This window comes from Heloderma suspectum, chromosome 3, assembly GCF_057233095.1.
Source record: "Heloderma suspectum isolate Gila_16-S chromosome 3, 16-S_ref, whole genome shotgun sequence".
NCBI lineage: Eukaryota > Metazoa > Chordata > Lepidosauria > Squamata > Helodermatidae > Heloderma > Heloderma suspectum.
Window position 1 is genome coordinate 129528153 of NC_139460.1, and position 115703 is coordinate 129643855.

Below are 115703 nucleotides of genomic sequence, written 5' to 3' on the forward strand. Positions count from 1 at the left end.
CTATATTCCCCTCATTCCCCCAGCATGCCCACAACAAGGGAAGGAAGTTCACCAGCCCTTATTTTCATTCCCCAGCCACACACACACACCCCTTCCTCTCTAGACCACACAACCCCAGCAGAGCTTTGGAAGTGGCAGTTTCTCCATTTTGGATTCTCCCCCCTCCCATTGTATTTCCTTTAAAACTTACATAGGGCTAGATCTGAGATTTAGAGACAGTTGAAAACAGACCATGCTCATAGTGTTGATCTTGTCTAATTTGAGGAACTAGTAACTTCTACATTTTCTTTTCCAGAATATTACTTGTATTTCTAATTAATCAAATTACAATTTCATGATAAAATTCTGAAATCCCAGTGAGACACTCCCTGGTTTTCTTGGTAGCTTAACTAGAGGGGTTGCAGATTACAAAGGGGAGCAGCCGTGAGTTCTGGCTATTTTTACAAAGCCCAACTACTTGATACATTCCTGTCTATACTCTTACTAGGGTACAGTAATTTCAGGTAGACTGAGTAGTGCTGCTTTCCTCCCCTTTCCAGTTCTATGCATCTGTCGCTCAAGTATTTGAAGAGAGTCCCTTATATTGACTTTTCTACATTCCCTTTCTACTGATTAAAAAATACGTAGTAAAGGGGAGCCAAAACATTTGCCCAAAGGCAAGATAACGCCAGGTTAAGTATGGTTGCAGGCATTTTGAGCCAGGAGTCAAGCCAGGAATGTAGTCTGTTGATGCTTCCATTAATTTGGCTGCTTGCAATGTGGGTGAGCATATGCACTCCTGTTCCACCTCCTGCTACAAACAAGAAACTATTCTATTGCTCAAGCATTTTTTTAAAAGCCAGCATATAAAAGAAAATACAATTGTCACATGCTAAATTAAGGAGTCTCTCATCTAAGCAGATCTCTTACAAATTCTGGGTTCTTCCATAGTTTTATCTGAATATTTGCCTCTTTAACAAAAGAAACTTCAATACATCCTGATTCCCCGCAAAGGAGATATTGACTGGCTTTGCATGACATAACCCATCATGGTTGACAAGCCGTGATGAATTGTGTTGTGCAAGCCCACACCAATTCCCGTAGGATGGCTTGTTTGCAGGCAACAAACCACCCTAATAACCCATGGCTTGTTGAACCCAAGATGGGTTGGCGTGTCATCCGAACCCAGCACTGCCAACCCATCATTGGTTGTGGGCATCGGCGAGCAAGCCACTTGGCAAGAGCGGCAAAAAACCTTGCTGCTCTTGTGAAGTGATCTTGCCCGTGAGCAAGTGACAGCACCTCCAACAATGCCCAAGCAGCACTTTGGAGGGTCTGTCACTAGTTGACTAACCCCTTAAAAAAAATCCCTACATGTGCACAAATTGGGGCCTATTTTTCTTTTGTTCTATCCCAGTAATGTGCACAAATGTCCCCATATTTTTATTTATTTTTGTTGGATTTTCAGAGTTGCGCAAGTGCACAACTCTGACTGTCCAAAATAGATAGGCTCACCTTGTCTGGTGCCTTGTGTGTTTCAGCTGTCAAACATACAAGGTAACTGACAAGAGGAGACTGTATTTAGGTTGATTTTACTACCCTTGACAGTTGACAGGTGGGGAAAAGTGGTGCAGATCACCCCCTTAGCAGGGTGATCCCCTGGGTTTTAAGTATTGGCCTGACCTTTGGGGATGTCCTACTTCAAATCCCCATATGCCTGAGCCCCCAGCATGTTATTTTCATAGAGATCTATGAGCCACTCCCTTTTTTTTGCTCCCTTTAGTGCTGACTGTGGTTACTTTTGACCGCTGTCAAAGGAGCTGTCAGAGGTTCCCATGGGTAGTGTGAAGGGGACCGATAAGGGGATTGCATGTAGCTCTCTGTGAAAAAGAGGTGGGTTCTGCTGCCAAGTCCCCTGGAATACCTGCTGGGGCCAGCAGGAGGACCAAGTGGGAAGGATGGGGAGAACAACCCATGGTCAGCCTATCGCCTGTCAGGTTTACCATGGGTTGTTCCGATGACAACCCACGCTGTGTGGCTTATTTCGCAGGGTGGGTTGTCATGTTGGGTGAACTCAGCCAATGTTTCAGCCGATGGAAGGGTGAATGAAATGCTCTATCGCCAACTTGTCCTAGGTGATTGTGACATGGCAAAGTTGTCAATGTGATGCAGCTATTTTTTTTTTTAAGCAATTCTTGAGTGTATTTGGTGAGTCATAGTAAAGTATTATAATAACCTGCACAAGGCACTGGTGAAGCTTCACTTGGAGTATTATGTCCAATTTTAAAGCACCCATGACAAATTCAGACTAGAACGGGTGCAAAGAATATCAAGCAGAATGACGGTTTGAACAGATAACTCATTAAATGTGGAGAGGCTGAAGAGGATTAGCTTTGCAAATAGGAGGTTGAGAGGGAAAGTAATTGCATTCTACAGTTAAATCAGAGGGTATCAGCCAGTAAAAGGACAAGACCTGTTTAACATGGATGACAAGAACTAAGTAGTAGATTCAAGGCACAGGTGGATTTATGAAGCTTATTTTGGTATCTTCTGCTCTGGTGAGCTCAGTTGTGAGCCATTGTAGCTGGCTTTTTTTCTTGGATTCCCACCAAAAACACAGGAAAATCAGAAGCTGCCATAATTGCATAACTGCACAGCATCGATTTTTGTCTCTTATACAAGTTTTCTGCCTTGAGTAAATATTCCTAAAGCTAAAGTAATATATTGGCACAACAAGGTTTTTGAATGCAAGAAAGTTGCTGTGCACTATAAATATGAGCACATGATCAGTCAACAATACAGAAGATTTAGTTTTTGTTGTTTGAGAGACGCTAACCTCATATTTAAAACAATTTGTTGTGTAATGCAAGCACAGATGAGAAAGAACACAGAAGAATATTTAATCACCGGAGTACTCTTGAAGATTCTGTTTTCTGGGTAAATGCTAGATAGTTTAAATGCATAGATCTCAAAGGTTGGCATGGTAAATGGCATCTCTTGTGGCTATTTGTTCCCAGACCAACTGGCTGTAATCAAATACATAAGGCAGGTCTCTAATAAGGATCAGACAGAACCTTGGCAATGAAGCAAAAAGGAAGTCAAGCCGATCACAAAGATAATTCTGTCAATATACTAAATGTAATCTTGCTGTATTTTTGTACAGCACAGCATAATAAATCATTCTACCATGCATAGCTTTTATGAAAGCTATTTTAGGGAGCTCACTGATTAATCTGCCTGAAGAAATTAGTTGCTACAAATACAATACGAAACATCTGTACTAAGTATGGATCATGGAATGTCAAAATGTATGGCTAATTCTCTGAAGGCCTAAGTATAGACTCCTAGTTGGATATTGTTTTATTGCTTTAAGGTTGTGCCGAAACCAGAAAAAATGCCAGATACACTGGAAGATTCTCCACGTGATCAAGAACAATTAAAATCAAGGAGTATATTGCTCCTTGTATGAGTGGCGGGGCTCATGCGGGTTGCGTGGCAGTCTTCACTGTGGCAGCGTTTTCTCCAAATGAGTTTTGGGAGCTGGCAGCAGAAAACCTACCATGTTTTGTTTTGCTCCAGGGTGGGTTGTAATCCAAGCTGACAAAGAACTGAGGGGCTCCAATACTTGCCTGTTTGAGGGTGTTATGACTAAAACAAGAGGACAGCTCCATAACAGATATAGTTCCCAATGCACTTTAAGGAGACTCTTTCTCTGGGGAAATGCATAATGCTGCTTGATGTAAAAACTTCCTGGGCCAATTTAGAAAAGTTGTCCCAAGCATTTCTCACAGGAAGCACTTCTGTTCTTGGATTTTGCTTTATTTGTAATTGATCCTCTCTACTTGGAGATGTCATGGCCCACTGAAGTTCATATCTGGGCCTGAACTCAGCAAGTTTCACCAACATCTATATTCAGTAGTATATGTTAAAATCTACCTCCAATAGTCTGTCAGGAGCACAGTCTTGAACCTTGAACATGTAAACAGTACAGCACTAAAGCTTTTTTATTTTGTCAATACAAAAATAGTTGATGAAAATGTTCTGCACATTTTATTTTAGGGCAGCCTTCCCCAACCCCTGTTCCTCCAGACATTTTGGACTACAACTCCCATGAGCTTCAGCCAGCATGGTTGGGGATGTTAGAAATTGTATTCCAAAGCACCTGGAGGAACCCAGGCTGGGAAAGGCTGCTTTAGGACCTCTGACTAAAAATGTTTCTTTCCTCAGACAAAATAGCATCACTCGGCAGAAAGGAGCAGAAAGAAGAAATTATATGACCATGTACCACCAACTTTGTGCCAGTCACAGCCTGTAAGGGAAAGGAGCATTCTGTGTTGGCAGGGTGGGCATGTCTGAGGGCTGTGAACATACCAGACTCCATTCCAGAAAGCTGGTCCATACCAAGTAGCAGCCACCCTGGATCCAGCAAATAGTGTGCATTTGTAGGACATTACACTGCCATGCTACCTGATGAGTGCAAAGCTTTATCATCAAACCTACCCCTTGCCCAACCATATGTGATTCACTCCCTAAACAGTGCCTTGGCTTTAACTGAATCTTGCATGCACTCTGAGCATGCATAAGCCGAGTGCTCAAGCCTGGCCTGCACACGCACTACTAAAAGGCACAGAGGACTCCCACCGCCATACCCATTGTGCAGACATGCAATTGGCATGGCTGTGTCTGTGGTGTGATGGGGAAACTCTTTGTGTTTGCATCTCCCAGAGACTAGATCCAGGTGCTAATTGCAAACAGCCTTTGTCAACTTGTTTTTGTGAACATAAGCATGCAGGACTGAAGGCAGTCTCACACCCATTGACAGGGAAATGTTTTAACATCCTACATCAGCCTTCCCCCAAGCTGGTGCCCTCCAGATGTTGTGGACTACAACTCCCATAATTGCAGGGGAAGACTGCCCTAAATTATATATCGGAACAGTTTGTTTCCTGCAAAGATAAAATACTTTCAAAATAACACACTGAGGAAAGCAACTACTCTACTGGCAAACTAGCAAAACCCAGGAGAGATCCACATTTTTAAAAACCTGCCATCAAATCTCTTGCAGGAGAATGGGCCCCTGGGTTCTTCACAGCGCTGGGAATAGGAGTGGAACAAACTAAAGGAGATGGCTCTAATTGAAACCTATTTTATGTAGTTCTTTCAGCGTTCTTTCTGTGATTTTGCTTTTAAAAATTAATGTTTGGGTTTTGTTCTCCTTCAGCGGTGTCTGGTGATGTCTACAGTTCCATCACAGGATAAACTGGAGTGCAGAAGTATTTGACACATGAAGTCAACGGCTGAATGGAACTGGTTGCAGAGTTAGTTAGGGGCATAATCCCATACTGAAGATATACCAGCTGAAGGGCTACATAGGAACATGGTGGAAGGCCCACTACCCCAGCAGATATGCCACTGCCATGAAAGATGTGCTGCTGGACCGCTCCACTGGCACATCAGCTGCACTGGCAGAAATGCCAAAACTGGGTGTGTGTGAGGGGATGCCAGGATGATGTTGCAGGGGCCTGCTGGGATGCTCCCTGTCAGGTCTGGCCTATCAGGCAAAAGGGTCAGAGATAGTCATATGGGTTACCAGTACGAGTGGGTGGGCCAAAAGGACTACTTATCCCATGCAAGGACCAGGCTACTGGTTCATGCAGCGCCGCAGCTCAGCTGTGCCCCCATGTGGAAACCCCTCCCTGCGTTCGGAAAAGTGGGGTTATGTGTTGGATTCAAACCTGGAACCTCCTGCGTGGGAGACTTGAGCTGTTCCACTCAGCTTGGGTTCCTCCAGCAGCTAGTGTGCTTCTGGTGTATATGAGCTGGTCTTGAGGCTCGGGAAAGACAAATGCCCCACGATGCCTCTCTTTGCTGTCTGCTGCTGTGGCTGAAGGAGTAGGGGATGGCTCTACCGTGCTTGCAGTGTGGGCTGGAGTCCCGGGTGGTCCCTCTTTTGCCTCTTACCTGACTTTCAGGGAAGGTGACAGACGTGCAAAAGGGGGCTGGGGCCATTTTCCTTCTTTCTGTTTAACAGGACTTGAACTCACATCTGCTTTCCAACCGCATGCTCACTGAAGGACTTCCTCCTCCCATACAGACCTGACAGCTCCCTTAAATATCTTCTTAGAAGAGGGAATGAGCTGTAGCTCAGTGGCAGAGCACCCGCCTGGTATGCAGAAGGTCTCAAGTTCAATCTCCAGCATCTCCGGGTAGGGCAAGGAAATAAGTTCGCCTGAAACCCTGGAGAGCCGCTGCCAGTCAGTGCTGACAATACTGGGCTAGATGGACCCAGGGTCTGACTCAGTATAAGGCAGCTTCCTATGTTCTTTCTGGCGAAATCCTTCTCTGGAAACCCCTGCCTACTCAGATCTGTCGAGTGGGGGCTGGAAAATGGGCCTTTTCTGCTGTGGCACTCGGGATGTGGAATGTCCTCTCCGCCTCTGTACACCTTGTACGTAGTCTTTCAAACACCAGTACAGACATTTCTGTTCACCCTGGCTTTTAACTCAGTATCTCAGGTGTTTTAATGTGAGTGGTTTTTAAATCTGGATTCCTGCTGTTGGACTGTTCTTGTTATGATGTGACTTATTTTATTATGGATTTTATGCTTTTATCATAGAATAGTAGGGTTGGAAGGGGCCTACAAGGCCATCGAGTCCAACCCCCTGCTCAATGCAGGAATCCAAGTCAGAGCATCAAGTCAGAATTATATTTCTGTACCCCACATCTGACAGCTTCATGCATTAAATATGGGACATTGTGTGTACCTCTTGGATATTCATACACAAAACAAAGGGAGCTGTGTTGGCCATAAGAAAAGTTCCAAAATCCATATAGTGTTAGTTATACCTTTGAGCTGGTCTAATAAAGGTATCACACCATATGGCTATTGGATTGTCTGTGATAAATATGATGAGTGGCTGAACTTCCTGTCCATCTCCCTTTGCCTGCACACTTTTGTGAACTTGAATGTTGTGCAAAGCTGGTGTTGGAGTGATCACCCAAGCCCTTCTTTAAAATCAGAAGTAGAAGCAATATGCAACCTGCCCTTTCATGAATCCTTCATTTTTCTTAAATTTGTTGTACCCAGGGGTCTGCAGGTTTCACCTATGCTGTGCTTCAGAACACACTATTCACCCACATAGCATCTATTTTCTCCCTGTGCTGTCGTCCTCTGTTAGATGGGTGTGGAATATTGTTCTATTGGCCTCAACCGAAAGGCAGTTCAGACACATTTTGGTTCTCTGGAAGGCCCCTAATGCTATTCTGCCAAAAGAATGCACGAACAAGAAAGACAGAAGCATTACACAGGGCTGTCTGCCCTACTCAAGCAGGTAAATCCCAGCTGGCATTAGTAGCTACATTATCAACACTATTTTGCTATTTGTTATCCATTATCTTAGACAAAATATCTCGCAGTATTATTTTTAATGGCTTGGCTAAAGCACAATGTGAGCATTTGGGCCCCATTGATATATACAAATGTATGTTGTACTGGTATGTTACTGCTTTTACCTGTGCAGCAGAGCTGGTTTCATTTTGCGGTTGGGGAGCAATCTTTAAGCAATGTGATTACCATCTCTTAATACTTTGTAAATGACCATGGAAACGTATTTCTGTGTACCTTGCTATGATTTCCAGGGAAAGGCAACACAAGGAAAAATCTCATTGGTATTACCCACTAAAAACAGCCCTCTCAGATGTGACATAATTTCTTCATGGAAAGCACTTCTGTGTACAAAATAGAATATAATCTCAGAGTAGATCATCAGAAGCAAGTATTTTGCTGCAGCTACCTTTGCTGGAATCTGTACATGCCCAGCTAGGGGAATGCTGGGAATTGTAGGATTTTTTTTTCTGTCTAAACATGCATAGGAATGTGATGGAACACTGCTTTCTCCTCTTTAAGGGAGACCAGCAGCCCTTGCTCCAATCCCCACCCTCATCTCAAACCTATTTGCATCCCTAACAATCAACATGCCTCACTCTAAGGCAGGGATGGGAACATGTGATGTTGGTCCTGCCAGCACAGCCAATAGTGCAGGCTGATGGGAACTGCAGTCCAACAACATCTGGAGGCCCACAGGTTCCCCATCCCTGCACTAAGGAAAGGGTCTTGCTGGAGAGGTTCAGAATCAGAGTCAGGAATGAATGTGTGGCTATCCAGGGACGCAACTACTAGAACAATGGCTGTTTAACACAACCCAGAGGAAGCCCAGGCTCTGGGAAATAAAGGGCCACATTCTCCAAGGAGAATCCATGACCACAAACATAATATACTCAAGAACAGGCCTGAACAGGGAAAATCAGTGAGCTGTATCCATTGTCAGTCCTACTTAGGGTAGAGGCACTAAAATGAATGGGAGTTAGACTAAACTAGACAAAATGAATGCGAGTTAGGCTTAGTAAGACTAAGATTGGATACAACCCAGTTGAGAAAGGGGTGCTCATGAAGCGAGGGGCCCGAGACACTGCCGAGGGGGCACAGAAAAGCGGGACAGCAGCAGGCAAAGGCAGTTGGAGGGGGAAACTGAGCAGCGCCCCCAATTCAGCGCCAGCCCATCTTGGGGGGGGGGGCGGATTGCCATCAGTCCGTGGCCCTCTTTTCATGAGTTATTAATCACCGTGGCTTCGGACAGGCCAGCAGTTCCCCATCCTGTGGGATGCGCACGCCACTAGGAAGGAAGGAAGGAAGGGAGAGCGAGAGAGAGAGAGAACAGAGAAAATCTTTAGAAGAGAAACGTGGCTTTGCGAAGGGAGAGACCTTGAGAGCCTGCGAGCGAGACACCCTGGCGAACACCTCGTCGCCTCCCTTTCCTTGCCCGCGGGAGGAGACGGCGGAGGGGGCCGGAGCAAGGCTGGTTTGGGCGCTGACGCGCCATTGCCGCCGCCGCGCTCCCTCCCTCTCTCCCCGCCGCCGTTGCCTTCCTGCGTTGCCTGGCGGGGGCGGCCCCGCCTGCAGCTGCTGCGCCGACCTTGCCTGGAGAAGGCAGCCCGCGAGGGCGCGCGCGAGCAGGGAAGTTGCGCGCTTCGCCGAGGCTGCTCCTGGCGGGAGGCGCGGCGACCTCCCTGCCGCGTTGCCTTCGCGATGTTGGGGATCGCGGCCGCCGGCATGGCTAGCAGGTAAGCCGCCCCCGGGGCAGCTGGCAGCGCCTCGAGGCTGCCATTCGCCGCAGGGACTCGGCGGATGTGCGCCCCCGCTCCTTCCCGGGCTCATCCCGGTCTGGGTCCGCCCCATGTGCTCCGGCGGCCGGGGCGGGACGGCCCATCTTCGCGAGCCGCCCCGGGTTCCCCGGGCGATCGCCCAAAGAAACTTCCCCGCGAGCCGCGCGGCCCCCTGCTCTCCTCCCCCCCCCCAGCGGAAGGAGGAAGAGGGGGGCGAGCCCACCGCACCCTCCTGCAGCAGCGAGCGCAAGAGCGGGCGGAGTGAGGTTGCTCCAGAGGGCGCGCCGAGGGGGCTGCGGCGGCCGGCTGGCTGGCTGGGCTGATTTAAAAATGGGGACGGGGGGGGGGAGAATGGGGCTGCCTGGGAAAGAAGCTGCCCTGGAGCTGGGGCATCTGGAGAGGGGGGAGGTGCTTGCGCGCGCAAGGAATCTCGGAGCGGGATGTTGCCAGCTCGGGCAGGCAAAACTTCTTGGCCAGACTTTCCAGCGGGGCAGCCGTGTTAGTCGGTGGCTGCCAAGACGACCAAAGGTGCCCCCAGACATCAAAGGTACCTCCAGGCCCTCTGTTGTGTCTGGCATTAGTGCAGCTGCAGACAGGCCGAGGAAGTGGTGGTGATGGTAACTCTTGCATTCATAGCCGGAGCCTCATCTCGGCCACATGGGGAAGACGCTGAAGGGGAAGAGCAGTGAGCAGGGAGTTCCCCAACCTGGTCCCTCCAGATGTGTTGGACTACCACTCCCATAATCTCCCAGCCACTGTAGGCTGCAATAAGGAGTTTCTCATTGTGAAAAGAAAGCAAGGCCAGGCAATTTTGTTTTTTTCTCCTCTGAGTTCTCTGAATGGTCACAGATTGCAAACGTGTGTGTGTGTGTGTGTGTGTGTGAGAGAGAGAGAGAGAGAGAGGTGGTTCCCCAAGTGATTAGAGCAACGATGCCATCTGACACAGGGCCATTCCACACTTTACAGTGTTGTGTAAACCAGGGTTTGTGAACAAGTGTGCACCTGACAGGGAGCTCTAGTAGTCGTGGCTCTCTTGACAAGTCCACCTCTATGGTGCACATTTTTCCAAATACATGTTTGTCTCTCTCACGCGCGCACACAACCCTTAGGTATACACCTAAACATAGATCATGTGAAGCAGCCTGGAGGACTGCTTCAAACAGGATGCATTTCCTACATGGATATTATATTTCTGCATGGGAGAAAGCATGCAAGGCCATCTGGGAAAACTGTGTGCCTGTGTTTCATTGCACATGGGTACATAATGTGCAGTGAAACACATCACTGCACATTTGCAAATATGTCACGGAATAGCAGCCTTACAAATAACTCCGTAAACATTACTAGTCCACAAAACCTCTGATCTGACCCAACGTACCTATGATATACTGCTGCAGCCTACAAGAAAACAAAGAACCAACTTTTGTTGAAACGTTCTCCAGCTGGAGGCAGTTCTTATTGACGCGAGCAGCTATTTACAAGCCTGCTGCGTAGCCGCGCCTCTTCTTGGTCAGAGTTTTCTGAGTGGCGTTGTGAATAAGATTTAACATTTCACAAAGGGCTTTCATGTAAAACTGTGGTCTCTGCTCTGGGGAATGTTCTGAAGCAAGTGGGATCTCTTGGAGCTTGTGGGTGCTCTCTCTCTCTCAAAGTAAGGCTATCCTCTTGTCTCCCCCCACCCCAACCTGGGACTTTGGGCAATTGATACCCATGCAGTTGTCTTATGCAGAAATCCTGTTTGCTGTGGGCACATTGTCAGTGGCACCGGTGGTTCCTTGCAGCAACCATGTGAAGTGGTAATGGCAATTACATGTCATCAGGGAGCATGGCCAATCAGGGCTCTCAGGCACTTGTACAAAGGGATTTCAAGGGCATGCGACTGCCAGTCAAGCTTCATATTTGTTGCAGGAAACACCTCTGGGCCATGGCAAATACAATGAACAATGTAGTGACATTTACTGAACAGGATAATTTGACCTGGTTGTCCTAATTTCCTAAATAGTTTTCTATAACTGGCTATGGCAAACCTCCTTTGCACACTTTAGGAAGAAGCTGGGGTGGTGGTGGTGTATACATTGTGCATCTTTTCTGGGTTCCAGTATTCCCAGGACCCTAAGCAGCATGTCATCTTTTGCAGATGCTGTGTGGTCAGGATACTTTCCCATGACATCTGTTCTTGCAAAGAATAAGCACAGCTGCTCTAAGCTTGTGGTTAGAGCAAGGAAATTCTAGATGCATGGATGGGATCTGAAATACCAGCTATGCTGGCTAAACTTTCAATTCCCACTTTTGCCATTGCCACGTACACCTGCTCCTGGATTAGCACGTTGTAAATTGGTTGGGTGGTGATGCAGATGATTATTATTATTTCTTCAAAGTGTAGAGTACATTCTTCCTTGATTATGGCCTCCTGGACACAACCTAAGGTTCCAGTTCTGACCTACCAAACCATAGACAACTTGGGTCTCCTCCCTGCGGACCTTCATAATCTGTAGTATCAGCCAGGAGGGGCTTCTTGATCAAGGTGTGGTCAAGGATACAAAGTTGTGTTCTTAGTGGCTACTTCCCAGCCCAGGAACACCTTTCCTCTTTCTGTTAGATGAAGTACAACTCTACTTTGATCAGACATTCAGATCGCAAATCAAACATAAGTGCACTTAAAGTCATCACATTGCATTAAGAGTGAAATGCATGTCTGCTTGGAAATAAGTCCCATTGAGTTCAGTGGAACTTTGTCCCAGGTAAGTATGGATAGATTGCAGCCTAACTCTGTGTTGAATCGTGGCCACAAGACTGTGATCCCCAGAGATGATTAACTTTCATCAGGTTTTAGAACAGGGGTGGGCTACCTGCAGCCCTCAGCCTAAGTTCAAATGTCCTCTGCATGCAATCAGTTCAGATCTCTGGGAAGAGCAGTCTATCTTTCCCTGGCAGTCGACTAGGTGAAAAAAAAGAGGGGGAGAGAGAAAAGGGGGTAGCAGAAAGAGAGAAGGGGATGACCGGCTCTCTTTCAGCTCTGGCTCTGCCCACTGCTGGCTTCAGACCCTCCCACCACCAACATGCAGCCCCCTGCAACAGATTACCCACAGAAGAATGGAGACCCTCAATAGAAAAACAAAGGTTCCCCTGTTTTAGAACAAGTTCCAAGATTAGATCTCACAATTATTAAAATATATATTTAATAGGAGTAAATCATTGGTAAGTCAGTTTGATGCTGTTGATCAGTTGGTTTGTAATATAGTTATAAGTTCTTATTCCAATTACTTATTCGTTTTGGAAATATAAACCTATTGTGTATGCATTATCTAATATTGATGTGTAATGTACTCCCCATATATATATAATCCTAGTTAAATTGGCTAGTGCAGCCTTCCCCAACCTGGTGCCCTCTAGATGTTTGGACTATAGTTCCCAGAATCCCCAAGCCAGCTATGGTGCTATGCTGGCTGGGGATTCTGGGAGCTGTAGTCCAATGTATCTGGAGGGCACCAGGTTGGGGAAGTGTGTCTCTGTTTCACCTTTTCACATATGGACTTGTCTCATCACCGGACTCATCTCTGGCTAATGCTGTTCTGCTGTGCTCCAGTGCACCTGCTCCCTGCTTTGAGCCACGTTGTGTTCTAGACTGCATTGGTTGATCTGTTGGTAAGCGGATGTCTCTACAGCCCAGGCTGAAGTGGGTTGGCTAAATTGCCTTTTGGTCCTTTAAAACTCTGTGGTTCTGGGAAGCAGTTAAATCCCTTCATGCACTGGTGCTATCTGAAAATCCAGCTGTGCCGCTGATATAAGAACACTCCATCCTGATTAATTATAACAGTAAAGAGGCTGTTTTGAGATCTGGAAACAAGATCCTCTTCTGGGCCACATCTCGCCAAGAGGTGGTTTTAGTTAGGACTCGGTGACATTTCTGGTCATTTTGTTGTTGTTGTTCTTGAAGAAGACCATCAAAGCTCAGCCTTGCTGAGGTTCTTCAAAGAACAAATTTGTTTGGCGATGGGGAAGTAAGGTTGTCTGATACTAACCCTATACGGGACAGCCATAGCCATGTTGATTCTGTTCACATATAGGGGAGGGGGTGAGCTCTAATTCTGTCTTCAAAAGGGGCCAGAGTGGGGAGCTAAACCCTCACTCTTTTCTATGTTTGGTCACCCCACTCAGTTTCCTCCCAGCCCAGATCACTTCTGCTACTTGTGATGGGCTGGTATAAAAGGGAGCTAAAAAAAAACCCAAACTCCTGAGGAAAGATAAGGCAAAGGATGGGATGAAGATTCAGGATACCCTTTTGCTGTTAAAATTAGACCCCTGCTCTTCGCTGTATATATGAATGAGGCAAACAAGTGAACAACAAATGTGCTACCACCATCACACCAGGTTTTGTTGTTGTTCAGTCGTTAAGTCATGTCTGACTCTTCGTGATCCCAGGGCCATAGCACGCCAGGCCTTCCTGTCCTGCGCTCTCTCCCGGAGCGTGCTCAAGTTCATATTCATTGCATTGGTGATGCTATCTAGCCATCTCATTCTCTTCCGTCCCCTTCTCCTTTTGCCTTCAGTCTTTCCCAGCATCAGGGTCCTTTCCAGGGAGTTTTCTCTTCGCATTAGGTGGCCAAAATATTTGAGCTTCAGCTTCAGTATCTGTCCGTCCAATGAGCAGTCAGGGTTGATTTCCTTTAGGATGGACTGATTTGACCTCCTTGCAGTCCAGGGGACTGGTAAGAGTCTTCTCCAGGACCACAGTTCGAAAGCATCAATTCTTTGGCGCTCAGCCTTCCTTATAGTCCAGCTCTCACAGCCATACGTTACTACTGGGAAAACCACAGCTTTGATTAGACGGACCTTTGTCGGCAAGGTGATGTCTCTGCTTCTTACTATGCTGTAATATGGTTTGCCATAGCTTTCCTCCCAAGGAGCAAGCGTCTTTTAATTTCATGGCTGCAGTCACCGTCTGCGGTGATCTTGGAGCCCAAGAAAATAAAATCTGTCACTGCTTCCATTTCTTCCCCTTCCATATGCCAGGAAGTGATGGGGCCAGATCAAAATCTTCGTTTTTTTAATGTTGAGTTTCAAACCAGCTTTTTCACTCTCCTCTTTCACCCTCAACAAGAGGCTCTTTAGATCCTCTTCGCTTTCTGCCATTAGGGTGGTATCATCTCTGTATCTGAGGTTGTTGATAATTCTCCCAACAATCTTAATTCTGACCTGTGATTCATCCAACCTGGTGTTTCTCATGATGTACTCTGCATATAAGTTAAATAAGCAGGGCGACAATATGCAGCCTTGTCGTACTCCTTTCCCAATTTTGAACCAATCAGGTGTTCCATGTCTGGTTCTTACTGTTGCTTCTTGACCCTCGTACAGGTTTCTCAGGAGACAGGTAAGGTGGTCTGGTACTCCCATCTCTTTAAGAATTTGCCACAGTTTGTTGTGATCCACACAATCAAAGGCTTTAGCGCAGCCAATGAAACAGAAATAGACGTTTTCCTGGAACTCTCTTGCTTTCTCCATGATCCAGCGAATGTTGGCGATTTGATCTCTAGTTCTTCTGCCTCTTCGAAACCCAGCTTGTACTTCCAGTAGTTCTCGGTTCACATGCTGCTGAAGCGTAGCTTGTAGGATTTTGAGCATAACCTTGCTGGCATGTGAAATGAGCACAGTTGTGAGGTATTTTGAACACTCTTTGGTGTTGCCCTTCTTTGGAATTAGAATGTAAACTGACCTTTTCCAGTCTTGTGGCCACTGTTGAGTGTTCCAAATTTGTTGGCATATTGAGTGCAGCACTTTAACATCATCTTTTAGGATTTTAAATAGCTCAGCTGGAATACTGTCATATCCACTAACTTTGTTGTTAGTAATGCTTCCTAAGGCCCACTTGACTTCGCTCTCTAGGATGTCCAACTCGAGTTCAGTGACTGCACTCTCATGGCTATCAGGGACATTCAGATCTTTCCTGTATAGTTCTTCTGTGTATTCTTTCCACCTCTTCTTAATCTCATCTGTTTCTGTTAGATCCCTGCCTTTTTCGTCCTTTATCATGCCCGTCTTTGCAGAAAACGTTCCCTTGAGATCTACAATTTTCTTGAAGAGATCTCTAGTCTTTCCCATTCTGTTGTTTTCCTCAATTTCTTTGCATTGTTCATTTAAGAAGGCCTTCTTGTCTCTCCTTGCTATTCTCTGGAACTCTGCATTCAGTTGGGTTTATCTTCCCCTTTCTCCCTTGCTTTTTGCTTCCCTTCTTTCCTCAGCTACTTGTAAAGCCTCATCAGACAGCCACTTGGCTTTCTTGCATTTCTTTTTCTTTGGGATGGATTGAGTTGCTGCCTCCTGAACAGTGTTATGGACTTCCGTCCATAGTTCCTCAGGCACTCTGTCTATCAGGTCTAATCCCTGAAATCTATTCCTCACCTCCACTGTATATTCATCAGGGATATGATTTAGGTCATACCTGAATGGTTTAGTGGTTTTCCCTATGTTCTTCAATTTAAGCCGAAATTTTGCAATAAGAAGCTCATGATCTGAGCCACAGTCAGCTCCAGGTCTTGTTTTTACTGACTGTATAGAGCTTCTCCATCTTTGGCTGCAAAGGACATAATCAATCTGATTTCGATATTGACCATCTGGTGATGTCCATGTGTAGAGTCACCTCTTGTGCTGTTGGAAAAGCGTGTTTGCTATGATCAGCGTGTTCTCTTGGCAAAACTCTATTAGCCTTTGTCCTGCTTCATTTTGTACACCAAGGCCATGCTAGCCTGTTATCCCGGTGATTTCTTGACTTCCTACTTTAGCATTCCAATCCCCTATGATGAAGAGGACATCTTTTTCTGGTGTTAGTTCTAGAAGGTATTGTAGGTCTTCATAGAACCGATCAACCTCAGCTTCTTCGGCCTCAGTGGTTGGGGCACAGACTTGAATTACGGTGATGTTGAATGGTTTGCCTTGGATTTGTACTGAGATCATTCTATCGTTTTTGAGATTGTACCCCAGTACTGCTTTTCCCACCCTTTTGTTGACTATGAGTGCTACTCCATTTCTTCTAAGGGATTCTTGCCCACAGTAGTAGATACAATGCTCACCTGAATTAAATTAACCCATGCCTGTCCATTTTAGTTCGCTGATTCCCAAGATGTCGATGTTCAGTCTTGCCATCTCATGTTTGACCACCTCCAGCTTACCTTGATTCATTGATCTTACACTCCAGGTTCCTAAACAATATTGTTCTTTACAGCATCGGACTTCCTTTTCACCACCAGACACATCCACAGCTGAGTGTCCTTTCAGCTTTGGCCCAGCCGCTTCACTCTTTCTGGCGCTACTTGGAAATTCCCTCTGTTCTTCCCCAGTAGTATATTGGACACCTTCCGACCTGAGGGGTTCATCTTCTGGCATCATCTCTTTTAGCCTTGTGATATGTTCCATGGGGTTTTCTTGGCAAGAATACTGGATTGGGTTGCCATTTCCTTCCCCAGTGGACCACATTTTGTCAGAACTCTCTGCCATGACCTGTCTGTCTTGAGTGGCCCTGCACGGCATAGCTTATGGCTTCACTGAGTTACGCAAGCCCCTTCACCACAACAAGGCAGTGTTCCCTGAAGGGGCACATCAGGTTTAGCCCTTTGTTTAATGTCAATTATGGCGTTATTAGTAATCTGTTTTTATAATTGTTGATCTTTTCACTGCTTTGAGCTTGCAAAGAACAGTAATATCCCTCCCCTCCAACTGCCCCAGTAAACAGATAATAAATCTGTTTATTAGTTCTAATATTACTTCACAACAGATTCATACAAAATCCTTAACAATTTGCTACACCACTGAAAATGGAGTCTCGCTCATCTCCTTCTGCTACAGTTCCAGCACAGTTGTGCATTATGACAGGAAAACTGCCGCCTTGAGTTCCTTGGAGGAAAAAAGGCAAGATATAAATGTAATAGATAGATAGATAGATAGATAGATAGATAGATAGATAGATCAAACAGCCACTGTAAAGTAATGCCTTTTGGGCAATAAAAAGCTCATTTTCTGGAATTTGCAGAAAGGAAATTTGCTAAAAGTGGTGCAAGAAACCCCTAAAAAGAAGGCCGTATTAAATAAAGTCTGGTGGGATGAAGCTTCTACAGGGTGAATACAGTGGCGTTGCAGTGGTGGTGTACAATTGAAACACTCTTAAAAAACAATGATTCAGTGCGCAGCTTGAGCCAGCATTCTGAAATGCCTACTTCACTACTTCAGCTTCAGGCTCTGTATTGCCTGTTTTCTTGTGCAGAGTAAATCTGGCATACAGTCACCACTGGCATGTTTTGACTGCAAATTAGAAATTTAGAAATGGCTGTCATCTGCACTGTCCAGAGTGTCTCTACGCAAGGCATTTATCATGCGCTCATGATTGTTCACTCATGGAAGTTTGCAGGTCCTTTTCACAACTCCGTCAACCTCCAATTCCTCTCCTGCTGTTTTCAAGCAGGTATCTGCCATTTTATAAAACCCTGAAAATGCTGTAATAACTTGAAATCGCTCAATAAAACAGCGCCATCTGCTGGCAGTATAAATGAAACATATGGGAAGGAAACCGGCAAAAAAGGCCGGAAGGATGATGTGTATTGTGCCAATTGTTAAACCTGGGAAGAGTCCAGAAGACAAAGGCCCAGTAATGCTGCGGGATTTTTGCTAAATGTGGAGAAACCCACAGTCTTGCTCTGTTTCCCTCCTTTTAAAGATGATTAGGGGTGGACATCCTCTGGCTTTCAGACTAATTCCATGCATCACTTGATGTAATTTCAGGTGCCCTCTGCAGGTGATCAGTGCAGGCCTCTAGAAAGAGTGATCTGTTCCCTTTCCAACAGCCCATTGGGGGGAGAGGGAGAAGAATGTGTCTGAATTAGAGAGAAAGAGAGAGAAGGGGTGATGGAGGGAGAGAGAGAGAGAGAATGGCTCCACCCATCTTTGGCTTTGGCCCTGCCCACTGCTTGTTTCAGTCCTGCCCACTGCCACCATGCAGCCCTTGAAGGGATGTGGCCCTCTGCACAAAAAAAGGTTCCCCAACCATGGAGTAATCCATATGAAAGAAGGAGATTGTACATAGGCCTACAGAAGTTGTGACCCACCAAATGAAAGGCAGCCCACTAGCCATGTATGGTGGCCCAGGAAGAACTTGATGAACCTCCCTTTCTTGCTGGTTGCTTGGAATTGCAATAATTATGGGGGCATGGGAAGACCTGCCTATGCTGGCTAGGGATTATGGGAGCTGTAGTCCTAACATATCTGGAGGGCTCCCAGCTTGGGGAAGACTGCTGTAGCAAGGAGAGTCATGGTACTGAAACATCCTGTCATGGAGATATGGCAGTCCTGCACAAATTGCCAAACCCACCAAGCTAAATACAGTGCTCCACCCAGGTTGTTGTTGTTGTTCAGTCGTTCAGTCGTGTCCGACTCTTCGTGACCCCATGGACCATAGCACGCCAGGCCTTCCTGTCCTGCGCTCTCTCCCGGAGCGTGCTCAAGTTCATATTCATTGCATCCGTGATGCTATCTAGCCATCTCATCCTCTGCCGTCCCCTTCTCCTTTTGCCTTCAGTCTTTCCCAGCATCAGGGTCTTTTCCAGGGAGTTTTCTCTTCGCATTAGGTGGCCAAAATATTGGAGCTTCAGCTTCATTATCTGTCCTTCCAATGAGCACTCAGGGTTGATTTCCTTTAGGATGGACTGATTTGACCTCCTTGCAGTCCAGGGCACTCGTAAGAGTCTTCTCCAGCACCACAGTTCGAAAGCATCAATTCTTCGGCGCTCAGCCTTCCTTATAGTCCAGCTCTCACAGCCATACATTACTACTGGGAAAACCATAGCTTTGATTAGACGGACCTTTGTCGGCAAGGTGATGTCTCTGCTTCTTCCTATGCTGTCTAGGTTGGCCATAGCTTTCCTCCCAAGGAGCAAGCGTCTTTTAATTTCATGGCTACAGTCACCGTCTGCGGTGATCTTGGAGCCCAAGAAAGTAAAATCTGTCACTGCTTCCATTTCTTCCCCTTCTATATGCCAGGAAGTGATGGGGCCAGATGCCATGATCTTCGTTTTTTTAATGTTGAGTTTCAAACCAGCTTTTGCACTCTCCTCTTTCACCCTCAACAAGAGGCTCTTTAGATCCTCTTCGCTTTCTGCCATTAGGGTGGTATCGTCTGCATATCGGAGGTTGTTGATAATTCTCCCAGCAATCTTAATTCCAACCTCTGATTCGACCTGCTTAATTAATCTTTTGATCTGTTATTGTTGGTGTATTTCTATATGAACAGCTGTTTTCTCGTGATTTGTAATTCTCAAAGTGTTACCTCTTTGGGTAACTTTACCCCCATCTCTTTGGGGTGGAGGAGATGCCATGTAATATTCTTTGAACGTCTTTGTTGGCCATATTGTCACTTGAAATTGATTCAGATGTTGAGCAATGCAAAGTAAGAGTCTCATGGTAGTGAGCCAACTCAGATAGTCATATATGGAGATTGCATGTTTGAATGCATTCCCCCACCCCCTGACAAAAGTTTCCTGAATGTACAAAGTTAGCACATCAAGGAGAAGGCTAGGCTAAATACCGTCTACCTGATAAACTGGCTTTGTGTACACAAGGAGATTTTAATGTGGAATGCATTCAAATATGCAGCCTATACATGCATGTCCGGGATGGTACAGTCCCATCAGGACTCTATAGTGTTCATCAGTCACTATCTGAATTGGCTCTTGTTTAAACTCTTTTTGGTTGCACTTTTCATAAAACACAATACTGCAGCACTGAAGATTGCTTGCCTAATTGGAAGGATGAAAAAATGGAGTCTTGATCAAAACCTCTGGCTCTGAAATGTCCCATAATCAAAATCTCTAGAACTGGAAGTCAAATACGAAAGGCTGGCTCATCCTTGTTGAGTTGTGGTATGCAGCACTGGAGAATAGGTAAATGATGGACTTGCGGGAGACGTAGCCAAAAGGAAGCCAGTAATAAAACAATCTAATTGGTAACACATGGCACCTGCATATTTAAGAGACAGTTTTCCAGTCATAATGCACAACTGTGCTGGAACTGTAGCAGAAGGAGATGAGTGAGACTCTATCTTCAGTGGTGTAGCAAATTGTTAAGGATTTTGTATGAATCTGTTGTGAAGTAATATTAGAACTGCTGTCTCAGCCAATATAGTCATTATGCTGGAAAGCCACTATGGCGAGGGCAACAGCCAGAGTACTTGTGAAGGGTGTTCTTGCACAGTAGAAATGCAAAGTACACTGTGAAAACCAAGCTTTCAGCTGCTGTTGTTGTAACTGCTGGAACAAAGTTCTGAATATTTTCATTTTAAGCAGCAGTTTGTTTACTTGGGCTTGAAAAAAGCCTGCCCTTAGTAGTGAGGCATTAGTTCAGATGGGATATCTGCATCCAGGCGTTTGCAGAGGAATGCATTTTAAAACAGCACTTCCATTCTTTATGTGCATGTGCTTGATTTCTTGATTACCTCATGCTTGTCTGGGTGTCTGGTTTGTACCATGTATGGTGATCATTGGAGAGCAGTTAGTGGCATCCCACAGAGTCGCAAGACTTTTCCTGCAACCTAGTGATGAGAGGGGAACTGAGTTTTTGGCACCCAGCTGACTGTGGAGATTGTATGGTAAGAGCTGTGGCACTGTTAGCACTGTGCTATGTGCTTGGTGGTAACTGATGTATTTCCAGAGCATCTGGATACAGCGGAGTGTGAATGGACTTGCATTTGTCCCTTGTTATCCTTGCATCTCTTCCCCTTGTGTCTCCCTCTGATGCCCTTTACAGTGTAAGCTCATGAGACCGGGACCTACCTTCCATTGCTGTTGTTGCTTGTGTTGCCCTGTAAAGCTCGGGTGCAGAACCTCAGGCCCAGGGGCCAAATCTGGCCTGCCAGGTTCCCTAGAAGGCCCCTCCCCCTGGCCCCACCCCTTTCCTGCAAACACTGATTGGTGGGTTCCCAGTGCTTGTGCAGTTTTTTCCCCACTCCCAAAGGCTGGAATGCCTTCTCTAAGGCTTAGTTCCTGACAGTAAGAGCTTTAAGCTAAAATATGCTGGAGGTCATAAAATCATAGAACAGTAGGGTTGGAAGGGGCCTATAAGACCATCAGGTCCAACCCCCTGCTCAATGCAGGAATCCAAGTCAGAGCATCCCCAACAGGTGGCTGTCCAGCCTCGTCTTGAATGCCTCCAGTGTGGGAGAGCCCACCACCTCCCTAGGGAATTGGTTCCATTGTCGTATTGCTCTAACGGTCAGGAAGTGTTTCCTGATGTTCAGTTTTTGTTTTTCTTTTGCCCCATCCTTTGCTTTTGTTTGCCTTTGCCACACCCCTTTTGCCTTCAGCCCTGCCCAGCCACTGGAATGTGGGCCCAGAGAGCTTCTCCGAAATGGAATTTGGCCCTCAGGCTGCAAGAGGTTCTCCACCCCTGCTGTAACATGTCATATAGGTTGATGCTATATAAATCGCAGTAATACCGTACTATTCAGCCAAAACAATGGGCTGATATTATGCTGTATTCCCAGCTTGAGGCAAGCTCGTTTGGGGTGAGGGAAGAGAAGCAGATCCAGACTTTAAGAGTGTGAGACCTGGCCTAGAATGTCCTGCTACTCGCCTTCTGAGCAAAAGTGTTGACCCCTCTGTTCAGCCATCCAGAGGAATACAGGTTTACCTCCATTTTAATTTAATTGTATTCCAACAAGAGTGTTGAGGAGATCAATATTGTTGTTACCACTCAGAAGATGGATAAGCAGTGTAGCTAAGAGCTTCCCCTTCATGGTTTGTGGTGCTCTTGGGAACACTTTTGTAGCGTGCAGGTACATTACCATACACTTAAAACTGAGCTGAGATCCAGGAAGCGCAACACCCTGTTTAAGGCTCAAGCTGCACGGTGACATTTTCTAAAATGCCTTATATTTTATTTCTGCCAGGTTTTTCCCATGAGTTGTTAGTCTGTAGGAAATATTGAACAATATATTGTTCAATACATCCTACAATATATTGAATGCTATGGTGAGAAGGTGATTTTTCAGCTACAGACAAAGGTCTTTGCTTTATTCTTCTTTTACGTTTATGGTTTTAGCATGTTGAAATACGTTTTTACTGGCTGCATTTTTTGCACATGATGCCTTCTTTTACCCTGATCTGTACCTGCAAAGGATATTGCAGAGTGTTGTGTCCCAATTAGAGTGAGTGTTGCTAGCTTCTCTAAGTACTGGACCACCAATGAGCAGACAGCGATTCTACGCTAAATGTTTGTCAAAATCCCTACGCCTGTAGATTTGAACTATTTAAGTCAGTCCATTTCAGCACGTTTGCTTACTTCAGGCCTCATGAGCTTGCACTGAATTCAAGATTTAATTGTATACTCAAATGCACTTATCTGAGCTCTGGACCAAACATGATTTTCTTTTAGGGCCAGTGCAGTCAAAATGGGGCCGGTCTCTTTAACTGCGGTAAAATGACTAGGAGCAGACTGCAGGCGCCTTTTCCAAACTGGACTCAGTTCCCCTCTCCTTTGTTATCTGTGGGATGTATCCATTCTGACATTCACCATGGTTAAGACTAACCAGGTTCCCCAGTGAACCAGGATTCTTAAGTATTATCAGCTAATAGTTGAATGGAGAACCTGGTTAACTTCAAGCACAAGTAATGTCAGAACTGATGTGTTCCTTACCTGCAGTTATGGCAGGAAGGAAGGGTGAATTCACTCCAGGGAGGGGAGAGACAGTGTGGAGGAACCGCATAATCCTGTGGCTCACTCCTGGTCTCTTATTCAGAGTTAAGGAATCAGCCACTCTGCATGTATACTGGCCCTTAGACTAGTGGATCAAAGGTTTGTACTTCATTGTAGCGTTGCCTATCCAAATAGTTCTTAAAAATTGTTGTTGTTCAGTCGTTCAGTCGTGTCCGACTCTTCGTGACCCCATGGACCATAGCACGCCAGGCCTTCCTGTCCTGCGCTCTCTCCCAGAGCGTGCTCAAGTTCATATTCATTGCATCGGTGATGCTATCTAGCCATCTCATCCTCTGCCGTCCCCTTCTCCTTTTGCCTTCAGTCTTTCCCAGCATCAGGGTCTTTTCCAGGGAGTAGGGAAACATCCTATAACCCACTTTCAAAAATATAACTTGCTGTTCATGAGTTGCAGTGGAAGTTGGCATCCCAGTCAGTTCTGTTGCCCAAACATGCAGCCACAACCCAGGAAATTCTTAGCTGCAGGCCTGGCTCAAGTTCAGCTCCAAACCACATGCAAATAGTTGATGTGGCAGCATCTTGACATGGTGTGGCTTGTGACAAATGGGGTGAGGCAACTGTAAACCTCTCACAGAATTCTTTGGGATACTATTTGGGTTGTTGTTGCATGTTGTTAGAGGTGGGCAGAGTTGCAGTACTTAATTTCTTAACATGAGAAATGATGGCACCTGCTGAAAAGAGTGAGTACAAGGCAGAGGTGGGGTCTGAGCTCCAACACACTAAACAACTCTGTGAACCCACAATTTTCAACACCAACAGAAACATATTTCACAGCAATCCCAATTGGCAGTAAGAAAATAGGTGGGTTTTTTTTGTAAAAGTAGAAAGGATTGCACCTTGGTGGGTGCCAAGAAAGGTGTCCTGGGTGCATGGGCACCCCATTGCCCAGCCCTGCACTGCAGAGTTTGCAGCTAAGGAACTCAGCCTATTCGATCTCCTGCTGAACAAGTGGCTTTTTCCCCTTGGGAGGCTGCTTAACCCAAATTTTGGTAGATGGATTTTTCTGGCCTAAAAAAAAGAAGAAGCAAGAAACTACCCCTCTCTGTCTTCTGACCCTCAGGGGAAAAAAGTATGTCATATTCAAATAAACAAATTGTAGGAACATGTTTTCTTTCTCCACCCTCTTCATTCAAGAATTCCTTCCATAGCTACTGTCCAGGGGCTGCTGCCAATATCTAACATTAGTAAGAAGGGAGTGGAAAAGAGCCGTTCCTTCCCTTCTCCACTGGTTGTTCTTAATTATTCCTCAGGGGATTCTGGAGAGGGTGTTCTCTTCAGGAACGGGCATTTTCTCCCAATGCTGTTAACTGCCATTGTTTCTCATAATCCAATATCAAGAACTGTTGAGACTGTGTCCTGAAACAGATCATGATAAGGCTGGAACTAGTAAACTGATATATTCCTGCCTGGCTTTGCTTTTTAAATTCCAAGCTAGGTGATAACGATAGACACAGATTTTGTTTGCTATCATTACCTGATGTCAGGTTTGGGCCAAGGCCGTTCCTTTGAAAACAGACAAATAATATAACCAGCTGGCATTTCAGTTTTTGCACAAGGCTGTCCAGATCTACCCCACTTGCCTGAAAAAGAGACTGATTTGGTTGCCTTGCTGGATGATCTGTGCTGGGAACTGGACAGGGGGAGTATGCCCCTCTTGGTTCTGCTGCAGCTCTCAGCAACTTTCAGTATCATCGACCATGGTATCCTTCTGAGTAAACTGAGTGAGATGGGACTCAGAGGCACTGTTATATGAAGGCTCCAGTCCTTATTGGAGAGGCAATTTCAGAAAGTGCTGCTGGGGCACTCTTGTTTGATGCCATGGCTTTTGACCTGTAGTGTCTTCAGGGTTCCATCTTGTTCCTCATGCTGTTTAACATATACATGAAACTACTGGGAGAGGTCTGGAGTTTGGGGAGTTCTGTGCCACCAGTATGCTAATGACACCCAACTCTCTCTCCTTTCCATCGAGACCCAAGGAAGCTGCTCTAGTTCTAAATTAGTGTCTGATGTTGGCAATGGACTGGATGAGGGTGAACAAATTGAAATTTAAAATCCAAACAAGAGGCGTTCCTGGTTAGTCAAAAGGCAGATCAGGGAACAGGGATTCAACCTTGCTGGATGGAGTTATTTCTTTCATTGTCTAGTTTTTCAAATTGTGTTTTTAATCTATTGGCTTTTATTATTGCCTTAATTAAGTTTATTTTAATCTTGCTTTTATTACTGTTAGCTGCTTTGAGCACCATTTCTTTTTTGGTAGAAAGGCAGTGGGAAATCCTAATTCCGCACTCTTTGTGACAGCATTGTTTCCATGGTGCTGTGAAAACGGGACCTCTCAATGGCTTTTGGGATGACGCACACTCTGCTCATCCTGATGCCCCATACTCCTTGTGTGATGCTACAGCACTGGCGTGCTATGGTCCATGAGGTCACGAAGTCGGACACAACTTAATGACTGAACAACAACAACAACAACAGCACTGGCAAAGTAACATTAGTAGCTGCTTCTCTCACCCACCCTACTGCTACCGACATACACATACTTCCAGCACTAAGGCAAGCAGGCAAGATCTGCCCTGGCACAAGTGCATAGACCCTAATAGTGTGCTCACCCTCCACTGTAGCAGAACATGGGTTTGCTCTGCTGAAGGAATGCAAGTCATCATTTCCATTTATGTCAGGCCTGCACAATGCATATGCCTCCTGTTTGTGCCATCTGCAAAAAGCACCTTGTAGACCATAATACCAAGGTGGTGGTTTGCATTTGGTTTGACAGGTTGCCAGTTCTGCAGGCTTTATCTACATGCAGCTCGTCTTGTGGAATAACCTTTTTGAACATAACATTTCATGTTCTTTGTGCAGTTTTTCCAAATGCCCCCTCAGTGCAACCAGGTCACTGTGAAAACAAGCCAACCCTGGACTTTGCTAAAGAACACTAGTTTGTGGTGATGTTGGAAAAGGTGATTTTGGTTTTCCCTCTATTACATATTCCTCCACTGTCCCTCTGGTGTGTGTGTTTTTAATGGGTAGAATCCATGTGATGTCAGTGAGCTCCTCCTCTGGGAAAATTGCCTCAGCGACTGTCGAGCACCAATTCTGCTCTGAGGTGCATGTTCACTGTTAGTTGAATAGAATTTGACAGAAATCCAAACAACTAAATTGCTGTTTGGGCTAGTGCCATGTTTTTAATCTCTACCTGCATTTCTTGGAAGTACAAAGATGCACTGATTGCAAAAAAAAGAAAGAAAAAAAAGTGGCATCTACTTAGGGAGCAATCCTATCTGGGTCGATGGTCGCCTCCGAGCCCGAGGGCGACCACCTATCCAGTGAGGGGCGGAAGGAATAGTGAGGAGTGGATCTCCTCCTCGCTTCCTCCACCCGGCTTTCATGGCTAGACAGCCAATTTTGGCTGTCTAGCCATGGGACCTCGGAGAGCGGGAAGTGGCAGCCGGACGACACATAGGATGTGTCGTACCGGCATTTCCGACTTCCCCATCCCAGCACGCCCCTAGGAATGCCCCGTTTTTGCCTCTCCGTGCTCCTCTTCTGAGAGTGGAGCGCAGGGCTGTTCCGCTCTGCCTATGAGGCAGTGCGGGAGGGGGTGGAGGTCTGTTCTCAGGGAACCGAACTCGGAGCACAGGCTCCGAGGTCAGTTCCTGGAAACCAACCTATCCTATGGCCGCCTAGCCACTGACTAGTGGCCATAGGATTGCTCCCTAAGGAGCTGAACTGTGGTAACTTTTTCTTGCATTTTTGTAGCAGCTGTTGAAGAGATCACTTGCATCTATGCCCATTTTGGATCTCTCTGTGTTAATCCCCTTCTTTTTCAAGCTTGTTCCTGCCCCCTATCTTCTGATCTGTTTGTTTTGTACATATTTCTGCTACTTGGTGGTAGTACAGCCCCTAGTTCTGGAAAAGCTTTCATGAGTGCTCCTGCTGTAGCTCACTACGTCAGAGTTCAGAGGAGAGTAATCTCTGGATTATTGATACTGTCAGCTGAGCATTATACAGCAGGGGTGTGCAGATTTCAGGCTTGTTGAATCTACTTTGTTTTTTACTAGAACCGCAGGACCCACCAAGCTGAGCCAAGTGCAAAAGACATGTGCTTGGAATTAAAGAACAGGGTGCCTCTGAGCACATTCTGAGCCCAGGTATTTGTTTTCAGCACCCGAACTGAACTGGGGGCCAAAAATGACATTATTTTAAATCTGTGTCTAGCAGGTTCGCCTTTTGCTCATTTTTACTCTAGAGTAGGTGCTCCGATCCAGATCTTAAAAGCCCACCGTACTCCTCATTCATTCATTACATTGCTATCCCACCTTTTTCCTCCTTAAGGAACCCAAGGCTGCATACATAATCCTCCTCCTCTCCATTTTATCCTCACAACAACAACCCTGTGAGGTAGGCTGGGCTGAGAGTCTGTGACTGGCCCAAAGTCACCCAGTGAGTTTCCATGGCCCAGTGGGGACTAGAACCCGGATCTCCTGACTCTCAGTCCAACTCTCTAGCCACTACACCACAGTGGCTCTCGTGCTGGAGTCCCCAATCCAAACTGGGGGCCCTGTGCCTACCCTAAAGTCAAAATGAACAAAAGACATCGCTGCTAGACACAGATTTAAAATAATTTCTGTTTTGGCCCTGAGCTCATCCAAGCCCACCCCTGGTGACCCCCAGCTTCCTTAAGGTCAGCAGGTTCATTTAGGTGACAAAAGTCATTTTGCTGTTGCTACTGTTAAACATTTAGTGATCAGAAACCCTTGCTGATCTACTGCAAACACTCATAGACCCACCAGTAGAGTCCAATCTACTTCTGCTCACTCCTATTAGAGAGCATATTATTTCTAAAACCATGTTTTAATGAAGATGCAACTGGTAAAACTACTGATTGTAGGGTTTTTTCACCCCTGCTGATTGAGGTTGTAGAAAGATCTAGTGGATGCCTGAAGACTAGCATGAGAGAGCCTGCCCTCTGTGCTTAGTGGTCCTGTGTATCAAACCTTTTGCTAAACAAGTAGGGACCTAGGGGGGAAAGTACAGGTATGGGGCGGGAGGAGGAAGCGGCATAGGACAGCTTTTCCCAACCTGATGTCCTCCAGATGAGTTGGACTGCAGTTCCCGTTATTCACAGCCAGAATTCCCAGTGGCCATGCTGGCTGGGAATTATGGGAGTTGCAGTCCAACACACGTGGGGGGCACCAGGTTGAGGAGGGCTGGCATAGGAGGTAGTCCACTCTCCAAGGCTAGTTCCCTGCCCTCCTTTAAGCTGTGCATGATCAGTGGGTGGGTGGGGGATTGGGCTCAGGTTATGTGCGTGAAGGTTGCTTCTCTTTAGCCTGATTTCCATCCATGGTAGAGGCTCACTCACATTCTCCTCCCCCCCTTTCACATTTGACTCCAGAGTGTCTGCACATGGCACTTTATCCATAGACAGGGTGATTACTACCAGATACCATTGCTGGTAATAGAATTACAGTAGGGCTTCTTTTTAAGAATTACTTGGTTGTGTCTGTGTTTTCACAGGAGCGATGCTATTTCTTTACCACTGAAGCTCTAACGCTCTCCCATGCACCACACTAGTTACAACTAATGTAGAGCTTGGTTGTGAATCAGTATTTCACACTGGGTGCCTCCAGACAGAGGGCTGCTACCACTACCATTCAGTAGGTGTTGTGCAGCTATTCTGTCTTTTCCTCATTCAGGGTGCAATCTTACTATGCATGCTTAGACAGAATGGCTGGGGAATGCTGGGAGTTGTAGGACTTTTGTCTGTCTGAACATGCATAGGGTTGCGCCCTAATGGATTTTTTTTTTTTCTGATGGGAAAACATGGGAGGGTTACAAATGGAAGATGACATCATCTCAACCCCCTGTAAAATCCCATGGTTGAGGCAAGGCAATTAGAGGACACAAGCTTCATCTGGAAGCAACCGGTGTGTCTGAAACTCTGATGACATGCTGACAACATCACTTCCTATGCATCATCCCACATGACATAGGGAAGAGTCATAATTTTCACCTTAATCTTAAGAGTCTCCTTATCTTTCTCAGTTAGACCCTCATGTGGCCGTAGTTTAGCCTTCCACAACCTGGTGCCCTTCAGATGTGATGGACCATAACATCCTTCATCTGCAGCCAGCATGGCCATTGTAACTACTAGATAAAGCTACCCAATTTGGCTTCAGTTGACTCTTTTTTCTTCCTTCCTTCCTTCCTTCCTTCCTTTCTTCTTCTTTTTTTTTTTTTTTACCAAATACAGCATCTATATTTATCTCCAGCTTTGTTAATATAAAGACTGCCTAGTTTCTCTTTGTAGTCCACCGATAAAAGGAGCCTGTGTGCTTTGTCCAGGATGGAAACAGATCTAAGTAACAGCTGGTTTTTATATTTTCAAAAATGGGGGCTCTAACATTTCTTCCTCTCTTGCTCCCAGCAATCCTAGAGGCAGCTCCTGCTCCAAACTGTAATCATCACATGACCTGCTAGAGCCTAATTTGAATGCCTGCAGACCCCTCCCTCCATTTCATTTGACTTCCCCCTTTGTCTTCACCATCAGGTCAGATTCCGCCCCTACAACCCGCTTTTTGCAACATTTTGCCAAATTAAGAGATCTGGAGACCTTGAAAGCTTGCCCATTTTTTGTGTTTCTTTGGTTGCCCCAATAAAATTTTTACAGTAATATGGATTTTGGAATTTTTCTTACAGCTAACGCAGCTACCTTTGCTTTTATATACACACACACACACACACACACACACACACATATCTGTTGTAAACTGCTTTGGGTTTTTTTTAAATGGGAAGTGGTATATAAATATTTTAAATAAACTGTTGTTGTTGTTGTTCAGTCGTTCAGTCGTGTCCGACTCTTCGTGACCCCATGGACCATAGCACGCCAGGCCTTCCTGTCCTGCGCTCTCTCCCGGAGCGTGCTCAAGTTCATATTCATTGCATCCGTGATGCTATCTAGCCATCTCATCCTCTGCCGTCCCCTTCTCCTTTTGCCTTCAGTCTTTCCCAGCATCAGGGTCTTTTCCAGGGAGTTTTCTCTTCGCATTAGGTGGCCAAAATATTGGAGCTTCAGCTTCATTATCTGTCCTTCCAATGAGCACTCAGGGTTGATTTCCTTTAGGATGGACTGATTTGACCTCCTTGCAGTCCAGGGCACTCGTAAGAATCTTCTCAAGCACCACAGTTCGAAAGCATCAATTCTTCGGCGCTCAGCCTTCCTTATAGTCCAGCTCTCACAGCCATACATTACTACTGGGAAAACCATAGCTTTGATTAGACGGACCTTTGTCGGCAAGGTGATGTCTCTGCTTCTTCCTATGCTGTCTAGGTTGGCCATAGCTTTCCTCCCAAGGAGCAAGCGTCTTTTAATTTCATGGCTACAGTCACCGTCTGCGGTGATCTTGGAGCCCAAGAAAGTAAAATCTGTCACTGCTTCCATTTCTTCCCCTTCTATATGCCAGGAAGTGATAGGGCCAGATGCCATGATCTTAGTTTTTTTAATGTTGAGTTTCAAACCAGCTTTTTCACTCTCCTCTTTCACCCTCAACAAGAGGCTCTTTAGATCCTCTTCGCTTTCTGCCATTAGGGTGGTATCGTCTGCATATCGGAGGTTATTGATAATTCTCCCAGCAATCTTAATTCCGACCTCTGATTCATCCAACCCGGCATTTCTCATGATGTACTCTGCATATAAGTTAAATAAGCAGGGTGACAGTATGCAGCCTTGTCGTACTCCTTTCCCAATTTTGAACCAATCGGTTGTTCCATGTCTGGTTCTTACTGTTGCTTCTTGACCCTCGTACAGGTTTCTCAGGAGACAGGTAAGGTGGTCTGGTACTCCCATCACTTTAAGAATTTGCCACAGTTTGTTGTGATCCACACAATCAAAGGCTTTAGCGAAGTCAATGAAGCAGAAATAGACGTTTTTCTGGAATTCTCTTGCTTTCTCCATGATGCAGCGAATGTTGGCGATTTGATCTCTAGTTCCTCTGCCTCTTCTAAACCCAGCTTGTACTTCCGGTAGTTCTCGGTTCGCATACTGCTGAAGCCTAGCTTGTAGGATTTTGAGCATCACCTTGCTGGCATGTGAAATGAGCGCAATTGTGCGGTAGTTTGAACACTCTTTGGCGTTGCCCTTCTTTGGAATTGGAATGTAAACTGACCTTTTCCAGTCTTGCGGCCACTGTTGAGTGTTCCAGATTTGTTGGCATATTGAATGCAGCATTTTAACAGCATCATCTTTTAGGATTTTAAATAGCTCGGCTGGAATACTGTCATCTCCGCTAGCTTTGTTGTTACTAATGCTTCCTAAGGCCCACTTGACTTCACTCTCGAGGATGTCCGGCTCAAGTTCAGTGACCGCACTATCATGGCTATCAGGGACATTCAGATCTTTCCTGTATAGTTCTTCTGTGTATTCTTTCCACCTCTTCTTAATCTCATCTGCTTCTGTTAGGTCCCTGCCTTCTTTGTCCTTTATCATGCCCGTCTTTGCACAAAACGTTCCCTTGAGATCTCCAATTTTCTTGAAGAGATCTCTAGTCTTTCCCATTCTGTTGTTTTCCTCGATTTCTTTGCATTGTTCATTTAAGAAGGCCTTCTTGTCTCTCCTTGCTATTCTCTGGAACGCTGCATTCAGTTGGGTATATCTTCCCCTTTCTCCCTTGCTTTTCGCTTCCCTTCTTTCGTGAGCTACTTGTAAAGCCTCATCAGACAGCCACTTTGCTTTCTTGCATTTCTTTTTCTTTGGGATGGATTTCGTTGCTGCCTCCTGAACAATGTTACGGACCTCCGTCCATAGTTTCTCAGGCACTCTGTCTATCAGGTCTAATTCCTGAAATCTATTCCTCACCTCCACTGTATATTCATCAGGGATATGATTTAGGTCATACCTGAACGGTTTAGTGGTTTTCCTGATGTTCTTCAATTTAAGCCGAAATTTTGCAAGAAGCAGCTCATGATCTGAGCCACAGTCAGCTCCAGGTCTTGTTTTGACTGACTGTATGGAGCTTCTCCATCTTTGGCTGCAAAGGACATAATCAATCTGATTTCGATATTGACCATCTGGTGACGTCCATGTGTAGAGTCGCCTCTTGTGCTGTTGGAAAAGAGTGTTTGCTATGATCAGCATGTTCTCTTGGCAAAACTCTATTAGCTTTTGTCCTGCTTCATTTTGTACACCAAGGCCATGCCTGCCTGTTATCCCGGTGATTTCTTGACTTCCTACTTTAGCATTCCAATCCCCTATGATGAAGAGGACATCTTTTTCTGGTGTTAGTTCTAGAAGGTGTTGTAGGTCTTCATAGAACCGATCAACCTCAGCTTCTTCGGCCTCAGTGGTTGGGGCGTAGACTTGAATTACTGTGCTGTTGAATGGTTTGCCTTGGATTCGTACTGAGATCATTCTGTCATTTTTGAGATTGTACCCCAGTACTGCTTTTCCCACCCTTTTGTTGACTATGAGTGCTACTCCATTTCTTCTAAGGGATTCTTGCCCACAATAGTAGATATGATGGTCACCTGAATTAAATTCGCCCATGCCTGTCCATTTTAGTTCGCTGATTCCCAAGATGTCGATGTTCAATCTTGCCATCTCATGTTTGACCACCTCCAGCTTACCTTGATTCATTGATCTGACATTCCAGGTTCCTAAACAATATTGTTCTTTACAGCATCGGATTTTCTTTTCACCACCAGACACATCCACAGCTGAGTGTCCTTTCGGGTTTGGCCCAGCCGCTTCACTCTTTCTGGCGCTACTTGGAAATACCCTCTGCTCTTCCCCAGTAGCATATTGGACACCTTCCGACCTGAGGGGCTCATCTTCCGGCGTCATCTCTTTTAGCCTTGTGATACGTTCCATGGGGTTTTCTTGGCAAGAATACTGGAGTGGGTTGCCATTTCCTTCTCCAGTGGACCACATTTTGTCAGAACTCTCTGCCATGACCTGTCCGTCTTGGGTGGCCCTGCACGGCATAGCTTATGTCTTCATTGAGTTACGCAAGCCCCTTCGCCACAACAAGGCAGTGATCCATAAACTGTACAGGTAGCTAACTCTTCCAGAGTTTCATCCCACCCCTTTGTGGGGGGGTGGGGGTCAGCCAACTGCTGTCCTAACTGATGATTAATTTTGCTATGTTGCTGTTATAATACCATACCACTGCTTACGTGGGGCCGTCAGTAAAAGCATGCCATTGCCTTTTTAACTGTCAATAGTCCCGAAAACATTCTTCTGTGTTTTATGGCTAGGAGTAAGCGTGATGATAATTTCTGCTTGGATTTATAATTGCAGACAAAGTCTGAAGTTTGCTAATAAAGCTTTTTCTCCCATGCTCTTTCTTCATAGTATCTATAGTTAAATGAGTTCAGAGAGAGAGAGAGAAATGCTTTGTGCATTGTCTTTTCCCGCTTGTAAATAACTGAAATACAAGTACACTTCTTTTTTTCTTTTTTGTTACTTGTGGAATTGCTGTTTAGTATAAAGGAAACAGCTTTCCATAAAGGGATAAGAAAACCTGATGCTGAAATGCATTTGTTATGAACATTAGAATGAATGGGTGTGCTTAAGGATGAAATATGTTATAGCCCAAAGGAATGGTATGACTAAGAGAACATTTACTCATATTAAGGAGCTAAATCTATTTTGTTTTGACATTGTAAAGTGAGAGAGGTTTGCCTAGGAGTGGTATAATAGATGCAAGTTTTCCAGAATAATTGAGTCATACTGTGAAGTTACAGTTGCACAATCCAAATTATATGCTGTTTGTGGGCAGATGGCTTTGAATTTACCCATCTCCTAGGGTGCTTCTAGACAGAGGGCTCCTAGCGGTAGCAATTGGAAGGCATAGTGCAGCTGATCCACCTTTTTCTCCTTAACAGATTTTCTGCATTAAGGGAAAAGATGGAAGACGCTGTAAGAAAATACAGGAGTGTCACAAGTAGATGATAATGGGCTTCTTCACACCAAGCTGCTACTAAGATTGCTCACTTACAGACGTTTGTGGGCCCTTTAGATGACGTTGTGAACCTCCAGGGCGTCTCCTGCACTAAATGACCTTTTTATGACCATTTTTGAGATTGTACCCCAGTACTGCTTTTCCCACACTTTTGTTGACTATGAGTTCTACTCCATTTCTTCTAAGGGATTCTTGCCCACAGTAGTAGATATAATGGTCACCTGAATTAAATTCGCCCATGCCTGTCCATTTTAGTTCGCTGATTCCCAAGATGTCGATGTTCAGTCTTGCCATCTCATGTTTGACCACCTCCAGCTTACCTTGATTCATTGATCTTACACTCCAGGTTCCTAAACAATATTGTTCTTTACAGCATCAGACTTTCTTTTCACCACCAGACACATCCACAGCCGAGTGTCCTTTCGGCTTTGGCCCAGCCGCTTCACTCTTTCTGGTGCTACTTGGAAATACCCTCTGCTCTTCCGCAGTAGTATATTGGACACCTTCCGACCTGAGGGGCTCATCTTCCGGCGTCATCTCTTTTAGCCTTGTGATACGTTCCACGGGGTTTTCTTGGCAAGAATACTGGAGTGGGTTGCCATTTCCTTCTCCAGTGGACCACATTTTGTCAGAACTCTCCGCCATGACCTGTCCGTCTTGGGTGGCCCTGCACGACATAGCTTATGGCTTCACTGAGTTACGCAAGCCCCTTTGCCACAACAAGGCAGTGATCCATAAAGGGGAAATGACCTGTACTCCATTTTTAAATAGATCAGAATAAATGAGCTATCAAATTACCCCACTTGTGTTCCACTTGAGTTCCCCCTGTGAAAAAGGAAAAACCACAAGAAGAGGAGCTAGATTAATAAAACATATGGAAGACTCAGAGAAGGGGGAGAAGCAGGGGGAAAGGAGAGGGGGGAAAGGAAGCACGTGTAAAGGGAGTCCGTGGAAAACCTGCATTTAAAATAGAAGCAGAAAGTCCCACTTTTAATTGCGGGATTTTAGGCTGGTGTAGAGATGCTCAACATCTTGACTCTCTGTGCAGTTCCAGGAATGAGGCAGAAGGGTGATGGCTCCATAAAAACCTTGTCTGGAAGAACCCTTACTCTCTTTTCAGTCAAAAATAATCCTCTACCAGCACTCTAGTTTGTTTGTTTGTTTGTTTGTTTGTTTGTTTTAAAAACAAGGTTAATAAGGCTGATAGTCAGTTAAAGAATTCTGGATTGATTGTATAAGTTTTAATCAATTAGTTGATTAAATCTGCATAAATGTGTCTGAAAAATAGCTCTATGTAAATGGGTGTCAGAGGGGTTCCAGCTTCGTAGAGGCACAAGGCCAGGGTGTTCCTTGTCTCCTTTACTATTTGTGCTTTGTACTGAGCCATCTGCCCTGTTCTAGGTACATAACAGGAATGGAGGTTGACTGATCTTTGCAAAGTATGTAAACAGGATGACATCACAGTGACTTTGTCAGAACCAGGGATAGAACACGTGCCATCTGGTGGGCCCCCTCCTACACTGGTGAGTCCCTCCCTGGGCCATGTGCTTGCCTGGGGGCAGTGGTGGACAGCTGGGAAGCTGCCATTTTAAATTTCCAACCATGCCCAGAGTGCCAACATAGTATTGCTCCAGAGCATTCTGGGAATTTAAAATAGGGACCCAGGGCAGGTGTTACTGGCTACATAATATGGAAGATGCCAAACCACCCAAGGGTGCCAGGTTCAGACTGTTTCACCTCCAGCATGGAATATGGGACAATCTTGACCTATAGCGTTGAGAAAGGGGAGTATTCGGCACTATAACTCACTTTGCTTCCCAAGGGAGAGCTGCTGCAGTGAGAGGCTTTAATTACCTGAAGGACTGTTGAGGAAGCACTCAAATATTATCTGTGGGGTTTCCTGTTTGTGCTGGTCACCAGCCATGTACCTTTTCACCAACTGCAGAATACGAAAGATGGCAATCCACACCTCTCCAGGTGGCATCTCACCTTCCTCCTTTCAGTTGACTCATAAGACAAGAAAACAACATACTCACGTAGATTTTTCCTGATGGCTTTGGGGGACAGATTCCCACTTGTGACAAAGGCTATACCATGGGTGCAAAACTTCAGGCCTGGGGGCCAAATCTGGCCCTCCAGGATTCCCCAGAAGGACACACCCCCTTTCCCTTAACCACTGATACTTCGGTGGTTTCTCAGCTTTTGTGCCATTTTCCCATCCTAAAAGGTTGAATTGCCTCTCCTAAAGCTTTAAGATAAAATATGCTTGTTTTTTTTGGCCCCACCCATTTTGACTTTGGCCCCGCCCATCACTGGAATGCAGCCCCCGCAAGTGTCTTCAAAATGGCATTTGTGCCTTGGGCTGAAAGAGGTTCTGCACCCCAGGGCTATACCTGCCCTTACCCAGCCTGGCCTGTTTCCTGCTGCAGGGTCTCCCCAGCTTCTTCCCAGCATGGCTCTTCCAGGATAAAGGATAATCAGGGAAATGCAAGGAAAAGTGGGCATGTGAAACAGTACAGGTGACGGCCGTGCCACTGCTCCAGTGAATGGGGCTTTAAATGGAACTCGGGGGAAGCTGTGAGGAGGGAAAGAAGTGGGGAAAGACAGAAGAGCAGGTTGCCAACTGACAGTGAGAGGCCTGGACTAAGGGGCCTCAGCTCTGGGAACTGGGAGCCAAGCCACAGGCTGGGAAGCCAGCCAGGAAAGCCTCTGTTGAGCCAACTACTCTGCTCTCAGCTGGGAAATAGGGCAGAGGTGCAAAGAGGATCCCTGGCTCCAGTAAGGTCAGACTTGAACGGGGAAGAAAGCCCACCAGAAGGGAGGGAGCACAAAGCTGACATGACAAACCTACCTAGGAAAAGAAGTACTCCAGTCAAATCTCTGTTCACTGGGCCATCCTAGACCTACCAGTTTAATGAAAGCTTATGGGACGGGGCCATCTTGTTCCTGCTATGTTAACCTGGTGCCTTACAGAGGTTTTGGATTCCAACTCCCGCATCATTCCTGACCGCTGGCTATACTAGCTGGGTCTGACGGCACTTGTAGTCCCAAACATCTGGAGGCTCCTGGTTGGGAAAGGCTAAAGGGAGAAGGCAGGCAGGAAAAGCAAGCGTGGAACATGCAGGGCTCATCTCTCCCGCAGGAGCTGCGAGCCAAATGAGATGTGACACCAAAAACGTCGCTGGCTGCTGTGTCTTTAAAAAATGCACATGATGTAGCACCAATTGTGCTTATTGCCATGTCTAGTTTGGCCCTTAGCACACAGCAGAGCTTTGACTCTTAACACTGGGTACAATAAATACAGGAGACCAAAAGGAAATGTGCTAAAATTGGCAGTAGAGTAGGGGAGGAAGTGTGTCCTGTGCTGCAGCCTTGGGCCACCCTAGTTTCTGCCTCTGTATTTCAGGTTCTAGGCTGCCCCCCCCTATTTTCTTTCCCATTCCTCCCCCCCCCCCCGCCGCCTCATCAGGATGCTATTTGCATTGCCATGTGCTAGGATGTCATGGCCCATAATCTTCTGTTCAGCACTGCACAATTCTGTGTATGTGTACTCAGAAGTAAGGGCTCAGGAGACAGGGCTGTGCAGCAGAAGCAACGAGGGCCAAAACAGACATTAATTTAAATCCACATCTAGCTGCTACATCTGTTTTTGTTGTTTTACTGTAGATCAATGGGCCCTATAATCCAGACCCTAAAATCCCCCTTACCCCCTGTGCTAGTGTCTTGATCCAAATTGGGGCCCTTGTGCCTACTCTGGAGTAAAAATGGGTGAAAATTTAGCTGGTAGATATAGATGTAAAGTAATGTCTGTTTTGGCCCTCATTCTCACTGCTGCAGGGCCATGTCTCCTGAGCCCCGGGGCGTCCTGGCTTTCTCCCAGCTTCTACAAACTTGCTGTCTTACATGTGTTCTTTCCTCTTTAACAGCATAAATAAGCTTCCTCATTGCTGTCACACACTGCACTAGGAAAAGAAAGGACACAACAAAAGGTTGTTTTGGTGGGAGGCTCCCTTTTTAGAAAAGTGAAATAGCACAAAATCGAGAGAGAGGAGCAGATCCCTTGTTGCATAGGCTTGGTTCTTGATCCCAGAACACCACCATTCCAGAAAACAGAAAGGAAGCCCCTGGTCTTCATTCCACAAAGGAGGCTGCAGTCCTAAACTTTCCTGGAAGTAAGCCTGATTGAACACAATGGGACTTTCTTCTGAGTAAACTCAGTGCTGCAAATGTTCCCTACTGTGAAATCTTGAAGTGGCAAGTGGGTTTGAGAGAGAATAGGAGTGGAGTTTAACAGGCCTCCCACTTCTTTAGTTTAAAACAACAGTGAATTTACGAGCCTTCCCCACCAGGAAGATGTTGGATTACAACTCCCATCATCCCTAGCCAGCATCTGGCAAGCACAAGGCTGGGAAAGGCCGACTTGGTAGAAAATAAAATTCAAGGCAGTTTTCCTTGCTCAGCCCTTGAATTCTGAAAAGATACTATCTTTATTCCAAGATATGCTAACCCTAGATTAGTATCACATGTTGCATTTTCCCCATAATTCTGTTATGCTTTTTTTTTTTTTTTTTTAGTTTTCTGGAAGGACAACAGTGGCTTAGTTTTATTTTGTGTGGGTGTCTAGACTGCCAATTGAGTGTATGTCTGTTGAGAAAATGTGTTTAACCCTTAAGGTATGCACGTGCTACATTTATTACATGTACCCTTTAAATATGTGTTTTAAAACTGAGGTACAAGGTGAAAATGAAGGAAAGACCTGGGATGAACAAATTAGAGACTATCAGTTTGTGATTTCAGGCATGATCCTAAAATATGTTTACACAGAAATAAGCCCCATTAATTCCTAGAATCATAGAATAGTAGGGTTGGAAGGGTCCTACAAGGTCATCAAGTCCAACCCCCTGCTCAATGCAGGAATCCAAGTCAGCGCATCCCTGACAGATGGCTGTCCAGCCTCATCTTGAACGCCTCCAGTGTGGGAGAGCCCACCACCTCCCCAGGTAATTGGTTCCATTGTCGTATTGCTCTGACAGTCAGGAAGTTTCTCCTGAAGTTCAGCCGGAATCTGGCTTCCTGTCACTTGAGCCCATTATTCCGTGTCCTGCACTCTGGGATGATCAAGAAGAGATCCTGGCCTTCTTCTCTGTGACAACCTTTCAAGTACTTGAAGAGTGCTATCATATCTCCCCTCAGTCTTCTCTTCTCAAGGCTAAACATGCCCAGTTCTTTCAGTCTCTCTTCATAGGGCTTTGTTTCCAGTTCCCTGGTCATCTTTGTTGCTCTCCTCTGAACCCTCTCCAGTTTGTCTGCATCCTTCTTCAAGTGCGGTGCCCAGAACTGGACACAGTACTCCAGATGAGGCCTAACCAGTGCTGAGTAGAGGGGAACTAGTACTTCTCGGGATTTGGAAGCTATGCTTCTATGAATGCAGCCCAAAAGAGCATTTGCCTTTTTTGCAGCCACATCACATTGTTGGCTCATCTTCAGCTTGTCATCAACAACAATTCCAAGATCTTTCTCACTTGTAGTGTTGTTGAGCCACGTATCCCCCATCTTGTAACTGTGCATTTGGTTTCTTTTTCCTAGGTGCAGAACTTGGCATTTATCCCTATTAAATGTCATTCTGTTGTTTTCTGCCCAGCGCTCCAGTCTATCCAGATCACTTTGAATTTTGTTTCTGTCTTCCAAACTATTAGCTATCCCGCCCAATTTTGTGTCATCTGCAAATTTGATCAGCATTCCCTGCACCTCCTCCTCCAAGTCATTAATAACAATGTTGAAGAGCACTGGGCCCAGGACTGAGCCCTGCGGTACCCCACTCGTTACCTCTCCCCAGTTTGAGAAGGCCCCATTGATAAGCACTCTTTGTGTCCGATTCTGTAGCCAACTGTGGATCCACCGGATCGTTGTTTCATCTAGCCCACTTTGACCTAATTTGCTCATCAGGAGATCATGGGGTACTTTGTCGAAAGCTTTGCTGAAGTTGAGGTATATGATGTCTACAGCATTCCCACGGTCTACAAGGGAGGTTACTTGATCAAAAAATGAGATCAGATTTGTCTGGCAGGACTTGTTTTTGACAAATCCATGTTGACTTCGAATAATCACGGCATTGTTTTCAAGGTGCTTCCAGATGGATTGCTTTATCATCTGCTCCAGAATTCTCCCAGGGATCGATGTCAGACTGACTGGTCTGTAGTTCCCAGGCTCCTCCTTTTTGCCCTTTTTGAAGATAGGGACATTAGCCCTCCTCCAGTCATCTGGCACTTCCCCCATCCTCCATGATTTCTCAAAGAGAATAGACAGCGGTTCTGAGAGTTCTTCTGCCAGTTCCTTTATGACTCTAGGATGCAGTTCATCTGGCCCTGGAGATTTGAACTCATTCAAAGTAATTAGGTGTTCCTTGACCATATGCCTATCGATCTCAAGCTGCAATCCTGCCCCTTCAGCCTGCACTTTGCCTTTGCCAGGGGGATCATAGACCCTCTTTTGGGAGAAGACTGAGCCAAAGTAGGAATTGAGCACCTCTGCCTTTTCTTTGTCATCTGTTATCGTTTTGCCATCCTTATTTAATAGCTGAACAACCATTTCTTTCCTCTGCCTTTTACTATGCACGTAGCTGAAGAAAGCCTTTTTGTTGTTTTTAGCATCCCTCGCTAACCTCAGCTTGTTCTCGGCTTTAGCCTTCCTGACACCATCCCTGCAATTCTGTGCTACCTGCCTGTACTCTTCCTTTGTTACTTGGCCTTCTTTCCACTTCCTATATGTGTCCTTTTTTGTTTTCAGGTCATCCCTAAGCTTTTTGTGAAGCCGCATTGGCTTCTTCTGTTGTCTTCCACCTTTTCTTCTTGTTGGAATTGTTTGTGATTGTGCCTTGAGAATTTCCTTTTTTAAAAGCTCCCTAGTATGTGCGCAGCCTTAATTTCTCTTGTGAGCTTATAATAGTGATAACATGGTATAAAGGCAACAAAACATGACAGAACTCTGGTTCCATCTGCTGGGGGGAAAACTGCTAGCAACAAGTATAGATTGTTGCTAGATAGCTATAAAGATGTCTTATCCTGTTTGGCCTGAAGAGAAATATTTGCTACTTCACACATAGCAATTTCCTACACAGATATCACTCCCATGTAAGCCATGTATAACTCTTATCATGCACACTCACCCGTGTACACATGTCTATTTCACTGTGTGTGTTGCTTTGATTATCCTCAAGTGTATACTCTGAATGTACATGCAGCAAAATAGACACATATGCTCTCTTTGCATTTGATGGTCTACACCAGGGGTGGGCAACTTTTGGCCCTCCAAATGTTTTGGCTTACAACCCCCATCAGCCCCAGCCACCATAGCCAATGGTTAGGGGTTGTAGGCCAAAACCACAAATTACCAGTCCTTGGTCTACACATAGTGATCTGGTTCGCATGTAACAACAACGCATGGGTTGTTGGGGCTGCATGGGAGTTGCTTCCCACCTGTTTGCCACTTCCGTTTTCTGTCTGGCTTACAAAACAACCCAGGAATGGCCAACCAGGTCACTCTATGGATGGTTTTCCTTCACTGAAGCGATACTCAGGTAGTTCTTTGGAATCATCACATGTGAACTGGCTTTGAAAAATGTAAACTGGGTGAAATTTATCAGAAGATTCTGAGAACATTTCTTGAGATTTTTCTTGTTCTCACCCTTGTCCTCTAGAAAACAGACATTTTGCAGAAGCTTCTTTGAATAATCTTCACTGTTTTGTTTTTGTGGCCACCACCATGCCCACCTCCCCACCCCACAATGCCTTGGAATGAGGCTAAGTTGGGGCATTATGAAGAATGCAAAATGGCAGCCAAGCTGCCAACACAGTTGCTGCTGGCACCATTTGCACTGGTAACAAAACCAAGTCAGACATTGTGCTATTGTCCTTGCTAATGGTGAGCCCCAGTCCTGAGAAACTGTTGGAAAATATGTCCTCCACTTGGAGAAATTTGATAAAATGGTCCCCACTCCCACAGTTTCTTTGCCCACAAATCAGATAGGTAATTTCAAGAGTGTTTTCTCACAGCTCTAGCCCAGGGCAAAACTAGGCATGTTTCTATCCTTCAGGTGCCTTGCATGTGAAAATAACAAAATAATATAAAAAATAACAAAAAATGAAGTTAGTGAAATGAAGGTCCTCCACCCAATGTTTCTAGGCATCTGTGGATGCCTAAGGCTGCAATCCCACTTACCTGGGAGTAAGCTTCATCGAACACAGGGGGCTTAATTCCAAGTAAACACACTTCACATAGGACTATAAATTTCTTCATATAACAAAAACATGTCAGTCAATAACATTAGCACAGCCAATTAGTTGGGGATATCATACTTTATACACATTATAAAGTCACCAAACACATTCAAGTCACAAAACAGTCACGACACATGCAGTCCTATAATACACCATTAAAATATCAAGAAAACCTTCTGGGTGGGAGCTGAATGCTGCTCTCCCTCCCTCCCCTCCCCCGGCAGAGTGGATGACAACAGGTCACACCTCTGATATCATCCAGTCTCAGCAGAAGGGCTGTCTGGTGCCCTAGCTACCACCTCAGCCAGGGCCACCTTACCCACACTGTGTCCTCCCCAAGGGGGGAAGGCAAAGATGGGTGAAGACACCCCAGCTGAGGCCAATGCTGGGATGTTCCAGCTGCCATCTTCGTTGGGGTCACTTCACCCATGCTGCGTCCGCCTCCATGGGGAAATACACAGCAAGGGCATAGCTGCCTTGGCCAGGACCCGGCTTTGGTGCTCGTGGGTTTTTCTTGGCTGGGGAAAACTCATGCACACCGAAGCTGCCCCAACCGAGGCACAGGGTAGAGGCGTGATCCTCCGCTTATTTATTTATTTATTTATTTATTTATTATATTTCAGTGCTGCCCAATAGCTGGGGCATCCCTTTGCCTGTCCCGCACCGGCCCCCATTGGGAAGGATGCATGGTGGGTGAAGCACTTAGCACTTTGCTCGACCTCCCAATTGGCACATTAAGTAAGGGAACCCTCCTGTTATATCTGATCAATGACTGGAGATAACAGAGGCAGTCCCCTTCCCAAGCCCCCAGCAGCCTCCAGGAGCTGAGGCCCAAGCCATTGCAGGCCAGATGGGGAGACTCCATGGGCAAGGGATTCTCTGTCCCTGGATTACTGTCTGATAAATTTGAGAAAGATTGTGTGTGTGTGTGTGTGTGTGTCCAAAATCAGTTTCTCATAAGAAGTTGTTTGATGTATTCCTGTCTCATGATTTCCTAGCCAAGTCCTTTAAAAAAAATCTCTTACTTTAAATATTCCATTAATAGGAGTTTACTATGGTCCATGGGGTCACGAAGAGTCAGACACGACTGAACAACAACTTTTTCCTGCAGTTCTGTAAATGTTTTGACCTGATCTCCAGTAATCCAATGTTTTTGCCATTCAGCAAGTTGGCCCACTAAATGTAATTGTAGATGAAATAATACTGAGGCTAAAGGTGATTTGAAGGGACATCATCAAATTTTACATTAATCCAAAACTTCCTACAAAACCACGACAGTACAGCTACTGTTTTCTGGTAACTCCATCTTTGTGTTTCACGCACAACAAGGCAATGGTAGTTCTGTAACTTTGGGTTCTAAATGAACTGAAATACCTTTTGATCAAAATAACATTCTGTCAGTGACATCAAGCAGTTAACTTGCTAGTAGCTACATAAACCTGGTAATGAGGCCCTTCCTTTCTTCTTACTTCTCCATAAGTTATCTGAAGTCAAATACTCTTTATTGCTGGTAACTTCCCTGAAAAAAATAACTTTAAATTTGTGAGTTTCTCCAATCCTTTTTGTATTTTGTTTTCTATTGACATCATAATTCACTATGTGCAGATCTTTGAACTCATTAGAAAAGACTGTCACTAAATCTCTGACTGGAATATCTGCTCCACGTATGATGCACACTTCAGACTGCACTTTGAGTGTTGCTGCCTCAGCAGCCACCTGATGTTAAAGGGAAATCCATCTCCTGCCGCTGTCCGTCTTCTGCCCTCCCAGCTCCAGTGAGTAAGGGCACCACAGGGTGGAATTCTGCCATGGGCAGGCAACTGGCAGAGGGATACCTCCCGCTGTGGTACCACAAAGTCCATTTTCCAAGCTGGGTTCTGAGGCCTATGAGGGAAGCATTCCCCATGAGGCCTGGGCACATCTTAAATCAGAAAGAACAAAGAAATGAAAACATGGAAGTTCACCCAGCACAGCCAATGCCAACTAAACGTGGGGTTGGCAAATCTGATTTATCCAAGGAAGTGGAATCCTGCCCTATAATAGGGGAAACTCTTCCGCATTGGGTATAAGATGTCCACCCAAATACTCTGAGGATGTGAACCAGTGACTAGTGGGCAAGAGGCAACATTTATGTAAAGACCATCATGGCTGGATAAAGTATGGGTAATATCTTGCTGAGCAAAAGAGCTCTGCTTTATATCAGTAGGTAGACTTTTTAGCATTTACATGGCGAAACAGTAGTCCAAGAAGGCACCCAATGAATGTGTTCCCTGTGGGGAACAAACAGGATTCAACAAAGGAATGGGAGCATACTTGCACACAAACTGGTTGGAAGTAGCCTCTTGCTGGGGCAGATGCTTCCGAAAAGGGGATTGGGGCCTTATAAAGTGCCTGGCAGAGCCACATTGCTGGCCAAACATAAGCAATTAGGTCAATATGGGGTGTGTCCTTGACACTGGGTAAGGTGGTGTGTTTCTTCTGGCCAGCAACCATTGGTGACAAGACTTGGCAGATGTTTGAATCTTCAGGCAGAGCAGGTAGATACTTGCAAATATTGCTAATCATTTTAGAACAGGGGTGGGCAGATCTAGGCTCCACCCCCTTTTTGCTGCTCCCATGTTACTGCAAATGGGAGCTGTGGAAAGGAGGTGGACCTTAGATCTGTGTTAAAAAGCACTTGCGAGTGACTTGGGCAAGGGTGCGATGGAAGCAGGGCACCCCCAGGGGTCAGCTCCAACACTTCAAACCCTGAGGATCAGGTTGCTAAGGGGGTGGTCTGCTCCCCTTTTCCTGAGCTGTCAGTGGGTAATTTGCGCACACTGGACAATGGCAGCTGTCGAATCATTTCCGGAGTGAAGCGGGGGCGGGAAAGATGGACACATTGTTGGACAAGTATGGAATATGGCTCTGCTGAGCTGAAGGAAGTAATGTGGAGAGGATGAAACTGTCAAGGATATTGACAAGAGGGGAACATGCCTGTGGGGCTACACAGAGGACGCAAGCAGACTTGTGACACTGTGCAGTTGTCCAAGAGCGGCAACAATGTAAAAAATTCAACAATATTTGCACACATTTCAAGACTCATCCCCCGCAATTGCAGTTTGCACAAATGGCAGAACCTGGGGGTGGGAGCACAAAAATTTCCAGGAGTCCGAAAACAAAAAACCCAATTTGGTTTGTCCCTGCTTACCGGATCGGACACGCGGCAGAAATCTGCAAGGCTTGAATGGAATGGATTTCCCAGTGATAGACATCCCTTGTCAGGAATGCTGGGAGTTGAAGTCCAAAAGTCTGAAGATCTACTTGCTCCCCACCCCGTTTAGAATATATAAACTAGTAACACACATGCGCTCGCACACACGCACATACATTTAGCATTTCAACACATGTATTACACTAACTGACACGTGCAAGCTAGTATGGCAGATCACTGTTCATTGTGTTTTCTTTGTATTTATCAAGATGCTTATCTTAAAATTCCCAGGATAGGTAGCTAATTCTGAGCCACACACAGAGCCTGGCTACCCAACAAATGCAAATACTTGCAATCAATTCAGTTAGCATCTTAATCAGTTAACATAAAATATACTAAGCAGTTTGCATTCATAAAAAAAACAGGATGCTGTATAGACCATTAAGGACTTGGGAAGCCAAGATCATGATTTATTTCATTGTTTTTTATTTTTGACAAGGTTAGTAGATTTAGAGAGCAAGACATTGTCTAGGGGGGCATAGGATGGTTTGGTTTCCTGGCTTTGACACAGGAGCCAGGAAAAAGCACTCACCACCCCGTCCCCCTCCCCCTTGTAGCCGGCGCTGGCTACCTCTCCGCACTTGGAAAATGGAGCATGGAGATGGGGAAAAGGGGTGTTCCCTGGAATGGAGAGGGAAGGAAACCGGGGCGGCTGTGTTATGCATTTCCTATGGCCACCCCAGCCTCCTTCCCTCCTCCTCCTCCGAGGCCCCACTTTCCCATCTGGCCTAAATGCAGGGTGGCTGGAGCACAGAGCCGCCACTCTTCTCCCGCCCTGCATTGGATACTCGACAGCCTCCCAGGTTCGGAGGCTGCCGACTATCTGGGTAGGGTTGCACCCTTAATTTCTAGTTGCATTTTTTGAAGGTGTTACAGTATTTTCCTTCTGGACTAGAATGAAAGGTTATAGAAATAGGGTTACTAGTTTATGCAAGAGTTCAATGAGGGGTTTTTTTGTTTTGTTTTATCCTCTACATTTGCAAAAAGAAAAAAAAGAAAAATGTTATCAGAACCTTTGTGCCTCATAGTACAATTTCAGAGGGATTTTACACAAACACACACACGAAATAGATAATACCTCTAAGTTCCAGTAGACTTTAGCTGGGTTTCTGAATATAACTTCCTCATTATGACATACTGAGGCTTCATTCTCCCTCAAAGAGCTGCTGTTGGCATATGAGGAACCAGCCTTCTCCAACCCAGTGCCCTCCAGATGCTTTGGACTTCAGTGTCCGTCAGCCCCAGTGATATGGCCAATGGCCAGGAATGCTGGGAGTTGTGGTCCAAAACATCTGGAGGGCACCACGTTGGGGATGCCAGTGATGAACAGATAGCTTTTCACGTGGCCTGGAGTTAACTAGAGCATGGTCTAGAACAGGGATGGAGAAACATGGCCTGTGGGCCTAAATTGGCCTGTGGAGGTTTCCCATCTGGTCCACAGAACCTTTGGCTCCTTCTGTGGGCCCTCCTCTCCTCAACCCTCAGCCCCTGGAGGCTTGGGGAGGGGACAGGGAACAGAATCCCCCTATTATCTCTAACTATTGACCTATTGTTGCTTTAATGTAGGGGTGAACAAGTTGTGGCCCTCCAGATGTTTTGGCCTACAACTCCCATGATCCTTCAGCATTGGCTATGCTGACTAGGACTGCTGGGAATTGTAGGTCAAAACATCTGGAGGGCTACAAATTGCCTATCTCTGCTTTAAAGGATCATGATTTGGCATTATAAATTGCAGGTGCAGGGAGTGTGATCTGCATCTGGATTGCAGTGGCGGGGGGGAAGGGTTAAAGCCCCCTGTCCCCCACATTAGCGTCCCAATCCAGATCAGTACCCCTGCAATTACTCAACAGTAAAAAAAAAAAAAATGTGGGGAGAAGACTTAGCTGCTAGCTCTGTTGCTAAAATAACATGTGCTTTCACTCTTAATTCACAAGAAAGAGCTGGTTGTATAGTAGGGCAATCTTTACATTCCACATACCCAAGGCTCTTCAGCAAATGTGCAGAAGGTGCCAAGACTAACACAGGCTGGTATGTCCACACAATCCAAAGTATGCTGTTGATGTGGGGCACCTCATTCTACAGCATGCCTGGAACTGGAGGTGGTGAAGCTTTCCCAGGATTACACACACACACACACACACACACTCATTATGACACCCAAATGAGACAGATGACATGACTTATAGTTTACATGCCTAAAAGTCCTCCACCACCGCATTTCTTTACATTCCAAAGGCACATCTTACAGATGCCACCGTGGAAGGCTTCCAAGAGCTTTGGCAACACTCTGAAACAGTATTAGAGAAAACAAATAACTCTTATTCAAGTGACAGCTGACTGTGCCACACCTCCCTCTTGAAGATAAGAGCAGGAGTTCACAAGGTGAAGGAGCTTGTGCTGGGTCACTTTAATAAGAGGTCAATGCAATATAAAGACAAGCTGTCTGTCAGTGCAGCTAAGCAGATTAGTTGCAAACAGAGGGTGTTGCAAACGTAGTTCATTCCAGACTGGATGACAGGGGTGTTTTTGAGCGCAGGGAGTGGGATAGCAATTCAGATTCTGAAGGAGAACCATCAGACATGGGGCAGTTGTTTTCCCAGGCTAGTCCGGATATGAGTAGGCCTCAGGTTACAAACGTCCAGATGGCTGAGCTTGAGGGTCCCTCCTCACTCCCCCCACCCCGTGAGAGGCAGCGAACAGGAGGTTGACCAAATAGATGCCAGGTGCAGGCACAGAGCAAAGAGAGAGAAGGCAGGGGCAGAACTTAGACAGTCTACCCGATTGGCCTTGCATGAGAAGCTGCACTTAGAGACCTTATGAGAAGAGAGGGGCCTCCCCCCCCTTAAGTTAGGCTAGCCAGACCACCTCCCACTTCAAACGGCAGGCAACTCTTGTAAATTCCATTTGGATCCCCTGAAGGCACTCCTTTCTTTGTAGACGGAGAGTTTCTCTGAGAATTTGCATCTGTGTGACCCTGTGAAGTAATGGATTAAAAGCTGTAGACTGAAGCCTCTCTGTGTATATTTGGGCATTGAAGTGAAGTGGGGGCTAAGGGAATCGTGACACCGGTCTGTCGAAACAAGTGAAGACTGATATCTGTGATCCAGAGAAGGTATATGTACAAGAGCGTGTGCGTGCTGATTTTGCTCCAGAAGGTCCTACTACAGAAGACACAAGCTGCTTTTTGAACTGAACACCGGCTTGAGTCTTTGTACATGAGGCTTTTATTTTGCGCTCATGACTGCTCACTTATGGTAGTTTGTGGGTCCTTTATACATCATCGTCATCCTCCAGGGCCTCTCCCGGTCTTTGCAACCATTATTGTGTGGTTTTTTCCTAATGAGCAAAGTTTGCTGTTATTTAGAAAACGCATTACAAAGCCCCATGTAAAATTGCACAATTCCACTATACCACAGTGCCATCTAGTGGTTTTTTAATGAAACATATAAAAAAGCAGAGAAAGAAACCGCCCAGAAACAAGGAATTGATCTTAATCCCACAAAGTATCCGGAAGCAGAAGCGGGATAAATGCCGCCTGTAGAAATGCCCTTCAGCATTAGGAAACTCTGGTGGTGAAAACAGAATGCAGCTTGACTACAGTGAGTATGCAGGTAAACACATGCAGATGTACTCAAATGCGGGCGCACCCTTCCATTCTCCCTATAACTATTTAGTAGTAAATGTTGCTGAATTAATTTCAATTGCAACTATTCTTTATTACTCATCTTTATAGCTAGATCTCCATGCTCCTTTTCCCTGTCTAGGGTTCCAGTTTGCCTTTGTGTAAAACCTTACTGGTGGAAAAGCAGCATAAGAGTGGTTTTGGAATAGAGATGGGCAGATCTGTCCAGTTCAATTATGCAGATTTCTTTTTTTTCCCCACCTCCAACTCATAGAATCATAGAATTGTAGGGTTGGAAGGGGCCTACAAGACCATCAAGTCCAACCCCCTGCTCAGTGCAGGAATCCAAGTCAGAGCATCCTCAACATGGCTGTCTAGCCTCGTCTTGAATGCCTCCAGTGTGGGAGAGCCCACTACATTCCCAGGTAATTGGTTCCATTGTTGTATTGCTCTAACAGTCAGGAAGTTTTTCCTGATGTTCAGCCGGAATCTGGCTTCCTGTCACTTGAGTCCATTATTCCGAAGTCCATTCCATGCCAGTTCTGTGCAGATGTGTGTTTTTATATTTAAAAAATCGCTCTGGTTTTTGTTTATTTTTGAAGATATACACATTTTTCTGATAGTATGCATTTTGTTTTTACACATCCCCCTATTGAGTAAAGCATGTTTGTATGCATTTTCTAAATGTATGCATTTTTGCTGATGCCCTTTTGAAATGTGCACAGTAGTCACATTAGAAGTTCTGAAATGTATGTATTTCAGGATGCAATATGTGTCTGGCTGTACATCCATTTCCAGGTGGTCTGGATCAGAGAAACACAGCACGCACACGCACACACACAAGTTTTGATTGAGCGGATTCCTTGTACATCACTATTTTGGACTGTAGAAGCTTTCAGTGAGAAAGGGTTACATGTCTTCTCCCACTGTTGCTTCTTTTCTCTGAATTTTTCTTCTTCCAGGAGCTGCTTTTCTTAAAATATATTTTTAAGCATCTGGTCTGTAATATGCACATTTGTGCAACATGTATAGTTAGGCCCCTTTAGCACAAGGTCGGTGGCTGAAAAAGAACCAGTAATGTGTTCTATGTGGGGCATGCAGAATGCAGCCACACAAGTATTTGTGAGGGTTAAGCGGCCCATTCATGTGACACCTTCATTATGCCAGGTGCATTGGTTGCTGGTGTGTTTCTGAGCCTAGTTTAGCACACTGGTTTTAATATGTAGCACCCTAAGTGGTTTGAAGCTGAGTTACTTAATGGACTGCTTCCACCCATACCAGCCTTCCTGCACTTTTTGATTGGCAACAGAGGCCCTTCTCACTTGCCCACCTCTGAGAACAGTCAGGTTGGTGGGTACAAGGGAGAGGGCCTTTTCTGCAGCGGCCCCACATCTCTGGAATGCATTACCAACTGAAGGCTGTCAAGTTCTATCGCTATAGCACTCAAGGTTCATTTATTTTCCATGGCCTTCTCTTATGTTATTTTTTTATGGGACTGCTAATGGTTTTGAGAACTGCAATGGTTTTTTGGTCTCAGTATTTTGGGGAGTGAGATCTCAGTTTTATTATTATCACTTGCTTTTATGAATTCTGATGTTTATTGTTCTATTGATTTTATCTTGTGAGCCACCATGAGAGGGTTTTGTACCCTAAAAGGTGGCCTAGAAATATTGTAAACATATTACAATAAAATTACCTACTTCATCTCTTAAACCAGAACAGCAATTCCAATATGCCCTTTCTCAAGATTTTTTTGTTCATTGATTTTTGGCAGAGGGCCATGAGGCAGGGTTGAGGCAGCTGGACTTTGCACTCCATAGCAGGCAAAATGTTTGCCTTTTTCTGGCTCGTTTTCTATCTTGGGAAACTTGAATTTGTTGTTCCATATAATCAGCACTGTAATCCTTCAACTTCTTACAAATAGTTCCACTGACTTCAGAAAGGATGAATCTGAAACAAATGGTTTGAAGACTGCAGTCTATGCCGCCCTGTGAAAGTTGCTTCAGATAGGGTGGGTAAAACTAGTGACACCAGTTCCATAGTTGTTTCACAGTGTAAATTTATCTTCATTTTCCTTGAAGCCACAGAAAATTTTAATGTCATCATGAATCAACATCTCGTCTTTCCTGCCTGCTTCTGTGGAAGTAATTAGTACAGGGCGGTCTAATGAAGTTCAGGCACAATGAATGTAATGCAATATGCTTCTTTTAATCTATAGCATGTTTATAGAAATGGCACCTTAAGAATTATTGGCAGAAAGCAACTGAAGTTAAGCCCTTTTAAGTTCCACTGATTTCAGTGAGATTTAAACATATACTTAACTCTCCCATTAATTGTGTGGTTTTTAGCTGGATTGTGCTCGGATATTTTAAGGAATTTGAGTGTTTTCACAGTACCTTTCAAGACCCCCACCCCTATCCTCAAACAAAACAAAACCCCAAACCCCAAATATCAAAGATATATGCTGGATTGGGTTCTGAGAGTTGATTTAACTTCATTGTTTAATTTATATTCAATTAACGTTGTCAAAGACAAGTTTTATTAAGTTCAGATGGGAACTGTAATATAGGATCCAGGCTTAAAAAAAAAAAATTGATTCCTTCTCTCCCTCTCCCTCTCCAGCCCCCAACCCCAATTCCCAACTAACCTTTAAAGCATCACATTATAAGCATCTGAGAGGATCTCAAGTTGCAACAGGAGTTGAAATGAGTGAGGAAGATGCTATACCTATTTGATTCAGGATAGAATTTATTTATTTGCTTACGTTTGTGTGTGTGTGTGTGTGTGTGTGTGTATATATACACGCACACCCCTATCTTTCTTGTTTACAACATGATTTTTGGAATCTACTCATAATGAAAAACTGGGTATAGCTTTGTGGATGTTCCCCCCCACCCCAGCCCCACTCCTCACTTGGCAAATCTAAAGAATTAGCCTTTCCGGGATGGGAGTGCCAACATGCAGCGCTGAGCTAATCCAGAATATTTTGCTAGTCCAGAATATTTTGCCACCTCAAGCAGCTGCACTGTACAATCAGAGCGGTGTGCTCGTACATTGCAGAGAATGTATGGGTGCAACTCTTGCGATATGAGCCAGCGTGGTGTAGTGGTGAGAGTGTTGGACTAGGAGCCAGGAGATCCGGGTTCTAGTCCCCACTCGGCCATGCAAGCTCACTGGGTGACTTTGGGCCAGTCAGACTCTCAGCCCAACCCACTTCACAGGGTTGTTGTTGTGAGGATAAAATGGAGAGAAGGAGGAGAATGTAAGCCACCTTGGGTTCCTTGCAAGAGGAAAAAAGGCAGGATATAAATACAATCAATCAATCAGAGAACATCCTCTGAGAGCTGTGGTGAACCTTTTGGGTAGCATATGACTTTATAGGTGCCCCTAAAAAGTTACCATGGGACTGTTCAGAATGCTTTCGCAGCTGGTTGACCCTGCTGCACCAGACATATTCATGAGAATTGCCAGGCGCGGGGATGGGAGGGGAAGGAACAATGGATTGTAGGTGGTGAGGTTGAAGCTGATGATGGAGGCAATAAGATGATGTGGCAAGAGAACCTTGCATTCAGATGGGTGTTAAGAAAAAATGAATGACGATTTTGCAATACTTTGCCATTTTAAGGTTTTGTTATACGGTTAGCCTTAAAGCAACCTTCGCCAACTGGGTGCTGTCCAGATGTGTTGGACTACAACTCCCATCATTTCACACTGGCTGAAAATGATGGGAGTTGCAGTCTAACTCATCTGGAAGGCATCAGGTTGGGGAAGCCTGCCGTATTTTTATGCATGTTTAGACAGAAAAAGGCCTACAGTTGGCTGGGGCATGCTGGGAATTGTAGGCCTTTTTTCTATGTAAACATGCATAGGATTGCACCTTTAGGGACTTGGGCTACCTCTGTCTTATTGCAGGGACCTCTTCTTCAGATACAGGACCTAGTAATATAACATAACACTAGTCATGTTACTTATCAACTCTGTATCCTTCAAGGAACTCAGGGTAGTTGCTCCACATGAGGTTCTCATGTTTATGATTGTATTGCATTTTGAAATATATTTGGAGATAACTAAATTGTTAGGCAAGAAAATGGCTCTTTAAAAGAAAAAGACAGACATTTCCCCTGTTCTAGCCATAGGGTTTGAAATAGTAGCCTGAAGTGATGTGAATGCTATTGTAGACTTGGGTATATTGTGTCTTGGGTTTTTTGGTTATGTTTGTTTTTTACATTTCAGGACAAATTTGTGGTGAAAAATAATAGGAAGTGGTTTGCTAGGTCATGCTAGCTTTTATCTCCACTGCCAGTAATGACCAGAGGGAAGTTCTGTGAACACAGAATATTCAACATAAAGCTATATATGACTATGGTTTGTTCCTCAGGTTTTTTGCTGGCAGACAAATACTTTGTGAGTATTGCCACCTTCATACTTAGTTCTTTTGAGGATCTCATCAGTTTGTGTGACTGTAAGCTAAAGTTTCTTTCCACTTGTATGGTTTGTGTATTGTTTAATGTATAGGCATGGTTATTTCAGAAAGCTAACTATAAAACATAACCTTATATGGATACCTAGGCAGGCACTTCTATAGAGAAGTGAGACTAGCTGAATAATGTCAGTTTGGCTGACTTGCTACAGTTAACCTCTTTGGGCCTGCCCGAGTAGCTCTTTAATTGTGCTGCTGTTCTTGTGTCCTAGTTTTGCCTCCTGGAATGTTATTCAACCTCTGTCTGCGGAATAGCTCAAAGGAAAATGAAATGCCAGGGCTGTGTACAGGCCATGACTTCTGAAGAGCAATGGGAGTCACCTCTCTCTCTCAACACCACTCTGGCACTGCCCTTCAGTCGGGCTACGCACGCCTTGATAACTGTAAAAATGCATTGGAGTGTGTGGGTAGAATTAATTCCTTAATGCAGCCACTTCTAGTCCTGCAGAAGTCATTGGAATCATGAAATTGACTAATATGGCTCTAGAGCAGTTTCTGGCCTAGTCAGTTTCATGGAACAGGGAAACTAAGGCTGACTGGTTGGCAGGTTGTTTCTGAAAGAGAGGCATTCTTGCACTGAGTTTTGCTGTTTTCTTTTTAAAGGGCTGCATGTGTAGATATTGGGATGTATGCTACTTTTCATGTACAAGTTTTTAATTAGTAAAACCCATTTTGAAACTGCTCCAGGCATGGTGGATGTGCTAGATCATCCTAGGCACTGCCTCCTAGTACTTGTCAGAGTCATGCTTAATACACATGACAATTACAGCACTGTTGGTTGAGCTGCAGGACGTTAGTTTTGGATTTTCCCTGGTACAGCCTGAAGCAATCTTGTACCCAGTTATGTGCAGTTAAGTCGCTATAATTTCGGTGGGATTTGGGGGTAAGTATCTTGATAATCCATTGTAGCCTAGGGGTGTTTTGTAATTTCCTTATAACTTTGTGGAGACAGCAACTCTAGGGAAGTGACTTGCCACGAAGATAAATTTACATGGCTGGTGAAGAAGAAGATTCTTTGTGTGTGTGATGTGTGTGGTAATCGCAAAGAGCATAAATGAAAGAGACTTGCGATTTCTGTGCTGTTGAAAATAGTTTTCTTCCGCTTTTACCTCTATGTTACCATTTCAATGCTTTTTACTGGGCAGTTGCTTAGAGGGATTGCCCCCAAACAAATCACATTTCTGTGTTGGTCATTTATTGCAAGAAAGGTGTCGTTCGTGTTGTTCTTGATTCTTGCCATAAATTGAGCAGTAACAAACAGAATCCCTACGTAGTATCATTTCTGAGTTTCGAAGAGCTCCTCCATTACATAAAGAGATGAGTCTCTCTTAAACTTACTCTTAGGAAGACTAATAAGTGTAGAGCAGGGTTGGGGAACTTGTGACCCTCCTGATGTTGTTGGACTTCAACTCCCATCAGCCCCAACCAACATGGGATTATGGGGATTGTAGTCCAACATCGGCAGGGCTGCAGGTACACCACCCCTGATAAAGAGTAACCAAGAATCCTATTCACCCCAGCAAGTGTCTATGCTTGAAACCTAAATTGATATAACTGTACACCTCTCAGGGTTTCCTCTCTCTTCCAGGCAGGGCTCTGGTGCCTTTAACAGACAGAGCAGCCTTCCCATACCTGGTGCCCTACAGGTGTGGTGGACTACAATTCCCATCATCATGCTGGCTGGGGGTGCTTGGAGTTGTACTCCAACTCATCCAGAGGGCTCCAGGTTGGGGAAGCCTGCACTAGAGTGTTGTCTTTTTGATGGAGGAAAAAGAGCCAGCCTACCGCTTTCCCCATCCCCTTGTATCTTGTAGATTGGCTTAGACCAGCATCCCCCAATGTTGACTGGGGACTGCTACGGGGGGGGGGGGCAGTCAATGTGTTAGTTAATCTTTATTCCCCCCCCCCCGTCTGAACCTGTCAGAGCTAAAAATTAAGATTGCCTAATAGTTCATTAGGGCCGTGGTGGCTTAGTGGTTAAGACGCTGAACTGCAGACCAAAAGGTCGGCAGGACAGCAGTTTGAGACCCGAGTGCCACGTGACGGAGTGAGCTCCCGTCTTCAGTCCCAGCTCCTGCCAACCTAGCAGTTCGAAAGCAAGAAATTGCAAGTGGATAAATACGTACTGCTTTGGCAGGAAAGGTAACAGCATTCCGTGCACCTTGGTGTTCAGTCATGCCGGCCACATGACCACGGAAGCATCTTTGGACAGCGCTGGCTCTTCAGCTTAGAAATGGAGATGAGCACCACACCCTAGAGTTGGACACGACTGGTTGAGGACACCTTAACCTTTTTTTTTAATAGTTCATTGGGATTGAAGGACATTCTCTTTATAAAATGGACACTAGCTTATTATCCTGAACGCTTCCTAAACATATAAAATAACCATTAATTCAAAGATCACTACAAGGCTTTATACAGGCCAACAACAACGAAATAGGGAAGTAAATGGGGCTTACGTATTGAATCATCAGACAGTACAATATATACAGTCTGAGATGACTGAATATTGATATAGAAAGAGAGAGCACATGAGATGTTCCATCAGCAGAGGGGGATGTTGCAAAGCAGATGGTTTCCTGCTTTTATCACAGGCAGCCTTGAGGCAGTTGTAAAATATTATTTGCCTTTATTCTGTTTTAATTTCAACCATTTTGTATGAATGAAGTCTCTAGAAAGAATTTCAGTTCACTCATTCAGGGGAAGGTAGACTTTCAGTAGCCACTTCGCCAGCATGCATTTTTGAACCACGCAGGGGTGGAGTGAGTCACTTGGGAGGAGGATTCGGAGTGGGGAACTGGTTACGTCCCACCACCCCCTGCTGGCACTTCTCTGCTGTGATTCCCTTCTGCTCTTTAAAAAAAAGGAAGAGACATTGGGTGCGGTTGTACACATTCGAGTGTAACATGCAGTTAGCCTGGAAAGTAATGGTTAAATAAATACACAGGAGTTTGAAGTGCAACAGGAAGAATCTAGTAGCTAAGGAACAAGTCCATTTCTTGACTTCCACTACTATTTGACCAGCTGTTATAACGATAAAGTAGGTAGCAGAAGTGGAACAGCTGCAAAATGTCGCAGTGTGGAGTGATGCTGTTCAGGGTGCCAGCCAGCAGTGCCCTTGTCCAGGATACTCCGTTCCGTTTCTCCACTCCCTCCACTGTTTTGTTTCCCCCTCCAACATTTACTCAGCATTCCATGAGCAGTCAGTCTGCATTGGCAGTGGAGGCTAGTGGCTCCGATGTCAGTCTGGGGGGGGGGGGTGAATCCACTCCGGGTTTCAGTCAGAACCAGGAAGAACTGGTTCTTCCCCCCCCCCAGTTTTTTCTTAAAGATTTTTTGAACTCCTTCAAACTTTGGGGTTCCCCAAAGCCTGCTGATACCTTCCTTTTGTCTGTGGATGATGCTGCTTTGGCTATGTAAGGATCCGAAGTAGGAGAATGGGTTTGTTATTCATCTATATAGGGTACTCCCCCGCCACTCCTATCCAGGCTAGTTTGTCAAAGTTTGTGAGAAAATAACCAAATGTTCTGATAATTTGATAGGCCTTGGAGAATGACAGGCTACAGGTTAGCCATGTGCCTAGAAATGTGATGATTACAAATCCCTTTATAGGCTTATGCAGGCTAATCAAAAGGATTGGATACTGTCAGGATTGGGCCCAAGTTCCAGAGTGGTTTCTGACTCTGATTCGGAGCTAGAAGAAGCCCAGCTGAGATAGGGAGCGGGGAGGAAATTCCCCAACACTCTCCAGAAGTCAGTGAAGAACCTCCCAGGGGCTTATTGAGCAGGAGGGCCAGGCTCAGAGACCATCCTCCGCCCTCCCATGGAAACCTGGCCTCTGTTGGAGGGGGAGCAAGCACCAGAATTGACAGATGCCAGAGCCCACTGCTGAGTTAAGTGGATGGAGCTGAGAGGAGATGGGAGGCGTTCTGCCAGATTGACTGCCTGTCAGGAGCTGGGTTGGAAGGATCCTTCCTGAAGGAAGGAGCCTAGAAAAAGACTGCCAAGCATGGTAGGAAACCCGCCCATTAGTTGAAAGGCACCTGCCCTGCTTTCAGTAGTTCTCTTAACAAAAGCGCTATTTAACTAATTAGGCCTAGAGCAGGGGTCCTCAACCCCTGGGCCACAGACTGGTACCGGTCCATGGCCTGTCAGCAACCGGGCCGCAGCAGTGTGGGAAACCCCCTCACCTTGGTTCCGCGGGGGGTCCGCGGAGCTGCCGGCCAGCTCCGGCTGCTGGTGGACTTCCGGCCACTGGGACACAAATGGCGTCCGCTATGCAGACGCCATTTGCATCCCTCTTCTACAGGTAATAGGCTACGTAAATCCATGGACGCCATTTGCGTCCCAGCAGCCGGAAGTCCACCAGCGGAAAAAACAACAACGCTGATCCGTGGAAAAATTGGACCATTCCCTGGCGCCAAAAAGGTTGGGGACCGCTGGCCTAGAGGACAGCTCCCAGCCTTTTTAGTTGCCTCAAGTGTGAAGAGGTACTATTAAGTGAATAAAAGAGTTTGTGGATTGCACAGCCAGTCTCTGTTGCCTCACTACTCAGCGGGAGATTCCCTGACATATAGGAAAAATCTGAATTCATGTTCCTCAGATTGATCAAGTTTAGCCTGGTAGAGACTGGGCTTCTTTGCAGCCCAGCCTTAAATGACAAGATCGAGAGCTCCTCACAGCCAATCAGGGAGACAGGCAGGGCTGGCATCAGGGGCTGACATTGTTTGAGAGACTGCCTAGGCCCATACTCCAATAGGGGGCACACTGACAGTCCCTGGAGCCTCCTGGACCAGCTGCTGCTCCTACTTGCTATTGCTACCTGTCCACCTGCCCTCTCTGTATGAGTGACAAATGACAGGAACAAGAAGAGGGACTAAGAACCTCCTCATGTCTCCCCCCGCCCCGTCTCCCAGAGGTGATGGTAACTGGGCCCAGAAGGAGAAGCAAATGAATGGGCAGTGGCCTCAGTAGTGAGGAGCAGGTAGGCCCACTCAGGTAAAGGGGGCCCTCTGAAAGTGTCTTATTTTTCACTTATTTAGGGCGCAATCTTATGCATGTTTAGACAGAGAAAAGGCTTACAACTCCCAGCATTCCCCAGCCTGCAAAGCTGACTGGGGAATGCTGGGAGTTGTAGGCTTTTTCTCTATCTAAACATGAATAGGATTGCGCCATTAAAGCGTTTTTACCCCGCTCTCCAGCTGAAAAGGCTTCCAGAGCATATATATTGATTATATATAATGAATAAAGCAGGACAGACCCTATCTGCAGGCTTACAATCGAAAAAACATGACAAAAGGAAAAAGGGAAGGGGAGGGAAGAGGAAAAAGGCAAACTTGGGCATCTGTTCTTAAAGTTAAATAGTAGTTCTTCTAATCATTAGCTGGAATGGAAACAGTGCCTGGAATGGAGGAGCCCGATGCTGCTGGTTTTCAGCAGGGTTGATGGAGTGGGCCTGCTTCTCAATTCCTTCCGTTGCAGCCCTCCAGAACCTAGAACCTGCACTGTCAGTGGGTCTGAGACTGACACTCAGGAAGAGGAAACCCCTGTATGAGCAGCTCGGGAGGAGAACCCAATGCCTAAGATATGTGAGAAAGGCCCTGTTCACAGCCAGGACAAGATCCAAAGCAGAAGTTGTGATGGGACATGGAGACAATACATCTGTATTGTATATTCTGTAACCATCCCAAATATAAAAACTTGATAAAAGCATGTGGTTGGGACATTCAGGCTAAGCTAGCCTAGAACATACATTGAAAGCAATGATAAACATATTCAGTAGTTATTATTTTGACCATTCTGGAGGACATTTCTTGCCGTATTATCTAGATTGATATCCTTGGAGACTTGGCTAATTGTGCTAAAAGGATTTCAATGGGACACTTTTTTTTCCTTGCCATCCCCACCACATTTAACATACTGGAACACTTGCCAAACAAATGCTGGTGATTTTACGTTCTGGGCTGCACAGCCAATGGTGACGCAGTGCTAGTGCTAATGCCACTGCACTGGCTTAAACCAACGTTAGCACAATGTCGCTAGCACTGCATCACCATTGAATACTATCCTGTGTCTCATGTGAGATCTGATATTAGGTGTAAGTTATTGGAGGCCTTTGTCCTAATCCTGGTTCCAGAGTTCTCAATCCAAAGGTAAAAAAGAGAAGCATGGAAGGACAGCGCATAGTTAAACTGTGGGATTCGCTAGTACAAGACGTAGTGATGGCCATCAATTTGGATGGCTTTAAAAGAGGGATTTATTTATTTATTTATTTATTTATACTGTTTCTTGGCCGCCTTTCAGGGCAGAAGCCCTCCCAAGGTGACTTGCAGCAATAAAATACACAATTTTAGACAAATTCATGGAGGATAAGGCTATCAATGGCTACCACTCCCGGTAGCTGTATGTTCTCTCCAGTATCAGAGGCAGTATGCCTGTGTACACCAGTTGCTGGGGAACATGGGTGGGAGGGTGCTGTTCCACTCATGTCCTGCTTGTGGGTTTCCCGTGAGCAGCTTTCTGGCCACTGTGTGAACAGAATGCTGGACTAGATGGACCCTTGCTCTGATTCTTCTTATGTTCTTAAGGAGTGGTGCCTGAGTCAACCATTCTTCCCAGTAGACCACTTTGGGGGGCTGGTCCTTTCCCTGTCAAACCTACTCCCTTCTCAAAAGGTCCCCCTGGTAAAATTGTTAGCTGTCCATCACAACATGCCAACACTTTTATTAAAATTATTTGTTGACATTAGATCAAATAACACATTCTCTAAATGAGGAAGTATCCTATGCTGACTGGGTGTGTTCAGTTCATCTGTTTGCTGAATCACTGCTTGCTTGGGCATAGCTGCAAGTGACTCTGCCCTGCAGAGGGAGAGAAACAACTTTGTTTTTTTAGCATGGTCCTAAGTAAAATCTATTGATCTTTGGTAACATTTTTAAGCATTGAGACCTACTTTATGGCATTTTTACATCATAAGACGAGATTGTGTAATAAATTGAATGCTATTCTCTATTTGTCTCCATGAATGATGTTCATTCTCCTAAGTTGGCCTTATTTTCATTTAATGGCTCTCTCCCTGGATGTTCAAATGTTTTTGCTTAGTTCCACAAAGGCTTCTAGCTGCTAGAAAATCTGATAGAAAATCAGAACTGTGTCCATCTTGGGCAAACCAGACACATTCCTTGGTCAGGGGAAACAAATAGAGAAACAGAGACTGCCTAGTTTATCTCTCCTTTTTTCTACCTATCAAGAAACCTGTCTGGTTTGCCCAGGATGGAGACAGTTCTGAGTTAGCCACTGGATTTTACACTTTCAAAAATGGAGGATCAAAAAATTCTCTGCCACCTTCTTGCCTAGGGACACTGAAACCTGAAACATCACCTAATAGAGCCTAGTTTGAATGTCTGCAAACCCTCCTCCACCATATCATCTTAAGACTCTGTCTATGCAGACATCATGACTTCAGCATCAAGTCAGCCTAGTTTCTTCCCTTGCCTGATGAAGAGATCTGTAGAGCTTGAAAGCTTGCACATTTTTGGTGACTGCTGAGTTGGCCTAATAATGGAAAACATTAGTGTACATTCATGAATCACTCCAAAATAGTTCAGAGAAGGACAAGTGTGTGGGTTGCTGTCAGCAGTGGTGTGGCTTTCACTGTTCCCCATGTAGTGGATTACACCAGAAGACATGGCTAGGAGTATAGTGTGGAAACTCACTATATTCCTATACTCCTTGCCATGTCTTCTGGTGTAACCTACTACACCCCAACACTTCCTCTTGCTGCTGACATGCTGCTCCCAGACCAGAAGCAATACCTGCAGGCCACATATAATGAAACTGGCACTCTTTGGAGTACTGCTCTCTGACCCATACGTCAGCTACAGGGTCAGCTGGGTGGCAGTGAAGGAGCGTGGGCAGAGCCTGCTGCAAAGGTATCAGCATTGAAATGCCTGCTAGGACACAGCAGAGGAGTAGAGGAGAAAGAGGAACATATTGAGGGAGAGGGGAAGCAGACAGAAACAAAAGAGGAGGAAAGGGAACTGGGCAAAAGGCAAGTGGAGAAGAAGAACAGTGGTGGTGGAGAAGGGGGATACAAGGATGGAGATGAAAAAGGCGAAGTCTCACAGTGGAAGTGGGCCTAGCAAGGAAAAAGTGCTAGCTGGGTCAGGGCAACAGATAAGCCTTGTACCAAGCCCTCAAGGGAATCCAGAGAGGAATCCTTGGAATACAAGCGCTATCCAGAGTTTAGTCTTCAGGAGGGACTCCTGCCTCACTTCCCCAACATTAGCATCCTTCCCTGCCACCTATAAGTCCAGAATTACAGCCAAGACAAGAGGGATATACTAACCATCAGACTGACCAATCTTGTTCACTGCTGTAACAGAGGCCTTAAAGACAATACCTGTGGACTTACCTTTTCGGTTCCTTTTTGTCTGTTTTATCCTGTGCTGTAACAGGCCCAAAGCTGAGGTAAGACCTGTTCTTGTGTTTCTCAAAAAGTGTCTGGGCATATTCTTTATGGGAACCATGGAGGCTGGGGCCTTGAGATGCCTCTACAAGGCCTGGGGACAGTTGCCTAGAGCCATCTTTTAAATTGTGACACCAGCACATCATGTTTGAGAAAGAAGATAGTCCACTAGGAAGATCGGTTGCCTTAGAGCAGCCTTCCCCAACCTTGTGCCCCGCAGATATTTTGGGCTTCAACTCCCATCAGCCCTAGCCAGCATAGCCAATGGTCAGGAATGCTGGGAGTTGAAGTCCAAAACGTATGGAGGGTGCCATGTTGGGGAAGGCTGACTTAGAGTTTCTGATTATGCCAAGGGTCAAGCTTCTTTCATATCTGATCTGGTAGCTGACGAATCTCTTTCTGAAATCAAGGAAAGAGATCTATTCTGGATTGTATTTGCTTCCGCCGAACATTGGACTGCTCACCCAGGTGCTCACCTTGCCTGCTGGTGCAATCTGTGAGCCCCAGATTCAGGTGTCTTCTGGGGCTTCATCATAAAGCGTTGGGCTGGTTTTGAAAAATGTGATATATTTGTCTAGCCCTAAATCTGAAATATCTACAGGATTAAGAGTGCAATGACTGGCTTTCTAGTTACATTGTCTATGTCTGTACATCTCTGCCTCTAACAGGAGGAGTTTTGAAAGCTGAAGAGGGAAAGGACAGATTAAATATGGCTGGCATATAGTGATAAGCATTGGCTGATTCTCAGAGTTTGATGTGTCAGGCTGCAACTCCCATAATTCCCAGCCGGCATGGCCAATGGCCATGCCGGCTGGGAATTATGGGAGTTGCAGCCTGACACATCTGGAGGGCACCAGGTCAGAGAAAGCTGCTCTAAACCTTTTCATCCAGTTCAAAAGAATGCAACCTATTTTATGATGTTTATTTAGGAAATGCTTGACTCAGACACTTCTACCATAAAAAGTCAGCGGAAGATGGTTTGTACCAAATGCTAGTTTACGCAATCAGTAATTTTTGAAATAACACACTCGTAACCTCACTTCAGTCTCTGACTTGTTGACACACCCAAGAGGTTAGTCCTGAAGTTGAAGTGAATTGAAACCCAGCAAATCTCCCGCTATGTAATTAGGGGGTTATGGGCCATTTCTATGTAATTTCAGAATAAACAGCCATTTAAGCCAATAACATGGTCATCATCTGAGGATATGCAGAGGTAGATAAAAGCAAAGCGCTACCTGAGACAATGTGCAAGAGAGCTTAAATGTAATGAGGTTTCCTGCCTGTATTTACAAGGATTGTTGGCTCAGGATTAACAGCTCTTAGGGGTATCTAATTTATATAAACAAACTGAGGGTATATTTGTTCACCTACACTGGCATGGCCTTCCAAATGTTTTGGCCAACAACTCCCATCAGCCCTTGCTAGTAGTATAGTCAATGGTAAGGGATGATGGGAGTTGTAGGCTAAAACAACTGGAGGGCCACAAGTTGCCCACCCCTGACTACAGCTAGGTATTATAGAAATCCTAGAAACTGTTAGGCATGTCCAAGGAGAAAAGGCATTTTTTTGCCAAAGGGAGGTGTAGTATAGGAATTTGTCTCAAAAGCTGCTGACGTTTCTCTTGCTGCTGTATATGGTTGGGAAATCCACAGAAAGGATGCCTTTCCAAACTGTACCAAATGTGAGATGTCTAATGCCATGCTGTTTGTCATTAGAAGATCAGTTAAAAAAAACAAAAAAAAAAACTTCATGTCTGGATCTGTTAGAATCTCCTATAAATTCTTCTGCAAGCCATACTGCAACAAGGATTTTGACCTACGGGTTACTTTAGATTGGTGCAGATATGATCATGTAAACATCTGCTGACATACAAGCTTGTAGCAGTCATTCATGCTTCAAGCTAGCAGAATGAGCAAAGGGCTGGATGCGCCCGATCTCAGCTGATCTCAGAAGCTAAGCAGGGTCAGCCCTGGTTAGTACTTGGATGAGACTGCCTCAAAATCAGGCTTCCTGCACTGAGCAGGGGGTTGGACTTGATGGTCTTGTAGGCCCCTTCCAACCCTATGAGTCTATGTCTATGAACCCTCCCATTCACATCCGAAAGGGGTGTGCGGTAGCATTTTTCTCTCTTTGGTTTTGTCAGTCAACGTAAATAGCAAATACTAAGGATAATTCAAACAACAGTACTTGAGAGAAACCTCTCTAGGTTCTTTCTCACATGGCTACCTCAGCTTAAAAACCTGCATTTGTCTTGTTTTATCTTTAATATCTCTCTCCTGTGGATAGAAATATTAATATGTGTACTATAATGTTAACATGTATACTGATAATGCTCTTATAATAGTGAGTTCTTCTGATTCTTAAAAAAAAGAAAAGGGGGGGAAAAAACAGCTCATCCTCATGAATCATTAACTGACAGACTTGGTTGTAGGAGAGATAACTGCCTGTTAAAGCATACTAATGAAAGACTTTAGCTAGCTGTTGCTTAAGTATTTGTGAGTGCACATACTGCATTTCGAGGGGTTAGCTGAAGCTCTCCACTTATAGAATGTTGCATGTTTGGGCAAATATAGAGATTCCCCCATATCTTATTTTCCAGATGTGCTTTCTAAGTGAGGGCAGATTTAGAATGCGCCTTTACTTTTTAAGTGGAGGTGGGTATAATCCTGACCCTGGTGTGTGTGTGTGTGTGTGTGTGTGTGCGCATGCACACGTGTGCACGCACGCAAGGACAAGTTGTCTCACAAATGCTCATCAAGCACTGTGAGGGTCAGAGCAGGGGTTTGGCCCACTGGGTGCAGGTCAAGCACAAGCCTTCTATGAAAGCTTCTGACACAATAAGTGGGTTAGCTTTTATGGTGCCACAAGACTCTGGGGTTTTTTTTGGCAAAGCAAGAAAGCCTCCACACAAGCATTTAGCAGCTCAGGCCCCCACATGTAGCCTACTCCGTGGAAGTAGTTTTGACATGGCTGCAGGCTGACGCTTGAACTTTGGGGCAGTATGGTCCAGGCAGGAAGAAAACAGTCCTGTGTTGGTTCGCTGAACAACAACCAAGATTGACCCAAGGAGCCCTAGCTCAGCATTCTCCAACATGGCATCCTCCAGATGTGTTGGACTATAACTCCCATCATCCCTGCCCATTGGGCATGCTGGCTGGGACTGATAGGAGTCATCCAAAACATCTGGAGGTCACCCAGGTTGTTTACAGCAACTTTCCCCAAACTGATGCTCTCCAGATGTATTGAACTGGAAAGAACCTGTAGCAGAGTATTTCCAAGGCTGGCCATCCTGGCTGGGAATGATGGGAGTTGCAGTCCAATGCATCTGGAGGGCACCAGCTTGGGGAAGGCTGCCCTCATGTATTTACTGGAAGGTGATGAAAGTGGGAGGGTGGCCTAGTTTGAAAAGTCCCCAACAAACATGGCAGCCTTGATGAATAAATTGAGTGGCCTTGCTGGTAAAAATGCAGGCTGGTGCTGCCCACTTTCCAGTAAACAACAAACCCTTTCTAACACTGGCAACAGAAGCTGCAAACCTCACCTGTGTGCAAGGAAAGGACCATGCCCTCTCTCTTTACAAACTGCACACTTTGTAAAAAGAGCCAGTATTAGAATAGGACTGGGGAGGACTGGGTTCATATCCCCATTTAACCATGAAACACTCTTGGTGATGTTGGGCCAGTCTGTCTGTCTGTCTGTCTCTCTGAGCCTAACCTACTCCCAAGTTTGTTATGAGAATAAAATGGGTGGGGGAGCGCCATGGGCACCAGCCCAAGCTCCCTGGAGGAAAGATGGGATAAAAATGCGACAAATTATCATTCCTAAATGTATGTTTATGGTGTGGTCTGTAGGATGCCTTAGTTCACCAAGTCTGTTAAGGCAGGGATAGGCAGAAGGTAGATTGCCAGACGTTTTTGACTTCAACTCCCAGAAATCCCTGCCAGGATGGCAATGGTCACAAATGCTGGGAGCTGAAGTCCACAGTATCTGAAGATCTACTTTCTGCCCACCTCTGTATTAAAGAATATAATTTCTCATCACAATGGAACCAATTCTCTCTCCTCCCCATCCCCAGCGGATAGAATGCTGGGTTTCGGCAGAGTTCCAGTACAATTCCCACTCAGCCATAAATAGCCCTGGGCAAATTACCTATGTCTAAGACAGAAAGAATTTTACCCTCAGTCACAGATTGATATGAGGAAGAATAAGATGAGCAATGTAAAGTACTCTGCACGTTAAGGGTGTTATATAAATGTCTCCAAATGCCTTTATTCTGAGGTTAATAATGTCTTTTATGTAAAAATGCCTTTATTCTGAGGTTTACTCCCTCCTTGAGAGAGAGAGTGGTGCCAGCCTCTTTAAAGGAGGTGAAAAATCCTATCCTGGGCCTGGATGATGTTAACAACTATAGCACAGTGGCCAACATCCCCTTCCTAGGCAAGGTGCTTGAGTGGATGGTTGCTGGACAACTCCAGCCATTCTTGAATTAAACTGATTATCTAGATCCATTTCAATAGGGCTTCAGACCTGGTTTTGGAACAGAAATTGCATTGGTCACCCTATGGGATGACCTTTGCTAAGAGAGGGACAGGGGAAGTGCAACCCTGTTGATTCTTTTGGACCGCTCAGCCACTTTCAATACCATTGACCATGGTAACCTTCTGGATAGGGTGTCTGGGTTGGGAGTTGGAGGCACTGCACCGCAGGGATTCTGCTCCTACTTAGATGGCTGATTCCCAAAGGTGGTGCTGGGGGGTTATTGCTCAGTGCCTTGGCAGTTATGCCATGGGGTTTCATAGGGCTCTATTCTATCCCCCATTCTGTTCAACATCTACATGAAATCACTGGGGGAGCTCATCTGGAGGTTTGGGCTGAGGTGTCACCAATATGCAGATGACATCCAGCTGTGTCTCTCCTTTTCATCTAATCCAGGTGAGGCAGTGGCTGTTCTGAATCAGTGCCTGGGCACAGTAATGGACTGGATGAGGGCCAATAAACTGAGAGTCAATCCAGACAAGATGGAGGTACTGTTACTGGGTGCTTCATCTGCCCAGCTAAGTGATGTTCAACCTGTTCTGGAGAGGATTGCACTCCCCCTTAAGGATCGGGTTCGTAGTTTGGGGGTGCTCTTGGATCCAGAACTGTCACTTGAGGCATGGGTGGACTCAGTGGCACGGAGCACCTTTTATTGGCTTAGGCCGATATACCAACTGCATCCTTATCTGGACAGAGATAGCCTAGCTACAGGTATCCATGCTCTGGTAACCTCTTGTCTGGATTACTGCAATGTGTGGGGCTGCCTTTGAAAATGGTCCGGAAACTTCAGCTGGTCCAAAATAGGGCAGCAAGATAGTTAACGGGGACTGGCCAATGTGATCATATTATGCCAGTACTTTTCCATCTGCACTGGCTGCCAGTCCATGTTCAGGCCCAATTCAGAGTCCTGGTATTAACATTCAAAGCCCTAAACGTCTTAGGGCCAAGTTACCTGAAGGATTGTCTCCTCCCATGTACACCTCCCGGACCCTAAGAGCATCTTCAGCAGTCCTTCTTCAGGAGTCCCTGCCAAAGGAAGTGAGGTGGTGGCTACTAAGAAGAGGGCCTTTTCTGTTGTGGCACCCTGGTTGTGGAATGAGCTTCCCAGAGATGCTTGCCTGGCACCTACGTTGTGTTCTTTCCAGCACCAGGTGAAGAATATCTTATTTTCCCACGAATTTCAGTCTTTCAGTTTTTGTTTTAAATCTATTACTGTATTTTAAATCTTTGCACTGCTGCTAGGTTTTAAAATGGTTTTTACTTCTATTTTATACAGTAGTTTTTAAACTTTTAAACTTTTATATTGTATCTTATGTTGTACTTTATGGTTTTACTTGTTGTGAACTGCCCAGAGAGCTTCAGCTATTGGGCACTACAGAAAAGTTAAAAATAATAAATAGTACAGTTCATAGTAAGTCATTAGGCCTGGTATCAGTTGCATCAGCCTAATAAAAAAAACCTTTAAAGAAAATTAAGGTTCCTGGTTCAAGCCCCTGGAAGTACATTCTTGTGTGGATAGTGCCATCATATAATTTAGTCACTGGGGGGCACTGGACTTAGTTTTAGCTGGGTAGAGTCAGGAGTTTCCTATCTCTGTTCTGTTCTTGTGTGGAGAGAAATGATAAAGTCCTTGCCTAGCTTCCTGCCTGGACTTCCATGGCAGCACCATTCTTTTTATAGGCATCATTCCTTTGTGGAATGTTCTGCCACAAGATGCATTGATGGCCATTGGTTTAGATCAGGCATGGAGAACCTCTTTTCAGCCCAAGGGCCAAATTCCATTTTGAAGATGCTCTCAGGGGCTGCCTTCCCATGGTAGACAGGACCAAAGGCAAAAGGGGTGGAACTGAAGAAAAAAAATAATCCAGCATATTTTAACATAAAGCCAGTAACTAAGCTTTAGGCAAGGCATTTCAACCATTTAGAGCGGAGAAAAACTGCACAAAAGCAGGAAACTGCCAAAGGATTGGTGGCTGGGGAAAGGGGGTGGGGCCGGGGAAAGGACATGGCCTCGGGGGAACTCCAGAGGGCCAGATTTGGCCATGGGACTGAGGTTCTACACCCCTGGTTTAGATGGCTTTAAAAGAAACAATCTGTCGGTGTCCGTTAGCAACTAAATGTAACCTCCATGTTCAGTAACTGTATATCTCAGAATACCAGTTAGGATAAAGGAAGGGGAACAGTTGCCTTTATGCACTGCCAATGGGCTTCCCAGACACATGTGGCTGGCCACTGTAGACAGGTCACAAAGGACAGAAACATGTTTTCAGGATGCAAGATATGTTTATTGACAAGAAGCCCAATACATTTCGGCCTGTCTCTAATTTTGAGGCCTTTTTCAGGGGACTGTAACATTAATAATAAAACACAAATTAGACAACACATGGCCAATGGCTGGAGTGATGGGAGTTGTAGGCACCAGGTTGGGGAAGGGTGTTTTATGCCACTGGAAGTTCTTCACAAAATATATAATGGGTGGGGAAACCAGGGGAAGCCCATGTGCAGTGAAGCCACCCTGACTGAGGCACCGGCTGGAAGAGTACTCTTCCAGCTGGTGCCTTGGACAGGATGGCTTTGCCAGCCCTGCACCTTCCCCCACTGGGAAGGATGCAGGGTGGGCGAAGTGCTTAGCGCACAGCTCCCCTTCCCAATTGAGAGAGAAAGCAGCACACTAAGGGGAATTCTGCTCTTATCTCTGATCACTGATTGGATCAGGCCAAAGTTGGCCCACAGACCAGAGGTTCCCCATCCCTGTTTAAACAAAAATCCTCAGTTTATAGAAGGAAAGTTCAATCTCCCTCATATATTTGTGCTCTATGCATGGGGTGTGTGTGTGTGTATGTGTGAGTGAATGAGAGAGAGAGAGAGAGAGAGAGAGAGATTCAGATTTTGGTCAATCTGCAAATCAGTTTATACCTATAAAAGTCCACAAGAGATGGACTTTTTGTTGCAAGGTTAAATGAGGCATGTATAACCTAGATCTCCCTGGTTATCAGCTTCATCTTTTACAGAAACCCATTTATTCCCTTCTTGTTTCCATAGTCTCCAGTGGACCTTGTCCCAAAGCCCAGTAGAATGATGAGTGATGAATGATGTCACTTTTGACACTTACAGCCTGGTCAGAAATATTGAAAACATAGTTTTTCCCTACATCTTGCCTTTTCTTTAGAAGGAATTTTGTTCAGTCACGTTAGCCCTCAGTCTGCAGTTTGAAGAAGTGTCTCAGAGTTAAGGAAATCTTTCACCCATCTACTGTACTTCACTACTTAAAAAAAAATAAAATCACTTCATATGCTGAATAAATTCTGGATTGAAAGCCCACTGGCCTGCCCTGATCAGTGAAGTGCTGAGGTTTTGCTTTTGTTATGGTTCATGGTGGTGTAACAGTTGAGTTGGAGATTTTCACCTGATTGCAAGAGGCAGGAAGAGGACTGTAGTGGTTTTATTGTTTTTGTTGATTTCTGTCTGTGTATCTGGAGGTGGGGGTTGGAGAGTGAGTGGTTTTATTTGCTTCTGATCTGGGCACAAAACGGCTGATTGTCACCGAAGCATCCCTTAGGTGCGAGGCTTACTGCTAAAGGAAACACCGTGCCCTTCTAGAGGGTGTGTACCTATGAGAAACAGGAAGCAGGGCAGCAGCCGCCTCCGTGGGGAGACTTACAATTCTGATCCATGCAGGTGTGCAGGCGGCACTGTGCTGAACTCGCTCCCTTCAAGCATCTTGGCAGCCGTGGTGCTTGACATAAACTTTTTGGAACGGAGGGGGGGAAACCGTGGGCAGAGCAAAATGACTGCATTACAGCTGAAAGAATTGTCGTACTCAGGTCTGTACAGGAGAAGACGGGATCGCCCAGATAGTCTGGGTCTTCACGGGTTACCTGAACAGAAGCTAAGGTGAGTGGCAGAGAAAAAGAAGAAATTAATGATTAATGAGAAGGTCAGGGTGCTTTTTTAGGTTACAGGACAGTTTGCAACAAAAACAGAAAAAATGCAGGAAACAGAGTACAGGGAGGTGAGTTATAATAAAGTTAGTTACAAAACATGCGTGACTGGAAATTGTCTCGGAGTCCTGGAATGATCTAGGAAGAGTTAAGAGGAAGCAACTGTTTTCAATTTACTCCACTGGGAATGTTTCGCAGGAGCTTGATTATTATCATAAATGCTGCAGTAGCTATGGGAGTGACAGTGAGAAGTGTCCATACTGTTCCCCGCAGACTTTTAATCACTGCTTAATTTTCCCAAGAGCTGACAGTCTGAAAAATCAGTTTTAGTCCCCAAAGCACAATAGTATTGAAATGAGGAGAGTTCCATAACCTTTTGGGAATCCTAGAAGTGTTGATCTATAGGGTTTTTCAAATAAAAAAGTGATGTGTAATTTGTTAGATCAGACTTTTTTTAATAGGATTTTTTAAATCAAAATGCCTTGTGACAAAAGAATGCAGTAGAACCACTTTATATGACCTTATGATGGGAGAGTAACCAAAACAAATCTAAAAAGAACACCCAACCATTAATGACACTGGTTGGTTACCAAAATTTGAATTCCTTTTTAAAAGCAAAATGAGAGTTTTTTTCATTGACCTGCATTTTTAAAAGTATTAACTTTTAAGTGCAGGTTAGTGAAAAACATGTGTTACTTCTAAAAAGGAACTCGGCTTTTGGAAACTCACCAGTGCCATTATCATGCTGTTAAAAAAAATGCTGCCAAATGCAATAGTGAAGGGGAAGAGTTTCCTGTCATGCTATGACTAGAGCATTGCTTTTGTGACTCCTTTTGTTTTTTGCTAATTTAACACAGCAATACTAAACATCTCTGGAACTCTGAGCTGCTTATTTTTTATGCTGCCATTAGACTTGCCAGATCAAAAACCTTAAAAAGAAGAAAGCAGCACTATCTAGGGTATAGCAGTCATCTATAGCAGGGAACAGACTTTGAAAATAAAGCATACCCCATGATACAATGACATCTGCCAATTCAGGAAAAGGCTTAAAGGCCAGCAGCTGAACATCTATTTCCAATGTTCAAAGGTGAGTTTCATTGTTTATGTAGCCAAAAGAAGCACCATCTGTGCAAAAGAAGAAGGCATCTGCAGACTTGGGGGAAACCTAGGCTTGCAGAAGTACAAAAAATCTTTAAAACTCTTAAGAGAGGGACCCCAAAACAGCCTCATGAGGCCTGAGCAAGCTCAGTAGCGCTCATTGGTCCATTGGTCCAGTGTTGAGTTTTGTTTGGACAACAGTGATAGAAATCACTTTTTCTCTTACTTGTATGGGTAGCACCTGGAGAAATGGCTATTGGAACTTAGTCCTCATGCTGTCCTGTTCTTGATAATGCAAAATATGTCACACCATCCTACCAAAAAGGTGTGTAGCTCAGAACTGTTACATATTGAGAGCCAGTGCGATGGAGTGGTTAGAATATTGGGCAGTCCAGGGAAACCTGGGTTCAAATAGCCACAAAGTTTACTGGGCCAGGCACTATCTCCTAGCCTAACCTACCTTACAGGGTTATTGTGAGGATCAAAGTGGAGACCATATATGGCATCCTAAGCTCATCAGAGGAAGTGAGGAATAAATATGCAACTGCATAGATAAATAAGACAAATGACCAACAATGGTGCATCCATGTAATGCCAAAACATTTCACATTTTAAAATCTGTTTTATATATATTTTTATAAACTGTGCATGCTGTTGTTGGTCATTTGTTTTGTTTTGGAGTGCTGTATCATATGCATCGCATCACCTACACATTGGTTTATTTATAGATAATTATTTAGAAAATGAGAACAAATCAAGATAGGCGGAGCCTATACTTTTTGACAGTGCTAATCAAAATTCTTTGTTTCCTTGTGTATAGGCATGCTTAAAATATGTAGGTGATGCATAAAATCTTTCATAGGGGCTGTGGCTTGAAAAATTCCTGGTCTATCTTGGACATAATCTGTAGTCATATTGGTCAGTTTTTCCTACTTTTCAGCAGGCTTTCAAGGTTCTCTGCAATTTCCATTGTAGGTAACATATTAAGGACATTAAGGGTGCAATCCTATGCATGTTTAGACAGAAAAAGTTCTGCAACTCCATGCTGGCTGGGGCATGCTGGGAGTTGTAGGACTTTTTTCTGTCTAAACATGCATAGGATTGCGCCCTAAGAGTGCATACTAGAGGAGAAACTTGCAAACCCTTTGTCCATGTTGATTTCTACATTCAGTTTCTTAATCCTGAATGGCCTTGTTTGTGTCCTTTTAGATTAACTACATCCCAGTCATGAAAAGAGATGCATTTGGTCACAAATCCCATTCGTTTAAGTGGAACTTATTTACACATGAAACTAAGACCGCAGTACTCTGCATGCTTACCTGTGAATAAATCCCACTGAACTTGGTGGGACTTAACTTCTGAACAGACATGCATAGGAATGCTCTACCCAAGTGCTGTGGACTGGCTGTAGCCTGTGGTATCAGGCTACGGCCTTGTAGCCTGATTCTACATATCTGAGTAGCGTATGGCAGAAGAAAAAGCAACATGTGTCCATACAGTTAGAGCAGCTTCCTGATAGTTAAACCACAATTCAGAGCATCTCCAGCTAAAAACAATAGGTTGTATCCAGTGTGAGTCTAGCTTAAGTGCCATTCATTTCAATGGGACTACACTAAGTCAGAACAAACATTGGATACAATTCATAAATGCTGTCCCAGGGCTGGCCTTGCCCTGAGGCAAAGCTTTGGGGAATAGAATTTGGGCATCGTTAAGGGAGAATGGATTATCAGTTATTTAATGTGGGCTGTTGCTAAACTGCTGTTGGAGGTACCATTCAGAAAGTTTCATCTCAGGTGACACAATGACATGGGTCAACTGTGTCTGTAGCTCAGCCTTCCCTCACCTGGTGCCCTCCAGATGTTTTGAACTACAACTCCCATGATCCCCATCATTGGTTGTGCTGGCTGGGGATTATGGGAGCTATAGTCAAACTCCTCTGGAGGATGCCCAGTTGGGGAAGGCTGCTCTAGCTTAAAAAGGTCTCAAGATGCTACACAGGTGAGGCAGTCATGGCCACATCTTCATCCATCTCCTGCCCGCATACACTCTGCAGTTAATCTAGTGCTGCCCAGAGCCTCTTTGCATTGCCAACACAGGCTGCTGCTTTAGTGTCTCATCCCAGGCTTTGTTGCTCCGCTCTTGGGAAGCACTTCTGTACTGGGAAGTACCAGTCTGAAAGAGGTGTCTACTGGTAGTTGGTGCTCAAGCCCTGTGTTTCAATGTCGTTTCAGTGATAACGTTGGCCCTGTCCTTGAGTAAAGCACTGTTTGCTTCCAGCTCCCCCAGAGATAAAACATAACGTCCTAACTATTGCATCTCCTTTAGCCAGGGTTCTCTTACCTCCTAAGAACAAGTTTGTGTCTCATCTCTTCTGAGCAGTGTTTCCGTACCTGCACATTTATGGCACCACATGAATGCATTGGTTCTCCTTTTTTTCTTAAAAATGTTGCTGCACTGGAAATTGAATGATCCCTTTTGAAGTTCAATACGAGTTGCCACTAGCTTTGGACTTGAAAGTTAAGATGGTTTTTAATGTAGCTTCACCCTGTTATTATTATATGAATTACAGCAGTGCCTTCAGGCCTCAGCCAAGATCAAGACACCACCATTTTAGGGTGTGGGGGGGTGCATGTGCACACACACACACACACACACGCAGATTCTATATACAGTTAGTTTTTATTGCTGTGAATTTCTATTTTATTTTTAGTTTTTGCCATTTCTGATTTTGAAAGAACTACCCCACCGCTATTTACACTAGGAAATCATGACCCATGTTTTGTCTGGCTGTGGCACTGCATAAGATGTAGGATATTTCCATTGCTCAAAGGCTTGAATATCCGCAGAGTGACACACCTTTTTTTTCCTCTCCCTTGCCCTCACCTTTACCAGTACACTTTTGCAGGCATGTTGCCTAATCGTTCTTCACAAAATGCCTCTTGGTTTACTCACTAGCCCTGGGGTGCAAAATGACTGGATGTGGGGTATGCAGCAGGCAGCACATTGCGCACGCTGACTACACAGGCTGCCATGCCAGCAGCAGCAGCAGATCCCCCTTGGCCATGTTATGTTTGGCCACGCTTCACAGGAGAGGTAAGCAGGAGGCAATACATTCTCCCAACTGGCAGAGAGGAGGACAGCAGAAGGTGTGAGGCAACAAGCCCTTGACTGGAAAGTTCTTATCTCTTCTCTTACATCTGGCCAGTACATTTCACGAGGGAGCAGGCGGTGATGGGTAGATCTACCCCACACCCCTCCAAAAAGCAGCTTTGGAGTATATATAGTTGGGGAAAGTACATGGACAGGTGCCTGACAATTTGCACACAGGATTATCCCAGGATTGCTCCTCTGGAAAAACAACATCAGGCCAGATTCCGGTTTTGAGGGCCATAGGTCACAGCCAATTCCACCCGGTTGGCAAGGGTTCAACAGCTTTAAGCCAGTGTTGCTAAGAATTCTTCGAGGAAGGGAGTTACCCACCCCCTCCTCTACTCACCTCAGTTCACCCCCTGCCACTACACCCTATCCCATTCCCCAAGCTCTGGTTCTCAGCGCCAGTTGCTTCACAGCTGCAAAGGGAGATGGAAGCCTGCGAGGCAGTCCCTAGCCCAACATGGGCTTTGGCTTTCTCTGCAGTTCCAGGGCCAGGTAGCTCTGAGGCTGCAAAGGGAATTGGAGCCCATCCCAGGTTGCATGGAAATGGGGCACCTATCACATGAAGAGTTGTATAGGAGAAGGGATTTTGGTGGGTGCAACTTGCCATGCAGGGATGAGGAAACCTGCCCAGGCTAAAGTTCCCTCTTCCACACTACCATGAAATCTAGAAGAGATCTGTGCTCTCCTGTTGCACCTGCTGATCCTTTCTCCCTCTCCCCCTCTTTCTCTTTCATTCCCTTCCCTTACAAGGAACGCTCACCTTAGACCAAAGCAGCCTTCCCCAACCAGGCCCCTTTCAGGTGTGTTGGACTGCAGCTCCCACCATGGCAAGGCTGAGCTATAGCATGACACTCCTTCCAGATCCCATCCCACTCGTTAAAAACTAGTGGCTTATGCCACTCGTAGGGGGGGGGGGTGCTTAGGCTGAATTTTAAAATACATTCCTGAAGAAGGTTTTGTAGCCATTTCACCATGCAAGCTTCCAATAGATGAAACCGTTTTCTCTTGTGCCCCATCAGTTCAGAATTCTGTTAATATCAGGGTCGGACCTGTATAAGTTAGTTGCATTTCATTCCCATTTTAATCACGTTTCCCATTTTAATCACATTGATTTCAATGGGAGCCCAGTTTAATTTGTAGATGAAAATGTTTATAGATGGCCTTTTGGCCATAAGGCCCTCAAGGCGGTATATAAAACAAATGTTTAAACTGTTTAAATCGCTACAAAGACTTAAAACAGAACACTAAAAACATCCAAAAGAATAAACTGAGCTATCAACCCTTAAAAACCAACCAATGCTCATTGGAACAGGAATGTCTTTACCACCTGTTGGGAGCTAATCAATGAAGTGGTTAATCTAACCACCCTAGGGCAGGAGTTCTAAAATCAGGGTGCTGCTGCAGAAAAGGCTCTGCCGTACATTCCCACCAATCTAACCTCTTTCGATGGTGGGACATGTAACAGGGCCTCAGAGGAAGATCGTAAGTTCCAGGCAAGTTCATATGAAAGGAGGCGGTCTTTCAGATGTCCTCACCCCAAGTGGTTTTAGGGCTTTATACATAAGAACCAGCACTTTGAATTGGACCCAGAAACAAGATTAGAAGCCTGTGAAGCTGATGTAGGAGCAGTGTAATATGGACTATAAAGCACACATCAGAAAGCAACCTGGCTGCAGTGTTTTGCATCCGCTGAAGTTTCCAAATGCTCTTCAAGGGCAGCTCTATGTAGAGCAGATTGCAACAGTTCAAGCACTCTTGGCCAGGGCTGCAACCTGAGCATCCAGGAGCAAAGCCAGATCCAGGAGCACTCCCAAGAAGAGTTGCTGATCCTTCAGCGAGAGTGCAGCCCCACCCAGAACAACTTGTACTCCCAATCCCCAGTGGGCCGAGCAGTAATCCTCCAGCACCATCTTCTGGGAACATTAAAATAACTTAGTCTGGATCCAACCCATAGCTGCTTCTTTTTAAATTGTCATTGGTAAGGACTCTATTAAAAAAAAGAAAGACAAATGGGAAAGTGTCTGTGTCTTTCACAGTGTATTTATTTCATGTGCGTCCCCTCTGTCCTTGAAAGAGTGCGTTTAGTAAACCCTCTCAATCCATGTTCCTTAAACAACTACTGAAACCTGTTATCGGTCATCTAAAAGATATGAACTAGCCTCAGCTAGTCTGCTTAAGTTTTGTTCTTGTAAACAGTGAGTTTTCTCATTCATTTTGGCCTGTTCAATGGGATATCTCTCCACGCATGCTCCCATTTGAATAATTGGCACAGTTTTAAAAGCACAATGTAAACTCACATGTTTTTATGGCGGGAGGTGGGGGGAGACTTCTTAGCCAGTCAGGCATATATGGTGCTTGGAGATAAAACTTCCTAAATACTGTTTCTGGGTGAACGTAAACTGAAACATGGCTCCCTAGGTCTTGGCCCTGAAACCTCTTTTCCAGTGCCAGCAGTCAGATCTGGAATATGTGAAGAAAATAATGCAGAAGAGAGCTCATTGGAGCATATACTGCATGCCTTTCCTTCACCTCTGAGCAACCACACAAAGTGCCTATGTGTTTCCAGGCATGCTGAAGTTGCGGCACCTGGCATTTCAAGAATTGGGTGAATTGGGTGACACTGGGTGAATGATTGCCATTATACTTTATATCATCCTGTCGGTGTACGTGGCACTCTACAGCAGGAATAGGCAACCTAATGTCCTCCAGATGTTTTGAACTACAACTCCCATCATCCCTGACCATTGGTCATGCTGGCTGGGAGTGATGGGAGTTGCAGTCCAACACACCTGGAGGACACCAGTTTGGGAAGGCTGAGATGCAGCATAAGTGTGATGACTGTTTTCTGCATATTCATTTTGAAATGTTATTTGCCAGCAGTATAGTGAGAATATAGAGAGTTGACTTGCAACTTATGGTCATGGTAGAGCCCAGACAGGCCTGTAACTATTGTATCGCAGCCTGCTTAATGAGATTAAAAGCTAGCATGCTTAGCAAACTGTAGCTGAGCCTTTTTGAGACTGTACCGCTTTGTCCTGCAGGTGGGGATACATATTTTTATGCTCTCCCACTGTTACACCACTTTAAAACAAAAAAGTGGCTACTACACCACTTTGAAACAAAAAAGACCCCTTCCCTGCACATAGAAATCCAGCACCCCAGAGAGTAAGCTAAGCTAGAATCTCTTTCTCTCTGATCTGCTTTATTTTCTACATGCAGGAAACTTTTCCTGGGGTGAGTGGGGGGAGGCCTTCATAAATGCTATCCCTAACCTGCAGTCTGAAGAGCACAGTCCAGGAAGAATTCCATGATGTGGTTTTGTTGAATTAGGTTTGGCTAGAATCCATACATGGAGCCGCTCAATGTTTACCTCTGTGCAATCTCTGTCTAGCGTTCTCAGGCAGGCGCAGACAGAAACTGTCTACCAGAGGCAATGACTAAAAGGGCTGTTTGCACCATCTGTACTGAATGCAATTAGGGCTGCATCACGTGACAGTGTTGCTACACAGATTTCACTCCTGGATAGGAAAAAGCACATCATGGCAGCTATTCAGCTGCATGGGACAAACACATCTGCACTCCCATCCTGTAGCCCCTCTCCTTGGCACTCACAATTAAAGTGTCTCTTTGAATGTCTTGTCTTCCAGCTCGCTTTTTGATGCATAAATAAAAGTTCAGCAATGTGCAGCCAAGTACTAAACATTCTACTCAAAAACAGAATTGAGGCTTATTCTCAAGTAAATGGGTATAGGGTTGCACTGTCAGTGGGCTGGATGCAGACTTAGGCATTCTTAGAGTGGACCTGTTGAAGTGAATGGGAATCAGTAGTCATGATTAACTTAAATTCCATTGATTTCAATGGGTTCTCTCTAAGGATGACTAACATTGCATTGGATCCAGATCCTGGCTGTGACATTGGTCCTAACTTCCAGAGGAGTAGCTGCATTAGTCTGTTGCAGCAAAAACATCAAGAAGTTTTGTAGCATATTAAAGACTAACAAATGTATTGTGGCGTACGTTTTTTCTCTGTGTGTGTGTGATGCAGTGAACTCTAGCCCACAAAAGTTTATGCCATAATAAATTGGTTAGACCTTAATATGCTGCAAGACGCTTTGGTACTACACTTGAGAGTTCAGTCTTCATTAGTTCCCCTAAAACTACTTTTTAACTTAAATATGAGAACTGGATTTTTACTAGTGGAGGGCACAACCATTTTATACAAGATACAAGATGGAAGTAGATCCTTATGTAACCAAAAACATGCTCATTAAAATAAATGTTCTTTCATCCTCTGTTTCATCCACTGTTTGCTTACAGAGGGAACTCTTGGGGACTGACATGCTACTTAGTAAAGGAGTCAACACTGCCCCCGCTACCTTAGCTGAAGGTCAGTCTTCAGCATGGTATCTGCAGTGGAGTTGTTACTATAATAAGAATGTAGCTGAGAGCCAGAAAGTCTGGTGTTGACAGTTATCCCAACCGTATAAGGAACTTCATGGACATACGAGAAGTCCTTCATGGCAGGCTGAGTGTTTGGTTTGGTCTGGTCAGGGTATTAATTATAGCTACTGGATGAACTGTTCAGGTCATTGTCTTAAAGTAATAAAAATATGTTAATATACTCAGCTGAAGCAGAAACACTTCTACAATTTCTTCTGTATGTTTATTTGTATGTGAATTGTTTATTCCAAGAAGTGTGCCAGGGTGAAAATGCTATTTCATGCTTTAAAACAGCCTTTCCCAACCAGATGCACTGCAGATGTTTTGGACTACAACTCCTGACCATTGGCCATGCTGGCTAGGGCAGACGGGAGATGAAGTCTGGAATACATGTAGGACCCCAGGTCGGGGAAGGCTGCTTTAAAAGCTGCTAATTAAAAGGAGGGAGAGCCAAATTCACTGCATCGTGACAGGCTGAAGCCCAGCCCAGTGAACTGAGCCAGATTCTAGCAAGGAGCCCAGTTTACACACACAAGCATTAAGTTTCTGCACCTCACGTGTCGCAGCTTACTTGGTGTAATGATTACTTTGTTATAAGCATAGATATTCCTAGGCAAAATCCTAATGGAAGTTGCAAGGTCTGCGAGAGCTGAATAGATAGAAAGACTGCAGAATAAGGAACATCGATGCTCTCTTAAGGCAGGCATCATCAATCAGTCTGTCTCTCACTTGTATGTTGTGCTTCGCCCAAGGAGCTTGTGGATTATTCTGGTTTATCCTTGCAAGAATACTATGCGGTAGTTTAGTTTAAGAGACAGTGACTTGCCCAAGGCTACCAGATATATTTTGCAGCTGAATGGGGATTTGAACGTGGATCTCCCCAGTCCAAGTCCAAACAAAACACTGGTTCCTGAACACATTTATTTAGAAGTAAATCCCACTGAATTCATCTGAAGTGGCTTCCAAGAAACTGTGTTTAGGACTATAGCCTTAATTTCAGAAACTCACCTTAATCAGTTGCAGGTTTTTCAGATTCATGCCACAAATGGCTTGTGATTAGTCACGTGCCTAGTTCCTTGTCGGAAAGATGATAATTTCCAGTCATCATTCACTTTGTAAACTGACAGAGGCTGCTGCTTTTTGTCCTTCTTAATTACCAGTGTGCCAGAAACAGCTAAAAGGTACATATGGGTAGGTGGGCTAGTAATATCTGAGGACTTACTTGCAAGGCTACCATATATTTTAAATGTCTGGGCCCTTTTCATCTCTGTCTTAGTTGTTTCAGTGTGCTGAGAACTGCTCTGTTTAACCAATATTTATTTAAACCGTGGTAGAAAGCTCCTTGGTTTTGCATCGACAAGTTAAGTTACAGTGCAGCCTATTAATCTCCTCTGCCATGACGCCAGGATAATTGTTTCACACACTCCCGCCATAGAAAAGGTGTTAAGACCATTTTAATCTGAGGGTTTGTGTGACAGATAATTCGAGTGTTTGGCATGTTGGGCTGGTGGGTGGGATGAATTGAGGGGAATGCTGAGAAGTCAAGATAATGTCTTTCTTGTACTTAAATCCCAGCCTTATGTGGGGGGCCCAGAAGTGTCTCCCATCCAGTCTTCTTTTACCCCATAAGCTTCAGCAATGCTGCAGTGTTGGGCCTTCCAAGACCATTCACTGGACCCAAAGAGAAAAGAGAGTTTCAGTCCATGGCCAAAGTACAAAGTATGCTAAGCATGCTACTTGAAAATGGGATTAGGACCTGCCACTTCAGTTTCTCAAGAAAAAGTAGCTGTGGAGAAAAGCCAGACTGGGACTGCGGCACTGGGAATGGAGTTAACTCTTTTCCTTCCACCATTTTACTGCAGGAAATCCCCCCTGAAACTGCTGTTTTCTCCCAAAGGTGCTATATATCACCTTCAAGGGCAAACAGCACTGGGGGGTGGTATTTGGAGTGCGGGAAATGGCACAGGGGAAGGGTTAAACAGGGGAAAGGCACCACAGTCCTGGCACAGAACACACACACCCAGAGGCTGCTTTTCATTGGGAAAGAGAAGTGGCAAGTCCTAACCACCTTTTTTTAAAAAAACTAACATGCTTAACATGTGTAGCTTGGCCCTCAATGCAGCAGATGTAAAGACAAACTTATAATTGTTCCCAGCAAACTATAAATATGGAATTTGGATCCAGGTAATTGTTTTCATCAGCAAGCACAGCATGTACTTGAGCATCTGTCAACACATCTATTCACATGTCTTGTTTATCTTTACAAGTCTTAGAATATCGCCAATACATCATGTTCAAACAGTCATACAATTTTGCTTTATGGGTAGGCAGATAACTCTGTGCTAGTAACAATGTGGAGGCGATATCCCCTATTTTGACATGTGCTTGAAAAGAAAGGATTCAGATTCCAGTTTGTTACTCAACAGCAAATATAATAAAGACAGGAATCTAAAATGCTGTTCGCCTTCCTTCTGGGTAAAATGATTTACACTTCATTTCGAAATGGATTGGCTGCAATCCTGCTGATCAGAATTGACTGTACATTCATTGCCCCCTCTGGGAAGGAGACAGGGCTAGGATGGAAGAGACGGGTTATCCGTACTGATTTTGCAGGTTTGTGCTGGGATTAGCTGCTGCAGTACTGTATCTTTCCTTCTCTCCTTCCACAAGCTGCGAGTAAATGTGAATGTCCCTTGGGAACAAAGAAAGATGTTTCCACCAAAAATGATTAACTTGATTCCATATAATAGTTTGCAAACAGCACCTCCTTTTGCATCAGGAAAGTTTAGTAAGTATATGGAGCTCCCCTGTGAGCAAGAGCTTTTTTCTTTTCCCTGAAGTATAGGGGATGTCAGGAATGAATCTGAGCATGTGGAGATATCTAGCAGCTGGGATTCAGAATGGGAACAGCCAGAACAGGGGGAGGCTCCCTCCCTAGCGAGCTCAGATATGGCTAGGCCTTCTTCCCAAGACCTTGGTTCACAGATGGCTCATCCTGAACGCGCCCCCCCTTTCCTCCTCCATGAGAACCCAGGTTACAGGGGAGGAGGAGAGTGAGGGGCATGACTTGAGGGGTGCTATGGTCCCTTGCAGAGCAGAGCCGGAAAAGTTAGAGGCAGAGCTCAGACGCTCCACCAGGTTGGCTATGCATGAAAACCTATGTAGGAGGGAGCCACTGTAAGGGAAGGGCATCCCGCCTAAGCTAGTCTGGCCTGGAAGTTCTTGTTCAGACTGCTGGCAACTTCTCTAACTTCCACTTCAGCTCCTCTGTTGATAATTGTGTACAGTAGCTGTCTTCATTGTAGTCTGAGAGTTTCCTAGAATTTGCATTTGTAAGGAAGCTAGTCCTCAACTAATAAAGTAGTGAGCCTGAAGCCTGGTATCCTGGAGTGTGTTGATTACGAAGGGGGAGGACGAAGGAATGTGACAGGGGACCATGTAGGGCAGGTGGGGGCAACTTGTGGCCCTCCAGATGTTTTGGCCTACAACTCCCATCAGCCCTATCCAGCATAGCCAATGATATGAGTTGTAGGCCAAGCCATCTGGAGGGCCACAAGTTGCCCATTCCTGGTATAGGGGAAGCTCTTGGTATCACTGGCTATATCACCGGCAGGAAACTGCCGGTGGTAGAGTTACACCCGTAGACCTTTCCACAGGCGTAAATGGAGCATCCAGGGTAGATGCCCCCACTTGTTAGAGGAAGAGCACTTCTGCATCATCACCCTGTCTAGCTAGCAGATCTGGAGTTCAGGATTGTGCTCTTAGTATAGCCCTGGTTAAGAGGGGGGGCGGGAGCTATTTGCCAGGGCATTTCTGGTTCAAACCTCAGCTTAGACGTGAACTAACTGGATGGCCTTAGACAAATCACTATATCAGTGACCTCATCTGTAAAGTAACAGGCCTACCTTACAAAGGTTATGACAATATGCGAGGTTTCTTCATTCTCTGGACTCGCATAGCAATGCTGTCTGCTTTGGAATCCCTTATGTAATTTTCCATTGTCAAAAACCTGCTGCAACACAAAGCTCCAAAGACCCCAAACAAGAAGGAAACAATCCAGGAGACTGAGGCAGTATGATTATGATAATTTAACACCACCATTGTACATGAACTATTGAGATCATGTACGTGAAGCACTGAGAACTGAGCAAAGGTGCTATAACAGTGCTTATTTATTTATGAATTTATTTAATGTTTTTTCTGACATGGGGATGCATCACTGTATCCAAAAAGCATCCTAGGAAGGGTCTTCATCACTCTTCCTGGTTGCATAACAGTGCTGCTGTTGGCGTATTGAAACAGAAGAGGACACAACCTAGTCAGCTCTGGACATGTGCATTCTCTAGTCTGAGGTGGGGGGGTGAGGACAACTGCTCATCAGCAACTCCAGATGGGTGACCTAGGAAACAAATTGGGAACATGTAATTATTTATAAAGTGATTTTTTTTGAACAAGCTGTTCCTAACAGGGTATTTCCTTGTTATCTTTTCAAAGGCGTTAACATTCACAATATATATATATATATATATATATATATACACACACACACACACGCCAACACAATGGAGTAAGTTTTTCCACATTAGACTGCTATTGACAGCAAGCATGCCCTAGCTTACAGTTATTCAAAATAACATTGCCTTAGCGGAGCTCTCACTAGCAGCGGGCAGATAGCAGAGATCATATGTTCCGCTGAAGTTGGTGTTACCACCTTGGTATGGAATGTGCTGCTTTGCTTCCAGTGAATCTCTCCCAGCCTCACCATGACATTCAAACCACTCTACAGTTGAACTTTTAACTTGAAGCTCTTAATACAGCACAGAGCTAAGTCCTGCAGATTGTTTTTCTCCTTACTGTTACCATCTGTGGTTTCTTCGGAGCTTTCTGTTGCAGGCACTTTTAAACGGTAGCAAATTTAAGTATGGAATTCCAAAGCAGAGGACGTTCCTATCCAATTCCAGAGAACGAAGAAATCTCGCACGCTTATCAGGATGTGCACAATGACCACGGAAATGAAGGCGAGAGAGCTGTGTCAAAATTGCAGCGTAGGCACAGTGACGTAAAAGTATACAAAGAGATATGTGACTTTTATGCAAGATTGTAAGTTCACCTTGTCAGAGTTGGTTTGTTACTTGGGTTGCTTGCCTTGTTTTAGCATACTCTTGACTGCTGCTCTATGGCTGAGATTCAGAATGTATTTATGATCTGCACATTAACACGATGTTAACATGGAGTTAAATGTATTTTAATCGTGTGTGTGTTGTGATGTATGTATTGGTTTCTGGTTCTGGAACAGAAGTGGTGCTTTGTGGGATTTCTGACAGTGGGACACATAATCCACTTTACAGCAGAGCTAACAACCTGGTACCTTCCATATGTTTTGGACTACAGCTCTCATAATCCCTGACCATTGGCCATACTGGCTGGGGAGTATGGGAGTTGTAGTCTAAAACAGCTGGAGGGCACCAGATTTGTTGTCCTTGCTTTACAGTCTACATGTATAAAGTGACGACAGCCCTATTTCATATGCAGGCATGAAATATTTGTTTGCAGTGGGGAAGACATTTAAATGTTACTTTTCTAGGTTCCGTGAATGTAATCTTGCAGACATTCTTCATTTCATCAGGTGAAATGTGAGATGGTGTGACATTGTAGGCAGAGCCATGCATCCTATCTAGCTAGAAGTAAGCCCCACATGAGCGGGAGGTGCTGTTGTGCTCATGTCCTGCTTCTGGGCTTCCCATAGGTATCTGGTTGGCTACTGTGGGAACAGAAAGCTGGACTAGATTGAACTTTGGCCTGATCCAGCACAACTCTTGTGTTCTTAATTAAATGTGCATAGGATTTCTTCCTCACAGCACAATCCTGTACATGTCTGTCAGGAATTGTGGGACTTACTTCCACATAAGTACGTATAAGATCGTATCTTAAGCTGCAATCCTGAACACACTAGTGCATAAGTCCCATTAAACACAGTGGGACCTACTTCTGAGTAAAAATGCATAGTATTGTAATTGATTTTCCAGACAATCCCCTCCCAAATTCACAAAATTTTACGGGGGTCCGGATGGCATCATCTTCCACTGATAACCCACCCATGTTTTCCCATCACTTCTTCCAAGTTTTTTCATACCGCAGAAAATCTGTTAAGGAGAAAAAGATGGAATAGCTGCACGACAGATGCACAGTTTTTCAATCGGGTAACTTCCTTAGTAGATCATGGAAATAATATGTGTTGACTTCAGCAAGGCATTTGACAGAGTGCCCCATGATATTCTGATTAGCAAGCTAGTTAAGTGTGGGCTGGATGGCACTACTACTAGGCGGATCGACAGCTGGCTGGAGAACCGTACTCCAAGAATGCTGTTCAGTGGTTCCTCATCAAACTGGAGAGAGGTATCGAGTGGGGTGCCTCAGGATTCGGTTCTGGGCCCTGCACTCTTCACTGTTATTAATGACTTGGAGGAGGAGGTGGGAGGAATGCTTATCAAATGTGCAGATACCACAAAATTGGGTTGGGGTAGCTAATACCTTAGAAGACAAACAAAATTCAAAATTATCTTGATAGGTTAGAAGTGCAAAGTTCCTTATTTGATAAGTGCAAAGTTCTTCATTTAGGAAAAAGAAATCAAGCACAGGTATAAGATGGGAGACTCCTGGCTTGACAATAGTACATGTGAAAAGGATCTTGAAGTTGTAGTCAATCACAAGCTGATTATGAGCTAGCAGTGTGATGAGGCTGCAAAAAAGGCAAAGGTAATTTTAGGTTGCATCAATAAAATTATAGTTTCAAAAGTGTGGGAAGTGATAGTTCCGCTCTGCTCTGCCCTGCTCAGACCTCACCTTGAATACTTTGTCCAGTTCTGCATACCACACTTTAAGAACAATTCAGATATATTGGAACGAATTCAGAGAAGGGCAACAACAATGATCAGGTGACTAGAAACTAAGTCCTAGGAGGAAAGATTGAAGGAACTGGGTGTATTTAGCCTAAAGAAGAGAAGACCGAGGTGGGATATAATAGCACCTTTAAGGCACAATCCTATGCAGGTTTAGACAGAAAAAAGTCCTACAACTCCCAGCATTCCCCAGCCAGCATAGCTTTTTTTCTGTCTAAACCTGCATAGGATTGTGCCCTTAAAGTACCTAAAGGGTTGTCGCACAGAGGAGGGCCGCAACCTGTTCTCTATCATCCAAGACTATAGAACACAAGATAGTTGGCTTGTTGCAAGAAGAGAGATCCATCTGCACCAGAAAAAAGGATGGAGAGATTATATAGGCATGGCGTGTGCAGCAGGTCTCATGCGATGTCCTATAAGTCACGTGCATGTGACCTTCCAACTTGCTCAGGTATCCTGCTGCATCTAAAGTGTACAAAATGGGGTGAGCTAGGCCAGTAACACATATGAAGGAGCCCCAAATCCTATGAACTATAGTGACAGTGTCAATCCTAAACATTACTAGGAAGTAGTTTTCATTGAAATCAAGAAGACAACTCCAAGCTAACGTGACTCACTGTGTAGTAGTAGCTTTAAAAGTCTCTTGCTGTTTGTCCATGCCATTGAACTGGGTTATGGGTTCATATGCCAGAGCCCTGGGGCAGGCTCTGCAAAGGCAGAGGATGCCCAGTAGCAGGGTAATGGCTGGGGGGTGTGGGGAGAGGTCCTTTGGGGTCTCACCAGAGAGTGTGTTGTCAGAGACTTTTACTTGGACTGTGGGGGCAGAAGAGCTGCTGCTTCCTTTTAATAATGGGGGAGGGATGTCTGCTTTCTTGTCTTCCCCTCAAAAGCTACTCCAAAGGTGGATCACAAAGGAAAACAGGGCTCCTTCATTCCCTTCATACAGGCCCCAAGAGTCTCTTTAGAGAGAGAAAGGTTCCCTTCAGCCAACCCTTCAGATAGTAGTTCCTTCCCGGGGGCTGGCGGCAACATGGCTGTTCCTTCCCACACCTCCCTTACTCAGATGCTGATTGTAGCAGGCCCTGTCTGGCTGCTGCCTTTGCCGCCATTGCCTTCATCTTCCTCCCAGCTGGCTCCTGAAATAGGATGCATGACTGATTGAAATTTGGGCAGAGAGATGGAGGAAACATCACCCCCTTATCAGAGGTGGGTCTGTGTTTGCCACTGGTCTTCCAGCAGGGCCAGGAGGCATCCCTCAGTAAAGTCAATAGAAAAGACATGTGTTTTGTTTATTGCTGGACTGGAACAGCTGCCTGTTGACATAAAAACATGGTTGGCAAAGCAACCTTCTCATGCATCTGTCTTTTGTTGTTGCAGCAACATGGCCAACGCTCTTGCAAATGCCATGTGTGAGCGCTGTCGAGGAGGCTTTGCACCTGCGGAGAAGATTGTGAATAGCAATGGTGAGCTGTATCATGAGCAGTGCTTTGTGTGTGCTCAGTGCTTCCAGCAGTTCCCTGAAGGGCTTTTTTATGAGGTCGGTTCCCTGGAGTCTTTTACTTCTCTACTGATGCTTCACAAATCCTTGTTATATCGCTTGCGTACATGGATATGCCCTTGAAATTGTCTCCCTCCCTGCAGTGTCCTGCTTCCAGGGTTGCTCTAGGAACTGCTCGCTTCCTGTTGCGCTAGCGGTGATTCCTGGTAGCGCAACCTAACGAGCGCTGTCAGACTGCCAGCTTTGGAGACTGCCCAAGGGGCCGATGAAACTGACCCCCTAAGCTGCTCATAAACACTTGCAGGATGTAAATGAGGAAGTTCCAGGGAACATGGGCACACAGTTAAGAGATGCCTGTCATGTGCATTAATACTGAGTCAACCACGCTGGTCAAATGTGGCTTGTGATGGGCTGTACTACCTGAAGTGCTGCGTGGTTAAGTGATAAGAATGCTGCAGTCTGGAATGGATGATTGAGGTGAAGGGTGATGTTTAGCAATCTGTAGGATGCAGAGCACACTGCATTTTTAACGGAGACTCACTTTTTTAAAAGAAGCATATTTACTTTGCATGCATGGGTTTGCAGTGCAGTCACTTCTCCATGGCGTATACACAAATGATATGTGCTGCAAAGATGCCATTGCCAAGAGTAAGGGATTGCTTTCAGCGCAACTGCCAATTAGGGGTAATCCCCATGCCAATGATTTGTCTTTGTTTGGAACCAATCTGTTGGCCTTGACTGCTGCTGGAACTCATCTCCAGTTAATCTTTTAAGCAGCACTGTCTTCTGCTGCTGTGCTGCTACACCCTGAGAACCTGTTTGCATGGTTTCTGCAAGCTACAGGTGGGCCATGAAACACTATTTGCGAATCATGGAGTTGGAAGGGACTAAAATGTGGGCCTGATAGGAAACTTTTCAGCCACTTCCATCTTTGCTCCCATTTATATATTAAAAAGACCTTTTTTGTATTTATATTTAGTTACTTCTTTTCCCTTGTTGACTTTTGCCCCCCCCCCATTATCTTGGTAATTTTTGCTTATATTATTTTGGCCAGTTTCCATTTGAACCCCAAAAGGACATACCAACCTCTCCTTAAGAAGGCTAAGGAGCTGTGCCGTTTCCCTGAGCTAGTCCAAAATGACCATATTCGAGGCAGAGGAGAGCCAACTTACCTTAATATACCCTGTGTAAGTCCTCTGTCCTGGCAATGTGACTGTAGGCAGAGCTGCTCTCAATCACAAGATGGGCAGGAGAGAGAATTTAAACAGTATATATCAAAGGTTGGCGTCTTAGCTCTGGTTCAATCAGAATATGAACAAACTGGAAAACATCCAGTAGAAATTCACAATGAGAGATCACATCTCAGGATGCTAGGAAAAAAACTGCTTTATTAAGAAAGCCCAATGCATTTTGTCCCAGATTGTTTTGGGGGCTTTAGAGTGGCTCATCAGTTATTGAATGTATGGGACATATCTTCCAGAGTTCTCTGAAGGCTATTTTAAAGAATCCCCTGAAGGAGGCCCTAAAGAAAATCTGGGCCAAAATGTGTTGGCTTTCTTAAGAATAAAGCAGTTTTTCTAGCATCCTTAGACGTGCTCTCTCTTTGTAGATTTTCAATCAGACCCAAGCCACCTTTTGGGCTAGCTCAGGGACTGCATAGCTCCCTTTTCCTGAAGCTGTACGCAGGGATGGGTAACTTGTGGCCCTCCAGATGTTTTGGCCTACAGTTCTCATCAGCCCTAGCCAGCATAGCTAATGGTGAGGGATCATGGGAGTTATAGGCCAAAACATCTGGAGGGCCACAAGTGACTCGGCCCTGCTGCACAGTTGCCTCCTTTGTCCTCACTTCGGGCCTGCACAATTAGGAACATAGGAAGCTGCCTCATACTGAGTCAGACCCTGGGTCCATCTAGCCCAGTATTGTCAGCACTGACTGGCAGCGGCTCTCCAGGGTTTCAGGCAAACTTCTTCCCTTGCCCTACCTGGAGATGCTGGAGATTGAACTTGAGACCTTCTGCATGCAAAGCCGGTTCTCTGTCTCACTGAGCCATGCCCTCCTTTCTTCCTTCTAAGGCTGAGGCAATGGCCTTACATCTAGTTTGGGGTGAATGGCATTTTCCTTTTGGTCCAGACCGCCACCCCCACCCACCAGTGTTGGACCATTATGTTATCTGTGCTGGCTAAGTATATTACTGTTACATCTGTCTGTATGTTGATAGCTCAGCACATTATGATTTAAAAGACTATTTATTTCAGTGCGTCTAACTGTGATGTTCTAGATCGGCGGTTCTCAACCTGTGGGTCGCGACCCCTTTGGGGGTGGAACAGCCCTTTCACAGGGGTCGCCTAAGACCATCGGAAAACACATATTTCCGATGGTCTTAGGAACCGAGACACCGCTCCTCTATCCGTCTCCAGGTGGGTCCGCCCACATGCAGATACGCCCACATACAAGTAGCCGGCGTGATGACATCATCGCGCCAACCCCATCACATACACCCCGTACAAATACAGGTGTATGTGACAGGGTTGGCGCCATAATGTACTTATGCGGACCAGTCACACATGTGTAGAGAGCAGCTACTGTGTAGAGAGCAGCTGCTGTGTTGAAAGCAGCTACTCTGTTAAAAGCAGCTACTCTGTTAAAAGCAGCTACTGTGTTGAAAGCAGCAGTATTGGAGGTAAAACGACACTTCATGAATTATAATTACTGGGTAAATGTAAAATCATGTACTGTAAAATCATCAACTACTGCAAAAAAAAAAAAAATCTGTACCATGGGAACTTAATCTGGATGCTGATCGGTCTTTTTATATTCAGCTGTGGTTGATGTGAATACTGGCCCCTTGTGATAGTAACAGGTATGTAAAAACAACAACACAGAGAATGGTAAATCATAGGAAACTTTAATGAACTGTATTGACTGAACTATGCCATGTATCATCTTTTGTATTATTAAAGCTATTGTTATATATTATTTTCATTAGCATTAGATTCATAACAGTAGCAAAATTACAGTTATGAAGTTGCAACGAAAATAATTTTATGGTTGGGGGTCACCACAACATGAGGAACTGTATTAAAGGGTTGCGGCATTAGGAAGGTTGAGAACCACTGTTCTAGATGAATGCAACAAGATGTTAACTATACTTCTGTATTACTTGGGCTTCTTTTCCATCCCTTCTGAGTAAATCTTATTAGGATTGCACTGCAGGTCTCTCAAACACAATTTGACACTGTTCCTATGTACATTATCAGTGTATTCATTTTATATATTGGAATAGCCCCCCCAGATGCCTCTCACTTAGGGGATCATTTAACACAGACTGCTATGGAGGAGGGAGTTTCCAGAGTGTAAGTAAAAGTCCTAGAGATCTGCAACTGGCATATGGCAACTGGAGACAAGATTCCTTCTTTCAAGCCTTTAATATTGGGAACTTACATATATGTCAGTGTCAAACCAGCTTCACTTCAAAGTATGCATTTGTTACAGGTCTTTGAAGTGTTTACTGATAGATCAAGAAGAAGATGAAAGTATACTTGGCCAGAAAATCAGGCACAGTGAGCCAGAAAACCTAAAATGTAATTATAAAAGATATTAAGAAAACTAGGATCTGTTTGTCATAAGGGATGGGTGGAACTTCGGTTGCATAAGGCCTACAAATATCCAGGCCTAGTATTATATTTGAGCCCATACTAATCTCATGGAGTAAGTGCACCCTGCTGACCCTACATACTCACAAAGATGTTTACCTGCTCTTGTTGACACTCACGTGACCATCTGGGACTGCTAAGCCATCTGGCACTTTACCCCTCTTTTTCCCTGGGACAAGACCCAAGCTGGTCCTTACGAAGTGTATGTGATCAAGAGCAGCCACCTTGGAGGTCATTTTAGTTATGCAAACTGTCAGTCCTTCCATTATCCAAGTATGGTGATGGGTATCCTAGTTCCACTATATCTACTCAGCAGGGCGAATCAAAAAGAACTTGGATTTCAAAGAAAGCCAAGTACACATTTTGTGTCTGGAGGTAAAGTTCAGAATCAAATTCATTATGAAATTCCCACAAGTTTAGCCCTGATTTGGCTGCAGTTTTTCCATACTCAAACGTTCGAAATTTTAAAAAATGTTCTAGACTTCAGTATTTGCAACATGCTACAGGATGGCATGTAGTACAGAGTATGGCAGATCATGAAATGATCCTCATTTATTTGAATTACATTGTAACAACATGCTGCACAACAATGGCTTTTTAAAACAAATCACTGGTGCATGTAGAGAAAGGTGTAACATTTTAAGCCTGTAATCTCAAATACCCCCCTGGAATGTATTTTCATTATAAGATGCATAATGTAGCGGGCATTTTGTGCCCGCATGCATCTTAATTGTGATAACAAATGTGCAAATGATCTACAACCTGCCTTTTTCCCATTTTAAAATCAGTTAGGCTACCTTTTTCAGTCCAGTTGAAACCACTTTCCCATCCCAGCCTTACAAATCAAGACAGTTTAAATCAGCTTTTCCCAGCCAGTTGCCCTCCTGATACTTTGGACCACAGCTTCCATCATCCCTGACCATTGACCATGCTGGCTGTGGATGATGGGGTTTGTAGTACAAAATATCTGGAGGGTGCCAGGTTGGGGAAGACTGGTTTAAAGCATAATCTATTTTAGCAAAAATCCAAGTGCATGCACTATAGCGCTTTAAACGTGTTCCTGACCGAAACATTAATTTAGACTCTAGAGCAGCTGTTCTCAGGGTTTTTCCCACAGCCCACTTGAAATTTGCTGGGGGGGGGGGGGTTGGCAGACTACTGAATAAAGGGGGTTCTTTGAGGCTTGTTCTACAAATCAAAGCACATAACTCATATTTTAATAACATTGTCAAAGACCAGTGCCATATTATGAAAATTATAGGCCAAGCTGGCAAGAACAGCCCTTTAAACTGGTAAACTTGTAGGGAAAAATCAGCAGATTGCACCAGTGCCGTATTATGAAAATCACAGACCTTGCGCCAGGGCCTTGTTAGCCTGTTCTATAATCAGGCCCTGTTTAAAATTGCCTCAATCTCCATCAGAAAATAATAATTCAAATACAGGACTAAGTACAGATATTTTTTACTTTTCCACCACCTTTCTATGGACCACCTAAATGGAGCTTGCAGACCACCAGTTGTCTGCAGACCAGGGTTTAAGAACCTCTTGTCTAGAGCGCTGGTTCCTAGATATTTGTTGTTTTGTTACAAAGGAGTAGAACACAGTTGGACTTATGTCTGAGTAAACATGCGTAGGACTGCTCTGCGGGTGGTACATTTGCTCCAACATCATAAGCTGAGAAATTTACTCATTACACTCCACTAGCTCACTGTTAATCCAGCATTTGGAAATGTCAAGCGTAAACCCATCCATCACAGTTACCCATCTAAGCGTGCAATCCTGTGGCCGCTAGTCAGCAGCTAGACAGCCATAGGATTGGTCGGTTCCTGGGAACCGACCTCGGAGCCTGCACTCTGAGGTCAGTTCCTGGAGAACTGACCTCCACCCCTACCCACACCACCTTGTAGGCAGCACAGATCGGCTCTGTGCTCGGAAGAGCAGTGCAGAGTGGGGAAAACAGGGCGTTCCAGGGGGCGGGGAGGTCAGAAGTGCTAGTACAACACTTCCTACGTGTCATACAGCCACCCCTTCCCGCGTTCCGAGGTCCTGCGGATAGACAGCTGAAATCGGCTGTCTAGATGCGAAAGCAGGGCGGTGGGAGCGTGGAGGAGATCCACTCCTCACCACTCCTCCCACCCTGCACTGGATAGGCAGTCACCCTGGGATCGGAGGCAACCGTCAATCCAGATAGGATTGCTCCCTGAGCTGCAATCCTATGTACACACTTACCTAGGAGTGAGTGCCTGTGACCATAGTAGGATTTAGTTTTGAATAAATATGCATAGGATTGGGCTGTCAGTTGCCTTGAGAATGGCACAGAACAACCTAATTTATTTCACATATATCTGAAAGTAATCCTGTTGTCATTACTCTGAAGTGGGGAATCTCTGGGGGAAAAGGGATTTGTATGCCCATTTATAAGAGATTTCTGGCATGAACATGCCCATCTTTACTCACCCATTTCCTGGAGCATACTTTCAGGAAATGTAGTAGAAGGGATCAGATGAGTTAGCAGAAAAGGCTTCCTGTTCTGAACTCCACAACAGGTGTTCGTAATTTTGATCCAACAAAGCAAATGCTGATTTGTGCCCAGGTTTTTATCATCTTGTCAGAATCCAGCTGCCTCATGTAACATGGACAGAGTCTCCTTGGGAGGGTGTCTGCCCTGAAAGGTGGCCTAGAAATATTATAAATAAATAAATAAATAAATAAAGCGTTCTACTGCAGGTCATTCTCTACTGTATATTAATATGTTATGCAAATCGAGTCCCTTTCCACCATAAAATCAGACTGGATCCCTTTTCAGTTTAGAAACCCTCGAAGTTGAACTGCACATCGATTACAGTCGTGGAACATGAAGTACGATACTTTTCTGAATTCTTCTAATAGCCTGGTCTGTCTGTCTGTCTTTCAGTTTGAAGGAAGGAAGTATTGTGAACATGACTTTCAGATGCTTTTTGCCCCTTGCTGTCATCAGTGTGGTAAGTTTTAGGAAAATACTTTATAAATATAATTTATAAGGAGCCCATTATGAGCAGGCCTGTGTGTGTGTGTGTCTGTGTGTGTGTGTCCGGTAGGAGTAGGCAACCCGGTGCCTTGCAGATGTTTGGGACTACAACTCCCATCAGTCACAGCTAACATGGCCAATGATCAAGGATGATGGGAGTTGCAGTCCCCAAAATCTCAAAAACACCAGATTGCCTACCCCTGGACTACAGTGATGACTATATAACTATATCGTATTCACTAAAACACAGTAATTTTGTCATGCCATATTAAACACTTTTCAGACTCGCATCTTATGGATAAGAAAAACATTAATTAGTCAAAAGTCAGTGCTTGTAACTCTGTGGTATCTTCTGTGGTGCTAGTGCCAGAAAGTCTTCTGTCATGTCCCACAGACAATTAAGACAAATCTCCGCACTATGCTAAAGTGGGGCTGTAGATTGAGGTATGTACATAATCCTGTTTAAGCCACCTAAGTTTGTATCACTTAAAAATTAAGTGAGGGTTGCTAAACAGGAATTTTAGTCTTCAATAGAAACAAGATCAGAATGTCTGTTTCTCCTCTTGTGCCCTTTGGCGAGAGCATCTGGTCAAATAACTTAATTAGAACGAGGTAATAATTCTGTTTATCAAGCACGGGCTTGCCATTTCTGCAACTAACAGGAGAAATTCCTGCATTACATTAACAAATGAAAAACATAAATGGGAAAAAATCAGGAGTTTGATCAATAATGCTGTAGACAGAATTAAGCTGGAATTTTCTCAGTCTCTGTATGTGTGAGCACGTGCGTGCGTGCGTGTGTAAGCTTATTGACAATGTTACTCCAATTTTGAAAACAAAAGTAAATGGAAAGCAGAAGTTTTTGTCTTATTTGCCATGATCCAATTAAGAAGCCGTTTGCTCAAGTAGATTTTCTTTCTTGCCAACTATGGAAAGAGAAAATGCTCCATATACTCATAAATATCCATCTTCCACAGCCAATAATGGGAGACCCTGGATAATGGCATTATGTTTGGAAGCAGAAGGAATATTATAACTGACTGAACTTAATCCCTGGAACAGTTTATTCCTAGGGAGAAATGGGCTCCCAGTATATGTTGCCCACAGACATCAGAGGACGTTGGGGGGGTAAAGGAAGTTTTAAGAGCCTTTCTAAATTAGACTTTTAGTGTGTGCTTGTGATAGTTCACTCCTGGTAATTTGCAGGTCCTTTACACAATGATGTCACCCTTCAGGGCCTCTCCCATACTTTGCAACCATTTCTTTGGCTTTTTTTTTTAAGATCGAGGAAAGTGTGGTATTATTTGGAAATGGTGGAATGAGACTTCCATGTAATTGCACAGTTCTGCTATACCACAGTGACATTTAGTGGTTGTGTAATGAAACATATCGAAAGGCAGAGAAAGAAAAACCCTGGAAAAAAAACGCATGTAAAGGAGCCAGTTTTAAACCTGCAAGGAATCTGGAAGCAGAAGCTGCAGTAAAGGTGTGGCTTAAAACCCTATGTCTGACCTAGAAAATGAGAAGTGGCTCCCCAGCAGAGGTAAATTGCAGTTGGTGGGACATACAGATCTGGGAAATATTGTCCTAAGCTATTTTTTTTTCTTCATGTTATCCTTTAAGGCTCATTATCATTATCTTCTTGCTGTCAGCACTCTTAATGGCCTTGCTGACATCCTATCTTTGGGTGGAGGGAGGACCGGGCTATGAGTGTTAAAATTATTGGGAGCCCACATTACAAGATATGGTATTTAGATACGTCAATCACCCTTTCAAATCGGGGACTGCAAAAATAACACAGATATCTGCAGGGGAAAAACATGTTCAGAATTTTCCACGAGATTTACTTTTCCAGATTAGGAGCTTCCTTCCCATAATGTAACAGACATTTTATGCAGCTTTGCTTTATAACAGGAATGAAATTCCATTTCAGAGAAGCTCCTGGAGGTCTGCATTCCAGTGGGGGGTGAGGGGTGAAGGCAAGAGGGGAGGGGCCAAAATACCAGAGATACCAGCATATTTTATCTTAAAAGTTCTTGCTGCCAGTAGCTGAGTGTTAGGAGAGGCATTTTAACCTCTTAGAAGGGGCGGGGGCTGCACAAAAGCTGGGAAACCACCACACAATCAGTGGTTGGGGAAAAGAGGGCATGATCTTCTGGGGCCAGATTGGGCCTGAGGTGCTGCACCCTCACTTTATAGTTTCTATCCTTTCAGGAGCTCAGCTGGATCAGAATCGTATGTCAGTTTACAGTGGGTAAACTGCCCAGTTTACACTTTAAACAGAATTTGTCTGAATGTGATCCTGAAGCTTAATGCTGATATACCAACTGCACCCTTATCTTGTCAGAGACAGCCTAGCTACAGATATCCATGCTCTCATAACCTCTCATCTGGATTGCTGTAATGCATTATATGTGGGGCTGCCTTTGACTCAATGGCCTTGTAGGCCCCTTCCAACCCCACTATTCTATGATTCTATAATTCTATGAAAATGGTCTGGAAACTTCAGCTGGTACAAAATAGGACAGCAAAATTGTTAAGAGGTACTGGCCGACGAGATCACACCAGTACTTCTCCAGCTACACTGGCTGCCAGTCCATTTCTGAACCCTTCAAAGTGCTGGTATTAACATTCAAAGCCCTAAACAGGTTGGGGCCAGGTCATCTGAAGGATTGCCTCCTCCCATATGTGCTTGCCTAAACCCTAAGATCATCTTCAGGAGCCCTTCTCCATGAGCCCCTGCCAGAGGAAGTGAGGTGGGTGGCTACCAGGAAGAGGGCCTTTTCTGCTGTGGCACCCTGGCTGTGGAATGAGCTCCCTATAGAGGTTAGCCTGGAGCCTATGTTGTTCTCCTTGCGGCACCAGGAGAAGACCTTTTTATTCTCCCAGTATTTTAGCATTTTAGCTTCCTAGTCTTTTAGCTCTGGTGTTCTGTATTTTAAATCTCTCCATTGCTGCTAGGTTTTATTCTGGTTGTACTGTTATTTTGTGGTTTTAAGCTTTTACATTTTATATTGTTTTATGCTGCACTTTGTGATTTTAATTTCTGTGAACTGCCCAGAGAGCTTCGACTATTGGGCGGTGTGTAAATAAATAAGTAAGTAAGTAAATACAATCAAGGTTGAAGGATGGCAGGAGACAGTGGTGTAAAAATATTGTTGGCGTTTTGTTTGCCTAGGGAAGACAAAGATAACACATTAACTCCCACACCTTAGCATTTAAAACCTCTTTTTTAATATCTCGGTATGTTGTTGACTTGCAGGGGAATTCATTATTGGTCGTGTTATTAAAGCTATGAACAATAGCTGGCATCCGGAATGCTTCTGCTGTGATATCTGCCAACTGGTACTGGCAGACATTGGATTTGTGAAGAATGCTGGCAGGTAGATGTTCAACATCTTCTCCCTTGACTGTGACTCTGAGCATAGTGAATTGATTGTAAGGTGAACAATCTTAGAACTTTGTCCTCCCAAAAATATGTAGACAACCATATTTATGCTCTTTAATCAGAGGTTGCTGTGGACTTTGTGGGAATTTCAGATGGCCACCTCCCTCTTTTCTACCATGAAGCCTTCTCTTGAAACTTTTTTCCATCCCTTCTGCTGGATTGCGGTTAGGATCAACATGTAAAATACACACACACACACACACACACACACATACACACACCAACTCCTTTTGCTACTGTTGCTCTCCAGCCCGAAATTCCAACTCTTCTACCGCTCTGCCAACTGAGAACTTTCCTCTTCATAGAGTCCTTTAATAAAGTATGAGGCGGTGGGACATATGTATAGCTTATGCATTACATAGTCCCATACTGTTTATACGGAGACATGGGACTAGGGAGACATGGTAAATTCTACTTTGAAAAGCACAAGTCTTTTTCAAATTCTGACAAGCAACCTTAGATGAAGGCAAGACATCCTACACCTTGTAATCAGAAAAGAACAACAATAACAAAAAGAACAGCTGGAAAAATGTCAGTGGATCCCATTTACACACTATCCCACTATGTTCCTTTGTAAACAATGAGTTGTATCCAGTGTTAGTCCTACTTAGAGGAGATCCACTGAAATGAATGGAATTTTGTTAGATTAACGTTGGATACAACCTACAACACTTAATCGTGGTTTGTTTTCTTTTGCCATGGTTTCCTTAACCGTGATTAAATGATTTATCTGAATATTAAAACCATGGTGGAGGATTAGTCACAAACAGGATGTGAAAATATGGGTTGAAGTGGGTTTGCAAACCATGATTTAGATTAATCATGGTTTAGGTGTTACATCTGCATTGAGCAAACCTGGTTAAGGAAGCTTCCCCACCTATCCAGCCTCTCTGCTGAAGGTCACTTATTATTTATTTATTTATTTATTTATCCCGCTCTTTGGTCAAGAAGGGCTCCCAAAGTAGCTTACAAAGATTAATAATGAATCAGTCCCTGCTCTCAGGCTTACACACTAAAAAACCTGACACAAAAGGAAAGGGATTGAGAAGGAAGAGGAAAAAAGCAAAACTCAGGCATCAGTCTTGCTGATACCTATGTGTGACATCTATTGGGGAGGGTTAAGGCAACAAACTATGGATAATACAAGCCATGGTTAAGTGCTATGCCTGCACTGAGTCTATGCCTTAAACATTTCTCTGGATTTTTGATTTGGAGGGGAGGAAGTTGCTTGGCATATTTCCATCCAGAAAAGCATTTTGTTAAAATGTTCTGGTTCTCACTGACTCCTTCAAATCTGCCTAATAATCCAGAGTTTCATGCACTGCTTCAGTTAAGGGAACCCTCTTCCTGAGTAGTTCCATTAGTTTTACCATTTATATATCACAATAGAACTACTCATGGCGTAAAGTAGTACTGATATAACCGCTGTCCTAATCCATCATTATGTCTTACTTCATATTCGTATTGTGGTAGCTCCTAGAAAGGTGGTTGACCTTCTGTACTTGGCACACTGGTGGCATAGGGTCAGAACCAAAGAACTGTGGGTGGGCAGAAAATAGCCACAAATGTTCTTCTGTAGAAAGGCTTGCAAAAGAGTTCCTGCAGTGCTACAATAGATAGTTCTATAGCAATTCTTCTGCTTCTGCTTGTGCAAGCAGAAAGTCATCCTTGGATTTGGCATTACTTTTCTTGCACAGTATTTTAGTATGAGATGTGAAGCAATCCTTGTGTAAGAAGAAGATGCATTCTGCATGTGGAAGGGCAGCTGTGGATGCAAAACCAATAGAAGTATACTGTGGGCCCAGGTGGACCTGACCCTTACCTTATTTGCTTGCTCAGACCATGGTCAAAAGTAAGCTCTGTCATGCAAATAGTCTCAGTTACACTGACGATGCTTAAACGGTGTTTAGTCTTCGCTTACAGATGCACCCTCAGGGCTGCCGTTAAGGGTAGGCGTGGTGGGGCACCTGCCGAGGGCCCACACCCCAGCAGGGGCCCACTGACAAGAGCCCCTGGAGTTGCTCCTCCTCTTCCCCATTGCAACTTGTTCGTTTACCTTCCTCTCACTCTGGCCCGGACAGCGGTGGTGGTGAGAAGGAGGAGCAGCAGATGCCCCTGCCTACGTGCTCACTGGCTCTCTGTCTGCCAAGCAAGCGGTAGCAATGCTGAGAAAGAGGATGAGGAGCAGGAGCGGACAGTGACAGTGACAGTGGTGGTGAGAAGGTGGATTCACTGGGGGAAGGGGCCCATTGAGGGTGTCTGACTCTCGCCCAAGGGCTCTCAAAAACCTGGATCCAGCACTGCACACTATCATGCTTTCCCTGGAAAAGCACAAAAGGAAGTATTTTACAACACACCCAAGAACACAGTTAGTGGCACCAGCCCTAAGGAGATACACACTGGATGTCCAAAAACTATGATAAGAGTTTTAGTCCACTGAGGATATTAGAAGATCATGGTTCACTCTAGAGTGTCAGACTAGATGACCTCTGCTATAATTCAGTGGGTTAGCCCTTCATTGAGTAACATCAAGTTTATTTGCATAGGTAAAATCCCCCAGGAACAGGGACTACATCAATGCTCTGCACTAAAACAGTTATTAGAGCAGATTTTTCTAAAAAGGTTATCCTTGCACAGCTTATATTTGAGAAACAGAGAGAGAGAAAATGACTCTATGTTGGATGACAGTAAAATAACTGGTTTATCTTTCCCACAGTAGGGTTTTATTTTTTCCTTATGGATTATTAATTTGTTTTACACATACAAAACTGAAGCCCTCATTAAGTATTTTTTTTCTAAAATTCAAAGAAGTATTTTCTCACCATTCTTTTTCCTCTGATCTCTTTTAGGCACCTTTGCCGTCCTTGCCATAACCGGGAGAAAGCCAGAGGCCTTGGCAAATACATTTGCCAGAAGTGCCATGCCATCATTGACGAACAACCTCTCATCTTCAAGAATGACCCTTACCATCCCGATCATTTCAATTGTGCCAACTGCGGGTAACAGGAATTTGTTTTTTGAAAGCCTCAAAGCCTTTAACATTTAATTTTTTTCTATCAAAATGGTTGATAATAAAAATGAATGCAAAATACTTATCCTATCAAACATTTAATGATGAATAAGATACATCTTAAACTTCTTGCACCCCGATTATATGTAAGTGTACTCAGAAGTGTACTTGTGTCCTCAGTAGGGACACAAATACCCTAGTAAAGCGTGCATAGCATTGCTTCATAGCCTCATTCTGCACATGCTTACTGAGGATCAAACTGCACATTACTTTATTCAAAAGTAAATGCAGGGGATCTGATCCAGATCAGGACCCTAGTGTGTGACATGGGGGGGCATTAAATCTTTGATCCCTGCTGTGGTCCTGATCTGGAGGGTGGGGTCACACTGAGTTTTCAGCTGCTGGCCTACCTGTTCCCAAATAGTTTGCTGCAGTATTCCAGCGTATAACTAAATATATAATAATGCAAGCTTTTTCTTCTGGAACATCCACCAGTGGAAACATGTGTTTGTATTTTAGTTTCTGTATCTTCACGCTTCTTTCATTAACACATAAACAGGAAGGAACTTACCGCTGAAGCTCGAGAACTGAAAGGGGAGCTGTACTGCTTGCCCTGCCATGACAAAATGGGGGTCCCCATCTGTGGAGCATGCAGGAGGCCCATTGAAGGACGAGTGGTGAATGCTATGGGCAAACAGTGGCATGTAGAGGTAAGCGGGTGTGTTTGTGTGAGCTGCTAGTATAAGCCTGGATATATTCAGCCTGAAAAATATTAGGTTAGAGAATGCAGTCTTCAAAAAGGTAAGTAAGTTCTGGGTCACTTTACAGGTTATGATATTTTGCAGTGGACAAATGCATAGCTTCTTCCATTTTAAGAACATCTACTTTTGAAAGTGTCTGTGGATTGTTATGAAGAAGCAGAAATATTTTTTAGTAGTAAAGACTAACAGCCGTGTTACTTGCCTGAAATGACATCCTGCTGATTTCAGTGGAACTAACTTCCAATATAGCGTGATTAGAATAACAGATATAAAGTATATACACTTTTAATCATTTATTATTATTTTAATCATTGCTGTAACCCCTTGCAGTATTTTAGAATTCCTGTCTAATTTGTCCTCACAAATACCTTGTGTGGTAGATTATACTAAGAGGAAGTGAATAGCGAAAAGCTACCAATCCACTTTATTCCTAAATAAGGTTTTATGCAAATAGTTGCAAACATTAAACTTCAACAAGCAATTTACTACATCAGACTGATGCATGCCAGCACAGCGAAGGGCTTCTGAGCTTATGGATCATGCCATTATTTGTAAAAGGTGGATTTAGATGTTAGAACAGAAAAGAGTAAAAGAAGAGCAAATTACTCACAGAATTTTAGGCATATGTTGTATTTTTACTTCATAACGTACTATATTTTTATTTTGCCTCCTTTAAAAAAATAGTTTTGAAGTGATTAAATTTAACCACAAACTACGTTATTTTAATTGACTTTAAAAAAATCCAGAAAATTAGCAATGTTATCTTATACAGAGTAAACATATAGTCCAATTATGCGAGATGGGGAGATATGCCACTGCTAAGCTGGTAGGACGGCTGCCATATCCTATATGCGCTCAGCCCAGAAGGGGAGGAGGAAAACACAACCAGAAAATGCCAAAATGGCACAAAAAACAGCAGCCACATCCCAGCGTCCAGCAAAACACTGCTAAAGCCCACCAATCAGGGACTGAATTGGGAAAGACACCCACAGGGCACCCATACACAGAGGGATCAAATGAACTTGGGTCAATGGGGAGATGCCCCCAGAGACCTCCCTGCATCACAACACATGAAACGATGCTGCAGCACCACCACTCCCTGCAGTAACAGCCCCATATCCTATAGTCCCTCGGCCACCATAACTCAAGTATAGGTTTGCCGTGCGAAATCTGTAAGGCTGCTTTGGAAATCTTAATTCTCAAATATATCTTATCAATGTTTTTGTGTGGTAGTAGGCATAAAAGTACATGGCTATTTGACAGAGAGGGGGGGGGGGCAGGCAACTCTGAAGGAATCAACATGGTTTGTTCCAGTACAGCATGTTAAAGCAAAGCTTATGCTTCATATAACATTACTACATAAGAAAAAACAATAACCTGTACCTTTTTCTTTGTAGCATTTTGTTTGCGCAAAATGTGAGAAACCATTCCTAGGCCACCGTCACTATGAGAGGAAGGGATTGGCATATTGTGAAACCCATTACAACCAGGTATGGTTGCACCTTGCAATTTGCGTTTTAATCATTCAGCTAGGTACTTTTAGTATGTTAAGTCTAAAGCAGAGGTATGGAACCTCAGGCCTGGGGGCCAAATCTGGACCTCTTGGGCTCTACGGATGGACACTCCCCTTTCCCCTGACCACCAGTTGTTTGGTGGCTTCCCAGCTTTTCCACAGATCTTCTCCCCTTTCCAACATGTTGAAATGCCTTTCCTAAATTACTGGCAGTAAGAACTTTAAGCTAAAATATGCGGGTATTTTGGCCCTGCCCCTTTTGCCTTTGGCTCCACTGACCACTGGAATGCAGCTCCCGAGAGCTCCTCCAAATTGGAATTCAACCCTCGGGCTTAAATTGGTTCGACACCGCTGGTCTAAAGCCTCAGTGTAGAAATTAAGACTTTGTGATCGTGTTAATAGCAGCATTAGGAAAATATAAAACACAGGCTTAAATATTGAGAATGTAGTGAGTATTGATATCCAGCTTGTTTTAAGATGGTATGAAACCTGTTAATTGATTCTGTCGTAAGCTGTTAATTGATTCTATTGACACTCTAACATCATCAATGATCTATGATAAATTATCTGTCACCAAAACTTAAAAACTATTATTCTCACTGTGGCGCTGTGTGTGTGTGTGTGTGTGTGTGTGTGCGTGTTTAACAGCTGCTATCTACTGAATGGAAAGATGTTGTGAGCACCTAGCGCATGTATTACGTCCACTTGAAACTAGGCACTGAATTGTTCTATTAATGTGCACCACCAAGTGGCCACTTGGGGCCATAGCTCAGAGCATAGGCTTTGCATGCAGATGGTTCCACGTTCAATATTTGGCATCTCCAAATAGGGCTGAGGAAAACACCTGTCTGACTGGAGAGACGATGTCAGCTAGTGTAGAGAATGCTGAGCTAGATGTACTGAACAGCTGACACTGTATAAAACAGCTTTGCTTCTATAGCTAATTGTATATTTTGACAACACAAATATCAATAAGACTGAATACTGCAACGTTTGTGCAATAGCATTTGAGTGGATTCAGACAACCCTACAGCATGATGATGAAGCAAAAGGACTGGTGGCAATCACTTCACAGTGGGATCCTTGCTGAACTGGATCATATTGAAGCCTCCCCACATTTTCACAAAGGAAACCACTTGGTTGGAGATGTATACACACCCTTCAACCCTTGTATTATAAATTCTCTCAACATCCCAATTTAGAACTGAAACAAGAATGTTTCACTACTTCACCAAGGGTAGCATACAGGTATAAGAATATGCTTGTAAATCTGAACAAAGCACAAAGACAATAGCCTAAATATCATACTTGAACATCTTCTAGTTTTCTGTTAATGGTTCTTCTTAATTCTGTAATTGTGCCATTGCTATATTTTCACACATGCAGGTGCTGAAGTTGATGACTCTGTAATCTGAGTTTAACCCTACTACATAAGGATTTCAAACGCGCTGTATAATATTGAACTAACTCCTTATATTACAGCAGAAGTGGGCAAATTGTGGCCCTCCAAATGTTTTGGCCTACAACTCCCACCAGCCCTAGCTAGCATAGCCATTAGTGAGGGATCATGGTAGTGTGAAATATGGATTTCAATTTTTCCCAGAACCACCCAGTTGATCGGGGTTTGGGATCTTATGAGGTGGAGAAGAACACGCACACAACCAATGTAGATGAAAGAAAAGGAGAGTTATTGAAATAAAAAGAAATCAGCAAAAGCAGAACCTACCCAGAGAGTTGCACGCTCTCTGAGGCTGAAGAGGTCACACACCTCTCAGGCACAAACTTGATTACAAACAAATCTCAGAGAGTTTCAGGCTCTCAGAAGCACAAGATTGAAGAGGTTACATGCCTCTTAGATTAGAGCCCAAAACCAACAATCCTTCAGAAGTCGCACGCTTCTTCTGAGGCTTTAAGAGGTTATACACCTCTTAAGGTAGAAACTTAGTTACCCAAATGTGGTGCATTAAATGACTAAATATACAGTTAGCTCCTGTTTGTTGCTCAGCTCCAGATCCGCCCAACGCCGCAAAAATGGCCCACTGAGACAACGATGATACAGTGTCAGCCAGGCCCACGCCCAAGCCTGCTGTCTTATATCCAAAACAACACCCAAACAAAGATAGCTGCACCCTATCTAAGCCCAGGACAGTAAAATCCTTTCCATGAATTTTACCCAACACATACTCGCCACAACACTATCACATACTTGGCCAGAGCACTTAATGCGTGTTCCGTTGGATCAAGGGTACTGTTGTATGTCCACATACAACGATCCAGATGCCACCACGCCCCTCCTGAACAATGGCAGATTCAGGGGTTCTATACTCTTTTTCCCTCGTTGGGGCTCATGAGATCAAAGAGGGGTTCAGTAAGTTCTTTGTTGATAATACATCATGTTCCCAATTCCAGGACTGATGTTGTTACTGACAGATTGACATTTGTTGTAGACAGCCAGGCACCTCCTTCCGACTCCCCGACATTTCTATGGTTATAAAGTGCCGTCCTTGTTATCAGAACATCTGTAGATACCCCTCTTTTATTGGCCCATGTCCATCTTCTGTAACTGATACTTCAGCAATCTTCAGCACATACCAGAGCACCCTCATCTGGCCCTCCTATAATAAAGCCATTCACTCTCCATTCACACCTCCCCTCCCTGGTCTGGGCTATTCACATGACATAGACTGGTTTAGAATGTCGACCTTTTCACATTTCATGGTGTTCCAATTCACACTCAGATCACAGATTACATATCAGGATGTTTTCAGTTCAGGCCTGTATGCAGGGTCAAACTCTGCATTCTATTTCTTTTCATACCACATATATTACATTGCAGAAGAAAATAAGAGTACATCAGGCGCCAGGAGTCTACAAGATGAGCAAAGGGGTGGGGGGAGTTATAGAAGGAAGCAATCTTCATTGACAAAAATCAAGTAAGGGTAGATTTAAGAAATGAGAGGAATTAATAGTAAATATTTAAGGGAAATATAAATGGATATGAGGAGACATTAAAAAGACAACTTGAAGAAAAATGGGAAAAATAAAATCACATTGTCTCAGGAGTTGTAGGCCAAAACATCTGGAGGGCCACAACTCCCATGATCCCTCAGCACTGGCTGTGCTAGTTAGGGCTGGTGACAGTTTATTTATTTCATTTCATTTCTATACCACCCAATAGCTGATGCTCTCTGGGCAGTTCACAAAAATTGTAAGCTAAAATATCTGTTGTTGTAAGCTAAAATATCTGGAGGGACACAAGTTGCCCACCCCTGTATTAGAGCTTTAACTTTTTCCTGTGTGCTTTCTTTCCTTTTTAATAACCCCTTTTTCTCTTGCATTTCCTCAGAGATTTTCAACAGATACAGTGCAATAGTAACTTGGTAGTGATGAAGAGCTTGATGAAATTGACTAAAAATAGATGCAGCCAAACGCTGATTAGCCTATTTGGAGTGACCTACAAAACTAAGCAGTCTAGAATAATTAGATCATATAACAGACCAATCCCAAATCTGCAGTACTAATGAATTGTCTCACATTATCATGATAATATTTGAGTGCTATAATAAGAATGTTGTAGGCAGATACATGGTGAAAACACAATGTGTGTAGCTACAATTTTTTTTTAAAGTCGTATAATCACCTGCTATTTTTCATTTCTGAAGTTCTGTGAATGTGTGCTTGACTTAAAAGTATTTCCCATTTCCACAGCTGTTTGGTGACGTTTGCTTCCACTGTAATCGTGTGATTGAAGGAGATGGTGAGTCTCATGTTTCATCATTTCACTAAAAAGCCCCTAGTAGAAGTTATCTAAGAAAGCAGAAGATCACTGTAAACAACTGGTAAATTTCATGTCAGAATAAGGTACCCCAAATATTCATGAAGGTTTATGAGAGGATTCCCCATTGGGCCATTCTGCTACCAATGAGAAATGCTGCTTGGTGGCTGGTTATTACATTTCTGTCACTGGTTGAAGTGGTAGTAAAGCTTGTTTTTTTAGAAGAAGTAAGACACTGGAATCCCATGCTGCTTTGTCTAAATGATAAGCTACCTGCCGCCCCCCGCCCCACCTCTAATAGAATCTCTCCCCATCTTCAGGGGATGTTTTTGTGTGTCCCCCACCCCCAAAAGTGACAAAAAATTGCTGGGCTGAATACTTTGGTCCAGGACTAGTTCAGACAGGCCATAAATAAGGCCTGGTAAGTCTCCGCCATGAACCAAGAACGACCCCTAGAGCATGTTGCAGGATTGTCTGTAACGCACAGAGATTATTTGGCAGGCAAATGGACGTGGAAAGAATTCTCTAAAAGTGAGGCATTTGAAAACCGTTGACTTGCGGACCCCTGAGCTTGCCCCACTTGGTGTGTGCTCAGTCGGGCAAACTCGCAGTTTCCTGCTTTTCCACGAGCCGCCATTTTGCACAAAATAATGGGTAAGCTATTTACAGAAATTGCAATTTTGCACAATATGGCAGCCATAAATAGTGCGATTTGCGCAAAATGGCTGCTGTGAATTGTCTAACTAGACCATTTACGCCTGCAGTTTTGCACAAATTACACTATTTACAAAATCATGATTTCCGTAAATAGCTCACCCATGATTTGGTGCAAATTAGCAGCTTGTGGGAAAGCGGGAAACTGAACCCTCACCAAGCACGGGTGGACTGTCTGGTGGCTTGTCCTGTGCACCTGCCAAAGTCAGGCAAGCGGTGGGAGTCCGGCAAGCGGCGCACAAACAGGGCGCAGGGGAGTCAGCCCATCCCTAGGTGCAGGGGTTATGGTTGCTGTGGGGCCTCTCCAGAGGTAGTGCCTCCCGGGCAGATATAGTGGCAATGGGTTGCAACAGCAGCGCCACAATTTGTGTGGGCAGGTACCACATGTAACTACCCAAAGTACCCCAGCATAATGTTATTCTGAGGCAATGGGGATATTTTATGGCAGCTTCCCAACCATCCACAGCCACTGTTCAGTATGTCCGAATCCCAAAGATGAGATAGGCAGGAGGGCACAGAACAGGCATTGGCACCAACCTGGGCAGGCCTGTTCAAGGATTCCAGCTGCTGAACCCAGGCTTGCTATGTGAGCATATGGCAGGGGTGGGAACCTTGTGGCTCTCCAGATGTTGTTGGACTGCAACTCCCATCAGTCCTAGCCAGCATAGCCAGTGGTGAGGCATGATGGCAGTTGTAGTCCAACATCATCTGGAGGGGCACAAGTTGCCCACTCCTGACATAAGTATTAACTGCGGGGCATACTGGTCATCACGCATGTGTAGCGTTCCAAACCATGACATTACACCAAAACTGCAAGGACACTGCATTGGTATTACCATTAAACCCATGCAAATATATAATTTCAGACAAAGGACATATTTAGGAGAGTCTTTACCCTAAAAGATATCCTATAAATATTTCAAATAAACAAACAACATGCAGTAATTTGGAAGAGGTTGTATCTGTCTTGTTAAATAGTACCGTGGCAATGTATGCCATGAAATGGTTATGATAAATATAATACTTTTTGCTGTTTGCAATGGATTGCAATTAGCCTTTGACTAATCTGGTCATTTCTCCACTCTTCTTTAGTTGTGTCTGCCTTGAACAAGGCATGGTGTGTGAACTGCTTTGCATGTTCTACTTGCAACACTAAGTTAACACTCAAGTAAGTTTGTCAGTTTTTATTATAGTATATTTGCTGTTGCTGTGTAATGGCTTTCTCTTACTGAGGAGGGGAAGGTGAGGAGAACGAGGGCCTTGTTTGCTTGATCAACATAGTGGCCAGGTAACATCCTTGAGTACAGTCCTGCTTACTTTGTGGAACACTCACTGCACTAAAGAGCACATGACCCATTACTTGCTCTGTTTTTTGGGGTGGGATACAGTAGGCAGGATGGTGTTGCAGCTCTAAGTAGAACACAGATTATGAAACACTCTCCATTAGTCTCTGTATTTGGGAGTAAATGAAGCTCAGCCTTAGGTGGAGCAACCTAAGTTGCAACTTCGCCTAAGTTGCTCCAGTATGCAGGCCCAGGGCCACTGTACACATTCCAAATTTAGTGACCACTCCCTTCATATCTGTATAATACACAGGAGGTGCAACTTTTTCTTTTCTTTTACTGTTTGTCCCTAGCCAGCACCAGCTGCAGTTCCCAACAATCTGTGGAAGTGTTTCTTTTTTTCCCCCTGGGTATCTGCAGTGCACCTGGCCTTCCACCTTTATAACATATAAAACTGCCCTTAGAAACCTTGGGCGTGTGCGTCCATGGACAAGCACTTGGTTGTTTCCCAACCCTGCAGTGATGAAGCCATTATCATAATGATGCAGCCCCTGGCAAATGGCAGGCATATCCTTCCCTATTAGTATATTTACTACTTTCACTTCATTTCTGTTTTCCACTGAATTCTTTTCCACTTGACCTGTATCTTGACTCTTTCCTGTTCTCTCCTGTATTCCTCCTTTGCTCAACCTGAAAGGGACAAGTTTGTTGAAATCGATCTCAAACCTGTCTGCAGACACTGTTATGAGAAAATGCCCGAAGAATTTAAGCGGAGACTTGCCAAACGGGAGCGTGAAGCAAAGGATAAGGACAAACACAAAAAGAAAAAGCCAGTCTGCCTGTAAACATCTCATTCCTACCTCCCACCAACTGTGCTCCTTCCTTCCTTTTGGTCAGTTTGAGGGAATGGCTTTTCTTTTAGATGCTATTGCATGTATATGTGATCATTATAAAACAAAATCAGGTTTTCCAATATCTAAGTGATGAATTCCAGAGCCTTCAGTGGAAAGTCTGGGCTTGCATGAACCTCCAGTGAGTACCCTGTAAAATAGGAAACTTTGTTTTGAGTAACTTAGGGTGCAATCCTGTGCATGTTCAGAGAGGAAAAAAGCTGGCTGGGGAATGCTGAGAGCAGTAGGACGTTTTTCTGTCTAAACATACATAGGACTGCACCCTTAATTCATTAAATACAAGTCCTTTATCTCAAGAGAATATCTTTACTGATCAATGCTTTTTACAAGAGCCATGTATGGGATGCACGCTGTGCTAAAGCACTGCTTTTTGGTAATATCTGAGAAGTAAATCTATACAGTTAATGGTGAATGTGGTTTGCTTCTGGGTTAATGTGGTTGCTTTGAGTAAGAATGAATGTGGCTGCTTCCAGATGAGGCTCTTGTTGTACAATCACCATTCCTTGTACGCTGTTTGTACAAACACGGAATGCGGGGGGGGGGGCAGATTTTGTCATCTTCCATTTCTAACCCTCCCATGTTTTCATACCACTTCTGTCTTTTTTTCTTATCAAAACAAATCTGTTAAGAAAGGAAAGATGGAATAGTTGCACACAGCCTTTTGACTGGTAGTGCTAGGAGCAGTCCATCTGAGAGCACTCTGTGTCTGTTATAATGTAACTACTGAAGCTGGGTTGAAATTTGCTCATTTGAAAACATTAAACTCAGAAGAATATACAGGGGATAACAGTAGTGCAGCTAAACAATCCAGCAATTAATCCATGGTTTGTTGTTGGATTCACTGCTGGGTTGTTTAGCCCCTAAACAACCCAGAGCTTCGGGTTCACATATCATGCTCACAACCTACAACCCGGCTGATTGTAGGTTGTTGATTAGAAGCAGAAGTGAGGAGCACGCAGGAGGCAGTGCACTTGCTTACTCCTGCTCATGTACGGCAAATGGTGGATTAATTAACCCACAATTTGCTGTGATGTGCAAACTGACCCATAGAGTGTATTGTTCAGCGTAGCTGATATAGTTCTTTTTGCACACTTATCTCTCTTTATGATGGGGGGGGGGCATTGCACCCAGAAAAACTCAAACAGGCATGTGTGAACCCTAAGATACTCACTTTCTCCAAATACGTGATCATTTAAATTGTGAGCCCTTTACAGACTAGTACCAACTACTAATCTCTTTGCGTTTGTAAACTTGTAAAGAGAGAGAGAGAGAGAGAGAGAGGTGTAACCTACACTGAGTTGTAGAGGTTAATTTATATTTATATTTGTTCTCAGCAAAATATATAAGGAATGAGGAAATATTATCACCATTAAGGCTCTGTCTTCCCCCCCACACACACACTTTTTTTTTCTTTTCTTTTCTAAAGAAACAAGTTTGTGGAATTTGATATGAAGCCAGTCTGTAAGAAGTGCTATGAGAAGTTTCCTCTAGAGCTTAAGAAGAGACTGAAGAAACTGGCTGAGACTTTGGGAAGGAAGTGAGAACCTCTGCTTCAGATCTCACTGTGCATAATTTAGCAACTGTTATTGATATTACAGACTTCATTTTGTTAAGTCTATGAAACCTAAGCAAATAAAAGTATTCCTCTGCATGACTAGCTTCATACTAAAATATTTGCCTCACCACCGTGAAAATATACCTCTTAAAACTATTTACATCTTATGTAACCTTATATTCAACCATTTAAATACTGTACTTTATACTTGCATACATTTGTAGATATATACATTGTATTTGCTTAGTAACTGTCAGTTGAAAAATGGGCCTTAATATTGCAGTGGGGTCAATTGGAGTGGATGTTGGTGCTAAGTAGTCTAATTGGGCATGATCCAGCAGATTCCCTTGCCAGGTAGGCCAAACCTCAGCTTAGACTAGGGCTGTGCCGAAAATCTATCCCACGTTTTTTCCAATTCTCATTCAATTTCATAGAAAAGGAATTGCTTTTGAAAAGAAATTCAGAGGAGAAGAAAATCTAGGAGAAATTCTCATGGGTTGGGTTTGGGTTGCTTGTGCTTACCTTACTTAGGAGGTGGCTGAGGAGTGTGTGCAAGCCTTTCATCATACAATCATCTCTCCAGCAGCCTGTAGCCTCCTTAGCTTCCCGCACTTCCGCTTAAGTCCACGGGAAGACATCATGAGGTAATTCCTCCCATAGGGCTTTTTCAGATGAGGAAGCACAGGCAGCCTGGGAGGCTGCAGAGCAATGGAGAGATGTGTAATAGAAAGAAAACACACACACACAGCACCCTTGGCTGGCTTTCAGTGAGTAGGTGAGCTCAGAAACATCACAAAAATAAATTATAAATCACCTTGAAAATGAGGCAGAAAAATGGAAGCCTCTTTCATGGGGGAAGAAAACTTTCAGGAATTTGGAGGACAGATTTAGGCATGGCACTAGCTCCACCTCTTCCCTGGAGCTCCACACAACACTTCCGCCCTCATACCTGCATTGTGTTGGATGCAAAATGGGGTGCTATTGCCTCTTGCAGTGGCAGCACACACAAATCAAACCCCTTCCGAGAAAAGGAAGAAGCTGTGCTGAAACCCCTGCCAGTGGTGAGCCCTGCCTGTGAGAAACCTTTGAGAATTCCTCCTCCCCCTGGAGAAATTCATTGAAATCCCCCCTCCATTTATTTGTTTAAACTCAACTCCAGCGTAATTCGTCTCCCAGGTGGAGATTGCTGGAGCAAAAGAAGGGGAGAAGAAAAACAGAGAGCGTGCAAGTACATAGCCTGAGGCTGAAATCCTATACATACTTCTCTGTAAGGCTAATTGAACTGAGTGGGACTTGCTGCTAAATAGACATGTATAGGATTGCACTATTAAGTGCCTACAAGAGAAATTAACTGGATCACGGCCATAGAATTGAATGGCTTACATATACTTTTAAAAACTCACTCTGCAATTCAGTATTAAAAGATGAGTATCTTCTACCAAAGCTCTTGTGGTGCTTAGAGGAGAATTCTAGTTCCTGAGCTACCTTTTACTTAGTTGCAAACCCTGGTATGGCCAGCATTAATGTTAAAAAATGTGATACCAGTGCCTACAAATCATGAGTTTTTTTAAACAAGGAGTTCTTGTTATTTAACATCTGTTTGTGAGCTAATGAGAAACAACCAGATTTTTGAACTTTATGCTGTTGCCATGACGAAAGCTTTAACAGCAAAACAGGCTAGCATTCTCAGAATTTAGGAAGAGTCCATATTCTATCAGGAGGCCTTGTTTTCGTATACTAACTTATCAGAAAGGACAATATCTATGTTTTGGAGATACTATTCCCTACAGTTCCTTGAATATGAATATTAATGAAGCCTTATTCCAAAATACAACAAATGCAGAGATGCTTTGTTCAGAGATGAATAATGTTTGTAATTAATCAATGTACAGTGGAATTGAAGGTTGTCATTCTCAGACAAGTACAGAAGGATGACTCCGGAACGCATATTTGAAGACAGCAACCCAAAGTGAAAAATGGCAACATAGTTCTATTTCACTAGAAATATGTATACGCAAAGCCACTCAGATTTTGTGGGAACCCTTCTGTTACAGAGAAATGTCTCTGTATGGTTTTGGTATTTCATTTCACTATTGTGCCTTAATTCTGCCACGTTTATGCAATATAAGTAAAATATTTACCCTTTGTATACTCTTATTTTGTATTTTTATGTAGAAAACATATGCCAGGTATTTCAAAAGGTGGCATATACTAAACATTTTGGACCTACAATGTTTCTCTTATGAAAAATGCTTGAGTTTTTCACAGCACATTTCCTTTTTTTCTCAGCTTAGCTATTTTAAAATAGTACATGAAGTAAAAACCTGAGCATGTTCCAATTACAACTGAAAGTATAGTGTGTTAATTGGTCAATAAAATACAAAGTTAACCGTATGCAGTGTTTGCCCTTTGTGAATAGGAACTAAACTTGATTGACACCCTGCGTTAATGTTGTACCCACTTACCTGGGTATATGAACTCAGTGGGACTTACATCTGAGTAGACATGTATAAGATTGCACTGTAATAACATGTTTTGTTATAGAATTTTGAACTACCTTTTTATCTTCCCATTAATAAACTATTTTGAAATTTACCCCAATACTGTCTTGAAGGTTCAAGGGGGCTTATAGTATAACAATGCTCTTTGGCAGTATTACGGAACAACTTGCAGGAAGCTGGTTCAACACTACCCAAAGAGGAGATAATTTGTACGTCTGAATGTCCTTCAATGGATTTCACACACAATAGCAGTCACACCAATGTGCCTTCCTCTCCAACTAATTTGGGGGGATGCTGCGGCAGGATCTTATCATTGGTATTTATTCTTGTCATTTTAATATTGGAATGGCTCTTCATGTACTCAGTCCTCCACAGCAATCGAATTCTGATCAATTATCTTGGAAGAACACACAGTGCTCTGTGGAGGTTCCCATCTCGGGAGACATTTTGCCAGCCCCTGGCTTTCTGCTAATGTCTGCACTGGTTTGTTTCCACCCTGACATTCTGCTTCTGACTGAACCTGTTTGCTCAAGAGCTGTTGCTCAAGAGCTATAACAAAATACAGCTACATATGTACAAATGGAAAAAGCAATGATGTCAGCCCCTCCTCAAAGTACCACCTTCCATGGTATCTGTGCCTCATATAAGTACTTAAGTTGAAGTACTGATAGCAGTAGGTGAATTCAATACTTTAGCATTGGCATTCAACAGGACTTCATACATAGAATATTTCTCTCAATATTAAAAGTGGAGTTTGGATGTTTAATTTTTTTTAAGCCTATAGTCACATATGTCAAGAGTTACATGATTGATGGTGAAATTCTATGCATGTTTACTCAGGAGTAAGTCCCACTGTGTTCAGTGGAGCTTAATGCCAGGTAAGTGTTTTAATATAACAGCTTAATCGAAACCTAGTTTTGAAAGATTTAGTTCCAACTGAAACCTCATTTCATTTCATTAAAAAAATATTCTGTAGCTGGAAATAGTCAAGTTCTGTCATTAAAGTTCCAGAAATAATAAATTGGTCTGTCCTTTTCTTAAATAAATGACAGTGGAAAAAGAAAAATGGTACCACCAAATCCCCTGCATACTCCATGGCATGAATTACCAGGGTTTACCTTGCACTTCTCTGCTAAATATGATTTTTCTAATGGGCAGAACAATCTTATATTCACATTATGCTGGGTAGGAAGGGAGGAAATATACCATTGCTATTCTGGCACAACAGCCAGCATATCCAGTATGTGCCCAGCCCAGGAGAGGAGGGGGAAAACACACAACTAGAAAAACACAAAAACGATGGGAAAATGGCAGAGATGTCCACAGCATCCCTGGAAACACCACCTGTGCCCACCAGGTAGGGACTGGGCTAGCAATGATGTCCACACAGGGAGGGAGCCAGTGAATTGGCCACAACAGGGACAGGCTCTGAGCCTGCACACAACATGCAAAATGCTGCCAGAGCACCCCCTTCCATCAGCCCCAGCGGCACAGCAATGACCCCACTACTGCCAATCCTCAAGCATCCCTGCAGGCCGGGGTTCAAATCCCCCTATGTTCCTCACCGCTACTGCTTTGAAGCACCCCCCCCACACACACACACACTCACACGGAGGGGAGGAAAGAGAGCCCATCGAACACAGCATCCACATAGTCCCCTGGGCAGGGAGCTTGCACAGAGTACACACAGCCCTTGTGACAAGGGCTCAAGGCCCCCTCATAATGATCAGGGATGGGACCAGGCCTTTATGTCATTTTGGAAGTAGATCCAGAGATGGACACTAGAGCTTTTCCACCTTCCATACATCCCCAAAATCTTCCTTGGGGAAGGGCAATTAGTGTCCCTGCAGTTTGCCAGTGCCTTCTGTGGTCACATAGACATATTACATATCAGCATTTTTTTTCAAATTCATCATCAATACGTTATGATTTCACTATCCACTGTGCTGCCCAATTATGTTCTCCTCCTCGCTCGAAGTGCCAAGGTCTGGCACTTTGCTTCAGCAAAAGTTTCAAGCAGCATGCACAGTGCTGGACTTTCCCATTTTTTTTGT

At 44.3% G+C, this 115703-nt stretch overlaps 1 protein-coding gene across 8 annotated transcripts; it reads left to right on the forward strand.

Moving 5' to 3' along the window:
- Window positions 1–8990: 8990 nt before the first annotated feature.
- Window positions 8991–114664, forward strand: LIMS1 (LIM zinc finger domain containing 1). Of its 8 annotated transcripts, none has more exons than XM_084844508.1 (10): window positions 8991–9099; window positions 87397–87556; window positions 94086–94152; window positions 97441–97561; window positions 100476–100625; window positions 101196–101346; window positions 102795–102887; window positions 106619–106667; window positions 108492–108567; window positions 111020–114664. In XM_084844508.1, exons 1-10 carry the CDS (start codon window positions 9065–9067, stop codon window positions 111132–111134), a joined length of 1017 nt encoding a protein of 338 aa, XP_084700634.1. In that variant the 5' UTR covers window positions 8991–9064; the 3' UTR covers window positions 111135–114664. The 8 variants fall into 8 exon arrangements, with proteins under 8 accessions (XP_084700634.1, XP_084700638.1, XP_084700635.1 ...); XM_084844509.1 differs by lacking the exon at window positions 8991–9099 and adding an exon at window positions 53280–53406 and having other exon boundaries at window positions 111020–114660; XM_084844511.1 differs by lacking the exon at window positions 8991–9099 and adding an exon at window positions 53381–53464 and having other exon boundaries at window positions 111020–114660.
- Window positions 114665–115703: the final 1039 nt, after the last annotated feature.

Excerpts from the sequence above, each read along its gene's own strand:
- LIMS1 (XM_084844506.1), top strand. The coding sequence starts at position 70,099 with ATGAGAAACAGGAAGCAGGGCAGCAGCCGCCTCCGTGGGGAGACTTAC. Across the intron at positions 94,153-97,440 it reads CCCTTGCTGTCATCAGTGTG|GGGAATTCATTATTGGTCGT; the intron begins GTAAGTTTTAGG and ends GTTGACTTGCAG. Across the intron at positions 108,568-111,019 it reads AACACTAAGTTAACACTCAA|AAACAAGTTTGTGGAATTTG; the intron begins GTAAGTTTGTCA and ends TCTTTTCTAAAG.